Source organism: Convolutriloba macropyga, chromosome 3 (assembly GCF_964194025.1).
Source record: "Convolutriloba macropyga chromosome 3, txConMacr16.3, whole genome shotgun sequence".
Lineage (NCBI taxonomy): Eukaryota > Metazoa > Xenacoelomorpha > Acoela > Convolutidae > Convolutriloba > Convolutriloba macropyga.
The window spans coordinates 57,109,657-57,253,835 of NC_134470.1; the positions used below are offsets into that span (position 1 = coordinate 57,109,657).

The 144,179-nt window shown below is 35.0% G+C and overlaps 3 protein-coding genes and 1 non-coding gene across 4 annotated transcripts in view; 1 reads left to right on the forward strand and 3 right to left on the reverse strand.

The window, feature by feature from the left end:
- The first annotated feature begins 40,996 nt into the window (after positions 1–40,996).
- On the forward strand, positions 40,997–96,949 carry LOC142337161 (uncharacterized). The gene is made up of 6 exons (XM_075386269.1): positions 40,997–41,105; positions 44,967–45,066; positions 71,949–72,002; positions 78,224–78,293; positions 94,082–94,115; positions 96,658–96,949. Exons 2-6 carry the CDS (start codon positions 44,974–44,976, stop codon positions 96,875–96,877), a joined length of 471 nt encoding a protein of 156 aa, XP_075242384.1. The 5' UTR covers positions 40,997–41,105; positions 44,967–44,973; the 3' UTR covers positions 96,878–96,949.
- A 1,420-nt stretch (positions 96,950–98,369) lies between these two features.
- Positions 98,370–116,498, reverse strand: LOC142337162 (uncharacterized). The gene is made up of 8 exons (XM_075386270.1): positions 116,328–116,498; positions 115,053–115,183; positions 109,206–109,360; positions 106,862–107,045; positions 106,388–106,602; positions 104,764–104,924; positions 102,252–102,363; positions 98,370–98,836 (listed from the first exon to the last, which is right to left on the reverse strand). The coding sequence occupies exons 1-8, from the start codon at positions 116,460–116,462 to the stop codon at positions 98,739–98,741; spliced, it is 1,191 nt and encodes a 396-aa protein (XP_075242385.1). The 5' UTR covers positions 116,463–116,498; the 3' UTR covers positions 98,370–98,738.
- A 2,148-nt stretch (positions 116,499–118,646) lies between these two features.
- LOC142336307 (protocadherin Fat 4-like) overlaps positions 118,647–144,179 on the reverse strand; it is an 86,930-nt gene continuing 61,397 nt past the window's right edge. Inside the window, exons 16-18 of the mRNA XM_075385036.1 lie at positions 140,630–140,778; positions 139,993–140,132; positions 118,647–118,800 (exon numbers count right to left, since the gene is read on the reverse strand). Coding sequence (XP_075241151.1) covers positions 118,675–118,800; positions 139,993–140,132; positions 140,630–140,778 — 415 coding nt within the window. The 3' untranslated portion in view covers positions 118,647–118,674. The remainder of the gene's footprint in view (positions 118,801–139,992; positions 140,133–140,629; positions 140,779–144,179) is intronic.
- Positions 138,341–138,412, reverse strand: Trnam-cau (transfer RNA methionine (anticodon CAU)). The gene has a single exon. It is a non-coding gene; the product is annotated as a tRNA-Met (tRNA).

A 144,179-nucleotide genomic window follows, 5' to 3' on the forward strand; every position in this document is an offset into this window, starting at 1 on the left:
AGTGTATCAAAATTGACTTCTAGCCAGTCCGCAATTAAAACAATGGACGAAACAAAGATCTACAGAACTAAAAATTTGTATACATAAAGCACGCTCTATCGGGAACAGAAAACAAGATGTGAATGCCCACTTGAAAATAAATGAATTTAGTTTTGCTGTATTCATATAATCGTGGATTACGAACAACTGAGATGACGATCTTTTTCTAAAGCAATGTTGTCCACCGAAACCCGCCCCTCGCTTAACAGTCATTGTTTATATCCTCTACGCTACTGATGCACGTAACGCCTATTGACCTTTCTAGTGAGCGAATTTTTTGTTAGTGGCTTAAGCTATGGATGCCGATTGCCTACGCCTATTGAACTATTGATATTTTTTAATGCAGATAGAAAGAAGGAATAAGGAAATAACGGAAGGAAGATATAAATAACGAAAAAAAATGAAAAACAGAAGGTAGAGACGATCAAACCCCAAATTTTCTTTCTATTACATTATGCATCACCATCAGCCCCTACTCGCGCTTGAACCAATGCCCCTTGCTTCACAGTCTTAGGTTTAATCCATTGCACTACAAACGCCTGTTGCTTTTGTCTATTGACCTTACTGCAAAGTTTTGCTCCTTGGCTTTTGTCCCGCAGGTTTTTTGCTAAGCTGAATTCTTAATGAGCAAAAAACGTGTGCAGATAAGGAACTTAAGCATGGTGGTGTAGGCTGCATGATTAAGGATCGTAAAAATGTGTAAAGATAGGATCGCTGTTAACCACTGCGCTCCAGTGCACTTGACATTTTAAATAAAAGAAGAGACTGAAGGCAATAAACTGTTCAAAATTGGAGCGTTAGCAAACTGTTAAGTTAAAAATGTTTGAGCAAGTCTAGTAGACTGAGAGATATATTAGAGTCGAAAACTGTTCCGAAAACACATGTTAGAATTACCTGTCAATAAATTCCAGCGCTGTTGAGTAATGAAAATGAGACGTCCAATGAGAAAGCAGTCGGAGTCTTTAATTGCGATTGCTGGATCTCTCTTTCCTTCTCTCTATTAGGAGATTGTATATTCTACAATTAAAGAAAAAGGTCTATAACAAGACTGAATGAGAACGATTTAGAACGAAAACGATATTCTTTGATTGATTGAACGCTCAGATAAGAATCTGGGTCATTTCTGTTACAGTCCCCACCAATCATAATAACTAAAATATAATGGGGGCTATAAATTCCTTGGGAGCTTTGTGGGAAGGACCCAAAAGTTCAACCACAAAATGCTTACCACTGAAGCACAACCAGACAGTTTTCAGCAAAAGTGAACAAAAGTAAAATACCCGTGTCCCCTTGTCAATATAGGGAAGTTAATCTAGACGAGTTGAAAGTCGGTTGAAGTCAGTTATATGGATTTATTTTCCAGAAACGTAAACCCAATTTTTTTCAACGAACGACATACTACTAATGGGTGTATACTGAACCTCAAATATAGTTTGTGGCTGGGTATGTTATTGTCACTTGTTGAGATCAACTGGTTTCTATTTATATACGCTTCATTGTTCTGTTTTTAACTTGGCAGCCAAGACAAACATTTTTGGGAATTCGGAGGAAGTGAGGAACGAGGAATGATCTACTGGTCATGTGCTGGTTGCATTCCTATCGTTACTGCAGAACCATCTGCGCTGGAGAGTATTACGGCCGTTGAGAAAATGCTCGGTTGTGTCGATTCTCTGATCCACGAGGTGACAATGCTACGCAATGAGATAGCGTTGATAAACAGGCCTGAGTTCTTTTTCTAAAGGCTGCAAAAAATAGACCCGCCAGGAATCGAAACGACCAATCACCCAGTTATCACAATGCGACAGTAAACAAAAAGGGAAAGGTGGAAGTAATTGAACTTGAAACCGTACAGAGAAAATAAGATCAACTGAGGAGATAAAAACGGGAACGAACACCAACCTAACAATTAACAAGTTAACAAAGGTGTCAGAAAAACCCCAAAGCGTCGCCATTTATATGTACTTCGATTATATAGGAACATAATAGCATCAGAAGTGGAGGACAACTGTGTAGAGAATAACGTTGAACTACTTTATATTCGCCAAAATTCGGAGTCAGAAGCTCAACTGAAATCTTTCCACTTTGTTTTTAAGTTTGGTGTAGATAAAGTTGAGTTAGCTTATTTTTGGCCTGAAAACGTTTCGGTGTCAATATTTTACCTCAATGAAGCCGCCCGTGATTCAATAGAAAAGGTATCAAAATTGATTACTAGCCAGTCCTCAATTAGACCAATGGACAAAAAAGGATCTACAGAACTAAACCTTTGTCTACATAATCCACGCTCTGTCGGGAACGGATCATAAGATGTAAATATCCTCTTGGAAATAAATGAAATTATATTTGGAGTATTTATAGAATCATGGATTACAAAAAACTAAGACAACGATTTCCATCTAAAGCAGTGTTGTCCTCCATAATTTCTTTTCGATAATTCACCAATGTTTAATAAAAATAGAGGTGGAATTTGCCTCCCTTACAGATCTTCTCTCCATTTGGAAAATTTTGAATAGTTTGCCTGATTTTTTTAATGCTGTTCAGCCTCTTTATCTCTTGGGCCAACTATTTGGTAATCGCTGTTTATCGACCACCTGGATTAATTGTTAAATCTTGCATCGATCACTTGACTATTCTTTTTGAAGAAAAAAGGCTACAATTCGACAACATTGTTCTCCTGGCTGATTTTAACAATTCACTAAATGTAAACAACGATGCTTCGAAATTGTGGATTTCAGTTTTTAAAAAAGTTTAGCCTGATTCAGTACGTCTCCGAGAAAACGCATTGAAGTGGTGGGATTGTTGATCATATTATAGCGTCAAACAGTATTTCAATTAATGTTAAATCGAATGGCTTCAATAATTCTTCGGACCATACGTTTATTTGCTTCTCGATCAGCAATGTGAGACAACGCAAATGTCAACACCACTTGATGCATATAAATTGGAAAAACTTTAGCTCTGAAGGTTTTGTTAAGTTATTGAAGCCGAACTTAAAGTTTGATTTTGCATCAAGTATTGATGAAGCATGGGATATGTATCTAAAGTTTTTTGAGGAGATTATTTTGGATTCAGTTCTACCACTCAAAATAAAAACATTTTCTAAACACCAATGCCCATTTTTTACGACGGGAATTTGAATTTAAAACAAAAGAAGAGAAAAGCAGAGCGTAATCATAGAAAGTCGAAAACATCTGGAATAAAATCTGAATACGAATGTTACCCATATGTTTGAAAACTCTTTGAGAAGCGTAGATTATACATTGAGAATGCGTTGATGGAAAATTTCAGCCTTAAAAAACTTGCCTCATTAAAATATCTTCTTGGTCAAGATGTAGAACAGCTCCCAAAATATGAAAGCAAAAAACAGCCTGCAAACGACTTCAACAAGTTCTTTATAAATAAGGTGAAAACTATTATTGCATCGATTCCCACAGCGATAGGTCCTGAATTTCTGAAAGCTGAAGTCGTTGACAGAGTTGTCGATAAATCAGTTTAAAGATTTAATTTTGTTGTCGTCAAACAGTAAATCTTCACTAGACAACATTCAGATCCTGTTATGTCATTTCCAGATTATTTTTTTCTTCCTGAAACTTCTTTTTCTCAGTCCTTCAAAATGACCATGGTTAAGCTCCACTTGAAATTATTTACATTTCAAAGCTATTAGAGCAGGCAGCTTTTATTCAATTGCGTGAACACCTTGCAATAGTCTTTTTAGCAAATACCAAAGTGCCTAAAGGAAGTTTTTTCTACGGAAACAGCCCTCGTTGAGGCGAAGAATGACTTGCTACTCAAATTACATCAGAGAAAAGGCACTTTTTTATTGGACTGGATCTATGCCTCTGACGCTCTCCATCATGAATTACTTCTTTCCATTCTTGAAACAAGTTTGTGTTTTAAAGATAAGATGCTTAGCTTCACAAATAGCAATCTGAGTAGTAGATCTCAAAGAGTGTTTACTGATGGTGAATATTCCATGCCAAGAAGTATGAAAACGGGTGTTCCTCAGGGATCTGTTTAAGGTCCCGTTCTTGTTCATGTTATCCAGTTCCGCTGGAAGTCTTGTTATAAGTCAATTATCATTTTAATGCCGATGATACTGTTATCTATTTTGTTTACCATGCTTCAACAAATCAGTGGTGGGCTTTGGTTTGATACCTACGACTCTGCAAAAGTGGTTCAGTGGTGCTAAGCTCCAATTATACTCGAATACAACTGAGTACATGTTTATTAGTAGAAAGAATAGATTAAATAGCGATATTGAACTTCCAGCACACGCCAATTTTTCTAAAAATGCTATTTATTTTGATGGCCTTCAACTTAGATTCCAGACGTTCATATACAAAACAAGTTAGGTCTGTGTTTCGTAAATGTTATTTCATGCAAAAAAAATTATTGCATCAGAGATAGAGTCGACAGAAAGTCGTTGACCGAGTTAGCACGGGTAGTGATTCTCTCGCCACAAGATTACTGCAACTCACTGTACTATTGAATACCTGTGTATTTTATACAGAAATTACAGCGTTGAATGAACTCAGCATGTCGTCTCAATTTTAGGCTATCACCTGGTTCAGAACAACAAATTAGATCAAACAGCTTCATTGACTACCCATGAAACAACGTGTCCACTACAAAAAGGCTACTTTTTGGTCAACGTTTGGTTCACCATCCTTGGAAAAATCCCGTGTATCGTGGCACATTAGTTTTTTGATATGATAAGGGGACTAGAAGCGTACAATTTGAAGGTTCCTAATGTCAGGACTGCACTTGGGCGAAGATTATTCAGTTTTGCTGTTCCTTTTGAATCGAATAAGTTGCCTTTAAAATGAACTTATACCCCATGAGTTTGATTATTGAAAAAAAATTGACTGTTTCATTTAGTTTTTTGCTTTAAATTTGGATTGTGAATGTACTTTGGAGTTTGTAAATGGTGCCTAAACCTATAATATTAACAATACAATTTAAAAAAAGAATTTGGACAACGAGTACTTTAGAACCAAGCACAGTCAGAAATTCAAAACTTCAGGAGACATAACAACAAGTTCATAGCAAACTTGATTTTTGAGAAGACAAGAGACAACACTGTACCAACTCCCACTGGTAATAAACAATTTTACACAAAATTTTTCCTCGCATTACGAAACAATTTTTAATTTTTGAAAGCACGTATAAACTAGTTCGTCAAAATGTCACAAGCGTTGGGGGGAGCTATGCATTCAAATCCGTCATTAACAACTAATGACCAGTACTTAAGCGTCATCAATAAAAACAGAATGTCTAATAGTTCACACTACATATCTCAATTGATCAGGGTTTGCCCTGCGATGAGGCTGCAGAGAGTTACCAGGAGTTTTTTCAAGCCGTGTAAAGAAAAGTGGATCTTTTTTCTTTCCGCTTTCCAGCTTAGTGAGCATAATTTTCTCTGACCCCCAGGCGCACGTGCTTTTTTCATACCTTGTGACGTGCTATATAACAACATATAAGTTGTAATTGGGGTTCATGAAAAACACTGCGGGCCAAAACAGAATAGATCCGGCAAGTGAGATCATTTCGCCTGGCAATTTGGGAGTTGCCAAAATTAAAGAGGGCATATTTCAGTGAGAAAATAGCAATACCGATAATAATAATGTAAAAGCGCTTTGATTTAAATTGCATATGGATTATGAGGCGAATTCCATAACACTGATATTGAAAATTTTGACTACAATTTAGACAAAGCAGATTATTTGAGTGGATGGCTCTGATGCAAATAAAATTGGAATTCAACAAAGGTGTTCACGATCATGAATTATGTTTCACGCAAGGAGGATCAACGTGCTGGATGCAATTTTTCTATGAGGCATTTTAATAATGCAGGGAAATGAAAATGTAGAAAGGGAACACAAAGGATCATATAGGATTTATTGTGATTGGTTGACTTTGATCTTTAGAAAATGGTTTTCCATTAGCGTTTTGCGCATTTCACTTTTTTAAAGTTTTGCGCATTTCACTTTTTCAGGAAACAAAATCTTCAAAAATTGTTCTGAATAGTCATTGAGACTTCATTTAGAGGAAAACTTTTTTTAAAATACACTCAGACATCAAAATGTATGCGCAGGTTTCTGGTCGTTTTTTCTTTATATACCAAATACTAAATATGTATTATCTGTTTTTACTTTGTGATGACGTCCAACCTAATCCAGGGCCCAATTCTGGGAATATCCCAACAAACAAATTTTACAGAAATCATTTAGCTAATATAATTTTGTATAACATTTTTGCTTCAAAACGTATATGCAGAGTGCCACAAACAAGATGAAATCTCAATCTGTTTACAGAAACCAGGAAACCAAACGTGCTTGATAAATACGGAAATTTGGATCATGGATAAAGAAGATATACCACTGACTTTGGGAGCAACAAGCATGGTTCAATCCATAAAAGTTGATAAAACGTGACACAGTTGTCGCGGTGATGTGGAGTAGGAATATGGACACCAAACTACATTCAAATATAAAATCAGGAACAACATAAAATCAATAGACATTTCTTTTGGAAGTTTGTGGTTCAACTACAATAGCTATCTCAAAAAATTCCAACAAGAGTTTCCTATTTTCCTTAAAAAAACGTGGACGAATTCTTTCCCGATTAACTGACATCAGAAATCAAAGGAGCATATTCAGTAACAGACAACAAAATATTGTCGGAGCCTACAAATTAAATATTTTTCAGCACAAAGAAAAACAAATCCTACAGAGTTGGCTCCAAATAATGGGTGTTTCATCGTGAATCCAAGTCAAGCAACTTGAACAAATAGAAACAATGAAAAATCTAATTGATGATTTTGATCATTGCTTAACGATCACAGATTGTGACAAATATTTGGAAACAACAATTTTTCAGAATTATCTTGTTCGTTTTTGTAATTCGATAACGAAAAAATTATAGGTCAATACATTTACAGAGATAGCACAATTTTTTACTTGTAGAAAAGTCAAACAGTTATCGGCATCGTTTTAGATCTAGAAAAAACTTTCAACCCAGTTTTGTCATGAAACTTGCAGAAAAAATGGCGAAACGGGGGTTCGGTATGGAATCTTGATCCTGGAGCAAGGAACCTATAGTCGTGATTTTTAGTTTTAAGCATACGGAAATACTCTAGAAACTGGAGCTCCAAAAACATGGACAGATAAGTCCGTGGCTCATCACTATAAGAACCTCGATAACAGTCAAAAACACAGCGACTTTGCCTCGGGCACTCGTTAACATTCGGGTTTGGTATGGAACTGAGAACTATGTTGAGATCTTTTCGATCTACTTGAAAACAGAGCATTTATAATGAAATCGTATTTTAAGTTTGGATGACAATTAAACTTGAAGTCCCTCAAGGACCAGTATTTGAGCCCTCATTTTTGTACTGTATGGTATGGACTTCTTGAAAAAAATTAAAAGCGATGAAGTTTTCAAATCTGTTGACACATTTATTATATCTGAGATCAAAACGGATAAGGAACTTTTAACGAAAACTGATATGTTTTGTCAAAAAACTGATAATTAAATGAAGCAAAATTTGAGGACATTGAGCAGAGATAAAATTGAAGTAATTGTTTTTGCCCAAAGAGATCAGCACCACATTGAGCAAATTCAATTAATTGGCAATATCATGAGACCGAAGGTCAGTTGTCGTTGTCTGGACTGACTGATTGACAGCAAATTGAATCTTGGCACAGAACTGCACACAGTTTTGACAAAAATTGCGACTTCTATCACTTCAATCTATTTAGTGAGACAGCTAACACTGATAAAATCAAGAATTGATGTTTTTTAAATTTCTAGTCCGGTCACATTTCATTTTTAGTGCAAACTATGTGCAAATTGTTTTTCTGCAATTTTTCTCCTTGCTAGCTTAATCACTCCAGAGAATAAATGAGCAAAAATATTGGGGTTTTAAGGTTTGCCACATCAATAAAAAATTTGAATGGCAAAGGGATCTGCTAAGAAGAGATTAGGTGTTTCCAGTGGAATTCTACAAAGCAACGCTTATTGTCTCAATTTTTCTGATATTATCAAGCATTTCAATGAACGCATTCAAGTAACCAAAAAAATGTTCAAAATCTTGGGAGGATTTGAGGTCAGACAAAAATTACGAACAGTCCATTTTTTTGAAAACATGTGTCAATCTAGATAGAGTGATGAATCAATAATCCAAAAATTATCGAGAAAACAGAATAAACTACCAATCGAGTTCCGAAAAAGAGAAACAAAATTAAAATTTAAGGGAAATTTAATATGAAAAATGATCAAAGTTCATACAGAGTTAAACGAAACAATTTTCGAAGTTTTCTACTAGTAATTCTAGGACCAAACCATTCGTAAGTTTTTCAAGTGATTCTTAAAAATTAAACGTTTAACCAAAACTTTTATTATGGTTATAAAGATTTAAATTTGTATTTTTTTAAGATTTTTTTTAAAAAAACTCATCTGGAAACGTTTGTGTATACGGAGCAATAAAACTGGCGTTAAACACGACTCAGACAATGAAGCTCCTGAAGTTTTAAAACAAACTTGAACTCCCTTTTGAAGCCAGCCATTATAAACGTCCACTTTATTTCAAATTGTTCTTACAAAATGCTATTTGCGATGAGGGTTTCATCTGCAGTGATTTTTAGCTACGCAGGATGAAATTTTTAGGGCCGCATCATTTCGAAAAAAAGAGAATCGTCCTAAAGGTTAACCTCATTTTGTCAGCCCACTAATTGAAGTATAACAAAGGATAGGATTGAGGGTAGAAACACTTCTTCAGGAAAAAAAACAATAAGCCCGCAAATTTCAAAGAGTCCCGAATCAAGATTTCATTTTTTTGGGTGTATGAAACGAAAATAAGACGCAAATGTCATTTTTAATGTAAAAATATTTGTAAATTAAACAACAATTAAATAAGCGCAATGAACGCAAAATTCCGAAATGTTCATGTGTTATATCAAATTAGTTGTTATTTTACACCTCCTTTTTCTTTGTATCTTTACCCAGTGTGAATTCGGTTTTCAAGGTACCGTGCCCAAAAAGGGCGGGAAAAAGTGAAAATTTAAATTTTAAGCGGACGGGAAATACTCTGGAAGCTGGAGCTCCAAAAAACATGGACAGATAAGTCCGTGGCTCATCACTATAAGAACCTCGAAAACAGTCACAAACACAGCCACTTTGCCTCGGGCACTCGTAAACATTCGGGTTTGCTATGTAATTGAGAACTATGTTGAGATCTTTTCTATCTAATTGAAAACAAAGCATACATATTGGAATCGTATTTGAAGATTGGATGAAAATTAAACTTGAGTCCCTCATGGACCAGTCTTTGAGCCCTCTTTTTTGTACTGTGTGTTATGGATTTCTTGAAAATAATTAAAAGCGATGATATTTTCCAATCTGATGACACATATATTATTTCTGACCTTAAAACGGATCAGGAACTTCTAACAAAAAATGATATGTTTTGTCAATAAACTGATAATTAAATGAAACAAAATTTGATTACATTGAGCAGAGACAAAATTGGAGTAACAGTTTTTGCCCAAAAAGCTCAGCATCACAGTGAGCTTGAGATTGAAGATCAGTTGTCGTTGTCTGGGCTTACTGATTGACAACAAATTGAATCTTGGCGCAGAACTGCACGCAGTTTTGACAAAAAGGGCGACTGCTATCAGTTCAATCTACTTAGTGAGACAGCTAACACCGATAAAATCAAGAATTTTTTTTTAAATTACTAGTCCTGTCACATTTAATTTCTAGTGCAAATTATGTCCCATCTGTTTTTCTGCAATTTTTTTTCTTTGATAGCTTAATCAATCCAGAGAAAAAATGAGCTAAAAAATTGGGGTTTTAATGTTTGCCACATGAATAAAAAATTTGAATTGGCTTATTGGCTCAATTTTTCTGATATTATCAAGCATTTCAATGAGAGCATTCAAGTAACCAAAAAAATATTCAAAATTTTGGGAAAACTTGAGGTCAGACAAAAATTACAAACAGTTCAGTTTTTTCGAAAATATGTGTCAATCTAGATGGAGTGATCGATCAATAATCCAAAAATTCTCGAGAAAATAGAAAAAGCTACCAATAGAGTTCAGGAAAAGAGAAACAAAATAAAAATTTAAGGAAAAATTAATTTGAAAAGTGATGAAAGTTCACAAAGATGTTCTAAGAAGTAAACGAAACGATTTTAGAAGTTTTTTCTACTAGTAATTCTAGGACAAAACCATTCGTAATTTTTTCAAATGATTCTTAAAAATTAACCGTTTAACCAAAACTTTTTTTATGGTTTTAGAGATTTGAATTTACATTTTCTAGATTTTTAAAAAAAAACTTATCTGGAAACGTTTGTGTATATGGAGCAATAAAACTGGCGTTGATCACGACTTAGATAATAATGCTCGTGTAGTTTTAAACAAACTTGAATTCCCTCTTGAAGCCAGCCATTATAAACGTCCACTTTATTGCAAATTGTTCTTACAAAATGTCTTTGCGATGAGGGTTTCATCTGCAGTGAGTTTTAGCTACACAGGATGAAATTTTGAGGGGCGCATCATTTCAAAAAAAGATAATCCTCTTATACGTTAATCTCATTTTGTCAAACCCACTAATTGACGTATAACAAAGGATAGGACTGAGGGTAGAAACACTTTTTAAGGAAATGAAAACAATAAGCCCGCAAATAACAAAAACTCCCGAATCAAGATTTTTTTGTGTGTATGGAACGAAAACAAAACGTAAATATCAATCTTACTGTAAACATATTTGCAAATTAAACAACAACTAAATACCTGCCATGAACGCAAAATTCCGAAATGTTCATGTGTTATATCAAATTAGCTTTATTTGACACCCCTTTTTTCTTTGTATCTTTACCCAGTGTGAATTTGGTTTTCAACTTGCCGTGCCCAAAAAGGGTGGGAAAAAGTAAAAACTTAAATTTTAGGCAGACGAGAAATACTCTAGAAACTGGAGCTCCAAAAAACATGGACAGATAAGTTCGTGTATCTTCACGATCAGAACCTCGAAAACAGTCACAAACACAGCCACTTTGCCTCAAGCACTTGTAAACATTCGGGTTTGGTATGGAAATGATAACTATGTTGAGATCTTTTCTATCTAATTGAAAACAAAGCATACAAAATGGAATCGTATTTTAAGATTGGATGACAATTAAACTTGAAGTCCCTTAAGGACCAGTCTTTGAGCCCTCGTTTTTGTATTGCATGTTATGGATTTTTAAAAATAATCAAAATCGATGAACTTTTCTAATCTGATGACACATTTATTATGTCTGAGCTAAAAACGGATCAGGAACTTCTAACAAAAATTGATATGTTTTGTCAAAAAACTGATATTTAAATGAACAAAAATTGAAGACATTGAGCAGAGATAAAATTAAACTAACTGTTTTTGCCCAAAAAGATTAGCATCTCATTGAGCAAATTCATTTTATTGGTAATATCATTGGACCGAAGGTCAGTTGTCGTTGTCTGGGCTTACTGATTGATAACAAATTGAATCTTGGCGCAGAACTGCACACAGTTTTGACAAAAGTTGCAACTTCTATCAGTTCAATCTACTTAGTGAGACAGCTAACACTGATAAAATCAAGAATTGTTTTTTTAAATACTAGTCCTTTCACATTTCTTTTTTAATGCAAATTATGTCCAATCTGTTTTTCTGCATTTTTTCTCCTTGCTAGGTTAATCACTCCAGAGAAAAAAAATGAGCAAAAAAATTGGGGTTTTAAGGTTTGCCACATGAATAAAAAATTTGAATGTGAAAGGGATCTGCAAAGAAGAGATTAGGTGTTTTCAGTGGAATTCTACAAAACAACGCTTATTGTCTCAAATTTTCTGATATTATCAAGCATTTCAATGAAAGCATTCAAGTAACCAAAAAAATATTCAAAATTTTAGGAGAATTTGAGGTCAGTCAAAAATTACGAACGGACCAATTCTTTCGAAAATACGTGTCAATCCAGATGGAGTGATTGATCAATAATCCGAAAATTCTCGAGAAAAAAGAATAAATTACAAATAGAGTTCAGGAAAAGAGAACCAAAATAAAAAATTAAGAAAAATTTACTTAGAAAAATGATCAAAGTTCATAAAGATGTTCTAAGGGGTAGATGAAAGATTTTAGAAGTTTTTTCTACTAGTAATTCTAGGACCAAACCATTCGTAATTTTTTCAAATGATTCTTAAAAATTAAACGTTTAACCAAAACTTTTATTATGGTTTTAGAGATTTGAATTTATATTTTCTAGATTTTTTAAAACTCATCTGGAAACGTTTGTGTAAACGGAGCAACAAAATTGGCGTTAAACACGACTCAGACAATAAGGCTCCTGTAGTTTTAAAACAAACTTGAATTCCCTCTTGAAGCCAGCCATTGTAAACGTCCACTTTATTTCAAATTGTTCTTACAAAGTGCTTTTGCGATGAGGGTTTCATCTGCAGTGAGCTTTAGCTACACAGGATGATCTTTTGAGGGGCATATTATTTCCTAAAAAAAGAGAATAGTCTTAAACGTTAACCTCATTTTGTCAAACCCACTAATTGAGGTATAACAAAGGATTGGACTGAGGGTAGAAACACTTTTCAGGAAAAGGAAACAATAAGACCGCAAATTTCAAAAAGTCCCGAATCAAGATTTTATTTTTTTGGGTGTATGGAAGGAAAATAAAACGTAAATGTAAATCTTACTGTAAACATATTTGTAAATTAAACAACAACTAAATACGCGCCATGAACGCAAAATTCCAAAATGTTCAAGTGTTATATCAAATTAGTTCTTATTTGACACCTCTTTTTTCTTTGTATCTTTATCCTGTGCGAATTCGGTTTTCAACGTGCCGTGCCAAAAAAGGGCGGCAAAAAGTAAAAATTTAAATTTTGTGCAGACGGGAAATACTCTAGAAACTGGAGCTCCAACAAACATGGACATATAATCCGTGGCTTTTCACTATAAGATCCTCGAAAACAGTCACAAACACAGCCACTTTGACTCGGGCACTCTTACTCATTCGGGTTTGGTATGAAATTAAGAACTATGTTGAGATCTTTTCTATCTAATTGAAAACAAAGCATACATATTGGAATCGTATTTGAAGATGGGATGAAAATTAAACCTGAAGTCCCTCAAGGACCAGTCTTTGAGCCCTCATTTTCGTACTGTATGTTATGGAATTCTTGAAAGTAATTAAAAGCGATGAAGTTTTCCAATCTAATGAAACATTTATTATATCTGAGCTCAAAACGGATCAGGAAATTCTAACGAAAATTGATATGTTTTGTCAAAAAAACTGATAATTAAATGAAAAAAAATTTGATGACATTGAGCAGAGATAAAATTGAAATAACTGTTTTTGCCCAAAAAGATCAACATCACATTGAGCAAGTTCAATTTATTGGTAATATCATGAGACCGAAGGTCAGTTGTCGTTCTCTGGGCTTACAGATTGATAACAAATTGAATCTTGGCGCAGAACTGCACACAGTTTTGACAAAAGTTGCAACTTCTATCAGTTCAATCTACTTAGTGAGACAGCTAACACTGATAAAATCACGAATTGTTGTTTTTTAAATTTCTAGTCCGGTCACATTTCATTTTTAGTGCAAATTATGTGCAAATTGTTTTTCTGCAATTTTTCTCCTTGCTAGCTTAATCACTCCAGAAAATAAATGAGCGAAAAAATTGGGGTTTTAAGGTTTGCCACATGAATAAAAAATTTGAATGGCAAAGGGATCTGCTAAGAAGAGATTAGGTGTTTCCAGTGGAATTCTACAAAGCAACGCTTATTGTCTCAAATTTTCTGATATTATGAAGCATTTCAATGAACGCATTCAAGTAACCAAAAAATGTTCAAAATCTTGGGAGGATTTGAGGTCAGACAAAAATTACGAACAGTCCATTTTTTTGAAAACATGTGTCAATCTAGATAGAGTGATCAATCAATAATCCAAAAATTATCGAGAAAACAGAATGAACTACCAATAGAGTTCCGGAAAAATAGAAACAAATAAAAAATTAGGGAAAAGTTAATTCGAAAATTACTCAAAGTTCATAAAGATGTTCTAAGAGGTAAACGAAACGATTTTAGAAATAGTTTCTACTAGTAATTCTAGGACCAAACCATTCGTAAGTTTTTCAAGTCATTCTTAAAAATTAAACTTTTAACCGAAACTTAGTATGGTTATGAAGATTTGAATTTACATTTTCTAGATTTTTTTTTAAAACTCATCTGGAAACGTTTGTGTATACGGAGCAATAAAACTGGCGTTAAACACGACTCAGACAATAGGGCTCCTGTAGTTTTAAAACAAACTTGAATTCCTTCTTGAAGCCAGCCACTATAAACGTTCACTTTATTTCTAGTTCTTCTCACAAAGTGCCTCTGCGATGAGAGTTTCATCTGCAGTGAACTTTAGCTACACAGGATGAAATTTTGAGGGGCGCAATTTTTCAAAAAAATGAATGGTCTAAAACATTAACCTCGTTTTGTCAAACCCCACTAACTGAAGTATAACAAAGAATAGGACTGAGGGTAGAAACACTTTTTCAGGAAATGAAAACAATTAGCCCGCAAATTTCAAAAAGTCCCGAATCAGGATTGTATTTTTTTGGGTGTATGGAACGAAAATAAAATGTTAATGTCAATCTTACTGTAAGCATATTTGTAAATTAAACAACAACTAAATACGTGCCATGAACGCAAAATTCTGAAGTGTTCAAGTGCTATTTCAATTTAGTTTTTATTTGACACCTCCTTTTTCATTGTGTCTTTACCCATTGTGAATTCCGTTTTCAACGTGCCGTGCCCAAAAAGTGCGGGAAAAAACAAGAAGTTACCAATTCTGAACTTGTGTCTACCAATACTGCCAGTTCAATCAATCAGGTGGTAGAGAGCGCTCAACGTAGAGAAAAAAGAGCAGCTGCTGACCATGATAACAGCAGTTCCTGGTCCTCTTTCAACCAAAGACAAAAAATCGGTTGAAGAAGGCGCTCAACATCTTATGATCAAGGGCCGTTTGAGCACCGGAATTGACAGGGTTGTGTATGATGATCCAATTAACAACAGCATCCTGAGCCAACGAACGAATAGCCATAAACTAAATTAATCCTTAGTGCCACTCATTTTGTGGCTCGCAATGCTCAAAGTGATGATCTAACCTTGAAATTAAGAAAGAGAGCAGTAGCAGTTTGCATTAACTAATGAAAAAGAAAAGATAAGCAAAAAATCATCAGAGAATCAGGAAAACTTGCTATGAACTTGCTAAATTACATTAGAAATGTACTCTGCTTTGTCCTGTTCTGTCAAAACCCGGTAGCAGTTAGAAGAAATTGGAAAAAATTCTGTCTTCCGTAATCTGAAAATTAACAGTTTAAAAAGTTGATACTAAATCGAAAGACGCTAAAGCCGTATTTGAATCTACAAAACGACAACAGCAAAACTTAGTTGTCACTATTATCATATGTCTACATATACCGGTATAATCCTAAAAATCCGCAGCCCTAAACTATTATAACTTAAGCAAAATGTGATGTAAGAGACTATACATAGGATTGTTATTGCATCCACCAGTGATTAAAAACCATTGGATAAAGCTCTTAACAAAAATGAAGAGATATGGGCAAAAAATAACTAACTGTGATGTCATCCAGTAATTCTATTGAGACGTTGAATAAAGTAATCACAAAAGAAATGTTACACGAAATCTTCTAAAGAGAAAACAACATCTCAACACAAACAAAAATTTCCACGAAAAAGTGCATATGCTGATAATTTTTGTTCAATACACAAAAAACATCACTCAATATTTTTCGAGTACTGTAAAAACATTTGTTCGCGATTCAGATCATTTTCACAACAAAAAAATGAAAACCTCCTTGACCACCCGGAAGTCATTTTATGATAGAAAGTCAAATTTGCATTTAGGATATGAGGTTACTTGTAATGAATGCAAATCCATCTGTATTGACCAAACTAGCCAACCTATCTATCAGATTATCAGAACATCAAAAGAACGATTCTCTTGTGGGACAGCGCATAAGATTGAATGAGACAAGCTTCAAACATCTCGCGGGCTTTAAGAATCGATATCTATAGCGAATACAAATATGACATCTGAAGCGATCTACCCCAAAAGCTAAAGCCGCAAATAAATGGTTAGTTCAAAACCAAAAAAATTCGATTTTTGAACTTCAAAATTTGTTTTGGGTATAGGTTAAATCAATTTTTTGGTCAACCCAAAGAGCTGAAAGATAAAAAGCACAAGACTGAAACACCGAGGATAAAAAATTCTTTTCGGGAAATGGAAAAAAACACGGGCATTTGAAAAAATCCGGTCAAAAGATTTTAAAGTTTTGGTTGCATTAAATGTAAATGAATCGTTGCAAATGTAATTCTAACTGTATATAATTTCAAAAAACTGGTGTTATTGTAACACACGTCGTAGCATGTGATGGCCGTAGTCAATGATAAGTGTATGTATTTTAGATTTGGAAATCATTTTTAATCGTTTTTGCATCAATTTTAAGTAAATCGGACGTTGAACACAAAGTTGAAAAACGTTCGTTCATCTAAATCAAAGTTATTTTGAAGTGACAATTCCTTTTTCTCTGCATTAACCTCCAGTCTACCAATAATCATCATAAATTGATCTATGGAAAAAATTTATTTTATAGATTGAATCGGTTGGAAAAAAGATCTTTTTTGTGCACCCTCCCCAGAAGATCTTTTCAGCACCATACCATTTTACCCTTTTACTGCATTCATAATATGAGTCCTTCGCATTGTAGCCCCCACGAAATTATAATCAATGATTTATTTCATAATTTTCAAGTTTGGGGGGTTCATAATGAAAAAGGACCCAAACTATTTGCAAACCCCCAGATCAGTGCCTACAGGTTATTGATTGCATATTTTTTGACCCCACAGACACACGTGCCTAACATTTACCATGATATAAAATGTAATCATAAAAGCTCAGTTTCCGAGGAGCGCAAAATGTACTGCGAGGGGGCACAAACGGCAGAGAGCCACAAATGGTGAATCAAAGCACTGCGGCAAAGTAAACACAACAATAATTATACAGAAAAAAAACTTGTGGTAACCAATCGCGTAAGCTATCTAGTAACCCAGCTAAATTCGCTTAGAATTCAAAGTTTAGTACTTCAAATAAAAGAGAACAAATACAGACAGAATTTGAAAAATAAATATAAACAAATGTAAACGAATGACTATCACACTCAGAACTCTAAGTCTCAGGCCTCTATAGTTCATAACATTTACAATCAATCAGATTCGTAGAATTAGGTCTGCAAATTGCGTGAGAAATGAAAACTCTCCTGTCGTCATTTTTTACAGAACAATGGCTAACTGGTGATATCCCAGACAAAACATTTTCCGAATGACAATATGGTTCTTAGAAAATAACGAAAAAGTTGCAAGCATAAAACAAAAGATAGGGGTCTCTCACTGCCGTGCGAAACAATCTACATGCGAAGGTCACTCTAAAATTGAGAACCACACACGTGATTGCAAATAATAATCAAAAAGATGTGTCGATACTTATGTGTTACTTTTAAAACTATCCGAAGAATTTCCATTCAGGTGGTCCCCGAAGTCAAAAACTTAACAGCAAATGGACTGAACCAAAATGCAGAAACACAAGACTGAATAAATTTTTCACAGGAGACTTTAATTTTGATTAGGAAAATTTTGACACTCTAAGTTTTAATATCATGCACAAAGTTTCTGTGAATTTAATGTTAGGTGAACATCACTTAAGGGAAATCTTGAACAAAAAAAAACAAAAACAGCTAGACGTTTACCTTAACGGATATAGTGATTCGAAGTCAGTGATAAATGAATTTAGGAAGTGATTCAGCTCATGTCATAAAGCGTACAAAGTACCTCCTCGGCAAATTCAACAAAACAAACTTGGATTTAAAAGAGAGAAATATGCTTTCAATAAAGTAGGTTGAAGCAAACTAAACGCATTTATATTACTAAAATCATTCAGCCCACACTGCTTCAGTAAATTCGACAAACTTGTAAGGCAATGGGACAAATGACTTCAACACATTTTGACAGAATTTGATCCGACGTCAAATAAATACATGGCGAGCCCCAGCCTTGGTGTGAATGAACGCATCACGCTTAATGGACACTATAAGCCTTTTTGCGCAAAACGGACTGACAGAGGTAAATTATGTAAAAACTGCAAACGATCAGGCGATATGTTCAACTACAAAAACTCGAAGGTCAAGTCGAATTTGGCAAAAACATTCGTCCGTCAAATAATCGATCTTGATTTTAACAAAGCATGTGGCCTGGACAACATAGGGACCTTATACTCGAAAATATTTTTGCCCTCTCAAATTGTTTTCCAGGTTTTCCTATGAGAGTGTTTTTCCCTCATAACGAAAATAAATTATCCCCATCTGAAAACAGAAACACGTGGCAATTCAGAAACAGTACAGACCTATCAGCCTACTCTGCAACTAATCAGACAATTAAAAAAAACTTTGATGAACCGTATGCTAGAGTAAAAACGACATTACACAGCGCTGGTAATTAGAAGACACAGGTTAGTGTCGATACAGGTTAAGTTGTTTCTAAATCCTCATCACAACAAAATCATTGGTAATGAAAACAACGACTTGGTACTATATCTGGATCTCACAAACGTTCGACGGTGTCCCCAAATGGATTGGATAAACAAGAAAGGGCTGGATAAACTCATCTTGCTACCAGTTTCAACATACATAGAAAGCCTTAAGATTTAACTCGGAATTTTTTTTCTCATATGAATATATAAACTCTGCACATTACAATATGAAAATTTAATTCGTGCAAACTAAAGGTCTGGTAATCAACCAAATACTGCAAAATGTGACCTAATAAATGATAAACAAACAAAAAAGAAGAAAGCAGGCAAAAATCTTTGGACATATTCCAGCCAACTGTTAATTCTTATATGTAGAAGCGCAAATACGACGCCAAAATAGTAGAAGCCAAAATAAGGAATATTTAACTCAAATGTACAAAATTAACCACTCTAAAATTTATTCTGTTGTACAATAAGCAGTTTGTGCAGCTACAACGGTGGCAAATCAATACAGAAGGTCAAATCAGCCAAGCAATTAGGGGATAGAGACGCCAGTGCCATGACAATAAAAAAATGTGTTTGACATTCTCCAATTTCCGCTCTCGTTGCAATGATAATCAGCAATTTGATGTAAATTAAATTGAGAAAAAGACTTTAAAATTGAAGAACCTTTTACGAAAATAAAGAATTAATACAGAAACAGAATACTCTCTACGACTACAAGTATTTGGGCCTTTTTTTCAGTTCAGCCTTATTAATAAGTCTCCTAAGAGAAAATTGTTACACCAGATTTTTTAAAAGTTACAAAAACAGTGGAAAGCTACCGCCCCATTTCATTACTGAGGATTGACAGCAAAATCCTGGAGAAATGCATCTACACCTCGCTCAATGATCACTCTAGCAATCACATCACGAAGCTCGATCATGGTTTTGTCAGAAAGCAATCGACTCGGATGAACAAGCTGACTTTCTGAAAAATAATCTATGAATCCTTAGATCAGGCGAGGAACTACGAAATAATAGCCTTCTATTTTGATTTTCCAAAGCATTTGACAAGGTACCTCAGTGTCACATGATCAAAATAGATGCGAAGTCAATTGGCAGTTCTTACCATTCTTATTAGCTATCTAGAGGAAAAGAGACAATGCGTGCGTGTTGATCTAGCCAGATCTGATGCGGTAGAAAGCTTTAGAGATTTCCCGGTGCTATCTTTCATAGGATACCAACTGTACTGGTTATTCATCAATTAGCATCCTGAAATTTTGAAGACACCTTAATTTTAATGGTTGACCTCAATGGGTAGGTTATGAATGCGTTCCGGGAAACCCATGAGGATCTCGACTCAAATCAAAAGTAGGTGGATTATAACCCAATGCAACGGGCTCCAGAGAAGCTATCCAGGATGACCTTTAGAGCGAAGGATAGTTGCTTTAATATCCTGGGATGTGGATTTCTGGGCTCCAAATTGATCTAAGACCTCGGCATTCTTGGGTCAGAAGAACATATGAAAATTCCAAATTGAGGAGCGTTTGATGAAAGCCAACAGAGTCTTGTACCTCCAGATGAGGAATATAATCACCTAAATCAAAAGAGTCATCAAGCTGTGTCTCTACAAATCTATCATCGTATCAGTTTTGCTATATTGATTCTTATGATTGACTGCAAATTAGGGTAAACTTCAACTTATTGACTTGTTTCAAAATCGCTGTTAGATGAATAACGGAGAATACTTCAGCTGCTGTATATGAGGCAGTTGAAGATACTAAAAAACTAATCCTTGCCAATATATATAAAGATGAAATACTTTATTCTTCTCATTGACATTGCAGATAACTATGGTTCTGCTCTGATACTGTCACCGGAGCAGTCTTGTGCTGGAAGGAGCAATGAATGGTCCAACCCACGAAGGACACGAACTAAAAAAGCAGTGGGAGAAATTGTGTCTGAGGCATGTTGAAGTATAAGTCTTTTCATGGCATTAATGCCAAACAAGGGGCTAAAAGTTTGCGAGGGGTTATAATGGGAACAAGATCAAGAGGGGTAGAAGTATCCTCAGGCCCCAAAATTTCAGAATAGGTTGCTGGTTTTGAATTTAAAACGGTTATTGTTTGGCTATATCTAAAAGGGGACCGGAAAATTTGATACACAATTTTGTCAGGTGTGCATTCCAAAAAATGGGCAGTCGGTCTCGATGGACAGTCGGTCATTATTGGCATTTTGTTTTATAATTGGCAAAAGAACAACATTGATCGGATTAAACGAAAAACTAATTGATGCTTAAGAACAGCATACGTCTTTTGGATAGTGACAGAAGATAATTGGCACCTACATAATGTTAATTATTGGAAGCATATAAAAAAACACACATTAAGTGGAAATAAACGTCAATAAATGCCTAATAAGGCCTGCGAAGCGGATCAGGTGAACAGATCAGAAGAACCTTAAACAAGCCAAAATACGGCCCATTTGTCAATCAACTAGGATTGAAAAAGTAGCTTAGACTCAATTGAGAACCGTTCTGCTAAAGTAGCGCACGCAATTTTTCTTTCTCCTGCGGTAAGTTCATTTGCTGCCACGAAAACTTCAATCTGGAGACGGTTACATTGAGTGATGTGAAAGCAAACGTAAGGCATAATAGACAATTCTGCAAAGTTATGGGGGAGCACCTGTTTTTGAAATACAAAAATATAAAGCACCTGTATATTGGAGAAATATTAAAATCAGATTTTGAACAGTTGGCTTTTGGGTCCAAACATTTGTGCGAAGAATTAGATTTATGTTTAGGTCGATTCATGTTTTTGTTCAGAATCACTTCCTTTTCTGGACAAAAAGGAAATCTGTGCGACGACAGAAGTCCTCGAGCATAGACATTCCAGTGCTGTTTGGCTGTGCCTCTGAAAACAATCCACTGGGATGGTTGTGCGTTGCTATGTGATGCTCCTGATCAATTATTGTTGTCACCTGTATCTCGCCAGAAACTCTACGTGCGACAAAAATTGAAAACACGTCCAGTGCTGTTTGGCTGTGCCTCTGAAAACAATCCACTGGGATGGTTGTGCGTTGCTATGTGATGCTCCTGATGGTTGTGCGTTGCTATGTGATGCTCCTGATCAATTATTGTTGTCACCTGTATCTCGCCAGAAACTCTACGTGCGACAAAAATTGAAAACACGTCCAGCAAAACGAACTGTTGAAGGCCAATATGGTACTGTCAGTTTACGAGAATTGCAATCTAGCAGCGACAACAAACATTTTGCGTTGCTATGTCGTTGTGCGTTGCTATGTGATGCTCCTGATCAATTATTGTTGTCACCTGTATCTCGCCAGAAACTCTACGTGCGACAAAAATTGAAAACACGTCCAGCAAAACGAACTGTTAAAGGCCAATATGGTACTGTCAGTTTACGAGAATTGCAATCTAGCAGCGACAACAAACATTTTGCATATTTTATTTCTTTAAAAGCGCGATGCTAAAAGCTCCTCTTCAGAATCACTTCCTTTTCTGGACAAAAAGGAAATCTGTGCGACGACAGAAGTCCTCGAGCATAGACATTCCAGTGCTGTTTGGCTGTGCCTCTGAAAACAATCCACTGGGATGGTTGTGCGTTGCTATGTGATGCTCCTGATCAATTATTGTTGTCACCTGTATCTCGCCAGAAACTCTACGTGCGACAAAAATTGAAAACACGTCCAGTGCTGTTTGGCTGTGCCTCTGAAAACAATCCACTGGGATGGTTGTGCGTTGCTATGTGATGCTCCTGATCAATTATTGTTGTCACCTGTATCTCGCCAGAAACTCTACGTGCGACAAAAATTGAAAACACGTCCAGCAAAACGAACTGTTGAAGGCCAATATGGTACTGTCAGTTTACGAGAATTGCAATCTAGCAGCGACAACAAACATTTTGCATATTTTATTTCTTTAAAAGCGCGATGCTAAAAGCTCCTCTTTATATCCAAGTTTTGGATCGATAATCGTTTTAGTCTGGGCTAGTTGGGCCTTTGAGTTTGAGCTTGCTTTTCCGTTGGTGAGAGAATTAACAAGGGCATACAAGTCCTCAACGGCACTGAACTGTGAATGGTCTTCGAAGATGTGGCACTCGGATGCAAATTGGCCATCAAACCGGAAAATTGGTCAACTTTTTTATCTTCCATAACCCATGTTTTGGTAATTGTGAGCTACACGAGGAAAAATGCTTAATCGTTCAATCATTTCAATTTGATATACTGCTCTGGCCCCAAAGACGCCATAAGAAGTTATCAGAAACTTGTGACGCAAGACTCAAAAATGAAATTTCATGTTGCACTTTTTGAGCTCTCACATGTTGTTCCACGATCAGTTTTCGTATACTTGATCCCATTTTATGCCAAAACATGAGATGATGACTCCTCCGTTGTCGCACTTCTGCCTATGCGATTTTTCTCAAGTGAATTTTATCCAACCTCCTCAAGTAGACCATACAAATACTTATGAAAATAGTTTGCTTTAAACAACTCGTGCTAAGTAGCTGCGCCAGATCTTGTCAATATTTTAGCGCTATAACAGATAACACCTCTGTGACTATGTTTTTTTTTATCAAAGTAGAGTCTCTAGCAGGCTGCCTCTGCTCTTTCCGCAAATCTTTTACCTTTGAATATTTCTTCCGCCACGAAAAACCACAAAGTTTTGATCTTACGGCAAGAGACCTACTTCAACGACAATAACTTCAAAATCAGCAGAAGTTGCGATCTAATCAGCGTGTCGATTAGTCAATGTAACGGGTGCGGACCGATGAACAACGCCTTGCTTTGATGGTTTCAGCTTCTGGATCGTCATTTATGGATTCTTCGAACTTCTCCCGGCATGTTTTCTTCTACAACCTTACAACCTGTTGATGGGGTAGATTAGGCCATCTTCCTTATTATAATAACATAATAACATTAAACATTATGTTATTCCTTAAACATAATAACAACTTTTTTCCCAGGTCCTCTTGTATCCTCTGTCTGTAAAGCTAAGGCGAATTGCGATCTCTACTGAATATTTTCTCCAGAAATGCAGCATTGCAGTAAAAAGATTCTTCGGATCTCAGTTAAATTCACCATATGGCCTGTTGTCATGCCATTACTGAACTTGTGTTGCTAATATGGAATCGCTTATAGTAAGCGTAGATACATATACCATATCTACGCTTACTTAGTTGGTAGCTCTTGAGAGAAGTGCAATTTTCCTGCAAGACATCTTTCTCGGTTTTGTTGTAGCCCGCTGGAAAGCTTTCGCCAGACACTTGAAATTAGATCAAATGGAGAAGCGTGTTCTTTAAAAAGTTGGACTTTATCTTACACATTTTTTTTTGTGATTGTGTTGTAAGTTTTTCTTCTCATGGTTTAATCAAATGGAATAGTCGTCAGTTGAAGACTTTCGGTGCACTCATTATTTTTTCATCCCGGAAAGACTGCAGTTTGCGTCAGAGAGAACAAGAGCTCTCCCGAGTACATATGAGGTACATATGGCGTGATAGCCGAGAGTTAAGGTGTGCCATTGACACGCCAATGATTGAGAGTTCAACCCTCTGCCTCTGTGAAGCTGTCTGTGTAAGGATGAGCTCTTACTTAGCCATAGCTTCAGGTTGACTATATAGCCTGATCAATGTTGGCTGCAATGATGGTACCACGTGAAAATTTCAGACGCAAAAAAAGTGGCCATCGTCACGAAAAAAGAGCAATGATGCTCATCAAAAGAACAGTCTGAAATCTGGGGAAAATATAAAAAAAGGGCAGCTGAGAACAGGCCTCTGTGGCCTAATACTGATCCGCTGCTATTAAATTATTCATTTCAAATTATTATTTTATCATATTATACAATATCAACTGTATTGAAACATATATTCTAGACTTTTGGTTGCTCATATTTGGTTGCAACTTCTTGTCAGATGTTTTTGGGAAAGAGTAACTCTCAGGTTTTTGGCGGTAGTTTTAATCATCAGCAAATGTCATGCTTTTCTTGAGTTCCCAAGGTCATTGGGATCATCCTCCAAGAAGGAGGGCAGGGGGTTGAAGATCGTTTTGATTGTCGTTTGATCCGATATCCTTGAACCTATATAATTGGAAATGAAAATGCTGTAAGGGTAATAACATCAAAGGGGGTGGATGTAACTCATGTTGCCTAAGACCGGAGCGAAAATTTGAGTTAAAAAACTACGGAGAAAAAACCCGTGCGAGGCCGGCGACCGGACGCACGAACGAGCCGTAAGCCGTTCTTACTTTGGCAACTCGTACTTCACCGTCTCGTCCAGGGGATGTTTCCACAACTCTTCCAAGGGGCCAGATTCCTCTCGGCGTCAAGTCTTTGAGTACCCACACAACATCTCCAAATTTCAGAGGAGGCTGGTTGTTGTCTGTCCATTTACGTCTCTTGAGTAATGTCGGCAGTTACTCCTTAATCAAACGCCGCCACACGTGGTTCATCAACTGCTGCACGTGCTTCCACTTCTTGAAAATAGCTGGCTGTTGGTCTCCAAAGTTTCCGGGTGGCAGGGCGTTGAATGAGGAAATGTTAGGAGTGAGTGGTTCTTCGTTTTCAGGCTGATCAGCAACGTTTGTCAAGGGTCTGGAATTCAGGATTGCTTCTTCTTCAACCATTATTGTCTCAAAAGATGTCGAAGGAGAGACGCTTAGATCCTAGAATGATTAAGAGTGTCCTCTTGGCGCTCTGAATCAATCGCTCCCACACGCCACCAAAATGAGGGCCGTATGGTGGGTTAAATTTCCATGTGGTTTTAACTAAAGCTAGGGTTTTATAAATGTTGTCTTTTTCTAAAGCCTTAACCGACTTCTTCAGCTCTTCGGAGGCGGCGACAAATGTTTTTCCGTTATCGCTGTACAATAAAATAGGTTGGCATCTTCGGCAGGTGAATCGTCGATATGCATTGAGGAAGGTGTCTGTATTTAAATCTGGACATGTTTCTAAATGGACTGCTCGCGTAACGAGGCATGTAAAAATAAATCCATAATGTTTCTCAATGTTGCCTTGTTTGTCCTCAATATAAAACGGGCCAAGAAAGTCCAGTCCTGTGTTGGCAAACGGAAATTTGGTTTCTTCTGTGGGGAAGCGGAATGCAGGAAGTGGGGCCATTATTTGTTGTTTATTTTGAGTGTCAAAACGGCGACACAGAAAACATCGGTATTTTATTGAAAGTAGTGTTTTTCGAAGTCCAATGACGTAGTAGCATTGTTGTACGAATGCTTTGATCGGTTCTGTTGCTTGATGAGCACAAATTCTGTGCGCATGTTCAAGGTATAGTCTCGCAATCTTTTCCTTTGCGTCCAAGATTATTGGACAATTTTCGGTCTCCAATTCTGTTGGGGCAAATAGGAGACGGCCACTAGATCGTAGGAGTCCATTTCGGTCAATTATTGTATTTAAGTTTCTCAATTTGCACTTGGCGTCTAACTTTTGTCTTCTTTGTAATGCGTTGATTGTTGAAGAGAAAGCATTGTTTTGAGACAACTTGAGCAGAAAATTTTGAGATAAACAAACATCATCTTTAGTGTACTGACATTCGTTGGAACGATTCTTTTTAGCTCTGTAAATTAAATTGAAAACAGTTGCTAGGGTTAAAAGTAGTCTATTCCATGTTGAAAAGCGGTTCGGGTCTATAACAGGTGTGATTGCTGATTTTTTATTTCTGGCTACGACACCTACGGTTGAAATCTTTTTCATATCTTTCCAAGAACTTTCAGTGTTTTGCAAAAATTTTGGTGCTGTAAGCCATTTCGGGGGGATTTGTGATGACTCAAGGCCACGCGTTCTATGGTCGGTTGGATTAAAATTAGTTGGGACATGATTCCACTCATCCGTTTTAGTTGTTTTCCTAATTTCTTTGAGTCGATTTGAGACGAAAACGTTTTGTTTCTTAGTTGAACTGATCCAATCTAAGACACTACGACTATCAGTCCACAAGTAGACTTTTTCAAATTTTAATGTCATTTCGGTTTCTATCAATGTGCGGAGGCGTGTACCTACAACGGCTGCTTCGAGTTCTAGTTTTGGCACACTAATTTGTTTTATTGGTGCAACTTTGCATTTTCCAAGCAGAAAAGATGTTTGAAAGATTTCGTCCTGTTTTTGGGTGCGAATGTAAGCAACTGCTGACAATGCAACGGGTGAGGCGTCAACAAAGACATGGAGCTGGTGATTATTGTCCTGATTCGTTGAGGAGTTCAACCATCTGGGGATTTCGTTATCAGGCATTGCAAAGTAACTATCGAGCACTTTTTGTAGGTTGGAATGAAGTTCTGCGGGAAGTGATTCATCCCACTTCTTGCCTAGCTTCCAGACTTGTTGTAAAAGCATTCTGATTCTAATTGTGAGCGGGGACAAAATTCCTAGGGGATCGAAAATTATTGATACTAAGCTGAACATTTTCCTTTGTGTATAATCACTTGCATTTCGGGGAAATTATTCTATTGTCTTCATTAGAAAACAGTCAGTTCTGGTATTCCATTTCTGACCGAGGACTCTACTGATCTCTTTCAGTTCATCTCGATCTTCTTGCTCAGTGAACTTTAGGGCTTCATGTTTGTTTGACACAAATTTTGTCAAGCGAAAGCCACCTCTATGAAGGCTATCTTTAGTCTGGTTAATGGTTTCAATTGCTTCTTCTATCAACGGCAAAGAATGGATATAGTCGTCCAGATAAAAATGGTTCTTTATTGCATTAACTGCTTTTGGAAATTCAATTGCATTATCTTCTGCGGAACGGTTCAGAACGAAAATTGCGTAAAATGGGGAGCAGGTTGCTCCAAAAATTAATCTGGTGAACTGGGTTTGGTTATTCATCTCTTCATTTGGCCACAGAAAGCAAAGTGCAGTTAAGTCCTCATGCCTTATTGCTATCTGCATGAACATTCCTTCGATATCAGATAGAATGGCAACTGGGTTTTCACGAAATCTCAGAAGAAATCCTGCCAAGTTGTTCAGCAAATCTGGTCCTGTGATCAAATTGGAGTTCAAAGATTGTCCTCTAAACCTGGGCGCAGCATTTGCTACTCCGCGCACTTTTCCGGGCTTGTTTGGATTAACCACCGGGTGATGAGGCAAATACCAAATTTTCTCGGGTTCTGGCTGCTGCATTTCAACTGGCTTGAAATAAAATTTTTGAAGATCTGTTGTGAGAGTTTGCTTATACAACTCTTTTAATTGGAGGTCATTAGTGAGTCGCTTCTCAAGACTTTTCAGCTAGCTGAGAGCTGCAAAATAATTATTTTCAATTCTCAATGGTTTTTTCCAAGGCAGTCCAATTTTGTACCTCTCTTGATTGTAGCTGATTGTTTTGTTCAATATATCAAGGTCTTCCTTGTCAACGGGATTTTTAGATTCACGCTCGGGTTGAGTTCCTTCGGCTTCAATTTTCCAGAATTGCTCAAGTAATTCATCAAGAGGCTGATCGTTGGAGCTTCTTCGTGATACGTGGTACACGTGCTGTTTCTGCTGGTGAGATCGTTGTTTGGGTTGCTTTTGCACTCTTTCATACTCTCCAGCTAGGATCCATCCAACCCTCGTCTTTACGCCGAAAGACTGGTTTTTCGTTTCCGGGATGACTTCAACTGGATGTGTGAAAGCAAAGTGTTTATTCCCAAAAGTGCACCAATTTTGCCTTCAGCTACTTCTGGGAAGTGAATGTGAAGCAATTCTCTGAATGCATCGCAAAGCTGGTTGAGTTCAAATGTATTAGCTGGTGCTACATTTATACAGGGAGTGCTATAAGTTGTTTTAATTTGAAACTTTTTATCCAAACTTTCGTAAGGTGCAACTGTCACTTGTTCTGAAATTTTTGAAAGTGGCATATCATGCTCTGTGTTAAGATACTTAAGCGTAGTGGCTTCTTGATCTTCGGATGGAAAAGCAAGGAACTCTGTGATTTTGTCAAGTATGAAAGTAAATTGGTTTCCGGGATCGATCAGAGCGTACGTATCGAAAGCTTTCTTGCCGTATAGAAAAGATACTGGGATAAGTTGAAGTTGTTCGAACCATTCTTTTGGTGTAGACTGTAGATGATTCACGCTAAAATTTTGGTTGGCCTTGTTCAAATTAGCGCGCTGAAATTGATTCTGATTTCTGTTTGCAAAAGACTGTCCGTAGCGGCTCTTGTGTGATTTGGATGAGACGCTTGCATTGTTGTTACTTCCTGGTTCACATTGCTGTTTGACTGGCTGATTTTCTTGGTTAGTAACATTTGTACCTGTGGAATTGCTGGTGGCAAAAGCCGCTGGCGGACGCTTGCTAAATTTAGCGGGGTCATGCGGTGTTGTGTGGTGGTATCCGCTGCATGTTTGGCAGCGTTTTGTTGATGGGCAATTTTGCTTCTTGTGTTTATTGCTCAAACAGTTCGAGCAAAGATTGCTCTTGCTTACAATGTCCAAATCGCTGGCTTGGGCTGCATTTTTGGTAATCGGGACAGGTCGCTAGTACATGGTTTCCTCGACATTTTTCGCAAGAACGCTTTGGTTGATTTGCGTTGTTTACGGGTGGAAATGGAGGGGCGCTAGGCGGTTTCGGAGTACCGCTACTGCTTATTGTTGTTGACTGATTTTGATTAGTCGGCTGTGCTGGAAAGCCTGAACTTTGGGCACTTTAATTTCTTTTGTGACTATCGCTGTTGTTCATGTTTCCAGAGCTATTAAAGTAGTTTCTACGAAGGTTATTTTGCTGGAATGTTTCGCGGTTTATCTTATCGTACACATGTGCTTGAACTTCTAACTATTTCTGAATTTAAACTAAAGTAGCTGGTGTTTCAATTGATGTAACGGTGTACTCTGTCCAACTGAGGAGGATGTTATGCGGGACTTTTTCTTTAGCTTTCTTCATAAATGTTGAGCTCTGTAGGTCTGCTGTGTATCCCAGGTATTGGAAAGCTTGCACTAAACGTTTCAAGAACAAAGCAAAGGTTACAAAGTTTTGCTTGTTATAGTCATTAGTTGATTTCCAGTTTTCCAATTGATTTATGAAGGCATTCACCACTATTGTAGGATCACCAAAATATGACATGAGTTCGTTTAAAGCTGTGCTATAATAAGCAGGATCACACGAATACGCTTGGATGACATCTTTTTCTTTTCCAGTAACAGCATTTTGCAGGTAGGTGATACGATGTGTGTCAGTAGTACTGGTGTTGTTATGTACGAGGCATAAATAGTTATTTATTCATTAGTGGTATTTCAATGGGTTGCCATTAAAGTTTTGAATTGTAAGATGTGGTAAATTTATTGAGTGTTTACTGGTTGGATTCTGCCAATATGGAGCTGTGTTTGAGGTCCACGGTAAAGAATTGATTTCAAATGAAGGGTGTCTGAACCTTTCATTTGATATTGGATGTAATACGCTGGAAAATTGATGTGAATGTGGTAATTGTGACTCGGGATTTTGCTCTACTGAAGCCAGTGCTTGTGGGGGAAACGTTGAGATTGAATGAGCAATGGGAACACTTTCAGTTATTGTTTTTGAACAGGCGGTTTGTTGAACACCGAATGGGTTGAGAGGCTCAATGCCTTCCGTTTTGACTTGTGACTGTGGCTGGAATTGAGTAAAGTTTCCTGGTAAAATTTTATTCTCTGTGTTTTTCAATTCCTGTCCACTATGCAAAGGTAAAGAAAATATGTTAGAGGTTTGAAAATTGTTTGCGTTTTGGGAGGAATTTTCAGAGAACTGATTAAAGTTTGTCATTGTGTAACTCAGTTCAATTGGTTGTTTTGTCTGTTGCGGATCAAAATCTAGATTCTGTGCGTTTTCTTGACTGTAATATTTGACAGAACTGGGATTCATTAAGCGGGAATTATGTGTTCCTTTGTATTTGGAACAACCCATGCTCTTTGGTTCAAATGTATGCCTCTGAAACCGTTCCTCGGCGATATCTCGCAAAAATTCAGATAGCATGTGTTTTGACTGACATTGATTTTTAAAGTTTTCCTGAGGAAAATGGTTTTGAATTTTATTTTGCGTGCTGACAAAACTAAGCGGCTGGACTGAATCATTGTCTGCTTTAAGCTGCTGCTGGTTCACTGTAAAATTATCAACAGCCGATAACGTTGTATCACTGAGAGCAAAACGATCGAGAGTTTTTGCGACGGTTGTCTCAGGTTTCGCAAAATTTTTATCCGAGTGTTTTACTTCTGTTTTGGATTCCAATGTGTTTTCAATTTTAATTGGTCTGAATATACTTGCTCTACTCATTCCCATAGAAAGCGGATTCTCATTGTCGCCATTTAAAAACTTTGACAACATTGGTTTGGTCGTGTGGCATTCAGACAAAAACAGTGATGGTTTCTCCGGTCTCGGTGGTAAAGGTGGTGTTTTGTTGGAGAATGATGAAGGTTCTGGTTTGCTTGCTTCTGGAATCTCGTTCATTGATGGTGAGCATCTCCGTGAGGTTGGATATCTGGCAGTCGTATGAGTTGTTACACTGACATCATCGCGTATCCTAGTTGAAGATTGGCTCAATAGTCCATCGTCATCCAAACTGTCAATTTCGTGTTCAAATTTCTCTAGACGTGACAGAAGGTTTGAACATCGTTCCATGACAGATGAAGTGCTGCTGGAGTTCGGACTTTCCTTTAACATGGCATCAAGTTTTGTTTTCAGCTCGTCAACATTTGCTTTTGCTTTATTGATGAGCAGGGTGAGTGATCTGAAACTCTTTCTCTGATCGATTGCAGTTTGTAAGAGGTTCAGTTTGCTTTTCGAACTCAGCTCTGCAATTTTGAATTTGTTTAACGCGTACTGACAACTTTGACTGTTCTTCTTTGTCATCTTGCTCTTGTTGGTCTTTTTCGTACTAACAAGTAAAAACGGCTTCGAAACCGCAGCGACGCAAATTTCAAAGTTGAAAAACAATGTTTATGACGCTGTGAGGGTAATCAGCCCCAGGTTTTTTGTTGTTGAAAATTACGACGCAATTTTTCCGAAAAATAGAATCCTAAAGATTTTTTTTGTGCTAAATCTAGCTAGTTTTATCTAAAAAAAGAAAAATAACCGTGTGCGCGCGCTTGTTTTGTTATTTCAATAAACACGACCAAATAATTCCTACAACTTGGGGAAATCAAGATTTTCTTATGAATAGAATAAGTGTATGGCTCTTGAAAATTTTTTTGTTACAATCTTTTACAAGGACAAACCCTTTTTGAAAAAGCAACACAAAAATGCTTAGAAGCTGCTACTGCTTAGACCCTGTGTTGAAAAAGTTTAAAAGTTTTTTTTTTATTGCAGTGCGAATAGGCAACGTGAGCTACAGAAAAGCAGACAAGACAACTCGATTTGTACTGGGGCTCGTTTGAAACTCTTTCCTCTTAAGTTGAACTGCTTGCTTCTTGTTTTCTTTTCAAAACTTTTGAAACCTTTACTTTGAATATTCCTTCCGCTCTTGTAACTGCTGACACTAAGTTTTGAAGATCATCTACTATGGTAACTACTGACACCAAAAATGCTCTCTTCTTCTATCTGGTGACTACTGAGACCGAAAAGGGGCAAGGGGACTTCTTTAGGCAACTTCCGGGACTGCGGACAGAAAGAAAGAGACGTTTGAGTTTTGCAACTCAAAGGGATTATTTGACTGAGCAAATTTAAGAGGGGAGTTATTTCGAGCTTTTAATTTTCTTGCTATTGAGCTAATGAAAGAGTTTTTAATTTTCTTTTTTTTCGTTTTTCTTGAGAAGTTGTTTTCAGTGCATACTACCCCATTAACTAGGCACGCGGCTAGTAGTATACACAAATTGAAAACAAAAAAATGTGATTGTCTGGTCTCTTAGGAATACATACTACCCCATTAACTAGGCTCGCGGCTAGTAGTACGCAATTTTTTTTTGTGAAAGAAACAATTTCGCAAATGTTCTGTTGCCTCTTTACTAAATACAAAACCGAAATACTAAAATTGAAGCTTGTTTTAAACCGAACTCAGGGGGCTCATTGAATAAGTTTTCTAAGATCTACTAATTGTTTATTTCAAAACGTCAGGAAAACATTTTTTTTAAATTTTTAAAGTCAAAGATGCAAAATTGATAAACCAACTTTAAAGGTTGTATTATGGCAAACGGAAGGGGCTCAATTAACGATTTTTTTTTGGATTTAGTAATTGTATCTATCGAAATGTCAAATAAAAATTTTTTTGAATTTTTAAAATCAAAGATGGAATTTTGCCAAATTCTATTTGCCTCTTTGTTATAAAGCAAAATCCATAAACTAACTTTAAAGCTTGTATTTTAGCAAAATGAGGGGGCCAAATCAATAGGTCTTCTTGGATCTACTAAATTTTTATATCATAACGTCAAGAAAACGTTTTTTGATTTTTTTTAAAGTCAAAGATGAAATTTTTGCCAAATTCTAGCTGCCTCTTTGTTAAAAAGCAAAATCCATAAACTAACTTTAAAATTTGTATTATAGCAAAGTGAGGGGGCCAAATCAGTAGGTTTTCTTGGATCTACTAAATTTTTATATCATGACGTCAAGAAAACGTTTTTTGATTTTTTTTAAAAACAAAGATGCAATTTTTGCCAAATTCTAGTTGCCTCTTTGTTAAAAAGCAAAATCCATAAACTAACTTTAAACTGGTGTTATAGAAAAGTGAGGGGGCCAAATCAATAGGTCTTCTTGCATCTACTAATTGTTTATATCATAACGTAAAGAAAACGTTTTTTGAATTTTTAAAGTCAAATTTGCAATTTTTGCCAAATTCTAGTTGCCTCTTTGTTAAAATGCGAAGCCCATAAACTAACTTTGAAACTTGTATAATAACAAACTGAGGGAGCCCAATCAATAGGTTTTCTTGTATTTAAAAATTTTTCATTAAAATGTTGGAATAACGTTTTTTGATTTTTGACCCTCAAAAAAGCACTTTTGCGACTTTTTCGTTTTTTGAGCAAAAATTTTACATAAACAACTCAACTTAAAAAAAGTCAATTTAAGGTCCAACTGAAGTGCTCTATTAAACTAGTAATTTTACTGTCAAGTAGATTTTTGGCGACAAATTTAGAAAAATGGTTTTTTAATTTTTCTGATGCAAAAAACGCTATATCGTCTTTTCGTACAATCTGTGTGTTTTTTGTTGCTAAATGCTGACATATGGTTTCTCATGGCTATTTGTTCATGAAGCATCGACAAAATCTCGTTGGGGGACAATTTTCATGTTTTTGAGATTTTTGTCGCAAAAAAATTCAAGTTTTTTTTGGATACGTCTAACCGGGAAAAGGACTTCTGAGGTGACGTCTGGGACCTCGGGCTATCATCTCTTGGTGACGTCTCTAACCAAAAAAATGTCAGGCCTTCTTGATGGGGTGACGTCTGGAACCCTTGAAAAAAAATCTCGTCTTTGGTGACGTCTGAGACCGAAAAAAATCGTCTTGTGGGCTTTTCCTGATGTTTTGAAGACGTATCTTATCTCTTCTTCTGAACTTTTTGGTGACTTCTTGGTGCGCAGGCTGGGTAGGTTTCTCAGACTCTTGGTTGGCTTCTCTAGAGCTTGGTTTGATTCTCTAGAACTGCTAATGCAAGCTTGTTCTGCTTGCAGGTGTAGGTTCAGCACTGTTAATTGTCTTGGGGGGGGGGGGGGGGGGTGGGGTGATGTCACCCTCTTTGTTTAAAAAAAAATCCGTTTCAGAAAGTAGACGATTGGTTCTTAATTTTGAAGGTAGACTTTTGGTTGCTCGTATTTGGTTGCGACTTCTTGTCAGATGTTTTCGGGAAAGAGTAACTCTCAGGTTTTTGGCGGTAGTTTTAATCATCAGCAAATGTCATGCTTTTCTTGAGTTCCCAAGGTCATTGGGAACATCAACATTGAACTAAAAGTATCTCTTTAGCATCGGTTATTGGGGTGAGACCCAAGAATCTGATTGAGCAAACCCTTGCATTACATTTGGTATGTAATGAAATTTGTGCATGTTCAACTTCGCGAACTACGCGGGAAATACGCATTTTATCCCATGAAATAGAGTGCAATGATTACTAAACAGTGGTGGAATTGGCGTTGAAATGCATATGTATGAAAAAACTACTTGTGTTCAAGCAATAAAAAAGTATTATTTATGCGTTGACATTAGCATGCTGCACAAAGATCTTTTCTCTGAGGTAAGAGCATCGCCAAGTTGAAGGTTGACTTTCGCAAGAAAACAAAGTTGAACGATCAAGCGCTGCATAGTGCGATGCTGCACTTGGACTATATGACTTGGAGTTTTCGACACAAATTTTGTTTTTGTCGCGTTTCAATTAATGTTATCTTCAATTTCTATTATTGTTTGCGCGTTGAAAGAGGTTGTTTCCAAGGAGTCTTGAGCTTCGCATGCCAACCAATCGATGACATACCGCTTGTGTTGCCCTTGTTTTTGACATCCAGCCACAACGGCGTCTTCATCAACGTCTGCTTTAATCAAGAACACTTTTAACTTGTTCGAAAAGTATGAGTTGTTTTTTCTTGAAAGTTGAGAATAAAATGATAATGGTCTGAACCCAGCTACGCAACTCAGAACTTGGTTTTTTTCCCATTTGAGCCGACCATGAGAATATATACCCCCATTACGGTATATTTATTATGTTTAGGGGATTATTGCTTTTCTCACCAATATACTGGTGGGCTATAACAGGAAAAACATTAAAACGGTAGTTGTGCAGTAGATTATATTGTCTAAATTATGCTAGTTTACAAGTGGATAGTTCAATATTTGATTTAGTTTGTATTTAATCAAATCAATTTCTCTACAAAATAAGTCTCAAACACATCCCCTACATCTCCATATATTGGCCCCATTAGGCAAACTGCGAGATAGCAGCCTTGGTTTTTTGTAAAAAGAATTTTCTTGTACTTCAATCAAACATCATTAACTGCGAATCAATCGAACTTATAAAGTGGCCGTTCCATACAGGAAATTGAGGGGGATTGTCATGGTTCTGGGAAAACTTTGCTCGTATACATGATATTTCTTGCTGAAACCAAATATTTCAACACAGTCTTCGGGTCTTTCCCACTATAGACCCCCATTAAATTGTAGCCCCCCGTTATGGTATAATTACCATAATTGAGGGTCTATAGGTTATCAGACCAGTACGTTGGGGCGTATAATGTGAAAGATTATATCCAAATCTTCAACCGTTACCCGATGAGTACCCGGGTCGAATCTCCTCCCTAAAATCCTCCCATTTTGATGTAAGAGTGGGAGGTAATTTGTCTATGGGGGGTAAATTGATGTAAGAGTGTGGTGGTAATTTGTTCAGAGGGGGCAAAATGATGTAAGAGTTGGGCTGCAATGGGAAGACTTGCGAGGAATTACCCCCTGACTGAATTGCCATGTAAGAGTGGGCTGCAATGGGCTGCAATGGGAGGACTTTTCAAGAATTACCCCCTGACTGAAATTGCCATGTAAGAGTGGGCTGCAATGGGAGGACATTTCAGGAATTACCCCTTGACTGAAATTGCCATGTATGAGTGGGCTGCAATGGGAGGACATTTCAGGAATTACCCCTTGACTGAAATTGCCATGTATGAGTGGGCTGCAATGGGAGGAAATTTCAGGAATAAGCCCCCCCTGACTGAAATTGCAATGTAAGAGTGTGCTGCAATGGGCTGCAATGGGAGGACTTTTCAGGAATTACCCCCTGACTGAAATTGCCATGTAAGAGTGTGCTGCAATGGGCTGCAATGGGAGGACATTTCAAGAATTACCCCCTGACTGAAATTGCCATGTAAGAGTGGGCTGCAATGGGAGGACATTTCAGGAATTACCCCCTGACTGAAATTGCCATGTAAGAGTGTGCTGCAATGGGCTGCAATGGGAGGACATTTCAAGAATTACCCCCTGACTGAAATTGCCATGTATGAGTGGGCTGCAATGGGTGGAAATTTCAGGAATTACCCCCCTTGACTGAAATTGCCATGTAAGAGTGGGCTGCAATGGGCTGTAGCGGGAGGACATCTCAAGAATTACCCCCTGACTGAAATTGCCATGTAAGAGTGGGCTGCAATGGGCTGCAATAGGAGGACATTTCAGGAATTACCCCCCTGACTGAAATTGCCATGTAAGAGTGGGCTGCAATGGGCTGCAATGGGAGGAGATTTCAAGAATTACCCATCTGACTAAAATTGCCAAGAAAGAGTGGGCTGCAATGGGCTGCAATGGGAGGACATTTCAAGAACTACCCACTGACTGCAATTGCTATGTAAGAGTGGGCTGCAATGGGAGGACCTTTCAGGAATTACCCCATGACTGAAATTGCCATGTAAGAGTGGGCTGCAATGGGCTGCAATGGGAGGACTTTTTAAGAATTACCCCCCTGACGGAAATTGCCATGTAAGAGTGGGCTGCCAAGGGGGGTAAAATTGTGTAATAGTGGGGCTGCAATGGGAGGATTTTTTAGGAAAATGCAGCTCAAAACTCTTACATCATTTTGGGCTGCATTGGGCTTCCAGGGGGGTAAAATGGTGCAAGAGTGAGGGGGTAAAGGAAAAATGAACCCCCATTCTTACAGCTTTTTTGGTCTGCCAATGGGGGTTAAATGTTGAAGTGTAGAGTGAGGGGGTACAAGAAAAATTACCCCCGAACTCTTACATCGTTTTACCCCCTTGGCAGACCAAAAAAGATGTAAGAGTGGGGGGTTAATTTGTTTTTTACCCACTCACTCTTACACCATTTTACCCCCCTTGGAAGCCCAATGCAGCCCAAAAAGGCGTAAGAGTATTGAGCTGCATTTTCCTAAAAAATCCTCCCATTGCAGCCCCACTCTTACATCATTTTGGGCGGGAAAATTCAACCCTGGTAGCGGAAATACGCGCAAAATAGGCAAGATCAAGAAAATGTAGAAGATAAAGATAACACAGGCTTGAGAAGAGAAATGGGAGAATCCGCGATAAAAAAAGTGGCGTGCAACACCTCGTAATCTGATTTGGCGATGGAAGTTAGATTGTGCTGGTAAGTTTACCAGACACAATGCTAACTAAAACAGTTAAGTTGACGTAAGAAATTATTTTTTCCAAAACTCATGCAGAATAGTTTGATATGGCTTCTATTGGAAGCAGTCCATGGATTCAAGTTAGGATGGATTTCTATAATGACTGAGTTGTACTGATATACGTTGTTGCTGATTCAGGCTTCTCTCAGCTTCCGACATTTTTGTTGCTATTTGTGCTCACAAGTAGCTGAGTTGAACGTCAACAAAAAATGCATGATAAGAATTGCAGTGCAGGGTGCATTTTAAAGACAAGATTTTAAAAATCTAAATTATTGTTTTGCAATTGTTCTTGACGAATGACAGCAACGAATGACGTTTGGATACTGGTTACGTATCTATTCTTTTTCGTCCCCCTAAAGTGTTTTTTACGAAACTCAATTACAAATTGTATGTTATGTAGTATATTACTATGTGGAAACTGACATGTGCAACTGAGGGTGTAAGTTATTCCTGGCACTAAGCTCTAGGGGAGGACGAAATAGAATAGATCCCAATGTTACGAAAAACAAACCGAGGTTGTAATGAGATTTTTCTTTAGCAAGCGCCTGTTGGAATGTAGTAAATCGTAGGAAAGACTTTCATTCGAGTTTTTTACATCAGTGGTCAGGCTACAAAGTTCAAGCTTCGCATTACCTTGATGTTTTGCTGTAGTTGATCAACGTTTTTGTCATAAATTGATGCTTATGGAATGAAATCTTGGATCTTTTTGGTCTGTGACCACTCCCTTTATGTTATGCAACTACCAAATAAAGAGCAGCTGCCATAACATAGGAAAAAAATTTCGCAAAATAATGGCAGCTGCGTGTGTACTGCAAACAACACGCAGCCACAGAGCTGGGAGGCTCAAATGGAAAAATCCCAATTTTGATAATTCCTATTGACCAAATTTATCAATTTTTAATTACTAGTTCCTCTAGGTTTGGTTCTTGCAATAGTCGGCTGCTGCCGAAATACACAATTTTTGCTCTTAGCGATTGCTGCCGAGGAAAAAAAGGGTTTAGAGGTGAACTGAATTGTTTCTGACCATTTTTTAGATGGTTGTTTTATGGCTACCAACTTATCAAAACCAGTCATTCTCGCGATTTGCACGGTTTCATGAATAAACAGTGCCAATTCCCAATGAATGTTTCTTATTAAACAAGATATCATCGTCTATTAAATCCATTTCTCGAGTTTTGGCTGCCATGAGACTGCAACGATTTTCCTTTCGCGTTTTGCGAGCTCTATTTGACGTCTTTCACAAACAGATTTCCTCATCGCTTCTCTCGGCGATCCCACATTCTACTTCTTCTCTCTTTCTCTCTGCATTATCTCTTTAATAACATGCGTGACGGGTTTTTGGGCAGCATATTTGATTTTTCTTCTACTTCCTCTCATCTGTTTTTGGCTGACATAAAAACTTCTGAAATTTATTTTCCCCTGAAAATTAGCCGAATCAGCAAAAAAGTTTGGGCCTTTTCCAATACAGCCCCCCAGCTTAGTGGTCAGATAACGAAGAGCCCCCAAATTATGGTAAATCTACCATAATTTGGGCTATAATTTCATGGGCGGCTGTAAGGGGAAAGACCCCTAAATGTCACTGGATTTGTTTTGTTTCAAAATTCTAGACAGGCGTACTTCAGACAGCTATACACAAGTTTGGAAGTTTTTGCTGTTGTTTGATAAGTTGATTTCCTTAAATGTCTTTCTAACTGAATCGTAGCTCAGTAATTTTGAGCTTGTATTCGCACTGTAAACCAGGAGCGTTTTCAGTAATGGTTAAGTGACGCTGCTTGAAGTCACTGAGAACTTCTGGCGTTTATCGAGAACCGCGAAGTGGTTCGAGATATTAAGTCAAAATTTCGAAGTGACTTCTGCAGAGTCACTTAACCATTCTTAAAACACGAAGCGCGCACGTTTTAAATTGACGAATTTCAATGGAATTCAACTTCTGGCTAAGTAGCAACTTCTGGCATTTTAACTTCTGGCACTGCAGACTTTCGGCATTTTAAAATATGCACGTGAGTGTTTTTAAGTAGATTTTCTGACAACTTACTCTTTCTGACACTAAACGGGCAAAATTAAATCTGTATTTTTGACGTATGTACTCTGCAATTTTTTGGATTTAGTTTCAATTGAAATGAACTCAGTTTTTAATGAATCTAGATATGGCCGAGAAGTACAATAGAAACCGAAATTTAACTCAAATAACTCTTTCTAATCAGGTTTCACAATATAGGATCTTGTTGCTTGAGCTGTGACTTTAATTACGTGTGCATATTAATGTCAAACGACACAAAAAAAGAAATGTTAAATGACACACAGGCGTTGCCGGGATTAGACTACAAGTTTAGCAGACTCTTTTTGTCACTGTTTGTGTAGCAACAGTGGTGATATAAGAGTGTGAAGAACTCGTATTCTGTAAAGTAAGCAGTTTTCGTAGTGTTATTTGGGCATCAACGTGTTATTCCACTGGTAAGTTCTGCAAATGTTGTATCTCAACGTGAGTTGAGTAAATGTTTCCACATAAATGTTATCACCCTCTTGGAGTTAGTCAACTAATCGCCCTACACTGTCGCCCTCTTTCACTTATAAAGTCTCACATTGTCAGTTTTTAGCTGTTTCATTCACTGAGTATCAGTTAGAGAACTTTTTATTAGTGAACTCGCACGGTTGAGATGAAGCAAAGCCGATTTGAAAAAAACCGACACTTGATGATGAGGCGTTAAAAGTAGCTCTTTACTGTTTAGGTCACCTATCATATGAAACAAATTGTAGTGGCTTCTCCAGCGGTGATTTATTTTACAATTTGTGGTCAAAATACTTGAAAAACATTTCTAACCAAGAAATTTTCTCAGCTCAATTAATAAAAGAACGTCTTCGAGGACAAAATTTGCTTACAAAAACATACACAAATTACACTTAAAAACCTTGAAGATATAAACATTCCCATGTTTACAAAATCTTTCGAATTTTGGTTCATATATTGATAAAGATCTCATGTTATTGCGGAATAATTCCCCGAAAAAGGCAGAGAATCAACGGTTTCTTAGATTTAAAATTTTATCTGCTTTACATCCCACCACTATTCGCTTAATGCAGTTTGAGACTATGATAAGAAACCATTTTAGTTTTGTACTCCTGTTTTGGAGGCCGGCAAAATCATTAGAGTTCCAGTGGAGCGGTGTAATGTTTTTTAAAGTGCTTATATTAAAAGCTTATAGTTGTTCTAATTAATTTAGAACATAAATCCGAGCCCCATCTGGTCAGGGGACCTAGCAAGCGGGTGCAAGTATCCTGGTGCCAGGGCACGAATCCCATGGGCGACAAAATTTGTTCTATCATATACATAGAACACCGTAATATCAGCATATTGAATGTATTGTAATGTAAGTCTTATTCAGTTTTCATGCCTTGTCAATAAATTCTTTGCAATCAAATCAATCAAATAAAGAATACGGGTTTATCACTACTTCTTCTGCAACAATAGAGCGCTTCAGAAGGTAAAGACAATTTTACAAGAATTCAATCATTTAAATATTCAACCTTCTCATTCTTTTTGACGGTTTGGATTAGACTAAGCGTTAAAGTGTATCTTCATATTCTAAATTTTACGCTCAGATCAGTTCTAGCGCGACTAAGTTGTTCAAGCACAGATCACAAACGGATAAAAATATGATACTTAATGCGTATTTATGACCGTCATAAAATGATGCAACTAAAACATATGATAAAAAGCTTAAAACAATGAAAATTCAGTTTTGCTTTAAGAAACGCCAAATCAAGAATTCATGATGAAGAGTACGACATACGTACAATAAAAATTTTTCATCTTAAAGTGGTATATGAAACACTCATTGATAAAATTAAACGAAAAAAATGCAGTTTTACGTAAACTACCTGTTTTAGAAGCCAAGTGTAGTCAAAATAGATTTGGCCGTGTCTCTAGGTCTTCATATCGATCGACGTATAATGATCAGAAATTAAGTTGATATAATTCAGGATAATCTGACAAGATACTTACAGAGGAAATCCAAACAGAAGTTTGCAGGTTATCCATGAGCAGTTGTATTTTCAGTCCCACGTGAAATCTGTTCAACCTGCTCATGCCTCCTTAATTGTAAATAAGATTTTGCATTGTGAATTCAACAACATTATGAGCAAACTGAACAGATTTCACGTGGGACTCAAAATACAGCTGCTTTTGGATAATGGCCAAATTCTATCTGGATTTCTTCTGTGACTAAACTTGTCAGTTTATCAACATTAACATCAATTTATACGGCGATTGATAGAAAAACCTATAGAAACAGCCAAATTTATGTTAACTAAAATTGGCGTCTAGAACAGGCAATTTACCATGTAAAAGTGCCTTTTGTGCGGTTTTTTGTCAATGAGTGTGATTGCAAGGAAAAGTTCAACCTCTTATTAGGCTACAGAAAGCATATTTACTTTAAAAACACGCATTAATTCGCTCAAAATTTCACAAAAAAATTTAGCGCTGACCATGAATTCATAAATCATGATCGTAAGCATTATCAAATTGTATCCAGCCTAGATATGTTGTCTAAGGAAAAAGAGCGACATTTAATGGAGAAAAGATGCAATGGAAATGAGGCTAGTCTTTCCGTTAGTACTCCTCTGGTACATTGTGCACCCCATTTATTGAGCGCGTTCCATTGAGCAGTACTTCATTATTTAAAATTATGGAACTCGCATTGGGGGGGGGGAGGTGTAGCATTTTTATCCCCCAAGTTTAATTTAACTGAAAATTTTAATTTTCCCGCATCGAAATTGCTGAACAAACTCTTACTTGACAATTGTCTTGTGAGAAATAGTCTTTTCATATGTCATATGATTACTGCGAACTAATCATTCTCTTAAGTTAAGAGCGGCCACAATTTCTTTGTTCTGACTAAGAAATTCGTTAGCAATATACTTCGCTTGCACTAGAAGTAATGGGAACGCAATTTTGCATTTTTCTCGCTCAGAACATTTCGCTCAGCGTGTCGCAAATCGCATGTTGTCACCTAACTGACAGCAAAACGTCGCAGTAAGTAGACCGCGACTCACGTAACCTAAACTTTTTTCTTGTTTCCTAAGTTAACTATAAAAAATAAAACTCATATTCTCTTTGAGAGCCATTTTTTCAGAAAATTTTTTGCATTTTTTTAAAGTTTTTAAAGTTACTTATAGACTAGTCAGTTTCCATATCAAGATTCCGTTAATAAAGAACCTCACTTACAGTCAAACGAAGCCCAATGAACGAAAAAAATTGTTTTCGACGGATCTCACTTGTTTTGTTTTGGCTTCTACTCTGACTTTTCGTATTTTTTAATGAAATTTTAATTTCTTTTTACCATTTTACTACGTTTTTGAAGACCTAATGCAGAAACTCGTTGACTAAAAGTGCAATAGGCGCCCATAGGAGCATTAACTAAACCTATCTAGTCTTTTGAGGGGACAGCTAATGGCTGTTAAGACATTGAAAAAATTTTTTCGAATTGTTTTTAACATTAACTGATCTTAAACCTATTTTTTGGACTGTATGTCGTTTTCAGTATTTACAAGACCTCTTTCCTTACTACAGCAGCCAAAATATTTTTGGATAGCAGTTTTGACTGCTAACTATTGGTTTTATGACTTCGGTTCCACGAGTTTTCATATATTTTTTTAATATTGGATACTTTTTTCTCATTATTTTGGTTCCTTTTGAAAATATATAACAATATCAAAATACTGATAGATCTCATCTGCTTAGAAAATAACATTCAATGGATCAAAGTTTTCAGAGAAAAGCTTTTGTTTTAAATGGCTTCGACTAATTCTTCTAGCACTTTCCTATTGAATTTTTGGTTTCTGCCTGTGTTTGTTGTTGTTTTCATAACCGTAAGACTTATTGTGATGTCTTATTGATGAATTATGAAAGAAATATCACAACCTTCTCATCGAGGCATTACTTAGCGTATTTAAAGATTTTCTTTGAAAGCTATTAAATTTAATGGCGTTTATATTAAGTGATACTCGTAAAAATTTCGTGGTTTTGATATACTTGTTCATATTTGTCAATTTTTTGAAGTCATTGTTCTTGGCAAAGAAGCATCCCCTTGCTGTTGAAAAAAATTTAAGATCAAAAGTTTTCACTGAAAAGTTAACTTTTTAATTTCTTTGACATTTTTATCTCTCTCTCTCTTTTTACTTTGATGTTTCGGACTGTTTTTTTATAATTTTCGTTGTATTAAAACGTTGAAAGGTCTCATAGGCTTCTAATTGAGGGTTATTGAATGAAAGAAGTCACTCAATGCAGTCAATTCATAGTGAAAAACCTTAAAGCTTATAATATTATTCGTTTTCAAAATTTTTTTGAATTTTTCTGGTTTATTTGTTCTTTTCGTCAACTTGTAACTTATTCTCATCACTGATAGGTCCCATTTATTTCCATGTAATTCAAAACTAACGTGTCTATTTAATTTGTTTTGTAACTGACGTTTCACTTGGAGGACGATATGCGTTTTCATCAAAAAATTGTCGATGGTCAATATTTGTGTTTCTTTTTCTGTTTTCTTTTTTTCAGCATATTCGCGTAATAACAGATCGCAACGATTTTCAAATAATGACCGAGTAATTTTATTTAATCCTTTTTTATAATTTTAGTTGAATTAGCATAGATAGTAACTGAAATAGAAGAAACAATATTCAGATAAATCTAATGACTTTAACGGCTTTGTGTTTTTGCAATTTTTTTTGCTTTCTTTTTTAGTTTTTCAACAAATTAAGTTCGATTCTATGGTTTAGTCTAAATAAATACAGATCCTATCGCTGTCGTATTGACATTTTGTCTAACTTTATCAACTTTACCAAGATTTATTTCGATAAAGGCTAAGTGTTTTGAGACGTATGAATTTATGAAGCGTTATTAAAATTTTTGATTGATTTTTGGTTTTTGCAGCATTATTTCTTTTGTCGACTTGTTACCTAGTCCCATTAAAGAAACCTCCCATCTGCTGTGTAGTTAAGAAAGAGTAAATTTTGTAGTTAAGGTTTTATCTGATTGCATTTTGACGTTGTTAGAAGGTGCTTTTGAATTCAGATATTGACTTTTTGCCGTGAAATTTTTGTTTTTGCTGATTTTGTCGTCTGTTTTTTTTCGCGTAGTCTTTTTTATGGCAGATCTCGTGAGCGCTTTAATGAGGCTTGGAATTATGTATTTCAATTAGTAGTTTGGGAGTGTAAAGATTTTTTATAACTCCTACATATATTTTTGATTATCCCTTCATTTGGTTGACAATTAAGTCAAAAATGTACAAGATCGTGTCGGAACATCATGTGCGAACGGACATTAACGAGCCTTCTTGTTATTTTAGCAGTACTATGACCTCATCAGTGACCAGCAACTTATTGACATTTTTGGTTCCCAACATGCAAAGACGTGAGGATGTCTCCACTGTGGAAGGATATCCTTCAGTATGTACCACTAAATTAACACTCATATTCACAGATCAAATTTAGACTCATTTTAGGGTTGTTTTATGACAACTAATCCATGAATTAACTATAGCTAACTTAACTTCTTATGAAATTTGATTTCATATAACCGCTGCAGTGATCACCTGGTTCACAAATTCACTAGGGCGATAGAAGCCCGGAAAATTTGGTAGTTCTTGAGCATTGTAAATGTTATAGATCCCTTGTTGTAGTGTGCTGAATAATCGAATGTATCTGGTTTTCATTATTTTTTATATTTAGTTAAGGCGAGAATAAAAGTGCCATTCTGTCAAATGAAAAAGATTAAAATGAAGTAGATTTGCTAAATTAAATTTGAATAAAACGAAAATTAAAGGTTTTATAATCCATTTTATCTACATGAAATAGTCCCTAAAACTATAAAAATCAAATAGATCTATGCATCGTTCGCGTTTAAAGAGTTTCATTTTGTCAGTTGTACTCAAAGTAACGGGTTTTGATCGGTAACGTCGTTATTTGATTATTTTCGGGAAGATTTTGGTACGAGATATCTTAAGAGTCTTGGTAAAATTATAAGCTATTTCATTAATATTATTCTAAGATCTTATTAGAAACCTATTTTACTACTGTTTATTTGCTCTTAAACGTAGTTCATAGCAATCATTGTAAAGGTGTTTGTTTTTTTAATGCAAATTTTTTGCTTGACCGTTTTGCGCTTTTCATCTAGAGCATTCGTTGACTTCTCAAGTGACTTTTTCACGGTTTCGTTCTTCATTTTTGATTGATCTCTACTTGCTATCACTCCGCAGTAAAGCTTGTTGCTAAAATAAAATTGATTGCAGCATAGCAAGAAGAAGGGACTGATAGCCGAGTGGGCGGTGCTTCTGGTTTATTCAGAAGTAAGATAGAAGATGTTACAACAAAACGGGGCAGTGACCAAAACTGTATCAGCTATTTTGATCACATCACAAATGTAGTTGAGTTTGTGTTGAGAAAACAAACTGTTGTTCCGACCCAGTTTAGTATGGTGGGGAACTATATACTCAGCTGGGTCTTGCCAAGCTTGTCAAGCGTAAAATTTCAAAATAAAAAGATTTTTTTTTGAAATTCGCTTTTTCGAGGAGTAACAATGATTTAGAGTTTTGTGAAGGTAAGCCTAAATTCCGTTGTTTGGTTCACACTTTTCACAATTTTGCTTACATTTTGGTCAATTTTTGATAAAGTATGATAAAATTGTTAACGGTAGTTTGATTGATTTTACGTTTTAAGATAGAGGCGAGTTGGGAAATATTTTGATGTTTTGGCAAAATTTTTAGCTAAAATTTGGATAATGTTGCATTTTTTCTTTTTTTTAAACAAAAGGGCATGAAAAAAGCGTATGTGACCAACTTTGTTCAGTTTGACTGGCGGCGCGGAGAATAAACTGCTGTTATAATCTTCTTTTGCTTAGATATGATCTAATTTACCTCCAGTTTCAAAGATAAAATTCTGGATATAACAAACTTGCAAATTTTAACCTAGATTTGCAAAAAATGCACAGTTTATTTTGGATATAATGAGGGTTCTGATTAGAAAAAAACTAATGCGCAAATCTATAAAACAATTGTGTTTTCTAACAACCATGCATTGATACCACGGCAAGTTTCGGTCTCATCGTTGATTTTGGAAATGGAAAATATCCACTTTCTATTCTGTCCATTTTGAATTAATTGTCGTATTATTTCATGCCATTCACAAAGAGTTTTTTATTTAAAATTAAATTTCAGCTAACAAGGGGTCATTTATGTTCCAATAAGCTTCAATAAACCAATATTGTTTTTTATGGGTAAAGCGCAAGGTTTTAAGGTGGCAACAAAATTTTTTCGTATCTTTTTAACAAAAATTTTTAGATTTGCCAGCATTTGATGTTCATTTGGTAGTGTTATTGCTGAGTCTAAATAATGTAATGTCTTTTTTTTGGTATCTAGAAAAATTTTAAAGAACTTATCTAATGCTTTTAGGTGATACATACTGGTTTTTTGGTAACATTCGGTACATCCAAAAATCAATTTATGTTTTTGAGATAATGTCTTTTTGGTCATTTAGCTGATCGGTAAAAATTGCAATTCGTTCCAATGGACAAGCAGCAAGAGAACGAAGAGTTTTGGTCCAGTTGTTGATATTAATAGATCAAAAATTATTTGCCTTTATTGTTTTTTTGGCGTTAGTTACAGACCAGAATAATTTTAAGTGAAACCCTATTTATCAATGGGTCAAACTTATGTGCAACGAGGGACCAATGAGCGAAAACTCATAATATTTTAAGCAAATTGCAAATGTGTTTGTTTGGCTTCAACACCATTTGCATAAAATTGGTCATGAAAATTTAAGTTCTGCCTGTATTTAGTTTAAATGTGTAGATTTTTGACATAATCTCACTATTGACATGTACCATTGGTATCCTAAGCAGGACCAAGTTAAACTAATTACCAATCTCCAGTTGAAAGCTTGCGGTTGATAGATCATACGCTGTTAAAAGAACTTGTTTTCAATATAATAATGGTTTTTCGCGATTTCCAATTTTTGGCGTACTCTTATTGAAAAGGAACGCATTCGTTTGCAAGTGAATTATGAAGTAGTTTTGATTGCTGTTCGAATTTTTAATCAATGGTTTTTTGGGTTGATACTACCAGTTTTCATATTTGTTCTTTACGTTTCCATTTCTCTAGCTTAATTTTGCTGTCTGAACCAATCATCATACTAACAGCACCTTACCGAGCAGTCCCACATCTGAGAGTTGGTTCAGCAAGGAGAGACGTCGTTTTTTTTAGCCTATTTTTAATGCGGGAATGATTGCTTTTTGAATAATTAAGTTTTTCAAATTCTGAGGTCCCGCTTAGCTGTCTTTACATTAATGGCACATTTATAACAAGTTGCATATCACATTAATGGCTTTGGAATAAGGCGCAACTAATTACATTCAAACTTTCCATTGAGTAGATCTGGTTTTTATAAGCTTCCACATCGTTTCTGAGCAAAATTGCAATGAGTTTTTCGGTTTTTGACTGTAGTTTTTGATATAGTTTTTGTTGGACAATTAATTGAAAAACGAGGTTGAGCGGGGTCGGAACAAAATGTGCAAAGGCACATTCCCGATCCTCCTTGTTTTAATATAACTTTAAGATAGCATTATCATAAATGTTTCTATCATATTAACTTTTTTCGGGGAGATTTTAATGTAGATTAACATCTTTTCGTTCGTTTTTGGTGTCTTTCATGTTGAATTTTAGTCAGTCTTAACTACATTTTGGTGATCATTATTTTAAAAAGTGGTACATTTGGCCCGTTTCAAAGACTTGATAGCCTAATTTTAACTGTGCATACTCCGCAGGTTTAACAGCAAATGATCAGTTTTCAGTTATTTTGGTCCAACGTTTTTAAATTACTGTAATAACTCATTTTATGTCCACTAAATGTTCAGAATGATTATGGCTCAAAATTGAAAACACGTTAGCCATTCTGTTTTATTTTTTTTTTTACAGATTTTTGCATGTTTTCAGAACTTTTGTATCTGACTTTGATCATGTTTCAGATCCACCCCTATTATCTTTTATAGGGGTTAGGGAAGAAGAACGCCAAGGAAACCCCCCAACTTACTTTTAGATAAGAACAAACCCACGGAATTGAAATCTTCAATTTAAACGCATTTTCCACGCTTGGGCATGCCTCACAATCCATGGCCATGCCTTAGCTATCACAACCGAACAAACTATCATGACAAAAATGTAAATTTAATATGGGGGTTTACTATCGTCGAGATTTTTTCCTATCTGAAAATGTTTATTTTGTTTTGCGGGGTTTTTTCTTAGACCCCCAAGGGCTCTAGGAAATAAACCCCCTGTATTCTCTCAATTGAAGTATGTGGTAATAATATTAGGGCGGTTCCTAATCATAAATTTTTACCCCTCAGTCATCAACGCCAACACCAGTAAGATGAAATAGGGGCATAGAGATAAGAGGTTGTCATTCAATACTTAAACATTTGAGTTTAGGGGTTATCGCAGACAGGGAGGGATTACGAGTTTACGTCATGTAAAACCCAAACAAAGCCATAAAACTGGAACTATTAAACAGAATTCAATTCAACACGGAAAATAATTATTAGAAAGCTAGGCAAAACCAAGGAAAGAAACTCTTCAAATTGAAAGACCAAAACTGAACAAAATCAAACACCAAAAGTGAGCACACAACTGTACAATGACATTTCTTCCAATAATTACAAAAACAGCATATTAGGGGTTTTTGACAGAAAAATATTAACAAAAAGCGGTGGTGATTTGTTTAAATTAATTATCTTTGTTTGCGAAGGCTCCTCGTTATCACTACTACTGGCTGCTTTGGCCTCAAAGTTTATTAATGGGTTACTGGCACTGAAATTTTTGTCAGAACTGGCATCAAAATCAATCAAATCGTCGGTTTCGATATCCAATTATGTTACTGCTTGGGCTGCAGCAAATCCTGGGTCGGCTCCCTGCCAAGAGCCAGGTGCAGAACTTTGTGCAGCAGTTGAGGATGATTGTGAAACAACAAAATCATTATCCCTTTCTGGATCGGAACTCAAATATAGATTTGAATCGAAACTGCTGTGATCACATTCAACACCTGCGTTATCCCAGTCAATATCATCATTTCCACAGTCTAGATTTTCATAGTGTCCAAATGGGAGAGCATGAACGCCGTCTGCTTTAAAAAACCGCTTGTTGTCTAACGCTGACAAACAGACTTTATTCGAAGATACGGTCTGCAGAACATGATGATCCGAAATTTTCGTGTATTTTTGGATCTGAAGAACTGCGGCTAAGTTTTCTCCAAATATTAAATAGCGCTCAAAGTCGAAGTTTGATTTGGTTGATGTTCTCTCGGTATTAAAATTTCTACCGTCAAGTTCCAGGCTGTTGTTGTTGTGCAAATGATAAGCTGCAATGAAGCAATATTTGAAACAGTTTTGATCGTTGTGATTCCTTATATTGAGAAGACCGCGGTAATTGGCTATTTTCATTGTCAATGGTAAACAGGAAGAGCCATTGACTGGTCTATAGCGGGCAAGTTTACGTCCAATTTGATAAAGTTTTCCAAGATTCAGCCACTTCCTGAGGATGCTAATGTTGATAATACTGTTAACATTTTATCCATCATAGTCCAGTACGTTTTGTCTGACATTCCATCATTGAGAACTGGTGTCATGAGTGAGTTTGGGTAAACTTCAATACGCTCGTTTTCAGTAGAGCCATCCTCTTCACCTCGACGAGGTTTAAGCAGTTGAACTTTTGCACAAAAACTTTTGCACAGAATTTTGTGAGGTCGGTTTGATAACTTTTCTGACACCAAGTATTCGATTCGAGGTTTTTCCGATAACATGAATCTAGCAAAGTCTGCGCTCACTTCAGCGTTACTGCTGTTAACAATTTCAATGGTTTGAAGTTTTTCACGGAAAGCTGACTCCGTTGGTGTATCTCTCGATTGGAATTTTTCACCGAAGACGGGAAGCCCATGAAGAGAACTCATGTACTGAGCAAACAAATGAGCATCGTTGAAGCCTCGGTAACTAGTTCGGCAACAGTTGGAGAATTTGCCTTGGTTTGTTTGCATGTGCTGCTCAAGAAGAGACAATTTTCGTGCATTGAAAGTGCACCGTGAGCATTGAAAAACAGTTAAACAGAGCTGGTCAGGATCAGCGCTGTTTTCATGCCTTGAACGATTTCATTTGTTGCAGTAAGTGGCAGAGCAATGTCGGCGTTGGTGAACCATTTTTCTTGTCAACTTCATTGGATTTCGAAGAAATTTGTGTAAACCACAACAAGTATTGAGAGAACTTTAAATGACGGCTTGAACCAAAACTCTTAAAAAGAATTCAAATTTAGGCGCCAACTTTAAATGTTTGAAATATTCAAATCTGATAAGCTAATTTTGGCGCGCGTTTCAATTCAAAATTTAGCACAATTCCAGAGATACATTTTTTCTAAAGTGAACTTCTTTACTATTGTTCTGACACAATACCTTTTCAAAAAAAATTGAACGTGCGTGTCGAACTTCATCCATTACTTCACTAGACCTTTGTGTTGTTGGATCTCTTAGGGACAAAAAATCAAAGAACATAAAGTTTTACTTGCAGGTTTTGTTCTAGCAAGTATTGTTTGAGTATGCTCATAGCAGAAAGAGGTTACTCAGAGTCAATTTCTATATATAAGAAATAACTGGAATAAGAAAAATAACATCTTTCACATAGTAACAAATAGTTTTTGCTTTTATAACCATAAAAGTTAAAAAAAACAACTTTTTGAATGTGAAGAAGCCAATTTCTATATGTGGGGTTTCACTGGAATAAAAAAAAATCACATCTCTCATATACTTATAAAAAGTTTTTGCTTTCATAACAATAGAGTAAAAACGAAGTTTTTGAATGTGAAAAAGTCAATTTTTATATGTCGGATTGAATTGGAAAAACAAAAATTACATCTCTCATAAAGTTGAAAAAAGCTTTTGCTTTCAAAACCATATAGTAACAAAAGTTTTTGAATGTAAAAAAGTCAATTTTATATTTAGGATTTCACTGGATTAAAAAAAATCACATCTCTCACATACTTACAAAAATTTTTTGCATTCATAACCATATAGTAAAAAAGTTTTTAGAGTTAAAAAGTCAATTTTCATATGTATGATTTGAAAAACATACAAAAATCTCATCTATCATATACTTACAAAAATTTTTTGCTTTCATAACAGTATAGTAAAAAAAGGTTTTTAATTGTTGAAAAGTCAATTTTTATATGTGGTATTTAACTGAAATAAAAAATAATATCTCCCATAAAGTTACAAACAGTTTTCGCTTTCATGACCATATAGTAAAAAAAGGTTTTCAATTGTTAAGAAGTCAATTTTTTTATATGTAGGATTTAACTGAAATAAAAAGAATAACAGCTCTCATATAATTACAAAAAGTTTTTTCTTTCATAACAATATAGTAAAAAAAGGTTTTTAAATGTCAAAAGTCAAATTTTATATGTAGGTTTCATTTGAAATCACAAAAATCATGTTTCCCAACTTATTAGGTTAAGTTTTTGTGTTATTTATTGTATAGTTATAAAAAGTTTTCATATAATAAAAATAAATTTCTCTGTGTAGACAACTATTTCAAAAACATGTTCAAAGAGGTTTTTTTGTAACGCTTAAACACTGGTTTCACTGAACACGATCTTGCATGATATCTCTTATGTTTAAAAAATTTCCCCTTAGACAATGAAAATTGAGCACAAAAGTTTAATTTAACATGATCGAACACGTATTTATAAGTAATTTTTATAAATTAAGAACTGTATTGATGGCAAACGTTTGTTGACGTTCTAGCAATCGCAAAGTCCATCAGTGACTGCTCCGGCTTTCGCTTCTTGGGTGCTGGAGCAAATTGAGGCGTCTCAGATCTCTGTGGTGTTTCGAATTGACTTTCGTTTGATTGTTGTGGTGTTTGAAAATTTTTACCGGATAAAATGTTGCAATCAAATGGCTGATCTCCGTTGCACACTGAAAACTGCCGTTGTTGAGTCAGTCCTGCAAAGAGAGAAGGGCTCGGACTTGGAGTGATCAAGGCACGGGGTTCCGTTGCAGGTTCACTAAGAGGAGTGTGACTGTCTGGCGATTCAGGTGTTGACTTTAATCGCCACATATCTGCCAAGTCATCGCATGCCTGATTAACTCCAAGTTGGTGTTCTAAAAGAAGAATGCACTCGCAATAATACCGATAGAAAATTCGCTTGACTTCATCCGTCAGCTTGTCCACATCGTGGTGTTCAAATGAAGGTGTGGTTTTGCTGGGCAAAATTCCATCAGAAGTAATAACGCTGCCTTCAGAAGGTTCTGTTTTATTCGGTAATGCAGCAATTGCCTTGATGAAAAGCTTTGCAATTGATAAGAATTTTTGGCAAAATGTCCAACCTTCTCCTACTTTTTTCTGTTGATTAATAACTACAAAATTTTCGCATAAAGCCTGATAAACAACTGTTTTTTCCCGAGAAATTGTTGATTCAACAAGAATTTTGACAGACATATTTTGATCAAGTAACATTCCACAGAAGTATTAATACAACTGTTTAGCGAGAGAAACAAAATAAAATGATTCAAAATAAACAAGTTTCACACACCCTAGATTTTGCCTTTCAATTTTGTATGTCTCTTTTGTGTAAATGATTTGCGCATTTGTTATGGTTTTTGTTATGGCGTATTGGCGGTTCTTAGCAATTGATCTCACAGCCCCACCCACCGCATGCATATCAGTCTACTACTGAGAAAGCCTAGCCTGAACACTGACCACGTTGAGAGCATTTCACTCGACGTTAGTCGGTTATGTTTCAGTTCTCAAAACGCTATCTCTATGCTCAGAGTGTGATTGTACTCTAAAAAAAACTGAAAGAGAAGCTTTGTTGTAGATGTTAGAAGTAGTGGATAAAACAAGGCTTCCAGCCATTAGCCAACTTGGTCCATTTTTTGTCGTAAAAACTCGAAAATTGAACCAAGCCGTCTGCTAACTGGAAGCCTTGTTTTATCCACTACTATATACACAAATACTCAGTCAATTTTGTGTATAAAAAAGGCATATAGCCCGTATAATTTTTGAATTTCATACGCAAATATCCAAAAGTTTCCAAAATTACTTCAAAGCCTAATTTCATATCTAATATACCAAATTATACTGAAACAAATTATTCCAACCGCCCCGCAATTTTTTTTTCAATAGAAATGGATGAACTGAGAATCACTCAAAATTGCTTAGAATTGATAATAAGAAACAAGTTTCTCTAAAATTTTGACTTTACCTGGGAGACGATTGATCTATGATGTATAACTGTGTGATTCTAGGTACTTGGGTACATTTTTTTGAGCCGAGTCTTGAGAGGACTTGTTAAAAGTTTGACTCGCCTTTACCGCGCTAAGGCAAAACTGCTCGACCCTTCTTAATGGATAACTGTGTGGGAGGGTGCAACTACAGAATGCTCGAACACTTTTAATTTTAACTAATAAGCTGACTGAACTCTTCATAAAAATCTTTAAAAAGAAAGCCCCCACTACGATCACAATACGCGCTCAGTTTGCACAATTTATAAATAGTTCATTAAATGATAAAAAGGAAAAATGCATGTCATGCTAAAATGCTCGCCCCCCTTAAGAGAAATGACCAACACCATTAGCAGAATGATATCAAACAGTTGAAAATTTTGAAAATAAGACATATTTAAATATTAGCTCACAAATTGAGTATTAATTAAAATTTTAATTCAATTTTTAATAGGTTATACAAAGCATTCAATTTAATAGAAGGATTTAATTATTATTTTACTTTAAAACAAGTAATTACTTGGGAAATGATAACTAATTTTAAGTTGAAAATCATGCCCGAATATTCTAGAAAAAGAATGTTCTAGAATAATTCTCCATATGGGGACCTTTATTCTCCACGGCATTTTTGGCTATTCATCATGAGTTTCACTTCCGTACAAAAACTAGCGAAAAATTACCAAACAATTTTTGTCGTTTGACGAGACTTTAATAACTAGAGTTTTACCAAGCACTTCTTTATCTGCAGAAAATCTAAACGAGTTGACTAATTTAACAACTCAAATGATTACATTTTGCAAGGAGAACAAATGAATACCCGACAACACAGCTGAACGTGAAAGTGAGACTGGAAAACGAACTAAAACACAACTCTTCCAGTTCTTCAAGAAAAACCTACTAAATTACGAGCATCAGGAAACACTGGACAAGTTTGAAGTGTATCTTTTCGTGATAAACTCAGGAATTCATTCAACATTGGTAAATTTGAATCTTATCTAGACACAGTCAATAAGATGGAGGGAAAGCTGAATCGTTTATATCTACTGACATTTTCTAACAGAGGATACTTATGGGGGAAAGTGGAACAAGACCATCAAGAGAACAATATGGATATTCCTTGGAAACAACTACTGAACGATAAAAGATATTCCTACTCTACAATCCAGAGTTATATAAACTTTTCTCAAGCATGCAAAAACTATGCAAGGATCCTAGTCTCAACGGACTACTATTCAGAATGCAAAAAATTTCTGACAATGTTCTTAGCAGAAGTTCAGAAGGATAGTCAGCTTCTGTCTAGGTGCATGACAGAACTACAATTTATTAATAATATTGATATCTTTACTACTGATACAATAATTTTGATATCCTTACAACTGACAAACTAATATTGATATCCTTACTACTGATACATTAATATTGATATCCCCTATTATTATTATCCGCCTACTAAATTTTTTTCTGGCTCGAATTTTGTTAATAACTCAATTTATAAGGAAGTTCTATTTCCAACAAATTGTAGCCCTATAATATGGCCATGATGCAGTAAAGTTTCGATCTCTTTTTGTTAGCGGTTGTTAAATGGTTGGTTTTGCAGGATTGAAAAAACTTTTAACCCGGGTTACAAGTTACCGGGTTATAACTTAACTTTAACTATTACTTTAACTATATCTTTGCATCTATAACAACAATATTATAACTCTTTGCAATCTTTACAACAATCTTTCCAAGGATTATTTTTACACTTATCACACTTCATTTTTCACTTTCAAAAATTTTTTTTTCTAAAATTTTTCCTAATAAAATACACCATGTCTCACTCAACTAACAGTAATGTAAACTTCTGCGACGTGTGTTTTTCATCCTTTGAAACAAATAAGGGTTTATACGTACATCAATCATATGATTCTAAACAAAAAGAATTGTTAGAGAAAAAGTTTGGTTCAGACAATGAAGGCCCAATTGATATTAAACCTAAAGCTGAAAGGGTTCTACCCCTCCAGCCCAACCTATACCTGAAAACATGGAGAGCGGGTATGACTCAGAAAAAGAATATTATTATCTCAGACCAAAACCAAAAATTGAGAGTAAACCCCAAACTGAGAGTAAACCCCAAAATGAGAGTAAACATAAAAATAACACCAAAGATATTATTAAACCTGAAGCTAATCATCCAACTAAGCCTAAAACTAAAGATAGCATTTACTCTAGAATAAAGTATGTAAAGTAGTCTATGCTGTAAAGTAGTCTATTCTAGTATAAAAAGTAGTATGTAAAGTATTCTTTGTAAAGTATGTAAAGTAGTCTATTTACATAGAATATGAGGAATGTCATGCAGAATTTAGAAATAAAATAGCCCTAACTACTCACTCATATAGTAATAATCGCAAGTATCTAGAAAACACAGATAACTTCGATACAAGCTCTAGCCAGAACATGAAAGAATTTTATATTACTGATAAAGCTGGAAACTACATCGAAGATATAGATGAAGCTGTTAATAATTCGTTGGATGAAACTAAAAGCTGTTAACAGTTTAGAAGAGTAAAGAGTTTTAAATATAAGATCACATCTGAGTGTGATTATAAGAAGAGAACCAAAGATGACGTTAAAACTACTAAAATATTCTTCATCACCGACTATATTAATAATAACGCAAAATATGAATATGGTGACTTCAAGCAATGGCTTAACTTTGAAAAGGAAATAAATAAAGGCTATGGCTATGACTTTGAGTTTCTTGGTTTAAGAAATATTCGGATAAATATTGAACCAACCAAAGCATCTTTTGGTAGTTTTATAGATTTACCTCCCGATCTCAAAAACTCTAAATCAATATTAAATATACGCAATACCAAATGAAATTGCTTGCAAATAATTATTACTGCTTGACTACATCCTGCCATGGACCATGCAACACGAGAAAGTAAATACCAGAATAAACTAATTGCATAAAGACAACAAATTGAAGACGAATTTGATTATATATTAAGAATACAAAAATTAATACCAGATAATATTAATATTTGGATATACACACGTCGTCGTGATGGAATTGAATTGCTTAAATTGGTGCATGACTTTGATAAAGACAGAAAAGATGTAAGAATATTAGTTTGGGGGAATGGACAAACATAACACTGTGCTCTAATTAAAAACATAGAAACCCTGTTAGATCGCCCAAATACAAATAACATTAAATATTATTATTGTGATAGATGTACATATTGGTTTAACTCGCAAATTAATTAGGAAAATCATGTATGCTGTCACACTTTCAAACCATAGATTGTTTGTTGCAAGAAAAAACATATTACTTTTATAAATGAACATAAGCGCCAGAATATAAAAATATTACTGCTGATATAGAATGTTGCATTGTTAACATCTCATCTAATGACTATAAATATAGAATAGCTGAAAAGATACCAATAAGTATTCACTACATCTGGCAAGGTAACTTCAAGCACAACTTTGGTCTAGACTGCCTCAAAAGATTTGCTAGAGATCTATTAGAAATAGAAACAGAGAATAATTTCAAGTTAAACAAACCAATGATATTTAATAAAGAAGATGAATTATATCATGAAACCAATAACACTTGCCATATGTGCAGCAAAATATGTATTAATAAAGTAAGAGATCACTGTCATGAAACTGGTAAACATAGAGGACCAGCATGTAGAATGTGTAATCTAAGATACAAACAAAACCTCATTCCCATAATATTCCATAACGGCTCCGGTTATGATTTCAATCTACTATATAGTGAACTCTCTAAACAGAATAATGATAAAAGAAAAACAGATAACATACCACTAGCTGCTAGTAAATCTAAGAGGTTAAGCATTGGTTGTCTGAAATTCTTAGATAGTTATAATTTCTTAGCTATGCCTCTAGATCAAATGGAAAAGTTATACGGGTGTAAAACTAAAACAATTTATCCAAATGAATACATTGGTTTAGAGTCGTATAATAATCTTATAGGTATTCTAAATATGAAAGTCTTCAAATCCTCACTATATAATAAATTACCAACACGAGAAGAAGTCGATAACTTTGTTAAAGACAACAGTCATAAAACTAGTAAAGATCTAACTATAGAGTATTTACAGAATGATGTGGAGATTTTAGACTACTGTATAAATGAATATGTCAAATTAGGTATGAAATAATTCGGACTCAACCCACTACATTATGTTAGTCTCCCGGGTTATAGTTTGGATTGTTGGTTAATGTCAAGTGGTGTTACGTTTGATTCATTACAAGATAAACAAATGCTAGATGATTTCGTTGAAGCAAAAAGAGGTGGTATATGTGGTAAAGTGGGTGATAGATATATTAAAAATGGTAATGGTAATAGCAATAGCAATAGCAATAACAATAGCAATAACAATAACAATAGCAATAACAATGGCAGTGACAATAGCAATAACAATCGGCGAAGCCGCTTCGCGGATAGCAACAGCATTAAGCTAATATGGTACATAGACGCAAACAACCTATACGGCTATGCAATGATGCGGAAGCTACCTTATAAGGACTTCAAGTTTTCTGACACATCTATAGATGTTTTACTAAATACTCCAGATGATAGTGATCATGGTTACTATATAGTTCGTGATATTAATTATACTAATAGTTGTAAAGAAAGAACAAAACAGCTTGCACTAATGCCCTATGAAAGAAAGATAAATGATATTGAGTTGGGCTATAGAGAAAGAGATGGAGGCAAGGCAAGATCAGAGAAAATAATCTTTGACCAAAACAACAAGACAGAATTTATGGTTCTTTATAGAATGTTAAAGTTCTATGTTAAGATGGGTGTAAAATTAACTAAAACTCATAGAGTAATTACAGTGAAACAAGATTGCATATGTAGAGACTATATTCAAAACAATACTCATAAAAAGCAACAGCTAAATCTGAAGAGGAAACGGATGTAAGGAAATTAATGAACAACTCTCTATATGGAACAATGTGCATGAATCCTCTACACTTTCTTCAGAGTAAGTTCTTACATGATGAAGAAAAGATATTGAAAAGTATGAGTAAACCAACATTTAAGAATATAACTAGATAAAAGGATTTTAGCCAAATTGAATATATAAAGAAAAAAATAGAATATGATTCTCCAGTATATGTAAGTGTTACTATATTGGAATTCAGCAAATTACACATGTATGGTTTATTCTATATTATTCTTCAACCATCTCTCAAAGATTTTTAACTCCATTATATGGATGCTGATAGTCTTGCTTTAAGCCTTAGCGGGGGTACTGTTGACAATGAACATATGGATCTATCCAATCTCAAAAAACCAATCAAAACAAATAATAAAGTTCCAGGTAAATTCAAACATGAATTGGGAAGTAGAATAATAGAAGAGTTTATAGCCCTGTCTCCAACGACATATAGCTTTAAAGATTATCCTAAGAACCTTAAAGAGAAAGGAGTAAAGAATTGTAACAATGATAAACATTAAGAGTATTATAACGCATTAATGTATAGCACACCGTGAACTGTAGATGAATGTAGAATACAAAAAGTTGTTGATAACATGACAACAAAAAAAAAACATGTAAGATTAGTCTAAACACATTTGATAGTAAAAGATTCTATGTAAATAATATTAAAAGCTATTCTCATGATGAGAATCTATATCTATTGAAAAGAGATCATGTAAATAAAATTAATAATACTACTTTAGAGCTATTAATAAAATTAGGTTTAGATGTAGGTAAAGAATCATTAGAATCAAAAAAATAAAATTTTAGAAGCTAACCACTAATGATGATAGAAAGTTGATTGAAGCTGATATTAGATTATATAATGACATATAATCTTAATAAAAACAAAACTGCTTAATAATATTCTATAACCACCTATTAAAAAATTGAGCAATTGCATACCTTGGTTTAGTAGTTAGTACAATATAGATCATCATCTTTCCAGAATATTTTCCCCAATCACTATTCCCCCTAGTTAATTTGTTTTTATTATATTCTATAAATTTTATTATTTTACTTGTTTCCCATTCATTTATATAATTAGAATATTTTGAAATTATTAATTCATCATGCCAGGGATCCTAGCGTGGTTGATAAACTCTTCCATAGTCCAATATTGTTTTCCACGAGCTATTCTTTTTTTTAATTCGGAGTAGTTTTCATCAAGATAAGTTTCTTTATCCATTTCCTGTTATTATAATTTTTCATTATTTAAAAAATGACTAAGCTAGATAATCTTATAGAATTAAATAAACTAGAAAAACTAAACAGAAGAAGTAGATTAGAAGAAAAATTAAGGTAACAAGAATATTATGGTGAAGTAGAAGAGTTATTTGATCCTTTAACTAAAACACTAAGTGCGAACAATGAACAAAATGTAGCATTAAGTGAACAAACATTAAAAGCAGCAATAGATTGGCAAAATCAAGAGTTAGCTAAACAAACTAAGATGATCCAGCAAGCTTGTTCCCAGATCAGTGAGACTGCTTCGCAGATCGGTGAAAACACTTCCAAGATTAGTATAACGCTAAAGGGAATCATAAAGGAAACTCAAGATATAGCACCAGTTTTTGTTGATACAAAGACAACCAATATTCTTCATTTATTGGGGGTCAAACTAATCCCCAATTAAAATTAAATATTGTAGATTTGCCTACCAGAAGCTATAAAATGAATGATGTTGATATAACTCTAGAGCAAGGTGAATTTTTAGTTAAGGATAATATATATGAATTTTCAGATGGAATTATTAATTTTCTTACAAAATCAAATGTAACATATGATGATAATATTGAGGAAGATGAAAACAAAAAAAAAGTTTTTAAAGGATATTAGATATGATGTAGAAAAAGGTGATAAGAAATGCGCTAGATATAGAACAAAGAAACGTATAATGGGGGTAAAAGATGATGCATTTGGCAGGGGTTTAAATAGCAACCCTAACCCAAAAAATTAGTAGAAAGAGTAGAATTACTAATACTAGAAACAAAAGCTGGTCATTTTGGACTATATGATGAAATTTTAAATATATCTAAACAATTATTTTCTATGAATATTATTAATAAAGTACAACTAGATAATTTTATTTTTAATTATGGTAAATAAATAATGGTGGAAAAACGACAACTATTAGCTAAAGAAGTATTCAGTCCTCAAATCACAAAGTTTAGAGGAGAAAGAAAAATACCATTATATAAAGATGAAACATGGTCAGCTGATTTGATAGACAAATCATCTCTAATTAAATACAAAAACAATTATAAGTTTATATTAACTGTTATATATATATTCACAAAATATGCATGGGCTATTCTATTGAAGAATAAATCTGGTTTATCTTTAACTAATGGCTTTAAAATAATGTTATCAGAAGATCCACAGGGTGGCTCTGAAAGTAGAAAACCAGAAAAGTTATGGGTAGATAGAGGTAGCGAGTTTTACAATAAAACGTTTAAATCTTTGCTCAAAGAATATGAGACAGAACTATATTCTACTTATAGTGATTTAAAGGCTGTGTTTATATAGAGATTTAAAAGAACTTTATTACTCATTCTTAATAAACCAATGTTCATTAATGGTGATGGTAATTGGGTAAATATATTCAATGATGCAGTAATGAGTTATAACAAAAACATTCACTCTACTATTAATATGACACCTTTTAATGCTTCTAATAATCTTGATAAAATTAAATACACTTTTAGTTTTAAGAATATTAAACCCAAACTTAAAGTCGGTGACTATGTTAGAAATGCTGACAAACGTAACATTTTCTCCAAAGGTTACACTTCTAATTGGAATACAGAATTGTTTAAAGTTAAAGAAGTTCTAAAAACACAACCACCAACATATAAGATAGAAGATAAGAATGGAGAGATAATTGAAGGTAAATACAATGAACAAGAATTTTTAAAATCCGAGAAAGATTTTGAATCTAATAATAAGGTTTTGGAATCATTAAATATTTACCTTAGGTCTTAAGTCTAATTATAGTAACTAAGTCTAAGTCTATGTATAAGTCTAATTATATGACTAAGTCTAATTATAAGACTAATTAAAATGCTAATTATATGTATACAAATTCAAAGATGACAAGAAATAGCTTTAACCAAACGAAAAATCAGGGGGCATCAACAAACAATTTAACACCAAGTAAGGCTCATCAATTATTCTTAGAAGATAACGATAACATTGACAAGAAAGATACCTATAAAATTACAAATGTACACCCACCCATAGATGAAAAAGATGTTGTTATTAAAGAGTATTGTGACAATAACTTGTTATCCTCTTCTAATAAAATAGAAATTTTAAGTAGAAATATAACTGAACTAAGAAAGGGTGACTTTGATAAAGTTGCAACTAAAACATTACAATTAAACAAAATAAAAGTTAAAGAAGACCTAATTAATGAGTTTATTAAATCAGCAAATGAAGTTACAAACACTGTTAACTTTTGTAATAAAGTTGCTAGTGATACAATCTCTAAATATAATCAATTAAAACTAGTGGTAGATAATAATAAGTTTAATCAGAATATCACTAACATACAACTAGATGATATGTTCACTTCGGGTCTAAAAGAATTTAAAGATAATAAAAAGACTATTTCTGTTGTTGATGAAGCACTTACAAAGAATAAAAGGACAATAGTACAATATATAATATCTATATTACTAGAAAGTAAGCTAGTAGACAACAAAGAACAAGCAAGACTAGAGATGCATTATGATTTTAAACAAGAAGATATAATAAAAGATATTGAGAGTTATTTTACTATATAGTTATGACTATGACTAAAACTAACACTATGACAATGGCAATGACTAAGATTAAGACTATGACTATGACTATGACAATGAATATGGCTATGACTATAACAATGACTATGACCATGAAATATTTCAGTTAATTAAAATGGAAGAAACTAAACCCCGTGCACCTTTACTTTATCCCAATATCACCTCCTTCTCAGATCAATACCTAAACAATTAAACCCTAGACAATAAAAAATTTGATAACAACATGAACATTATAAAAGATATTAGAAATTAGTATGAAAGTGAAACTAGTAACTATAATAAGAAGTTATAAGAAGTAATAATATAAGAATTATATTAACATTGCTGAGATAACAGAAATACTTTTATCATCTATAGCAACAACTGCAACTACATCATCAGTTGCATTTACGGGAATCGGATTACCCTAATATATACCAACAACTTTTTCTACAGCAGCTGTTTGTGGTTCATTATCAAAAACAATTAATACTAAAATAAGAAATAAAATTATAAAGTATTCACAAAAGTATACTTTCAGTAAACAGTTAAGTGATAAGTTTAATAAACTATATACTAAATCAATGAATGATAATAAAAGAGATAATGATTAGTATAATGAATTAGTTAAGATTTTTGAAGAATATAAGAAGAAAAAGAAAAACAAACTGAGTTTTTTTTAAGCTGAAATTGTTAGTGTTTAGTTATAATAGTATGTTTAGCATTAATAATATTAGTATTAATATTTACCATTAAAGGTATATAGCTATAATCATAGATATAATCTTAGTTGTAATCATAGCGATACTCATAGCTATAATCATAGATGTATTTAAACTCTAATATAATTAAACTCTTCTTAGTACCTAAATATAACCATCTACATTTCTGTACTACTCTTATAACTTCACCAGTAGTTGCAAATTTAATTAAATCGGGTGTGGCTGCTAGAGCTGCTTTATGGTTTCTACTTGCAGCTGCACTTCCTATTTTACTTGCACTCTCTAAAACCCTTACTGGGTTATTAGCAATTTTCTTTCCAAAGTTAACTGTTGCTTTACCAACACTTTTAAAGAAATCTTTCAATCCTTCTGCTTCTTTTGTTGCATCACTGACAGTCATTGATTTATTCTTTTTACATTTAGTACAATTACCCGTTAACATCTTAGTTCCTTTAGCTGAGACAACCCCTCTTATATTATTAGTACCACTATAATGCCTACCACCAACACATTAAGAATTAGTTTTAAACTTATTAAAGCTACTCAAATTTATAAATAAAAAATAATGGAAGATAAAAAGTAATCCCTTTGTTGTTAAGCCACTACCTAAGTCTAAGACTAAGCCTAAACCCAAGCCACTACCTAAGGCTAACACTAAACCAAAGCCCAAGACAAAACTTGAAGCAAGAGGTCTATCTCTAGAGAATAAAAAGAAACTAGATACTATTTAAGCTAAAGGTTTTGTTAAGACTAGTAGGAAATAGTTTGATTAAGAAAATGACTAAGATATCAACTAGAGACGTGACTAGAGTATTGTCTAAAACATTGACTAAGACATTGACTATGACATTGTCTATCAGTAACTGCTTCGCAGATAACATTGACTAAAACATAACATCGACTATATCATAACATTGGCTATAACTATAACCATATTATTAATATTAGCTATAACATTGACTATAACTACAAATACGAGATTATATCAACCATCTTATTACCATCACTATTAACACTAATAACCTTTCTAGTTAATACTAATGCATGACATATAACATCTGTAACTGCTGCACTAAATTTAAAATTAATTTGTATTGGTTGTGGACCTATATGATTTTGATCATTTAGATATCTAGTATTTAGATCAATTTGATATCTAGTATCAAATACATATATTCTATAACTACTTTTGAATGTTCTATGATTTATGAATGGTTTAATATTTTGAGGTAAGCCATTATAATCTTTATTAAAATTACCAATCTCTTCAGAAGCATGTTTATAATTATTAGCGCCATAAATTATATTCATTCTACTCTAAGGATAAAATTCACTATTAATCTTACAATAACATTCAGTAACATTCATTATATGAAATGTACTTGCATCATGAGTTCAAAACCAATTATTATGTATTGGGGTCTTTCCATACCACTTTCCATACCAAGATCAAATAAGAAGTTAGTAGCATTAGGTACATTCTTGTAAAATATTTTCCTTTCATAGAAACTAAAATCAATATTATTCTTTTTTTTTATTCCTTTCTGTACAATAATTCTTTTATCATTACTAGGATCAATACTAGGTACACAACATGATATATCTCTCATTTCTATTTTACCATCATTAGCTACAGCACCAGCACCAGCACCAACTCTAAATAAAGCTCTATCATTATTGTTTATTTTTAAAATTAGTTTAAATCCTAACCCATATATAATCTTTTCTAAGTCATTTTCAAAACCAAATAGATCACTCATCTTAACCAACATATACATATGACCTCTTTCTGCAGCAGCATGAACACCTTTGAGTTGAATATCCCTATTACCTTAATTTCTAACAAAACCTTTCCCATATGTATCATTCGTACTAGTTAATAGATTATACATTAATAGATTAGGATGGCAATGATATATATATATATATATATATATATATATATATATATATATATATATATATACATATATATATATATATATATATATATATATATTCAATTGTCCTACCACCACCAGTTTCAAGCTTAATTGAACTAAATAAAGCCATCATAGCATAATTAACTAGTCTGATATTAGCATCATTAGCAAATACGCCACCAGCATCATTTCATACAACAAATTCTGTCTCTAGATATGAATCATGTATATTTAATTGGTTCTCTTCTCTGTTGAGAATGATATTAATGTTAGCATTGATTGTATTCATTGTTGCCAGATTATTTGGTTTATATTTTATAGTCTTACTTTTGTGTATATCATTATTATACCCATAAGCTGTATCCAAATTATAGTCCTTTTTTTAAACCAAAAATTTAAATTTAACTATAGCTGTAAGCATAATTATAACCATAACTGTAACTATAAATATATCCATAACTCTAACTATAATTATACTCACAAAAACAATTTAATATTATTTAAATACAAAAAATGACTGGCAACTTAACCTTAAGGGAACTACAAAATATACATGATGCTTTAACTAAAACTAAAGCAGAGCATACACTTAACCTTAGAACAATAAAACCAACAGAAGAGTTTAACTTTAATTAACCTATACTTAAAACAACAAAAATAAATTTAATTAGATTATCAGTTTATAACTCAGCGTTCAAAGTGAATAGAAGGAATAATCAATTCTTTTATTATAACCAAGGTGAAACATGGTCAGATACCCGTATGTTAGCTGTTATACCAGGTGCATATGAATTAATCGAAATAGCAGAATTAATAAAAGAAGAAACTAATGGTAATATTATAATAGAACCCCATAAGAATACAATGAAATGTTTAATGGAAATAAAACAAGGTGCGATTAACTTTGACATAGAAAACTCCAATTCCCCATTACTAGGCTTTAGAAAAATAATATATGAACAAGGTAAATATACATCTCAAAAGATTATTGATGTTTTGGGTTTTAGTACTATTAACATTCACTGTAATGTTATATCTAGTGTTGAAGATGGCAATAACACAGACATACTATATACTTATACTCTAACAGAACCACCAGGTTACTTGATAAATATTATACCGAATATTATCTTATATCAAAATGTAACAATAGATAGAATAGAATATATTGAATTTCAAATTGAAGATGAACATGGAAAACCTATGGGCATTAATGGTGATGTGTTGAGTTTTACTTTGCATTTGACGCAGTCAGCTGGCCAAAGCCCCATCAGTGAAGCTGCTTCGCAGATCTAGTTTAACTAGATGACTAAAGGCCCATTTGATTTAGTTATAGCCTTATACTTATACATGGAATTATACTTACACTTGTACTCATAATTAAACTTAGACTTAGACTTAGAATTATACTTAGATTTACACTTAGACTTATGCTTAGACTTAGACTTAGACTTATACTCAAAATTATACTTATAATTAACTATAAAACTCTCCAATCCCAATTAATTCTTAGCTTACCACAATCATATCTATCTTTAGATTTAGCAATGACAATATAATTATAAGGCCTGGACCATACCTTTTCACATATATTAGTAAAATTATTATAACTAAGTCGTGACCCAGTAAGGTGATCATAATATATAGCAGTGAGTGATGGCTTTGCCTGTTTGTTCAAAGAAAATAAATAGATTACAGTTCTCTCTAACATTCTGTCTATCTGCTGAGAATATGTTTTGTTTAAGATATATCATATCACAATTTTCATGTCTAGCTCTACAGAAGTATGCATTAACAACTAGTTCCTTAGCTCTAAGATCATCAAATATCATGAGTTTCTTTGTATCTTTTGGTCCCAACCCAATTAATTTTTAGTTTACCACAATCATATCTATTTTTAGATGTATCAATGACAATATAATTATAAGGCCTGGACCATACCTTTTCACATATATTAGTAAAATCATTATAACTAAGTTGAGATCCCCTAAGGTGATCATAATATATAGCAGTGATGGCTTTGCCTGTTTGTTCAAAGAAAATAAATAGATTACATTTCTCTCTGACATTCTGTCTATCTGCTGAGAATATGTTTTGTTTAAGATATATCATATCACAATTTTCATGACTAGCTCTACAGAAGTATGCATTAATAACTGGTTCCTTAGCTATAACGTCATCAAATATCATGAGATTCTTAATATATTTTGGTATTTCACCAGGCTGAGGTAATTCTTTTACATCCCTAATAAATATGATATCTTTATATTCTAAATCATTATAATAATCACCAGTAGGACCAATGATATATAATCTATCAATATGTATGCAGGGTATAAATAAATTTTTAATAAGACTGTCTTACCACATTCACTAGGGCCCGCTATTATGCATCTAAGGTTTTCTGGGAATGGGGCATAGACTGTTATATTACTATCAGTTATCCATGATTGTAGGCTTCTATTAACTTTGATCAATGAATTCCCTTTACTATTTACTGGTGGAAAGGATTTCCCCTTTGGTTTGACACATTGTGAACAAGGCTTATCTCTTTTTTTGGTTGGAGAACTCCTTTGGCGTGCCACGGACGGAGTCCGTTCACTAAATATACTAATTTATTCGTCATCATCATCATTATCTTTAACATTATCACTAACATTATCATTAACATTATCATTAACATTATCATTAACATTATCATTAACATTATCATTAACATTATCATTAACCTTATCATTAAAATTATCATTAACATTACCATTAACAGTATCATTAACATTATCATTAACATTATCATTAACATTATCATAATCATTAAAGCAAACATTAACTTCAACTTTACATTTAAAGCGAAAACACTTATCATACATCTTCGGACATTTATATTGATTAACTAGAAAATCCGAAGCACCCCCTATTGTAAATCTTCTATCAATAAGATGGATCATATATAAACAATAAACCGCACAATAAGATTCATCATATTCTTGTATTTTTTTATTAGAACCCAGATCAACATATTCTTCTAAGAATATTGGTGGGGTCTCAACAACAAAACTGTCAAATTATTAAACTTTTCCACCTCCCCTTCTTATAACTAAAACCCAGTGAGTGCCATCAGTTGGATGTAAATTAACAATAATATTGAAGTTGTTGTCATTAATGTTATCCGGTTTCTCATCTCTCATTATTATTTATATTGGGGTTAGACTTATATCTTTACCTATATCTTTTATTCTGATTTTTCTCATTGGTTCATTATCAATACCAAATTCTATTTTGAATTCTTCAAAACTTTGGATAATCATTTTTTATATGATAAAAAATGGAGACGGGTTTCGCAATTATAATATTTATTTTCGTAATTATGTTTTGTTGGATAGTATATAATTCAATACCAAGTAAATATAAAAAAACTAGAAGAAAACTTTGATGGGTTTATGATTAAAAGATTAGCTATTGTTGAATTTGAAAAGTTTCCATTATATAATATTGTTCATGGTGGTACTGGTACGGGGAAGACTTATTTCGTTAGACAATATTTAAAGTTATACATAAATGACAATTCATCGGTGAAGCCTGATCAAGATCAGGAACAAGAGCGGGATCAGAGGTCCATGGCAGAGCATCAGGGAACCTGCTTCGCTGATGGTCAAAGACCTATAATAATAGCATGTAAAAGTGAAAAGGATTGGATTAATCCCGCGACGGGTTTTCCTTATGTTGGATTTGAAATGGGTGATATGAATATGATTACAATTAAAAGTATAGACAAATTCCAAAATAATATAATTGTTCTTGATGATATGGGTAGTGAGTTTAGTCACAATATGATATGGGTAGTGAGTTTAGTCACAATATGAAACATTATTTTACAGAAGGAAGACATAGTAATATTCAAATGATTGTAATGTGCCATAAACCAGCTCAGATAGATAAAATGTCCAGAATGAATTGTGATACTCTTTATATAACAACATATAATGGACCAGATCTATTTCAAAATTTTAATACAACATTTAAGTGTGATCATAAATTCCATGATATAATTAGTGAATTAAATAGTTCCTATTATAATTGTACAAATGGAATGGCCGATGGACTTCGTTATGGTATGATTAAGTATAATGTTAAAGAGCATACTTTTATTATTGTTGATAAAAATAGGACTAAGATATATGACTCGAGAATTGGTTTTATTGACTTCAAAGCTCTTAGATTAAAAAATGAACTAGATAGAAAAGAGATAGATAAACTTATAGCATAGATGAAACCACTAATGATTAATGCTACAGATAGAAATACTATTAATAAAGATAACTATATATTCTAATCTATTAAACTTCTTGCTCCAAGAGATATTAAAATCCAGAATGATGTTCTAAATAAAGAAACGGTTAAAGCTAGTGGTATGAGTACATTATCGACTGTGAGTGGGGTTATAGCTTCTTTCCTTATGATATATAATTTTGTCAAAACCAATCCAACAGTATGAACTGCCGCACACGTGGCAGAACATGCGAGTCATATGATAAATAGAACGGGTCCATTATTGAACTTGTGATTTGGGGGAAGAAGGGTCACCACCTCCATATCAAGAGTGTGAACAAGATAGTAAATCAATCCAACTAGATGAATATGAATACATAGTTGAAGAGACTGAAGCTCTAAACAAAAAGGGTAGAGATCATTTAAATTTTCTATATAAAAATAATCAAAAATTTAGAGATGAAATTATAAAATTTATTAGTGATGAAACTGAATTGAGTAATGAAAAGATTGTAGATAAAAGATATAGACATAATACTCTTAATAAGTTAGGTAAGGAATCATTAGCTATGTTTGCCTTCTCTAATGATCATGCTAGAAGTTTAATCGGAATTATGGCTAGTTATAATTGATTACAAATTTAAATTTTTAATTCCTTTTAAGTAATGCATATGAAATGTTAGATTGTAATTATGGATATGGCACCCCGCCCAATTTGCTTTTTCATTATAAAATAGAACATAAAGATAAAGTTAGTAAGTGTACATGTGGAAATCAAACAATGAGAGGTAATTGTGTGGAAGAAATTTCTTCTAAGATAAAAGGTACTGCTTCGAAGTGTTCTAGCTCTAGCTCTAGCTCTAACTTTAGCTCTATCTTTAGCTCTAATTCTAATTCCGATTCTAATTCTACTTCTGATTCTAATTCTAATTCTAATTCTAATTCTAATTCTAGTATGCAAAGCAATTGTGGGCCAATGGCGAGAGTCCTCATATAGAGTGTGATATAACAAAAAAAAAATTGTAATAGATGTAGAGTTATAAAACAAATAACATGTTTTGATAAAAAGAAAGCAATATGTAAAGAATGCAATCCAACTAAGGTTAAGTGTGAGTATTGCACTTATACTTTTATCTTTAGCGGGTTAAGGAGCCATATAAAAAATTCTCATAAGTATATAAATCTGGCATTAATGAAAGAATCAGAGTATTATAAATATTATCTAATTTATTGTAAATTAAAAGCCAAAGGTATAGATATAGATAAATTATTAGAAGAGTAGATTGTTGATTTTTTTTTATAATTATTAATAATATCTGTAGCCTTATCTCTAGCCTTACTTCAAGTCTTATCTCTAGCCTCATTTCAAGTCTTATCTCTAGCTTTTTCTCAAGCCTTATCTCTAGCCTTATCTTTAACCTTATCTCAAGCCTTATCTCAACCCTTTTCTCAAGACTTATCTCTAGCCTTATCACTAGCCTTTTCTATAGTCTTATTTTAAATTGTAAGCCAAAAGTATAATTATAATAAAACTCTCGAAAAATTTAAGTGATAGGCGCATATCCGCATGCTTGCGCTTTATTCTGAGTAGGGAGACTATTCGCAGCATACTCTGAGTGGGGAGAGTATGCGGGTTTGGCTTATTTTTGGCTAATTTTTTATTTTCATGGTATGCGTAAACATGAGGGTTTGGCTTATATTTGGCCGATTTTCATTATAGAGTAGTGGATAAAACAAGGCTTCCAGTTAGCAGACGGCTTGGTCCATTTCCCGAGTTTTTACGAGGGAAAATGCACCAAGTTGGCTGGTGGCTGGAAGCCTTGTTTTATCCACTACTGTTAGATAAATATATATCAGATAAATTTTTGAGTTTCAATTTGTTCATGCTTCCTGATCTGATTACCGCAATCTGTAAAAAACTGGGTTATAATATATCTGGATTGTTAGATGAAAGGCCATGTCAAAACTTTGTTTTGTGTTCAGCATTGTGTGTACTGACCCCCTCCATTTACTGAAGTACAGGTGTTTGTTTTCCACTAAGTTAAAAACGAATATTTTAAGAACCAAATCTAGTTTTCACGGTTTCCAATAAACGGACAAAGACAAGGAGTATATGACCATTTTGTCTCAAGGGTCAACCCCTGGGTTTCAGGAGAAAAGAGCAGCTGATGTTTGCGGACAGGGTTGGGATCAGAATAATAAGTGCTCAAGGCACATTATATACCGATCCTCCTTGTCTATGTTTTTATATGGAATCCGTTTAAATGGAATTCAAATATAATTTGGTGCTGTGATTTCAATGATCTGTTTTAGCCGACAACATCAACTCAAGATGGTTTCCTCATTAGTACAACAAATGTGACCACGGTTAAAAATACAATCTTTCCCTTTTCTTACCAGATATATGGATCAGTTCTGACCAAACCCTCAAATTGTGACTTGCTATAGTGCACGCTCCTATGTAAGAGATTGAACGTGCGCGTGGAGGGGGGGTCATGGAAATTAATGACGTTTTGGAGTTTCTTAACCACTGTTTCCAAAAGGCAGGAGATCCAGAACAATTTTCAGTTATTTCCATAAAACTTTACGCGCATTTTTACATTTCATTGACATTTTTGCATTAAATAGGAGCCTAACGTGCGAACACACATGAGTACCCTTGGCTGCCAATGACAGTATTTTTTTTTAGTAGAACAGTAGTATTTGTACTTATCGTTCTTATTTAATTGAACTCCGGTGTTTTCCAAATTATATTTGATAATTAGCACGCCCTAGTTTAATCCTTGCCTTACTAGAAGGCTTTAGAAGTCTAGCAGGCGGCAATTATGATTTTAATTACACGTTCAGCTTAGTTCCAGCTAAGGTCTTTTCATATAATTTATAAGTTCATAAGTTTAACGCATTCACCAGAAAATTAGGTATGAAACTGAAGGAAAGTTTTTTTTTAATTATTCAACATTAGTCGAAAAAACGCATTTCAAATCGAGCCAAACAGTTGGTTGTTCTTTTAGCTTTCTTGCTTGAACTTTTGCTCGTTTAAAGCGAAAAAAAGCCATTTCTCATTGATCTTTTAAAGCAGATTTCCTGATTTAAACATTCAAACCTTTTCTTTTCCGTCTAAATTAAAAAGTTAAAGATTGTAACAGCTATTATTTATATACATTTAGAAATCGTATGAAGGCCTAGACATTATATTCTTACAGAATTGCGCCATTCCAAAAAAATTAATCTCAATTTACACAGTAAATCATACTTTTTCGGACTTTATTACTACTTTATTTCCAGATTATTTTGTCAGGATGGATGCCAAGTTATTACAATTAGTGGAGACTATCCAGGATGAGAGTACGAAGCAGGTCGTGAGTACCATTATTAGCGAATTAAAAAAAATCCCAGAGCGAGGTTAGTGTGCAATTCAAAAACATTAAGGATTTTTGCTCAGAGTTAGAAATGCGTGTTCGGGAACAAGAAAGATACACGAGTAAGGAATCCATCATTATTGATAATCCACCGTTTGACCCAAACGTTGATGATGATGCATTTCTGGAACTGATTGTTTTTTTCATTAAAAAATTTCTGCGTTACGAACTGGAACCGGGTAAAATCAAAGCGTGTCACATACTACCTGGTCGAGCCGAAGAAAAAGGTCTGATGGCTTCTGTGATCGTCAAGTTTTTGTACTTTCGTGATAAAAACCAGATATATGCGAATCGAAGGTATCTCAAAGGACAAAAAAACGAAATAAATCAAAAGAATATTTACGTACGAGAAAGATTACCTGCAATGGATGCTTATATCAAGAAACTCGCAGAAGGCAAGGGACTCATAACAAGCACTAATAACTGCACTGTGTCCGTATTGTGTGAGCAAGGAGATAGGAGAAAAAAATTTGTAAAAGTAAATGATGTTACCGAATTGGAAAATGTAAAAAATCCAATTGTGCGAGAGCAGAATCGTAGACCAGACCAAATAAATGGTTTCCGTAAACCAAAGCGACCACTTCGATTGACTGATGATGAACGTGCTGATCGGCTATTTGCATCATTCTCTCCCGAACAAAAGAAAGCTATCTTCGAAATTGGAAAAGCCAATTAAAGTGCTGGAAAAAGTTTGAACTGAGAATAACTCATTAAAAATTTTTGTTAACGTCTGAAGTGTTGAAGACACAACTCATGTGTGCAAAATTATCTGTGTTTTGTTATACAAGTTTCATCCAAACTTACTTCTCAAAGTTGAAACAAGGATAAAAAAAATTAAAAGTTAATTTTTAACTAAACTTTCTTAGTTTTTTATTTAGCTTATTTTTATCTGTTTAATCTTTCCGTGCTTTTGGTTTTCCTTTTTTCAAAATTTAGTGCATGAGGTTCTGCGATTTCCGCGGCTTCAGGCATTATTGTAATCAATTATTTTATTTATATGTTTTTCTTTTTACTTCTTCATAAACAAAAACTTGCATCAGGCACTGCGATTTCCGCGACCTGTTGCAAGCTGAGTGAACTTTAAAAATTTGTTGTGTCACTAATAGAACTTGGGCTCAGAATACAACTTAGTCTGAAGTACTGCGATTTCCGCGGCTTCAGTCTCTTTTAATGTCTCTTTTAATTCCTCTTATAATCCTCTAAACTAGTTTACTCTTTTTTTCTCAATAAATGCTTGAGTTTTTCTGGTCTGCACTGCGATTCCGCGTTAGCAGGAAAGACTGAATCGAAAAAAGACAGAAAAAACAGAAAAACAATGGTTTATGGCTGCAATTTTGTCAGAATACTTCTTGGACATATATGACTTTTAGAATATTACTTCAAAATTTAAGATCAATTCATAGAAATTTTAATGAGCTAGATCAATTTATAAACCAAGAGAAAACAAAACCTGATGTGATTGCATTAACAAAAACCTGGTGCAACCAGTATACTTTCCAAAATGCCTACCAGTTGAATGGATATGGCCAGTTGTTGAGGAGTGATAGAGAAAAAAGAGGTGGAGGTGTAGGATTTTTCATTCGGAAAGGCATCAAATTTCAAATTAAAGCAATAACAAACAATGAACACGTACAATTGTTGACAGTTGCGTTGTTAGGATATCAAAATGAAAAAGTGATAACTGTTGGTTATAAAACTCCGAATTATGGTATAGATGAGTACATAAACGTTTGTCAAGAGCACCTTAATAAATTCACTTTCAAACCGGAGAGTTTGCAAGTTTTTTGTGGCGATTTCAACTTAAATGTAATTGAACAAACGAACAAAATTGCTAAGGTTTTTAATTTTTTCTCTTGTACAGGACTGCAAATAAAGAATAGATCAGAACCGACAAGAGTCACTTCTTGTACGGCAACATGCATAGATGTTTTTTTCGCGAATTTTGAAGCCTCAGTAAATGTGAAGGATACAATGATCTCTGACCACAGAGGAGTAGAATTGAGCTGCAAGGAAACATGCGTTGATCCTGAAAAATCAAAGGAAAAATTTCTTTTTAGGCCCCTAAAAAACTTCAAAATAAGGAACTCAGGTTAGATTTAAATTACAGTATTGCAAAAAAACTGGGAACGAGAAGTGAACTATATCTATCTTCTGATTTAGATTTCAGTTTTACGGATTTATTGAGGGTGATAAACGAGGAGATGGATCGTCATGTACCCTTGCAACAGTTCAAAAAGTACACTAACAAAAAATTCAAACAGGTTCAAAAGCCTTGGTTGAAAAACCAGATCAAAAATCTCAGTCTTAAAAAGCTTGAAGCCTACCAAAGATTGAAGAACGAACAGTCTGCTGAAAATAGAGAAAAATATAATAAGCTGCGTAATCATTTAAAAAACCTAACGAAAAAAGCAAAAATAGAATTTTACGAACAAAAAATTGAAGGAAAGGCTAATATAAATAAAAGTTTGTTTTCAATAATAGACGATATTAAGGGAACGAAAATAAAAAAAAAATATTAACAATCTGAATGCTGATGAAATCAATAAATATTTTGTTGAAATAGGAAAGAAACTATCTGAAAGTTGTAGTCTGCCGTCAGATCTAAGCCGGGTCAGAAAGTTAGAAAATTCCATGTTCTTAACTAACGTCACAGCCAAAGAAGTTTTCGACATCATCAAGCAAATGCCCAAAAAAGCTTCCTCTGATTTGCATAACATCTCAAATCAACTGATTAAGTTCATCAATCCAAGCGTGTGTGAAACATTTGCAAAATTATTTAATCGTTGCTTTGATGAGGGCCATTTCCCAAGAACTCTGAAAATTGCCAATGTTATACCTCTGTACAAAAGTGGTAACAAAAACGAGTTCGGTAACTACAGACCAATATCACTGCTCCCAGTTATTTCAAAAATTGTTGAGAAATGTCTACAGAAAAGGCTCATTTCCTTTTTGTCCAAATACTCAGTAATAAACAAGGCTCAGTTTGGATATCAGGCAAAGAAAAACACAATTGATGCTGTGTCGGAGGTTGTTGAAACAATAAGGATTTCTTTGTGTTCGAAAGAAAGTTACTATGGAGATTTTATTGATTTATCGAAGGCTTTTGATACTGTGAGTCATGAAATTTTGCTCCAAAAATGTTTTGCGTATGGTTTGAGGGGGAAAATTTATGACATTCTTAATTCATATTTGACCAACAGACAACAATGTGTTTCAGTTAGCAAGCAGCAATCATCCTTTGAAAGCATTTTTTGCGGTGTACCGCAGGGTTCTGTTTTAGGGCCACTTCTGTTCATGATTTACGTTAACGATCTGCCTGCTTTTTGTACAAACTGTAATGTAACTATGTTTGCTGATGATACAAATATTTACGGAAAGGTGGATGATGGAATTAATGATACAATAGAAAATGTGTCAGTTTGGATGGAGATAAATGCAAGGCTATAAGTTTTGGTGCTACTAATGAGACACCTGAAATAAAAATTCATGATTACAGCATCGAATTTGTCGACCACATTAAGTACTTGGGTGTATACATAGATAGTAAACTGAGCTTCAAATCACACATTGAGAAAATAATTAGTCGGATGAATTCATTAACAGCGGCAATCTATCAGTATAAAATTTTTTTCAAAAGACACATACTAGTCGGATTATACAAAGTTTACGTTCAACCAGTATTACAGTACGGGGTTTTGTTGTATGGAGTGGCCAATAAAAGCGATCTTCAAAAATTAGAGTGGCGGCAAAGCAGAATTTTTCGTTTGTTATTTTCAGCTAAGAGATTCCAAAGCATTGACGAACTGCGATGTAAACACAAGTTGTTTTCTGTTAAAGAGTTACACATATATGAACTGATAAAATTACTGTCAAGAATTCTCCGCCATGAACATCCAAGCAAATTATTAAATAACTCATTTCCTGAATTAATTGAAGAAAATATGCAAATAAATGAAAGAACTCATCTAGTCAAAACAAAATATTTGCAAACAAAGCAAAGAAACAAGTCACTCATAAATAGATTAAGACGCTTATATAATGTTTTAACTAAAATGGATGAAAGTATTATTCAAAAATTATGCTCATTTAGTGCACAGGATTTAGCAAACTTTTTACATTGTTTTAGAGACTCATTTATTATAGATAATAGATTTTTTGTTAACCTTTTTTGGTAAGGAATAAAGCGAGCTGCATTTTTTTTGTAAAATGGGCATTCTTGTTAAACATTTTCTTAGGGGTTTCTAAGTTTGATTGGAAAGTGGTATTACCAGGGTAAAATATGATTTTAGAGGGTTTGAATTAACAAATAAGTAGACTTTGAGAAGAATTAAAAGGCATCACTTGACAGGTCTAGCGACCTTTTGATGTCCTTTCGGGTTATGTTTTGTTATTTGTAAATTTATAAATGCAAGCAATGGAATAAACTCGAGAACTAATTTATTATATTTATCTCTTATTTTAGATAAGTTTAGCATTTCCAAGCATAAATCTGATGTTTTAGTGTTTCTAAGCGTCAACTCATTCACTGTCAATATTGCACATTTTTGTGTTTTTAGCGCTATAACACCTAGAAACGGGGATTGATGTCCAATAATTTAAGAGAAAAACTGAACTAGTTGTGAAACAGGCAATCCAACAACAAAGAAAACCATCCGAATTTTGTCAACAAACATTAATTTTGAAGTGAAATTACTTGTCTCAACTAGACAACATTGGCAGTTTGTTTGGTTGCTTAGAACTGCTTTACATAGCGCGCTGATAATCCTATTTTGATGAGCAACAAGTTTGGTTTGTCTTTTCTCTTTAGTTTTGATTGAAGAAATTTGAAACTTAACATTTTTATTTACATGAATTCCTTTTTTAGTTATAAGTTTCTAAATGTTGAAACTTTGAAGGACCGTAATCGTTGTCTACTTAATAAGCATTAGACAGCTGTTTGGGCATTTGAACTTTTCTGAGTTCAGCTAAAGTCCACTTTGGACCAGCTGAAATGGAGAAGAAATTTAATATCACCTCGTGGTAAAGCACTGTAGTCTTTTCCACTAGTCCAGGGCTAGACTAGGGCGTGCTCATGGGGTCTATTTAAGTATTAAAATTTAAATAGAATGTAAGCAATAGTTGTGCACCACCCCCTGTACTTAGACTGGGAAGGGCCTGCATATGTTTTAGACACCCGGCTTTCAGATGCAGGCTCTGATTCAGGATTACGATTACTACCTGGACTATTTCTGGGAAAAAGGTACGTGATCCCACATTTTTCAAATGTATAGATTCGCGTGCATTCATCAGATATGTGGCATTACTGATTGACTGTCACTTAAAGTTGATAACATCAACATTCTTGATATAGATGTGTAATTCATAGGCACTGAAGTGTGTTTATAAAATAAACAAAATTTATAAAAATGTGATCATTAATAAAATTGGTGAGAAAAACACCATGCTGGGAATTATAATTACTGGATGTCCACTTAGCTAGTTTTTTTTACAGTCAGCCGTGTGTGCACTAGTTTGTGCACACCTCATTTTCAAGGCAATTGGAGGGGGGGGGGGCACGTAAAAGTTGCAGGAATATAATGAAACCCTCCCCTCCCAACCTGTCTCCCTGTACAGATTTCCCCCTCCTATATTCATGCGTCTCCGATCAGCGGGGGAGACTGGAGTTTGTGCAGATCATTTCGTAAGCTTCACAAATTCGTGTCTGACCGGTCAGTTATGCAAAAATATCTCTCGGAATGGAAGCCAACTTACCTTGTAATGGTTCCCGGGTCAACTTTCTTTGATTTCGTACTAGGTCGTATATAATTCTTAGTAATCATACTAAGTCATATATGATTTATATGAATTCTTGGTAGTCATACAAGGACCATATATGATTTCCTAGAAATCATACAAGGATCATACAAAAAAATTCAAAGACTAAAAACTGTATAATTTTGATTTTCCATTGAAGTTGAAAAAAATTTCTTGGATTTCATACAAGGTCATATATGACACATAATACATTGTCGGGTGCCACAAATTCTCGTATAATGTAGTCAGAGGACTTGTTAAATTATTATATCGCATTTGCATTCCACATTTGATTCTTTGTGTGCGCTAAAAGAATAACTTTGTGGTTTAAACGTATTCAGAAAACGAATATGACGTGATATGCATTTTTTCTTGATTAATTATTTTTATAAATGAGCATTTATATGTATAAACTAGCTTCAGAGTATGTCAAAAAATTTGTCATTCGTTTGGACTTACTCTTTTATTTTGTGCCCAACTCTTTTATTTTGTGCCCTTATAGTCAATGTGCATCACAGCATCCAAGAAAATGAAATAAAAGAGGAACTCTTGAGCAATAATGGAATGAATGTAGTAAAAGTGTCAAGGATTATAAGCCGAGCAAGTGGCAAACCTACAAAGCTTATCAGAGTAATAACCGATTCAACAAATCATGTTTTAGCAGCACAAAAGCACGGTGTAAAGATTGGTTGGCTAATCTACATATGTGAACCAAGCAAAGAGCCGCCACATGTTAAACAATGCTTCAAGTGTCAGAAATATGGGCACTCCGCCATTGAGTGTAAAAACGAGCAGCGTTGCCTGCGATGCTCAGGCCAGCACACAGTAAAACAATGCGCCGAACCAAAGGAAAATGCCAAATGTGCAAATTGTGGTGGATCGCACGCATCTGTGTACAAAGGATGCTCCTCCTATCAAAACGCAGTTGTTGAAGCGACAAAGAGAAAACAAGATATCAAGTACTCAGCAGTTGCAAAAAGACAAACCGAAATGCTAAAAATAAACTCAACTGTCTCAGCAATAAACATAAATGTTCTGGTTGCTGAAGTACTCAGCAAAATCCGTTCAACCTTCAATGCAATGTCTTACAGTTATATCATCAATGTTGTCATTACTAGTGCAAGCAGAATATTCGGTGATAAAATAGAAGGTCAAAAAGTTCTTGATAGCATCAAAAATGCTAGCAGAAATTTAACTAATGTTCCAACGCAACAAATTTCAACAAATAGCCATCAATTCAGCCAACATGGATAAAATAAAAATATTGCAATGGAACTGCCGAGGCTTATCCAACAAAATATTAGAACTTCTCGTGTTTTTGAAGGAAAAAGACATTGATATTGTGTGCCTGAATGAAGTCAAGAGCTGGCAAAAAGAAAATCTGACCGATGATTAATTCGTAGTTACGGAAATGAGAGCAACTAAGTCACATGGCTCAATCATTTTAGCAAAGAAGGGAACGACAATGATAGAAGTTAAACCAGAAAAAAATTGATAGAAACAAGCGAGAAAAAACTTTCGAAATAATAAAAGCATGCTTTGAAGTACCTGTTATAGGTCATCTCTGGGTTATAGCACTTTAAAACTCACCAGGTCATGATTTGAATCTATCAGAAATTTTTGAAACTGAAATGACGAACGTTTTTATCTGTGGAGATTTCAACGCTCCACATCAAGAGCTGAATTGCACATATAACACTGATAATGGTGAGAAAGTAATCGAAACTATTGAAACTGGAAAATTCAAGCTTTTAAATAACGGTTACCACACATATCAGTCATATCAAGGAGAGTGTCGAAATATGCTTGATCTACATTTCGCCGATCAATCAGTCTTCAAATTTTTTGACACTTTTTATGTTTCCAATGACATTACTACCCTGAATATAATGACTCAGAGCAAATTCGAATTGAAGGCAAAAATCAACTTCAAAAAATTCAACCAGATTGTCAGACAAGAATACGAAAACTCTGTGCTATACCCACCAGTCTATCCAAAAGCAGAAGAACTAAATCAACTAAATGAATTAATTGTACAGATCATTCAATTTTCGCTACAGAAGTCGTATATCCAACAAAAAAGATTTCCCTTTGGACATGAAATTACTAAACTAATCCGTGAAAAGAAGAAAAAAAGAATATAGCTGAAAAGAACAAACGGAGAACCGTACAAATTCCAGAAAAGGAAATAAATTTCCTCCAACGAGAAAAAAAGAGGTCCATGAAACGATTGGAAAAAATCAAGCAATCAAAATTGATCGCAAGTGCTCAAAATAAGGGAAGCAAAAGCTTTTGGTGAGCAGTTAAAGAAACCTTATGTGGCGATTCAAAAAAAACCAAGTGAGACTGAACAAACTGTTGAAGTCTCATATAAAAAAACTCAGAGGACAAAAACTCAGAGGAAAAACAGACATTGAGAAAAGCGAAATCTTCAAAACTCTTCTACAGGATACAATGAAAGATCATACATACAAAAACCTGGAACTAAATGAGCACTTCAAGAAAGTCAAAATTGAGACAAAAATGTTTCTCCAATACGAAAATACTGAACCAAATAACTACTGCATTATGAAAGTAGACGATTATGAAGAAATTTTAAACAAAACAAGAAGATCAAGTCCAGGACCAAATAAAATCAGCTATAACATCCTGAAAAGGTTACCTAAATGCCTCAAAGCATTTATTTGTCTCCTGATAACTAGCTCGATAAACAATTCTTATGTTCCAACTACATGGAAAGAATCACAAGTCAAAATGTTACCAAAGCCCAACAAAAACAAAAAAGATGCAGAAAGTTACCGACCAATCAGCCTAACCAATTGCATTGCAAAGTTTGTGAAATAACAGTAAAAAATTTTGTCCTAGCGCACTGTGAAGAAAATAATGTCTTCGGTGAAATGCAAAGTGCGTATAGAAGGAACCGTTGCACAACTGATAATTTGCTCAAACTTACTCAGCACCTAACAGAAGCATTTCAATGGTCCGAAATGGTCGAATTTGTCTGTCTAGATATTGAAAAAGCGTTTGATGCAGTGTGGAGACTAGGACTTCAAAACAAATTGCTACAAATTGGTATGCATAAACCTCTGATAAAATAGGTTAACTCTTTTCTCTCTCAGAGAAGCATCTTCGTGAAAATAATAACTCAAAAAGTAGCACATTATCAACACTAGCTGGAGTACCTCAGGGCAGCGTCATTGCACCAATACTCTGCCTGGTTTATGTCAGCGGCATTCCTGAAATACAGGCACAAATTTTTCAACTTGCTGATGATTTTGCCCTTTACTACAGGTTGCGCTACTGTAGAATAATTCAAGAGAAACTTCAGTATTCACTAGATAAATTGATCAAATGGTGCGAAAAACTGAAGATAAGAATAAATCCAGGCAAAACAAACTTTATGCTGTCTAAAATTCCGTCAAAAAAGTTTCCAGCTTAGACCTTTTTTATCAAAGGTAAAAGAATTCAAGGCGCAAATTCAATCAAATTTTTTGGCGTAAACCTTACCCCACATCTAAAGTGGAACCAACACTGCAAAAGTTTGGTGGCAAGATTAAACAAAAGAATCCACCAACTATGGCGGCTCAGTCAGATCAACATTGATGAAGAGTACATACTGACCTTGTATAAATCATGCGTCCGACCTCTATTTCTCTATGCGAATGCTTGCTGGATTGATCAATCTAATTCAATTATCAACAACATAGATCTGACTCAAAATAGAGCACTAGGAATTTGTATGAGGAAACCCCGCTGGTACAGTGTCAAAAAATTCCATGAAGAGGCCAATATACCTGCAAAAAGAGATCTTCAGATTAGATTAGCTAATGAGTACGTGATACGGACAAAAGAAAACAAGATCGAATCAAAACTTGAGCTGATCCAGAAAAAGAGACAACGTCCAAAAACACTTACCAAAGCACACTGGAACATCTGTCCTGCTAATGTTCTTTACCAGTTTCAATATCGTAGAAAAACTAGAACTACCATCATCCAATGACTTATTGCCAGCCGCTTGCGTAGTAAATTCGGGGCAAAAGTCGAACCAACAGCGTCCTAACCGAACAGCTAAGCCAGCCGCTCACCTAGTAAATTCGGGGCTTAGCTGTGAAAAACACAAGAAAATCAACAGCAATTTACACAGCTTTTATCTACTGAAGAATGTTAATCGATTAACATCATTTTAAACCTAGAAAATGTTTTCATTTTTTCACATTCACTCCACTGATGTCTTTATCAAAGTAAAGTTACGGTTATACAACTAATGATCTAATTCAGTGCTATGCGCGGTTTGGTTCAGTGGTTTTAAGGTTTAGGTTAGCATAGCTCTTTTAACTTTTTTTTCCTTCTGTATTTTACTTCAATCTTCAAAACGATTCCGTCCCTCAATTTATTTAAACGCGTCTTAACGCTTGCCTTCATGAACAAAGTTACACTAATTACACTTTATACAACTAGCGCAGCCTTTAATTCTCTGATCAAATGAAGCTCAGTAACTCATTCCCTGACGCGAGCGCAGCCCAATTTTTTATTTGTTTTTTTTATTTTTTTATCTACTTTTCCCACTCTCAATATTTATTACTTCTTGAGTAATTTTTCTTAATAAATGACTTTTTTACTTTGAATAAAAAAAATATTGATATCTTACCACGCATTGAAATACAACGAACCAATCAACTTCTACGAGGCTAGCCAAGAACACCAAGAAAAAAAGTAAAAGCAAGCAGAGCCAGCAGAAGCCCTTCCCGTTGCTTGAAATGGCTCCCAGCAACAAGAGCAATCAATTGGTTTAAAGGAAAAACTCTGACAAAACAGGAGCATAAACTCATTTTTCCGAAATTTCGAACTTTCTATTTTAATTATTGATGCCTTTTAAATCGATTGAACTTGATTGTACATACATTAATAATAATACGCTAATAATAATAGTTTTTGCCCAACTTGCAATTGATATTGTACGTAAGGGTCTTTTGGCGAATCACAATGTGATGCCGGGGTATCATATATGCGATGAGCTACCGAATAACAACAAAAAACATAAATGTTTAAAGATTTTCAAAAAATAGATGTTTGATTCTTGGTATTCGTACTAGGATCATATATGATTTCTTGGTAATCATACAAGGATCATATTTGATATCTTTGGTTTAATACAAGGATCGTAGTAAGAAATCAAGTATGGACAGTATGAAATCATATATGATCCTTGTATGAAATCAAAGAAACTTCAACCCGGGTTTCCATTTCTGCTCGTTTGCCATGGTATCTATACGTTGAAACTATTTGGATTAAAGTAAATTTTTACGAAAAAAGCATCTATTTGATACGTGTCACGATTTCTGATATCTTCTGATTTCTTTTAATGAGTGTATATTTTTCGGCCCCCCCCCAAGCGCATGTGCTACCTTTTTCACATAATAACGTGCTATATAACAATACATACATTTTTAATTGCTGTCAAACGAAGTTTTTAGCAATTATATTAGACCTGTAACCCCCACCTCGCAGCGCTCACCTCACGCCCCTTCAATTAAGCTAAAAGCTAGCCTCACTAAACCGTGCCCCAGCTACTGACAAAGCCAACCGCTCGCCGGTCGTTTGAGAGCAATTCGCCCGACGTTAGTCGGTTATGTTTGTATGTTCGTATGTGGGGGTTGAATAAAACACTGAAGGAGGACAGAACAGAGGGGGATCATTTATTTGTGTTCTCTCGGCTGTCTGACGACTATTTGGGTCTTTCACATTATAGCCCCCTCCCATGAATTTTTAGCCCTCCATTATGGTATGTTTACCATGATTTGGGGGGGGCAAAGTGATGATTGGGGGTCAAAATTATGGTATTGTTTACCATGAATGGGAAAGACACGATTATTTTTGGAGGAGTCAATGCTTTGATGTTCTCGTAGCTAAGCAGGCTTACGAGAGTTCATTGTCGCTTCGTGACATCAAGAGATTGATTTGGATTAGAGATAGTTTATAACTTTAATCCTGTATCACTCTATAGCCGGCCTTGAAGTCAGGGGTTTGAATTTGATTAATTTATTGGAAAAAAATTCAAGATTTCAGATGAGGGTTCTCTTCTGTGTCGGCCACCCCACGCCCCCAGGTGGACGTGATATTTTTCCATAGTGACGTGCTATATAACAAAATATAATATGTAATGGGAGCTATAAAAAACACGGGGGTGGGAGGGGAGCGAAACAGAACAGATCTCAGATGAGTCTTGGATGTCAGAAAGTTGTAATTATCATCACTACTAAGAATAAATCCAGGCAAAACAAACTTTATGCTGTCTAAAATTCCGTCAAAAAAGTTTCCAGCTTAGACCTTTTTTATCAAAGGTAAAAGAATTCAAGGCGCAAATTCAATCAAATTTTTTGGCGTAAACCTTACCCCACATCTAAAGTGGAACCAACACTGCAAAAGTTTGGTGGCAAGATTAAACAAAAGAATCCACCTACTATGGCGGCTCAGTCAGATCAACAGTTGATGAAGAGTACATACTGACCTTGTATAAATCATGCGTCCGACCTCTATTTCTCTATGCGAATGCTTGCTGGATTGATCAATCTAATTCAATTATCAACAAAATAGATCTGACTCAAAATAGAGCACTAGGAATTTGTATGAGGAAACCCCGCTGGTACAGTGTCAAAAAATTTCATGAAGAGGCCAATATACCTGCAAAAAGAGATCTTCAGATTAGATTAGCTAATGAGTACGTGATACGGACAAAAGAAAACAAGATCGAATCAAAACTTGAGCTGATCCAGAAAAAGAGACAACGTCCAAAAACACTTACCAAAGCACACTGGAACATCTGTCCTGCTAATGTTCTTTACCAGTTTCAATATCGTAGAAAAACTAGAACTACCATCATCCAATGACTTATTGCCAGCCGCTTGCGTAGTAAATTCGGGGCAAAAGTCGAACCAACAGCGTCCTAACCGAACAGCTAAGCCAGCCGCTCACCTAGTAAATTCGGGGCTTAGCTGTGAAAAACACAAGGAAATCAACAGCAATTTACACAGCTTTTATCTACTGAAGAATGTTAATCGATTAACATCATTTTAAACCTAGAAAATGTTTTCATTTTTTCACATTCACTCCACTGATGTCTTTATCAAAGTAAAGTTACGGTTATACAACTAATGATCTAATTCAGTGCTATGCGCGGTTTGGTTCAGTGGTTTTAAGGTTTAGGTTAGCATAGCTCTTTTAACTTTTTTTTCCTTCTGTATTTTACTTCAATCTTCAAAACGATTCCGTCCCTCAATTTATTTAAACGCGTCTTAACGCTTGCCTTCATGAACAAAGTTACACTAATTACACTTTATACAACTAGCGCAGCCTTTAATTCTCTGATCAAATGAAGCTCAGTAACTCATTCCCTGACGCGAGCGCAGCCCAATTTTTTATTTGTTTTTTTATTTTTTTATCTACTTTTCCCACTCTCAATATTTATTACTTCTTGAGTAATTTTTCTTAATAAATGACTTTTTTACTTTGAATAAAAAAAATATTGATATCTTACCACGCATTGAAATACAACGAACCAATCAACTTCTACGTGGCTAGCCAAGAACACCAAGAAAAAAAGTAAAAGCAAGCAGAGCCAGCAGAAGCCCTTCCCGTTGCTTGAAATGGCTCCCAGCAACAAGAGCAATCAATTGGTTTAAAGGAAAAACTCTGACAAAACAGGAGCATAAACTCATTTTTCCGAAATTTCGAACTTTCTATTTTAATTATTGATGCCTTTTAAATCGATTGAACTTGATTGTACATACATTAATAATAATACGCTAATAATAATATTTTTTGCCCAACTTGCAATTGATATTGTACGTTAGGGTCTTTTGGCGAATCACAATGTGATGCCGGGGTATCATATATGTGATGAGCTACCGAATAACAACAAAAAACATAAATGTTTAAAGATTTTCAAAAAATAGATGTTTGATTCTTGGTATTCGTACTAGGATCATATATGATTTCTTGGTAATCATACAAGGATCATATTTGATATCTTTGGTTTAATACAAGGATCGTAGTAAGAAATCAAGTATGGACAGTATGAAATCATATATGATCCTTGTATGAAATCAAAGAAACTTCAACCCGGGTTTCCATTTCTGCTCGTTTGCCATGGTATCTATACGTTGAAACTATTTGGATTAAAGTAAATTTCATCTATTTGATACGTGTCACGATTTCTGATATCTTCTGATTTCTTTTAATGAGTGTATATTTTTCAGCCCCCCCAAGCGCATGTGCTACCTTTTTCACATAATAACGTGCTATATAACAATACATACATTTTTAATTGCTGTCAAACGAAGTTTTTAGCAATTATATTAGACCTGTACCCCCCACCTCGCAGCGCTCACCTCACGCCCCTTCAATTAAGCTAAAAGCTAGCCTCACTAAACCGTGCCCCAGCTACTGACAAAGCCAACCGCTCGCCGGTCGTTTGAGAGCAATTCGCCCGACGTTAGTCGGTTATGTTTGTATGTTCGTATGTGGGGGTTGAATAAAACACTGAAGGAGGACAGAACAGAGGGGGATCATTTATTTGTGTTCTCTCGGCTGTCTGACGAATATTTGGGTCTTTCACATTATAGCCCCCTCCCCATGAATTTATAGCCCTCCATTATGGTATGTTTACCATGATTTGGGGGGGGGGGGGGCAAAGTGATGATTGGGGGTCAAAATTATGGTATTGTTTACCATGAATGGGAAAGACCCGATTATTTTTGGAGGAGTCAATGCTTTGATGTTCTCGTAGCTAAGCAGGCTTACGAGAGTTCATTGTCGCTTCGTGACATCAAGAGATTGATTTGGATTAGAGATAGTTTATAACTTTAATCCTGTATCACTCTATAGCCGGCCTTGAAGTCAGGGGTTTGAATTTGATTAATTTATTGGAAAAAAATTCAAGATTTCAGATGAGGGTTCTCTTCTGTGTCGGCCACCCCACGCCCCCAGGTGGACGTGATATTTTTCCATAGTGACGTGCTATATAACAAAATATAATATGTAATGGGAGCTATAAAAAACACGGGGGTGGGAGGGGAGCGAAACAGAACAGATCTCAGATGAGTCCTGGATGTCAGAAAGTTGTAATTATCATCACTACTAAATCACTCATCAGTGTTTCTGACAAGATCCGGGTAAAAATGGACTGTGGAGAAGTTTTTTGCCCGACAAATTTTTCGTCTGAACCATTTGACTAATCACTTTCCTCCTCAAAAACGGCATAGACAAGTAGCGCCCAGAGGGCATTAAATTTATTTTAGAGCTTTTCAGCTCACTAGTCTCTAAGTATGCGAACAAAAAACTGTTTTGGGTACGTATACACATGATGGGAACGGTTTTTCGTATATTATTATCCCCCCTTCATCCCACTATCAGATCAACCACCACTCACTTAACCATACCCTCACACCCTGCCCATCGTTCAGGTCGTAAGAATGTGGCCCGGTGTAGCCGATGACCCCCCCCCCCAAATGTCCCCCATCGATCCCCTCCTCCAATACACTGCCTCTCCGCTGCGCTCACCTCACATCCCTTCAATTAAGCTAAAGCTAGCCTCACTAAACCGCAGCTAACCGCTCACAAAGCCAACTGCTCGCCGGTACTTTGAGAGCTTTTTGAAATCTAATCAATGCAATATTTTGTGTGCCACTGTTTTTAGACTTTTGCTAGAGCAGGTTTGAAATTCGAAGAAAATAAAAAAAACATGATATTTTTTTTTAATCTGCAAACATGTAAATTAAACTAACCACTTGGTTAATGTTACATGTTAAAAATTTATTAATCAAACATTATTTTTTTCTAATTTATAACAAACTAAGGTTCGGTTTTCGTAAAATAATTTAATAAAAAATATGTTTAAATCCTGCAACCCTTCTGTCTATTGGAACTCTTTCGTGTCGTTTAAGCATTTCCGCTGTAACTTTTTGTTTAAATTTGGTCTTCGACGTTTCTTTTCTAATTGTAATTGGAAGTGTGTTCCATTTTCGAATAAAGTTACGAACAATTGAACCATTACTCCATTTTGACTTACATTTTTGTTCTAAGAAAAGGTTATGGGTTCGTTTGTTCACAATAATAGGCACGTTTTCTAAAAACCTGAAATGTTTATTAGAGCGATTTCTTGTTTGTTGGAGAATATTGAAAAACCTATTTAAAGACACCCGTGTTATTTGGAGCTCTGCTGGAAGAATTTTAGTCTCCAGAAGTAGATCTCTGGCAGTATCGTATTTGGTTTTCATAAAGCAAACTTTTATTCCCCAGTTTATCTGTTTGTTAATTCTGTCAATAGAGTAAGATGGTAAATTTTGAAAAAAAATTGCGCTAAAATCTAAATGAGACAAAACTAGTGATTTAAAAAGATTTCTTCTTATTTTTAGATCACTAGTTTTGTCTCATTTAGATTTTAGCGCAATTTTTTTTTCAAAATTTACCATCTTACTCTATTGACAGAATTAACAAACAGATAAACTGGGGAATAAAAGGTATTTATATGTCAATTGGTCGAATTTGTACTCTCTGTATTTGTTTTGTGGAACTATGGGGCAAGTAACGATGTTCCCAACTGAGATTTTCTGTTTAGTCAATTTCTGCGCATTGACGTATTCACGGTACAGAGTTGTGAGTGGCATCAATAGTGAGTGCTGCAAGCTTTGAATTTGAAATAGAATCTATTTTTGAATTTCTTCCCGAAAACTTATTGGGTTTTAATTTTTTTCTGGAATTTTGATGTGATAAGAGGTGATTTCTGTTCACTTTCAGCGTCAAAAATCTTCAACTTAAGTTTATGTTGTATAAAAAATTCTTGTTGAAATCTTTGCTGTATACAATTTTGCTTGCCGGACATTTGAGAGCAATTCGTCCAACGTTAGTCGGTTATGTTTCCATTCCGGGGATGACATTCATACAAAATGTGTATTGTTTGAGAATAATTTTTTTCAGCGGCTGGTTCTTCAGAAGAACTCGCTCTATTGATAAAAAAATTCCTACTGTATCATGTGACGTATGTTGGTCTAAGGACTGGTTGTGGTAGCCCTGACGGGTTCAGCAAAATAAGCTTTTCAGTCTTCTGAATGAACTATTCACCAGAAGAAGAAGAAGAAGAAGAAGAAGAAGAAGAAGAAGAAGAAGAAGAAGAAGAAGAAGAAAAGAACCAGCGCTAGAAGAAGGAAGACAAGATGAAATGGAAGAAAAGAAAGATGACGAAAAGATGAGGAAGCAAGAAAAAAGAATATAAACCCAACAATAAAGAATATATAACCCGACAAATAATTAGTTCCCGGGTCGAGGTTTGGTGGTGAATTTTCGTAAGAAATGCGGTGAAATGCGGTGAAAAAAAATAATTTTCACCGCGTATTTCTTACATCTTTTTGCGGTGAATGCGGTGAATCGCGGTGAATTATTTTTTTTCACCGCGTTCTCAGTATTCTTACAAAAAAGAATCGTTCCCACACGGGTTCGATCCTCTGACCTCCTGCATGTCTTCAGCTGCTTACTCCACTGCCCCAACTGTCACTTACTACCTTGGCATTTCTCGTGAATTTAAATCATATTGAGTAAACGTTGGAAAGCAAATGCGGTGAATTTGGTGGTGAATTTTCGTAAGAAATGCGGTGAAAAGCGGTGAATTATTTTTTTTCACCACATTCACCGCAATCACCGCATTTCTTACGAAAATTCACCGCATTCACCGCATTTCTTACGAAAATTTACCCAAAAACCTCGACCCGGGTTATAATAATAAGGAAATGATTATGAATATCGAGGTTAAGCGCGGCCTTCAGGAAAGCTTGGTTTTCAAATCTGATTGGATAATGGTTTCAAATTTTATGCACATGATTTAGCATCTTTTATGACTTCACATCAAATGGAGAAGGGAAAAGCGATTGGACTTAAGTGAACTACTCTCAGGATTGGATGCGTTCGATTCATATCAAGTTTCGCGGGCACTGCGGCCTAGCCATTTTTCTCAACCAAGTGAAACAAAATTGAATTATCTTGATAAAAATTTAATACCTTTTCTGCTAAAAAAACGTCACGTTATGTACGATCTTGCAAGAGCTTGCAAGTGTTTCAAAAAATATGAATATCAACAAACCCTATCAAGCCAATTCATAAATTGTCATATAAAATACGCTTAAAAAGACTTTTTAAAGGCATTTCGGGTTTTAGCAAAGAAAGCATGATCTTTCATTTCTTGGCACGTTGTATCAAGACTTATTGAGCCACGCGTTACCCCTGTGAGCAACCCAAGTTAGTCTGATCGAGACTGTTTGGTTCGAGCACCACTCTGTGGTATCAACTTCTCTTTCACGGGGAAGCTAGTTTCACCAGCTATAGAACACTTCAAACTAAATTAGGATTTTCAGTTTTTTTTACCAAGGGATCGTTTTCATCTATAATACCCAATGTTTTGTTTTTGTTCAAACCCTCGAACTTGCTTGAGGTCTTAAAACTTTACGCTACCGTGGCTTTTTGTTGCTAAGTCATTCTTGGCAGATCGATAATTTCTTGGCTGATCGATACAAAACGATATCTGTGGAAAAATTTGGAAAAATTAAATCGTTCCTTCAAAATATTTCTCAAAACTTCATTTCTCGAGAAAAGGTCCAGGCTTAAACTTTCAAATTATGACCTTTTCACGTTTTCTACACTTAAGTGTTTAAATGCCGATGAAAGATAGAACAATTCAACAATCCGTGATACTGCTATTGTAAATTACGTGATTATTGGTCAAAGTCCAAAGAAAAAGATCTAGAATAGCCGTCTAAAACAGCAAAATTTGGGTAAAAAATTGAGAAAAAATTAGATGAACCAGAAGATTTTTTTCAGTCAGAGTATTCATAGATCATTGTAAGGCTATTTATGTTTTCATGAGCTTCTGATTGCTTTTAGAATTGAGGACAGACGACATGTCTTATTGAACTTTTAGAGAACAAAATGTCTGAATGACCTAAAATTATGAAAAAATTCTTTGTTTTTTGTATAATAAATGGATAATTGTTAACAAAAGGGTTTTCAATGATACCAATTTACACCACTTGTTACCCATTTTATATCAATTTAGCCGGCCTTTGTTAGGAAAATAACTCAACTGGAGAGCTTTAAATTTTTCGAGTACATATTGACTCACTCCCAATTCCAATTCAAAGTTAGCTGGAATTCAAACTTTTTGATTTTGAGGAAGTCATCGTGGTCCAAAACTTTAGCAGAAATACTGCTGTAGAAACTTCCTTAGTATTACTACAACTGAGGTTTCAATGATTTATTATGATATTCAAAAACAACTCGAAACGAACAAGTTTTATCAACAAGTTTTATCAAAATTTAGATAAATTGATTTGAACTGAGGCAGTTATTTTTTTTGCATTTTGTATGTATTTGATATCCAAGAATAAGGAATTTAAAAAAACTAACATATTGATTAGCTTGGATTATTTTCAAAAATGATGTTACATGTCTTAATTTAATGTAAACTAAAGTTAGGTAAAATTTGATCAAAATATTGGCCAATAGTTTATCAAATGCGGTCAGCATTGGTTTAAAAAATTTCTTCAAACAAAAAACTTTTTAAAACTTCTTTTTTAAATAGGATTCTTTGTTGGTGCCACTTCTGAACAGCACCAAAAGCCAGTAGGTAGCGAAAAACCTTTTAAAATTGAAAAACCTTAGAATCTTTCAAAACCCAAAAATGACCAATACTAAAAAATTATGACTAAAAAAGTTGTGTCTGAAATTGGTCCACTTCCCGATTTTGGGAGGAGAAACACGGAGAGACAAAAAGAATTGCCTGGTTAGGGTAACTTTTAAGCTATACAAGGACCCAACCAACAGATTTGCATCAGATCCACAAGAGTCACTATTTGCACTTAAATGAAGCAGAAGCAGATTTTCGCATGTTTTATTTGTTTACAGCTAAACTTCTTAGTTTTTCAATTATGCGATTTCTTGGATGTTTTTAACAGTAAAGACCAGATATATGGTGAAATCAAAGTCTCGCAGGTAACATGAAGACCTGAGGAACTTAAAGTATTTAGCGCAGTTATTTGACATTTACTCTGTGAATAATGATTTTTGTCAACCAATCAGTTATAAGTAAACAGTATGTTATAGATGCTATTTTAAATGTTATATACTTCAATTTGGGTCTCTTTGTGCAAACTTTATATTTTTGTTTAACTTTCTTACAACAAGTTAGCAACAATACTATATCATTCGACTGAAGCCTTAGAGACTTCAGTACCAGCACATAGTTTATCACTAAGGGTATTATTAACTTCAATTAACTAAAGTTACAGTCGTTTTAAACGGCCGAGTAAATAGTATTTTCGACAAAATTATTAGTCAATTGGAATTAGAGTAAAGAACCGGGCTGGCGTAAAACTCGAGATCCAGGCTCTGGAGTTTCGGTTTCGCTGAGAATCTTCAGCAGCAGCAACATTCTAGATGCATTGAGCTCTAATTTTACAGCACTTTTTTTAGTCTGAGATTTATAGTCTGAAAGTAATTTGGCCTAATTGCTTCATTAATAGCGGCAAAGTTTCTAGACGGCTGTTGACGCGTTCCTAATAGTGTGTTTTTTTAAACTGTCTTGTTGAAACCATAGTTTGCTCTGTGTACTTTTACAGAATTTCAAAACTTTTCACGAAATCTATCTATTCACTTCAATAGGCTAATTTTTTTCTTCAATTCATATTTTCAATCGGCGTGGGAGGATAAGTAGCGCTCCAAAAACTTGCAATGAACTCAGTTTACGCCGAAACATTTTGGTTACCAGGTCGATTGCAAATTTTATTTCAACTTAAAGCCTTTGTGTCTCCAAGAGGCAGGAGCCCATATAACAAATTCATATAACTCATATAACTCATAACTCATATAACAAGCCAATCAAAATCAAACGTACGCATTTATTTTTAATAAAACGGAAAACAACCGCTTTTCTTATTTTTTTTTCAATCTGTTTGCTTCATTAGAATCAAATCATTTGTCATGGGACTCAATAACGGCTTTTATCTGGTAATCTGGTGTTATGTTATCTTTGGAAATTTATCATTGTTTGTTGATTTGAACTTAAACTTTTGCAAAAATGTTGTGTTGTGTTTGATAGAAGTGAATCGACTGTAAATATCTGTAAAACAATTTCGTTCTATATTCAGGGCAAAACTTAACAGTCTTAGAGAGATTTCTTTTTTTCTGTTTCAGAAGTTGGACGCCTCGACAACGATATGCCCGTAAAGTAAGTACATATTTCTATAAATCATTCTTAAATTGCCTGAACCTTTTCAATTAATTTATCCGAGAGCGATTGTTGCTTTTTTCTTGGTTGCAAACATGTTATTTCAAACATATAACCAGATATTTAATTGTTTCGATTCTAATTCGATTGATCCCGATTCATATAATCCCGCATATCTTAGCGCCATATCATTTCGAGCGCAAACTAGCAGTCAACATTACAAACACGTTTTCTCATAATTAGGCAGATCATTTATTCGCAAGTTTAGCTATAATTGTTTCACATCAAGTCCCCAAGACCACTGAGGCATGGCTATGGCCCTAAATGATTATAACTTGTCTAAATGGTTAAAACTTTTTACCCAATTCGATAACCTAACTGCTCTTGTACGTGCATTGAGTCGTTGCAAATTTTCTAATTGTCTTCTCACACTTCATCTCATTTTGGTATAAATATCAAGTTAATTAATTCTATCGAACGAAAATTGAAGAAATTAAAATAAACGTGTTGGTATTTCTTCATGCAAAATTTTTGTTGAACTTTTCTTGCGCTCTTGTTCTAGACCGTTCTGTGACTTCTCAAGTGACACCTTCGTGATTCACTTCTTCCTTTTGTGCGATTAAATTTGCTCTCATTCTGATATAAAGTTTGTTGCTAATACAAAAGTGATTGATAGCGGCTGATTAACAACGCCGTTGTGGTTGAATCGCTAAGATGGCTGATTGTTATCCGGGAGGTTAGGAGTTTGAACACCTCTCAGGTCCAAACTCTGATCGGCCAAAAACTACTTAAGCTACACTCCTAAATTAAACTGCCGCCGATTGTCGTACAGGATCAATTCATCCGACGTTAGTGAGGTATGTTCAATTTTTGGGGCTAAAAACTGCCGAAAAGAGTGACGGCGCGGACAAGTTTAACAACTAGTGTGGCTCTTTAAACATGGTCATGGAAAGTAGTAATAAAACAGAATAAATTTACTCGAGGAAAGGGATTTCTGTCAAAAAATGTTTTTAATACAGTTTGTTTTGTCTTCAATTTTTTGGACTACAGTTCTGCTATACTGAACATTATTTGCTGTCAAGTTTTCGGAAGAAAAATGTTTATTTTTGAAGACTAAGGTGTTAAATAATTTAAACAAATTAGCATTGAGTTTTGAAGTTTCCTTTTTATATATCTGTAATTTTTGTTTTGCAGTTGTATTTGAAACTTTTTTACAATGCTGCTTTTGAACACAAAGGCACCGAACTACTCACGAATCTGCAGTCTCTGTTGCTAATTAGTTTTTGGGCAGCTTTCTGTCCTGTTTTGGTCTGCCTTTACCGCCTTGCATTTTCCACACAACATTTTTCTAAAAAATTATGATTCCTGATCTAGCTCTCCTGCATTTTTGAAACGAAATATTTATTTTAAATACGTTAGCAGCCGACGTATCTATTAAATTATAATAAATTTCGTTTTTCATTAATTGTAATAAATTTCGTTTTTTTTTGTTTGGCTTCTAATGACCAATTGGCTTGCTGATCAGAACAAGGATTTCAATTTTTTCATCAAAATCTCTGGACGTTATTTCAAGATTTGACTTGGAGACAAGGACGTTTGTTCTATTAACATATGCAGACAAACTAATATGTGCTTTAATAATACTACTAATACTGATAACTGTTCATATAGCTTTTATTAGAGGCCACATCAGCGATTATATTCAATACAATTAAAATCAGGAGGGTGCTCGGAACGAATTTCAAGTCTTGATCAGCATTTCTTCAGAGAAATACAAGTCTTGAATATGTAAATCAGTACTTATCACGTTTTATCTCAAGCCTTAAGACTTGTGAAGACATGTCAAGTCTTGCTCAAGAGTTGTCAAGTCAATGTCAAGCCTCGGCCAAGATTTTTCAAGTCTTTTGTGAAGTTTTGACCAAGACTTGACAAACTTTGATTATTAAGCAATTAATAAGCAGAGTTTTAAGAAAAAAATATTTTTAATGCATTTCAAAATGAGCAATCATTTGTAAAAATTTTATACAACAGATTTTGTAATCTGACCATGCTATTTCTGAATTGAGTATAAACCAACTTAGTATGTCTGATATATTCACGACAAAATCAAACTTTTTTCAATGGGCAGAAAAAAGTGGTCATGATCTACTTTCATTCTCTACCAAGTGAAATACGTGGACGTGTTGGCGTTGTCTTGCACTTCTTTTTTTCACTTTGGAGAGTTATTTAGGCAAGCCACTGTAAATGGGGGCCTTCTTCTTTTGTTACAAAACGAAACGCAATCCAAAGACCTGCTCTTGGACCTTAAGAGTTGATTTAAGACCTGACAATTCTAAAAACTGACATGATCAGAGCTCTGATACAGTACTGATCCAAGACTTGCAATTTCACTGAGTCAGTACTGATTAAGACTTTACGTTCAGTCCGGTTGCAACAATCTCAAAACAGATGTTTATACTCCACCAGTGGGGTGGGAGGGGGGGGGGTTGGTAACAGTTCCCTGATGTCATTTGTCACAAGAAAGTGATTTGGAATTTTTCAGGTACACTTTCGTCCTGTGCTGTGTGCTAATTCCTCTCTTCATAATGGTCGCTTTCGTTCTGGCAGCAGTTATTGTCGTTCTCAAATACTTCTACGGCAAGCGTAAAAGAGCATCGGAAGTTGAAAACCTGAGCATGGAGAAGAGACCTGATGAAAGTAATAAGAGATCGAGAAAGCCCAGAAGAGGCTCTAAAGACCTTCTTCCAACGAAAGAGAATTAGTCAAATCTTCACGCATATTTTAATTCAAATCTATTCTGTTTTAGCCCTCACTTCAGTTGTCATACATTAGGTACCCCCAATCCCCCCAGCATAGATTTGCTTGCTCAACAACGTGTGATATATAACTCATAATTTTCACCTCGGATCATACACAGCCTCGGGGATTTGCGAGACAGAATAGATCCAACAACACGATTCCAGGAATTGGAGTTGATTGGGCGCTGAGCAGAATAGGAGCCCTATGCTTTAATTTGTTCGGCCAAAAAAAATCTGATGGGCAGTTCGGCCACGGACAGATCTTCGTTGCTTATTTGCATAAGCAAATTCAAAAGTATCAAATTCAAAGTTATGCGTATAAAACTGAGCGACATTAAATCTAATTTTACAGCTTTCTCCTCTACGTCCCTTCAGCTCTAAATAATAATCATAAATTTTGTTTGCAGAATTCAATAAAGTTGATTGTGAAAAAAAAAGAAAATGACTCAACTTTTGTTTCCTAAGCGTAGTTAGTTCAGTTCCATGTTTAACTCCTATTTTCGGCCAATTTGAATGTTTATTGCGATCATTATTACGATTTTTTTGCGGCCACCACCCTTATAACAATCACACGTTTTGGATTTTTTCAACAATTACCGCCTCTATAGCAATTCTTTGAGAAGAATTCAAGCGAGCAGTTTTTAGATCAATGTGTACGCTTATGTGTACATCTTGATTGTGAAATATACCCAGCTAAAAACTAACGGTCAAAAACGGTCATCTCTTTATAAAATAACCTTTAAAAATGGTCATATTCTAAATAAAATAACGGTTGAAAACAGTTATCTTCTATTAAAAAAACTGTGAAAAACTCGCATTTCTTACGTTTAAAAAACGATCAAATAACTGTCATTTCTTAAATAAACAACGGGCAAAAAACTGTCTTGTCCTAAAAATAACGCTGAGAAACGATGATTTCCTACTTTGTAAAAACGATCAAAAACGGTCCTCCTCTAATATACCGCTCAAAACGAGCACTTCCTATGTCCAAAAAACGATCAAAAAAACATAAGGGCTTTGACCTTTTTTCCCTTAAAAGACCGATTAAAAACTATCATTTCTTATGTTTTTTTTGGGTGAAATTTCAACAAGGGAGGTTGAGGTGCCCGACGGAAACCGGTATGTTCAGCCCATTTCAGACGGAAAGTGTCTGTCCAGACGGAAAAATCTTATGTCTAGAATTTCACCAGGCTTTTCTGCATTGATGTTGAGACTTTCGCGCTTTCCTGTTCGTACCTTTTTCGATGTTTCCGCACTATGTAATTTTGAACGCACAGCGCTCCCCTCGTGCGTTCATCTTCGGTCTCAACATACTTGATTCCTTCTGGGACCTCAAACTAGGTAACATTAAGTATAGTTTAGAAGGGCATGCAATTTTCTACTGGGTACCAATGGGAAGGAGAAGCTATCTTTGAAAAGATCCCACTTTTCTTATCGCGGAGTTTTCAAAACTTGATGCAGCTGTACATTTTATTTACAATCTCCCAAAAGCAAATGATTAGACAATTTACATACTTCTACAACAAACAGTTTGATTCATGACGTCAAAGAAAACAACATTAATTTTTTTTTGTATATACACATCAAAAGCATTCGAGCTAAACTATTTATACTAACGTTATGACTAAATTGTTTACACATTTATGGTATATTTTCATTTCAATTCAAATTTTGTTATCAGTATGATTAGAGATAGAACGGCAGTTATTTTGGCATATTTTAGGGATTTCTAACGAATAGTGTGAATAAAGCAGTAATTGAGAGTTATTTTAACTAAGTTTAGTTTCTTCGGTTTTTGGTAATTGATTCCTTGTTCAGGGTTTGCTCATTTGTTCAGTTTGGCTTTCATTATGTCAACTTCCTTCGTTCTGAGCCATCGTCGTTTGCCTGTTTTGTTGTTATAGGCATAATATTTACCGGTGGCTGAAACAGACAATCAATTGTATCTCTCTTAACTTGAAGTAATTTTGACTAAAATTAATTGGTCAGAGTTTTTAACCACGCAGCTGTAATGAGGGCAAAAAACTTAGGCATTAGCTTGAGCTAATACCTGATTTTAATTAACCATAAAAATGAACCAATTCATGAAATGGTTGAGCAAAGGGAAGATCATAGGTGACGACTTAACAAATAGACGTACCAACATGTAATTTCAACGAATGTGATTGGTTGACAAATTTAAAACACTGTACAATTATGCGTTCAATTAGCCTAAATTGGGCATATCCTAATGCCAGGTTATATATTTCACCTCATCTGGCCATGCCTCGCGGGCCCTCGCCCTAGCCTAGTGCTAGGTTATATATTTCACCGCATCTGATCATGCCTTGCGGGCCCTGGAATCTATCACAACCGAACGTGAGGCCAGTTCCCCACTCCTCCCATATATAATTTTTCTCTTTCCGGCTTATCGCGATTTCTGAGCAAACGTTAAACATTCGTATCCTATTTCAAAACATGGAAAATTGGTTGAGCAATCAGCCAATCAGAAAATAATATTCCCATTTTCTCAATTGTGATTGGCCAGCAACAAAATTTCTATATTTTGGTACGTCTGCCATTTTCACTAGCGCCAAGATCAAAGTTCCTAGTTAGAGGACACTCGAATATTGAGAAATTGTAGTTGCCTCTGTCAGCAGACGACAAAACTTGTTAAATAGTCTCATTCAAAGTTTTAGCAAGTAAAACACACTCACCGGTCTTTTTTTTCATGATTTTTTTGTATAGTTGAGCTAGCTCATTTTCCGATTGACCTTTTGCTCCTTCAACTTGCATTTTACGTGAACTAAATTACCCCCTCTCATCATTTTGAGCCGCTAAACTCTACTGGTGGCAGTTCATTACTAAAGCCAATTTAAAAGTGCGCTAGAATTTTTAAGTTTTTACCATATTAGTGCTCTTTATGAAGCTCTAATATTATTATTATTTGAGGCCCATTGGGTGAACGTATAAACCAGATACAATCGACTGCCTCGGCCTTTTGTTTGAGGACAACTCTTCCAATGTTAGTAGTTTTTTAATTGATAATTTGAAGAACTGATTTTCATGATATTAACTAGCACCGTGTTATTATAGTAGCCCATCTTGATATCGGCAAACAGTGTTATCAACAAAAAATCAAGCAGGCCTATTTGTAGCGGTGTCAACACGGGCGAGAAAACTTAAGAAAACAAGTAGAAAATAATTTTAAAATGGAACCAAAAATATTCAAACGTTAACTACAATTCACTCTACTAATTGAAGAAGAAAACTTATTTTAGACTAGCTCAAAAACTTATATTAGACTAGCTCAAAATAAAATCTTATCTCGTTTTCATGAGATAAATTTTTAATTTGACTCCTGCTCAAATGTATTTAACCAGGTATCTATTGGGAAAACGGGTCGTAGCATATAAACAAAAACTCAAATAGGCAAATTGAATGTTTATAACCACTAGGCAAAATTTCTGAACTAAAGTTTTGTGGAAATTAGGCGAATATCAGTTAAAGCTCTTGAATGAGGCACTCCAATATCAGCTTGGTAATATATTGCTTTCTGAGTGACTATAAATTAAAATTAATAGAAAAACAGCTGGCAAACCAACCAATTGTTAACTAGCTTTTTCGAATTTCAAGGAATTCCAAGTTCTGGTTTAACTCAAACTCGCCAATTTTTCCGTGAACGTTTTCAACTGATAGTTCTCAATGAAGCTATTGATAAATAATTTTTAACTATCACTTTTCGTTACCTGTTTCTTTTTTTGAAACCAAAATCATTGGTTCTGATGACACTGAGTAATGGGATGAACAGTACGGCAAAATGAGACATTTTGTGTGCACTTTTAACAAGACTGTTTCATATAAAGGTAACTGTCAGGGGCACTTGACAACTTTCACAATATTTAAGTTCAGGATTTTGAAATTCCCGCGGGATTAAACGTTTTCTAGCTTGATTAAGTACTTTGAGGCGGAGTCAATGAGCACTAGAAAAAAAAATGAAAACGTTTCTAACGTGAGACTGATTGTTGATCAACAATGATAATGAAAACTTATGAGAAAAGAAATGGGAATCAATTTTGACCTAAGTTAACAATCAGTTTTCTCCCATCATTATTTCAGTAAAGTTCAGGAGATCGGATTCTTTTTCGTTAATTTTGTTTGATGGTGGTGTTTGTTTACAAAATTGGTTGCGCACTGTTGATTATGAATACAATTTGTTAAAGCAAACCGTTGATTTGTTAAAGTAACAAAACGATATGAGCTATTGAGAACCGAACCAACTGATAGCAATATCCACAAAAAATTGAAACAAAAATGAAATATCAACCAATTTTTTTTAAAATTGGGGAATAATTATTAACCCCTATTTAAATTAAAACGGCCTTTTCACTTAAGGTTTGAAAACTCAATGTAACAAGGATTTGAAAAGAAGTTGGAATTTTTTTCAAATACTTCGATTATTTGGTTAGAATTTAACAGAAAAAAATCATAATTTATAATTATTCAGGACTAGCACGGACCTGAGCGCATTATGTTTAAACACTGACCCTTCAAAATTTCATTACAATTTTTGATATGACCTGAGACTTAATTATCGCATCAGATAGCCATTTCATGGTAAAGTTCACAGTAAAACTCTTTGCCTTAATATGAACATGTAGAACTTTTGGTATACAAAAAAGTATACAAAAGAATACTTTTTTAGTAAACAATAAACTTTATCATTTTGATTGTATATGCAGTGAAGAGTTGAAAAATCCTGATCATATGGGACTTAAGAAAACACCCGCAAATGGGGAATAAAAAGAAGGAAGTCAGCTGAGAACAGGCCGCTGTGGCCTAACGACGCTCCACTGCGATTACGCAAAAGCTTGAGTCATAATGAATAATTATGATCAAACAAAAACGGACGTTGAACAAAGTTTGACGCCAATTTGATCGGCGTAAGAAAATTTGCCTATGGTCAATCTGAAATGGCAATTCCTTCCAAAAAAAAATTTAGAATCAAAGTTAGATGGTCAAATCCTTTCTCCAAAGACAAACTATGATCATCTAGTTAATTTCACAAATCGAAAAGCAAGTTTGCCTTAAAATTCCAGTTGACTGAAATAAAAGCATTGTAAATTTTTAGTGTGCCTGATTATAAATTTCGATTAATAGCTCCAGAAAAAGTTTGAACCTTTTATTGTAGTCGTGAGTCTTTTTAGGCAAACTTTTTGTTAAACCTTTTGATTTTTCGAGTGAGTTTTATGTCCTTGACCTTTCTAGTTATGAGTAGTTATGTTTTGTAGTAATAGCATAAAAGAGTTCAAAATGAGGATTGATACCGCAACCAATATAATGGTTTAACGTATTCTACCTGGGTCAAATGCCATTCCGTTGAATTCGTCCAAATCAGAGGTGGGAGCAGTTGCACCTCCTCCTCCTCCTCCATCAGCCTGATCAACAGCCCCTTTCTCTTTTACGAACACCTACAAAATGTACAAACTTTTGCCCACCTTGATACCAAATTGTTTAAACATGAAGACCCAAACACTAAAACGCATAATAAGTCATTCAAACTTGTGAACTTAAGAACAGCCTATCTTAGTTGCTTATCTTCACATAAACGATTAGACTTTGTATTCATTATAACTAAAAAACCAGTAACTGTATAATTGATTTTAAAGTATTTTGCTTTAGGGAATGAGATAAAAGTTATGAAAGCTGAGGTTTATGCTGGACCTCTTTTTAAACTTTCCAACAATTAATCAACTTTTTCTACAAAGTTATTTACAATTTCAAATAAAGTTTGAGCCAAAAGTTTTCCTTGTGCCATTCATGTCCGAATGTTAAGTTGAAAAATGACAAGAATCAATGTTATTTATTGCTTTAGAATGAGAAGCAATTATTGTAAACGGATTACTGTAAAGGAGTATTGGTGTTCTACAGGTTTTTACAACTCGAAGAGGAGTATTGAGATTCAACAGGATTTTTTAAGCTGAAATCATGACCTGAGGTTTGACTTTTGTTTTCGAACATGCATTTCTGTCTTAGAACGTTGGCTTCTGTTTTCGAACACCGGATTTCAATAGTAGCTTAGTTTGGTAATATTCAAGTTTAAAAGGTCATTTCGAGAAATTTTGATTCCATATGTCCTTCCAACCTATCTAAGCTACCACTCCCCCCTCACACCTAAACCCCCTCCCAACTACCCACTCTCCCCACTACCTCCCCCCCCCCCCCACACCCACCTACCTACCAACAATTATACCCGAAAAATGATTTTTTCCACACTGTATATTGCTTTATTATTTTTTTCTGTTTTCATATTTCTGGAAAAGGCAGCTTTAGATGACAGTTTTTAATGAACGACTCTTCGAGTCATTTCCGGTATTCTACCGGCTATGTTTTATAAGCTAGAGCTATTTTGTTCATGACTTCAATTTTGACTTCTTTCGTTTTGAATGTTTAATTCTGTTTTTGTTTTTGATTGTTTACTTCTCTTTTTGAACATTTGGACATTAACAGTAGCTTAGTTTGTAAAGTATAGTAATTAGGAGTTGCTGAAATTATTCAAATGGAAATAATCATTTTGAGAATTTTTGATCCCATTTAAGTCCCTCCAACCTATCTAACCTGCACCCCCAGCACCTACACCCGCAGACCTAACCCACGACTACCTCCCCCCACACACAAAATTAACCCTCCCCACCACAGCTACCTGCGCCCTCCCTCCTACGCCCTGATTTCATTTGCTCCAATTAAAGTTTGTTCAAACAAAACCGATTGTTAGAGAATCGGCGACAAGGCCTTGATAGCCGAGTCGTTAGTACCTCCGTCGAGGTGACAGATTGATACTCAGGAGGTGGGGTTCGAATCTTACGGTCGGTTAATAATTTTGCACTCATAAAGAAAAAATTATCTAGGCGACAGCGCATGAATTAATTTGGGCCGCAGGTTGCTGCGAAGGTTAAAAGTGAAGGTTATGATACGAAGGTTAAAAGTGCTAAGAGTATACCTCCGGGTCGCCATTTCCTAGGTTTCATGCAAAGATCATCTATGATTTCTTACAAATCATAACGTATTTCCTAGTAAGAGCCTTGCATGGAACCAAGGAGATCATACATGATCCTAGCATGAAACCTAGGAAAGCATATAAACCCAAAAAAGGCCTTCAGTAATTTTTTCGAATGCGAGAAGTCGAAAACTTACACGTCAATTAGAGATCATTTGTTTAAAAAACCTAAGAAAAGAGGAAAACCTGGAAAACAGCTCTTCACTTTAGCAGACATCTTCAGCTTTGAATAAAAGTTTTCCCAGTAACTTTGCATACTTAGAATTTGAAAGACTAGTAAAGTCAGCTTATGTTCGCTACTGCAACTTAATGCCCACGAAATTAACCAGTTTAACCCGTATCGAGCTACCACAGAAGTCAACTTGTGGCTCATGATCAAAAAACACAATGAAAAAAAAAACAAACAGCAATACGAAATGTCTGCAACGTTATTGTACGAAATGTCTGCAACGAAATGTCGGTAGTTACGCAGAATTGACTCTTCATCTTCTTTCTACAGACCAAAATAATGAATGTCATATATAATACTCAAAGTTTAAGCATTATTTTTTACCCATTGCGATACCCATTGAAAAGAACTCGGTTTCGTCCTTTCTATCGGGTAATATGACGTTGGGTATAACTAGCATATGTGAAATTATCGCATTAAGTAAAATGTCATATAATTGTATCCTTAATTTCATATATTGATAGAAATTTCCGTATACATATTGTGTCAGAGGACGATCGTAAGTTACTTTTTATGATATTATATTTATCAAGACCGAATGAGCATTTCATAGAATTAAATCAGCTGAAAATCGATTATTCTGACCTGATTAACATTGGCGACTGGTTGTTGTGCCTGTTTTCCAACATCTGGTTTGTCATCTTCAGCGTGCAGATTGTCTTTCTTGTTTTTGGCCTCTTCCACCGCTGCAGGCTTTCCCGCTGGCTGTTGCGGTTGGGGAGCTACCACGGGTGCCAAAGACTTCTCTAAAAAATGGGCAATTTCCATCCATTATTCTGCCCTACTATCCAATCCCACCAAACTGAGAATTGTCGTACAGTTTGCCAAAACCCAGTGAAACAAAGCGTGAAATTTTATCAGTGTATCGGCAAGAAAGAGTCAACATACGTATAACGTTGCAAGATCAATGGCATTTTATCAAAATTTTCCAAGGCATGTCAAGGTTTTTCATGAAATGTTAGCTAAGAAAAATGTTGCTGAGACACCCTTAAGTTTTGTCAACAAAGTCAGCATCATGCGAGTCTCAGCTAAATTTAACAAGTTTTGTTTCACTGGGATGCCTTATGCATTCCTATAACTAATCCAACTCTAAGTATCACAAAATAAGACAACTCAATATGCTGATTCTCTAAGCTTGTAGTGCCATTTAACATACTGAGAAAAAGCATTCGTTGGTCAAATTATATGACAAACACAAAAAACCCATTGAAGCAGCATGACGTATAGAGTCAGTCTATAATTGCCAGAAAACAAAGTTCACATTTTTTTAAATTTAAGCACTCTCATCAAACCACCATTGCTCAGAATTGAGACAAGAGTTCTAGAATCTTAGGCTATGAGGAAATTTGCGGCGTGATAGCCGAGGGGTAAGGTGTGTGGTTCACACACCAATGATTGAGAGTTCAATCCCCTGCCTCCGTGAAGCTGTCTGTGTGAGGATGAGCTCTTACTTAACCATAGCTTCAGGTTGACCATAGCCTGACCAATGTTGGCTGCAATGATGGTACCACGTGAAAGTTTCAGACGCAAAAAAAGTGGCTATAGTCACCAAAAAAAGAGCAATTCCGAAAAAGATCAGTCTGAAATGTGGGGAATAATAAGAAAAAGGGCAGCTGAAAACAGGTTACTGTAGGCCTAATGCCGTTCCGCTGCGATTACGCAGAAACCACAATTATTATTATTATTATTAAAATCGACTCAACAAATTATAATATGATGTCCGCATCACGACTTTTAATACACAGTGATTGCAACCGAACTTCAGAAACCAGTTTTTACCAACCCCCGTTTTTTGAAATAACAAATCTCCAGCAATAGCGGGCGGATTGCCAGAAAAAACCCCGATAATAAATAACAGAACGCAAAAGAGAAAATTCTCTTTCTACTAATCCCTGAGATATTGTATTTTGGTTAGAAATCTGTATAACTTATGGCATCCATTAGCTGCCCTCAAATGACTTTCAATTAGAGTGGCACACTTTTAGTTAACATCATCTCCCCAATTTAAAGTAAAATTATTTTGATAGTGAGGAAAATCAATTTTGATAGTAACGTGAAACAAGTGTGATAAAAAAATAAAAACAAAATTGAGTGAACAAATACCCAACATCGATCCAACTCCAATAGAAAAACACTCGATAGGACATTTTTTCCTGTCTGACTTTTGTCGTATCTTTATCAGAATTATTCAGTATGTGAGAATACCTACGTTGCAACTTAGAGGTGTCTGGCTTTGTTTGTGGTGCGACGGCAACAGCAGCGGACTGTCTCTTCGCTTGATTGGAATCCTTCACTTTCCTCCTCATCTCGTCGCCCCTGGAAGTCTCCCTCTTGTACTTGGGAGCCCTTCCTCCATCACCCCCACCTCTTCCTCTGTTACCACCGCCTCCTCTCCATTTATACGTGGGCTTCACAAGGGTCAATCTAAACGCACAGCCAAAAGTTTGATTCACATGAAATAAGTTTCAGTAAATTTTTCCTATAAAAAACATTTTAATTTATCTCAATTTCTTTGGTATCGTAATCATCAGATCACTTGTTGATCCAGGAAAACAAAACAGTTGAGAGCCTCAATATAAGGGAATGAATGTCGACAAAGTTTTGCATTCTCGTGCAGAAAAATGTTTAAAAATTTTGTTGAATCTTTATAGAATAATTATCTCATTTGCTGAAGAGAAAAAACCTGGTTCCAGTTGAGCGACTACTCCTGACATGGAAGTATACGTAGACTGCGAGCACAGCCAGGATGAGGACGCCAGTGATGATTGCGATGGCCAGAATCCACCTGTTGGTGACATTGTCCAGGAACGCCTTCTCCTCCTTCGGGTACGCAGACACACTCAGTATAGGGAAGTCACCGAATATATCTGAAGCAAAAATTCATTTGAGAAAAAATATGATGGTAGCGTCATCGGTAAGTATGATGGTAGCGTCGTCGGTATGTTGATAGATATCAGGGCACTCTTCGACAAGCTCACTCAGCTTGGTCCCAAGTACGGATATCTTGTCAATCCTCCGAAGTGTCAGTTGAAAATTAAGCCAGGAGGCGAGCGCCAGGCGTCAACTGTGTTTGTAGGCATAAATGTGGAAATCACGCAGGGCGCTCGAGTCCTGGGATCAGTTATCGGAAGCTCTGAGGCCAGTAAAAATTTCCTGGAAGATGCAGAAATTAAATACACAAAAAGTTTGGACAGACTTGGTCAATTTGCTCTCAGCTCTTCACAGAATGCCCATGCATGTTTGACGAAGGGGGTTTCCTCTCGCGTACTACACCTTGATTTTCAAATAAAAACATAACGTCAGATGAACTCACAGCCTCTTTTACAAACAAACTTTATTTCAGAATGAGAACAATTTCGATCACTCAAAAATGAAGAACTGAGGTGTGAAAAGGTCACTCAAAAAATCAAAGCATGCTCTAGAACAAAAGAGCAAAAACGATCAAGCGCAAATCATGCATTAAAAAGACCAATATGATATGACTATCTGAAAATTTACTCCTACAATTTGACTTGATTTTTAAAAATCGTTAAATTTGTAGAATCATAAAAAATTACCACCTAAAACAATTCAAACTATTCGTTTTGTAAGAAAATAGCGCGCCTAAATAATAGCTTGCAAAAACCGATGGCGGCTATTAACTTAAAAACAACCAATAATTTTTTTGTAGTTTTCAGAGTCTCTCATTACAATATGCGTTCAGCTGGACTTCACAAACAAAGGAGAATAAGTTGCAGCAATCGCCTTTTTGAAAAAAAAAACGTTTGTTGATTATCTTACAGCTAAGTAAAAACAACCTAGAACACAAAATATTGAATCATTAGGAAATGCCAAAATTTTGTTTGGAAAAGAATGATTATGTCTTAAAGCAGTAACCTCTCTTAGAATCAATAACGGAAGAGAAAAATGATCTGGAATCCAAAAGGAATTTGTTTGTCGAGTATAGTTTACTAACATGTTCAAGAAAATTTTTGCATTTTAGGAAAACACGAAGAAGACCTGTTTTGACCAAAGCGCTTGAAAATTATATCTTCGCTTCATTTTAAATATTTTTTATTTCCTTTTCAAAATTATTGTAATATTGGTGGTTAAAACGCATCACGGGGCATTTCTCAGAAGTCCCGTGTTTTTATGAGGGATCTGCTGGATATGGTGTAAATTATTCTTCAGAAATTGGTTATTCAACTAATGATTTGCCCTTGAAACGTGGAGGTCAAAAATTTTAAAGTGATACCGCAATTGCTTGCTCAGCGTGCCCAGCAAAAAATTCAACTTTGTATATCAAGAAAAACTAGTCAGAAATAGAGGACTTTGATGTTTTCAAAATTATATAGGACCAATTGATCAGTCAAGCCAAGGTCGCTCAACCTGGAAAACGAAGTGCCTGTAACTAACCAAATTAAGACGAATAACTAGTTAGTATAAATAGTTGCGAGAAGGAAGGTCTTTTTAACAACATTCAGCGTTATATTGAAGCTTTAAGACAAATCAAATGTGTATTGATCTGTCGACTGGTTGGCTTTGGTTGTTGCAGCTTTGGTTGTTGCTCCCCCTTTTTGGGCCAAGAAGGGGGAGCAGAAACGTGCGGCGGCTAAAATGAGGGCTGGCGTATAAGTGAGGAGAGGGTCCAAGCCACCCAGAATTGCCATTTAGACCATGAATTTACGCCTACACAGCAGAATTCGGTGGGGTCAGAGTTAAAGGGATGAGGGAAACTCCCTTCAAACAATCACTTTTAGCTGAATTCCTTAGCGCAAGTTTTCATGAACTCCGATTTTCAAGAAGAAAATAAGTCACGAAAATATGATGGTCAGAAAAAGGGGCAGACGGAAAAATGGCAGTGCAAAAAAATCGCTCAACAAAAGACGATCAGGTCTAAAATTAATTGCCACGAACTTCAATTGAGAGAAGCGTTTCAGTTTTACTAAAGCAAATAGGGGCATTATAAGAATGAACGGCACTTACGACGATGCTTAAATTGGCGAGGAAAATTGATAACGCATATTCGTCGCACTGGTGAGTTTTACCTGTGTTAAGTAGCCCGGGAACAGGTGTCCCATCACCCGCCTGCTGGAAGATACCGAGCAACTGGTCAGCTGTTAGAAAGTTGGCATCTGCTTCTGTGTTCGACAGGTCAAGGTCACTGCTGAATGCATACACGTACGCTGTGATCGTCTGACCGCTGAAATGAACACATCCAATAAGCGAGGAGAAGTTTTGTGATCAATGTAAGTAGTTTCGTTTCACAAACTGCTAAAGTACATTTTGCAATGAATGTAATTTTTAGTACCCTTTAAAAAAACTTTTCAAAATATTTTCTAATTACATCACGTTGAAGAAAATTTATTTGCCTTTTCGTAAATGTACTCGAATTTTTAGCGTTATTCACAAGTTTTAATATTAGAGCTGTGAGCGTGTGTGGTCATTGTTTAGTTCACAATTGCTGCAAGTTTGGAAATATCTATCACAATATCCACAATGCCTGCTTTTGAGCTAGCATGGACAAGTGAAAAGATTTAGCCACTGGATAGTTAGCAACATGGAGATTGAACCGAAATGAAGTCTCAATTTTAAGTAAATTTGAGATATAAAAGTTTTAGCTGACTGAATCTCAACATCGTGGACAATGGTTATATTATACAACAAAACAAGTAATAAAATTTGTATTTTTTCGTCACATTTATCCACAATTAACATATCGCTTTTTGTGGATAAAATTGACGGTATATTAGATTTTGTGACGAAGTATTGCCAGCACTGTTGTCAACGAAAGTCCAAAACATCCTCAAAACGACCAAATGTAGTTCTTGAAACATTATTGAACACTTTTATGTCAAGTAAACGTAAACAGATAGTGCAAACTTGCAAGGAATTTGCATCGAAGACGCCCTTTACTAAGATTTCCTCAAGACCTCAACATTTTGGTCAAGATTCTCGTAAAAATTTGGTTAAACATTTTTGAGAGGACAATTCAATTTCTGTTAGCAAAATTAAGATCTTAAAAACGTTTTCACGGAATATTAAGTTTCAATTCACTGGGTGGCCGAGTACCTCTGGACCAGTCATTGATATGACTGACCAGTCAAGATTTTTGGGAGATTCGTAGTTTTGACTAATGTATAATTTATTCTGCTAATATAATAAGCCTTGTGAATGTAGTTTTTTGGTATACAGGCTGGCGCGGGAAAAACAGGAACGATCAGAGCCTTTCAGGTTCTGGACCTCAAGTGGCAAACTAAACAGCCAAGGGGAACCATATTTACTGTTAATAGACTAAATTGGCATCTCAAATTCAAGTTTTGACCAAATACGGGCAACTCCGTAAACTCCGCTTTTGCTATTTGAGTTTTATAAAAGAAGGCTAGGTAATGAATGTGCATTTAAGCAAATTGTTCCAACTCTGCTCATTCCACATTGGCCTAAATTATGGTGTAAGCTTCTCCCAAAAATTCTCTGGGGACATTCACATTGATCTTATTGTAGAGAAAGGTCTTCAGAAGCTAGCTCATATTCGACGAGTTTTGCCTGCTGGAACAAAAGTGAACATAAAGTGTTTTCTGGTTATGTAGTTTTAGTTCTCTCTAATTTAAATATTTGGTTCACCAGTTAAGTTAGACTACAGCATTTGGAGAAAGGTCAAAGAAGATGTGTTAAGTGCATCTGTAGGAAATGGAATCTATCCGATTTAGGCTATGCCTTAAATCTGATTAAGCAAGGTCTTCTGCCGATTGGGCACAAGTTGGTTGTCTCAGATCTCCTCCTTTTGAACAAAATAATTGTTGGACAGACAATTCTGATTGCATTTGATTTAAGAAAAGCTTATCACATGACTGCAATACAAGATCCAGTCGTAAAATTTTGATTTACGGTAGAAAGATCAGACAGAAGCGGTGCGTTTTTTTTTGTTTCGTATAGCTAAGTATAAGCAGGCGATTTCATTCCCCTTCAATCTGTCCTGTTAACGGCTCTGATGAATTCAGAGAAACATTTCAAAGAGAAATGACAAAATTTTTCGAGTCACGAGCATTACCTAAATTTAGCTGCTTTTTCTCTTCTTCTGAATGGGTTCGATTAGAAAACCTAAAGTGGAGTAAAACCAGGAGAGTGGAAACAATGTTTGGTTTGAATGCATTTTATTATTATTATTATTATTATTATTATTTTTATTATTATTATTATTATTATTATTATTATTATTATTATTATTATTATTATTACAATTATTATTATTTTTATTATTTTATTTTTAAATTTATTATTATTGTTCTTGGCGTAATGATCTGAAAATGAAATAGAAAAAAGAGATATTTTAAAATGCTTCTGAAATGTGAGACGATGATTAAAACAGTGGGATCAATTTCTTTTAATTCAATTGAATGGACAAAAATGAACTTGGCTATGATTTGATTGGAGAGAAGAATTCATGCTGCTAAAAACTGACAAGTAGAACAGGCAAACTTATCAAGTAAATGCTTAATTTGCGATAAACAAAAAATAAGATTTCCAATTCAAGGCACAAAATGAATTGACGAATCGAATGGATTTCCGCACTTCTATGGTAGAGCAAGCTTTTATCTTCAACAAACAAATGTCCGAGCATCCCAAAAAAAGAAAGCAGAAGAATATCTTAAAAAGAGTTCACGCTTATGAAATATACAAAAAACGTTTCTAGAACAAATACAGAAACATTTGAAAAAAATTAAAAACCGAAAACGGTTAAAACGGACGACAGCAGCATTTATTTTTTTTTGGCAAAAAACAAAAGTCAAAACCCAAAGAAAATGTAACCATATGTCTAGATCTCTGACCATTTCAAAGCATCTATTGTTAAAAGACAGGTAACAACTTATCCAATTTGAATTCAAATAAGCGACTAAATGCCAAAATATCAGAGCATAAGAAAAGCAAGAAAAGAAAGCAAGATTCGTAATACAAAAACTTTGAAAATTCACGGTCTGAATTGAAGAGCATTAGATGTAAACTAAATCACCTATTATCATTGAAAAATGCCACGTTAGAGTAACTATGAGGTCTGTTACTGCCAAATTGAAATTTGTTTTATTGAGAGAGCAGAGAACCAACAATTACAGAAAAACTAAAAATGAGAGAGCAGATACGACATTTCATTAAAGAGATAAAATTAAAGGTCCGTAAAACTTTCTGTCTCAATTAGAATTTACTAAGCCGTTGCAGATATATTACTGAATCTTGCTGAAATAATTTGTGCATGCTCAAACAACTTCTTGCAAAAATTAACAGAAACTGATATAAAAACAAGAAAAACCCACTTCGTGAGCACAAATTTATCTTTCCACTGATATATATCATCAAAAAAAGATTCTTTGTTCATTCTCTGCCTGATAGGTAAGTTTTTTAAACATAGAGGAAGACAAAAGAAAAACAAAATAATGACAGTTCCTCAATTACACTCGAATCAACAAGGAATAATATTGATCTGACTGTATACATTTTTACTTAACAGTAGCCTTTGATTTCCAACTGAAAGTGTAAACCTACGTATACTAAGAACAAGCAAAAGTAGATTTAAAGACTAAAACTGCTTTATATTAGCAATGCAAAAAATACGAAAACCCATTACAACACGTTGAAAAAATGTGCGTTGCAACAAACGTCTGCCCACCGCTAAACTCTTTGAAAACAATTACCAATAGATGTCACTAAACATTGATTTCCAAACATTTCAAAAAAGACGGCAAATTATATAAAAGAATACTTTTAACACTAAATAAAGGCAAGTTTTAGAATATAACTAAAAATTATATTGAAATTAATTGATCGCTGAGAATAATCTAATAGATATAAAAGAAATATATGAATTGATTTTAAAATGCTACATTTAAAAACGAATTCAATCTGTTTTTTTTTCGTATGTAAACCCATTTCTTTATACCTGTAGAAACCCGCAAATCAAAGTAAAATAACAATTACATTAAATATAAAACCATTGAAGTTTCGGAATTTTAATTCGCTACAGAGTAGATCTCACCTACTAGTAAGCAGTCTAAGTTGGAAGTCAGCAATGATAACAACTAATTAGGGCGAATTCAAAAAGTCATTAAAATTTAAAACAGAAAAAAAGAAGTCACATAAGCCTTAAATTACGATTTGAAATCCTAGAATATGATAAATTATGCGTCTTTACAAAGACACTGAGACCTCTCTGTAACGCGATTAAGCAATAGAACAACAAAAAACAATAGACTTAGACAAAATTGTATGAAAAAACATAGTGTCAAGACCAAAAAATCATACACTTTTATTTGAAAACAATAATTACTTAAAGGCAAAATTGCCTTCATTGAAATTTAAGTTCAGCGCTGGTGAAAAACTCTCCAAAAAACGAAACTTGTTTTTGTTCCACATAAGATGGATTTTGAAACTCACGCTTTTGAACTACTGTTTTTGTCGCTCTATTTAATGTTTCAGCGTTTTTAAAATCTCGACTATAATTTAGTCTCTTTGAAATCAAAAAATTTGAAGAATTGATAACATAACTTGAAAAAAGACAGCCCCTATAATTATACATTTTTTAGGACTGTAGGCAGCCAGTGCGTGATCAGAAATATCATCCCTATTGCTTTACAGCTATTTTAACTGCCTTTTTGTTCCTACTTTTAACAAAAAATATCCCCGGTAGATTGGTGGAAAATAGCTGCCATTGATTCCCATAGCCACGATTGGGATTGAAAGAAGAGAAACTAATGCAAAAATGATTTTTGTACAAAAACAATTTTTTATTGCGAACTATTTTGATGTAATTTTGGAGCTGAATACACTCCTGTTTCGTAGTGAAACGACACATGGGCCAGTATCAATAATCATTAGAAATGGTAACTAAGAATAAAGTTCGAGTAACGGGCATCTAAAATTTGCTTTATGGGTTTACCCCGTTTCTATTTCTGATTTCGTATTTTGATACTGACTCTGTTCATTTTGAGTGGCTTTGCTGAGCAACTGCTGTCTAAAAACACCTTTAGCAAAATGAGAGAAGATTGAAACTGGTCCAGAGAAGTCATAAATATTTCACGAAAAATGTTGCACAGGAAGTGAACTAAGGTAAAGCGAAAAACTTTTAGTACGACGAAAACTTTTTAAAAAATTAGGAGCGCTATAATAGCCGGCTGAGAAGCTGAGGTGGCCATTAAAAATTACAACAGATTGAAAATGGCACTGAAAATGAATCAAAAATCCGTAAATTGACTTCAACCGCGAAAAAAATTCAGTTGACTTTGGTTCGTTTTAGTTCATTAGGATTCTTTGAACATCTTTGAGGGCGGTGCTCTTCAGAATTTTTAAGAATTTTAGCTAAAATAACTTATTGGGTGCCTGCTTGTGATAAAAGGTAATTTATAAGAGAAACCAGCCAATGTTTGCAACGGCATCAAATCGAAAACTTGATCAACTTATTCTCATTATAGAAAAATAAGAAACTTAATTTCATTAAGCTGTTTTTAATCTATTTTAGCAAAATAAAATAATGTACGAGTAAAGAGTTTCAAAAAAATAATTAAAAAAAGTGAAAATCATAAAATATTCACTAAAGTTTGAACATTAATAACTCCTCGAAGAAGACGAAATTTGAGAAAAGCTTTCAAATTACAAATTCTTAAATTTTACCGGTTTTCTAATGATACCACTTACAACTCTCTACAATAACAATATCGATCGGCCAAAATTGACTCAACTGCGCATATAGGTCCCCCCTCCCTCTCCCAGCAAGTTGGGTCGGAACAATGATAACTAGATGAGGCAGGCGCGCGAAGTCTATGCATAAACACACGCGCATGTACACGCGCGAATATTTTTATTGTGATATGGGAACGATATGATAGCAAACTGGGAAGAGGTTTTACTTGTTTATCGTTGAAGACCTTCTTCTTCGTCGTTTGGATGCATTTCTCTCAAAGTAGATCACACCTGCCGTACATAGACGATAAGTGCGCTGACACTCTGTTTGCAGAGCAATCGAGAACCTCTCTTGAGTCTAAAACCACAAAACTGATGAGCAAATAAAAAAATGCACGTGAAAAATGCAAAATAGCTTAAAACCTTCACGTGCACATTTTACAATGACGAAAGTCTGCAGTACCAGAAGTAAAAATGCCAGAAGTTGCTATTTAGCCAGAGGTTGAATTTCGTTGACTTTCGTCATTTTAAAAAGTGAGCGTTTCGTGTTTTAAGCATGGTTAAGTGACTCCGAAGAAATCACTCCGAAATTCTGACTTAATATCTCAAACCGCTTCGCCGTTCACGATAAATGCCAGAAGTTCTCAGTGACTTCAAGCAGAGTCACTTAACCATTACGTAAAAGTCTTCAGTACCAGAAGCTAAAAATGCCCGAAGGTTCTATATAAATAGCCAGAAGCTGACTTCCATGACCAATCGGCATTTTCGAACTTGCAGGCTGCGTGTTCTCAGCTAGAATACACGACTCTGCAAAAGTCACATTCAAATTGTGGCTCAGCATCTCGAACTGCTGCGCGGTTCTTGATAAATAGTTGAATTTGAATGAAGCGGAGTCACGCAACCTATACCTCTAAAAATTGAATTTTGGAGCAACCATGAATCACCTTTCGGATCTATTCTGTTTTGCCCCCCCCCCCCCAGTGTTTTTTCGCCCCCCCTCCCCCCCCCCCCCAGTGTTTTTTCGCCCTTTTTCGCCCCCCCCCAGTGTTTTTTCGCCCCCCTCCCCCCCCCCAGTGTTTTTTCGCCCCCCCCCCCCCAGTGTTTTTTCGCCCCCAGTTGCGAATTATATGTTGCATCGATTTCTTTGCATTTTCTCAACACGGGTTGTTATATAGCACGGCACTATGTAACGAAATAGCACGTGCGCCCGGGGGGGGGGGGGCGTCAAAATATAAGCCCACTAATTGGGGGGGGGGGGGGGCAAAACAGAATAGTACCCACCTTTCTTATGCTCTAAAATTGCTTTGGAGCAATCCAATGCTTTTCGAACAGGCTTCACAACTGTGAACGCTTTGAAAAATTCAGACAGGATTCAAAAATCTTGATAAAATCTTGTTGTAAGATTCGTTTAAGATTCTGATCAAATCTAGAAGCGGCGCACGAAGTTGAAAAGTGTTTTAAACCAATTGAATAAATTCAATACTGCGTATTCAGAGACTTACAGCTTCATCAAACTGTGCAAAACTGATGCTGATAGTCATCTGGATTACAAAGAGTTCGATGTTCAGGACATCAACCCTCACTACTCCTTGGGAAGATAGGGATGGGTTCCCGTTGTCCGAAGCTACCACCCTCATGGTATACTTGTCATCTGGCCTTATTGTCTGGTCTGGTCTCAAACTGCACACATCTGTAAAACAGTTAATGTAACCTACCGATCCAATTGTATTCACCCATGTTGATGAGTTTTGATCGAATAAAATGTTCCATTGATTCTCGGACAATACCGGTCAAACATGGTGATCTCTTAAAAGTTTCAATCAAAAACCCGAAAAAACCGATCATTCGGGGGGAAAACTATCAAAATGGGAACCAGTATTATTGAGGCGATTAATGTTTTACGAAACAACCTGTATTTTTACGAAACAACCGTATTTGATCATTTTCCTGTTTCCAAGGGCTCTAAACTACTTTGAACACACATTTTAACGTAAAATGTTGCCAATTATGTCATCCATTTCTATAAAATCGCATCTTTGTAAGTTTTAGCAATGTTTTAAAATTCAGTGTAGATCGATTCATGCTGAGGTATTTTTGCGCATCTCAAGAATGAAAACATATCTTCGTTCCCTTATCAAACATTAGCAAATCATACGCAGAGTGATATCACCAAGTGTCTTGAGCATATAAATTTATTAAAAGAAGGAACTGTCGCACACGGTTATTGTTCAGACCATTTGGAAACGACTGGCAAATTTCCTAAGAAAGCCTGCCAAAAACAGTCATTTTCCAGAAAAACCTGGTCGCAAATAAGCATTTCTGAAAAACAATGCTAATGTTTAAATAATCGTCAAATTGGTAAAGTTTTAGGTTTATTAAACCGTCAAACGCAATAACACTGGTAAAAATAATAAGGGCTTTGAGTGTTTTTCCTAAAAGTAACGATCAAAAACTACGGCTTCTATTATTTTGGAAAAAAATCAAGTCTCAATACACGAACGGCCTCCACACATTCATGAGTCGTCACACACATGCACGCACGGACGCACGAACGCACGCACGCACACACACATACACACATATGCACACATACACACAGGCACACACGCACAGACAAACACACACACACAAACACATGCAATCACACACACACATACACGCACACAAACACACAAACATACTAAACCCCACACAAACACACACAAACAGACACACATAAACGCACACACACACACACACGCACACGACTTCTCACACACGCAAACACAGACACACACACAGACATATATATATATATATATATATATATATATATAAATACTTGTAGGCACACACGCACACACATACACGGAACCACACATTAACACAAACACGCACAGAAACAAACACATACACACACACGCATGCACCCACACACTCACACAGATGTATACACACAAACACACTCACAAACAAGCACACACACATACACACAACACACGCAGACACACAAACACACGCAAACACACACATACACAAAAACACACAAAAGCAGATACACAAGCACGCACGAACGCACACATACAGACGCACACACAGACATGCACACAAACGCAATCATACAAACACACACTCACAAGCACACACCTATCATAAACACGCACACAATCACACACACACGCACACACAAACACACACACACAGAAACAAACACACACGAACAGACACACACAGACGCACACACACACACACACACACACACACACACACACATGTACACACACATACACGCACAAACACACACATACAAACAAACACATTATCATAAACATGCACTCAAACATACACACCCAAACACGATAAAAAAAACGCTCAAACAAACGAACGCACACGTACACGAACATGCACAGACACAAACACACACACATACACGCACAAACACACACACACACAATCTCACACAAACAAATAAACACACAGGCACGCACACACAAACACACACACATGCACACACACAAACACACACAAGCACATACATGCACACACATACACACACACGCAAACACAAACACACACACACACATACACACACACACCCACAAGCACACACGCCGTCGTTTAGACATATACCACTTGCGAAAATCAGCATTCATATATATGGGTGGGGGGGGGGGGTTGTGTCGGACAATGTTGTTAATTTCAATCCAATTTTTATCAATCCAATCCAGCTTGTTATCATGCGCCCTTTTACACTTTACTACTATGCGTGAGTATTAAGTTGTGTACTTTTATAAGTTTTGAATAGATTCTCTGCATCATTTCCGTTATCTCCCTCCTGTCCTCTCCAGCCCAAGGGCGGGGGGAGCCGATTCACTCTATCAGTAGTTTGTAATAGTTACCTGAGTCGGGTCCGATTTCGAATTTGACCTCTCGGGTCCCGAACGAGTACACAATGACCCCGTTCTGTCCAGAATCAATGTCAGTTGCTGTCACTATCTAAAGGAAAGGATATTCTCCAAGAGTGTTCATTTCAAAAATATTTGAAGTTATACAGTGATAATTCAGTGAAAATTACCATTTAAAAAACTTATTCTTTAAGAAACATTCACAGCCAAAAACAAATACAACAAAATATTAGTGAAACATTAAAAAATACATCGTTAGAGTAAGTGTTTAAAAAATTCATTTGAACTGAAGTCTGACCTTTATATACAAGTCTTCTACAAAAATGAGAAGCTAAGATACACTAACAACAGAAATTTTTCGTTGCATAACCAGAAATTGTTACAATTAAAAACGCGAAAGCCGTTGTTCAAATCCTATCACACTCTAGCACCAAGAAAATACATAAAATTATTGAAATCAAATGTGTCAGAAAACAAAATTTCCTAAAACTAAAATTTTTTTGCTTAACTTACTAAAATAACAAAAAAAAATTGAACCTAAACCAAAAACGCCATTGAAAAAATCTGCATGCCAGTCAAACTTATTTTACACAGAAAACTCAAAATATTGGACAAAAAGTTACAATAAACAATTCAGATTAAAACGGGACTGGATTGGGGGTGAGGGGTGAGGGTTCATTAAGAGGGGATCAAACTCTCAAGTTTCAAAACCACCCTTCACACAATAAAACTATGTCTACTCAAAAACATTTTTTTTGGCGAATCGCATAATTAGACACTGGTCAACGGTAAGGTTATCAAAGAGCTGCGCAGCCACTTATTGACCTCCGGGTTTTACTGTTTATTATGTTTTTGAGGACGAAAAGTGATAAGTATCAGACAGAAACACAGTCAAGTTGAAAAACGCATTAAAAAAGCCGTTAGGGTACAATGGGTACAATTTTTGGTTAGGCATACTGGTACTTTGAGGGGCTCTACAGTAGATTAGAAAAGTAGGATAGGAGTAGTAATAGGGTGAGCAAGTCTCCCCCGGGGGGGGGTGTAGACCCCATGTATAAAGATAGGGTACAGGAGTTATTTTTCTGAGCGGGTCTACAGTAATGTATTAAGATTGGGGATAAATCTAGGGGCGCCTGCATGTGTTCGAGGGTGTGAGTAGTAAGGTAGGAGCAGATCAGATGCCGGAGCCACTTGTCACGTGATTTTAGAGGTCATTTAGGGCAGCGCGCAGGGGAATTGTACAGGCGGGGAATTGTACAGTCAGCGCGCAGGGGAATTGTACAGGCAGCGCGCATTAACGGATAATTCCCCTCGCAGTAAATTTCAACATTTTTATGGTTTGACCACCGCAATGTATAAAGACTAGGTATAGCCGCCGCAATGTATTAAGATTAGGTATAGCCGCCGCAATGTATTAAGATTAGGTATAGCCCCCTCAATGTATTAAGATTAGGTATAGCCGCCGCAATGTATTAAGATTAGGCATAGCCGCCGCAATATATTAAGATTAGGTATAGCCGCCGCAATGTATTAACATTAGGTATAGCCGCCGCAATGTATTAAGATTAGGTATAGCCGCCGCAATGTATTAAGATTAGGTATAACCGCCGCAATGTATTAAAATTAGGTATAGCTGCCGCAATGTATTAAGTTTAGGTATAGCCGCCGCAATGTATTAAGATTAGGTATAGCCGCCGCAATGTATTAGGATTAGGTATAGCCGCCGGAATGTATTAAGATTAGGTATAGCTGACCCTAAATAGCAGGATGGCGCAGTGGTAGTGTGCTGGGCTCATAACTCAGAGGTCGGTAGATCGAAACTACCTCTTGCTAATCTGGCACTGTCACAGTACTAGTGGAATTTTACGCGCTCATAACTTAGAAAAATGGTAAATAAAGGAAAAAATTGAATAAAAATGTACAAAATAACAGAAACAGTACAAATTAAGTATATGCAAATACAAAATTAATCAAACGTTTACATGATGATAGTACAAAAGAAAAGAGTATTAAAGTACATTTAGCCGAGTAGTTAATAAAGTCGACAACAAAAATTTGAGTAACTAACGAAGAATTCAGGAATTTAGAAAAAAATTACTGTCGACTTTATTACCCTTCGCCTTATTTTACATTAAATTTATCTTATTCACATATAATTACTTATAAAGTTTAAAACATGAGAATCTTGAACATTGTTCAGTTTGTTTGAAAATATTTAAATAGTTGAAATGCTGCAAATATTGTGTAAATCCACACAAATTATCAGTTTTCTGAACTGGCTGTTGTATCATTTTCTGATACTTTTTTTTTCAAAAATTTGTATTTTGTGATTGGACGAGCCAAAGAATCAGCATAGTAATAAGTTCGATTGAGTCGAGCAATCATTATCCAATGCTCTCCAGCTTCACTGCTCGGAGAAGTGTTGATGATAGCAAAGCTGAATGTGGGTAGTCTTGGAACACAATCTGCTGGAAAGGAACCTATATAGCGGTATTTGAGTTCTAGGATTCGTTCAATTATCTGTCTCAGTGAAGTGTTATCCATGACAAACAATTTTTCTCTGCTTATTTTTGCAAGTACCATTAACACACGGATTTTTAACAGTACTGTCAAGCTGAAAAGACTCATTCTCTTCAAAAAAGCAACAACCATTGGACTTTTTACCTTGCTCTAAGAAAACTTTGCTTGATTTTTTAATTTTGTCAACAGAATTGTAATGGTGGTTGGGGTAGAAAAAAAAATTATATAAAAAGTACCAGAAAAATTATGAGAGGAACGTGAACAAAAAGTTTGAATTAGTTCGCCCCTATTTAACGTCCAATTTAAGAAATTATTTGGTGAGGAGAATGGCAACTGGGTGATGATAATACATAACCCACAAATGTTCCTTTGTTTGTTCATAGGTAGCGGCGCAGTGGTTGATTGTCCGAAATCCTCTATTTGTAGATGTTAAATTGATGAATTCTTCCATCACTCGCCGATATTTTCCAATGGTCCATCTCCGGTCTCTTCCAATGTTCGTTTGTTTAGTCCTTTGCTGCTGAATTTGTACTTATCCGATTTGGCATCGTAGCAAAAATAAGTTTTGCTACAGAGACAAATCATTTCAGTACATCTAAATTCTTCCCTGAACAGACCTGGTTCACGCTTATCGTGCTTTTTATGTTTATCACAACAAGTTCTAGGGAAGAAATTTTGTACAGCATCAGCTTTGAAAGAATCATCACAATCGTGTTCCCTCAGAGCTTCCCACTCTGCTTTTTTAGATGGACGAATGCAATCATACAAATAATCGTGTGCTAGAGCTAAGCATAAGGAATCAGTGTCCATTTCTAACTCTTCGAATCTGTCGACATCGCGAAATTTATCAAAAAAATTGTAATAAAGCTCCAGCATACGTAATTTTGCGTACTGAAGTATAAAAAAGCCGACTATTATCGGTTCACGGTGCTCAATTTTTGATTTTACAAGTTCAACTTCGTATAGTTCTTTTGACACACGGTTAAGTCTCTTAAACAGAATCCCGTTGAGAGCTTTGTGTGTCTTTTCAACGTTCAGGTATTTTGTCTCTGTATGTCTGTTTCTGTCCATGATTTGGTAACCATAGGAACTATTCCCTAACAATTTCATTGTTTCTGCTACAACGCTTGATTCAAGATTTTAATCTCCAGCTCTTCTAGCATCAACAACTGATTGAACAAAAATGTTGAAGCATTTTTTGGGTGTGTACTGAACGAAGCGGTAAATTTTGGTGCATTTCAGCCCAAGACTAAGGTAAATGTTGAGTAAAGGTGTTATGACTGTTCCATTCTCCAACTTGAAGCTTGAAATCAACATGCGTTGCGGTTGCTTGATTAAATCGTTAAATCGTTATCATTTGCATAATCCCTCATATAATCACCAATATCTGCTCGACTAACATTAAAATTTTTAAAGATTGGTGGAAAGTTCGAGAACTTGTATTTCAACCCATCTGGCACTTCGAGATCACACTGAACGTAACCGAACAGTTTATCTTCTATTATCTTAGCAAGTAGAGATTCTTGAGTCAGAGGTAGCTTGAATGGGAAATTGTTTCTCACGTGAATTTTTACAGATTCATCACCTTTGAGAGATTCCCACCAGTTACATTCCCATATCTCAAAAACTTTATATCCTTTGTTTCGCAAATAGTCCCGTCTTAGTTCATCGTATTCCCGTTTCTTGAGTCCTCTCTGAGTCTCTTCCTCTGACATACTTATTCTTGCTTCCTGACATGCACAAAAGTGAAAGTAACAAACCATTGCTACAAAAATAGTTTTACAGAGAGCTCAAAATCCGTCTACATTAAAACAATCAATCTTTTTCTGAGTTCCAGTTGTGTAGTAGCTTTCAATATTGCAGTTACGACGCTGAGATTGTAGGTACGACATAACCATGTTCTGAAATTTCCTCGATTTATTTTGCCTAGCTTTAAGCTTCTGAGAGTCTGAATCAAACTCCCATCTAGTGTAAAGCCCAGTAGGCATTTCTTGACACATTGAGAAGGGGTAAAATTGACTGGCGTCTATACCCACAATTGATTTGCAAATGTTTTCCGTGTTTCGAATACATGTTTGATCCACAACCGCTTTTCTCGTAAACACAATAGAGGGACCAACGGTCATATCTTCGCGTATTTTATCATGTAAATCTTTGTCTGCTTCAACAAAAGGATAGAATTTGTTATTAGTTGATTTGTGTAGAAAAGTATTTGCTAAATCAGGTGGTGTGCAACCCAGTTTTAACATATCAATCAATTTGTTATAATAGAATTCCATCATTTTCTGCATCGCTTCTAGTGTCGGGACAACATCCTTGATATTATACCACCCGACAAGGTCTTGAAAAGTTGTCATTTGTTCGTGCTCCCACACACTTTCCCAGTAATTGAAGTTGTCAAATCCCGAGGGGGGCACAACCTTCAACCTCAGCTTTTTCACAGCCTCCTGTTGGGAAAATCCACTATTCAACAATTTTGTGAAATCCGTAAATTCTTTCTCCAAGGGATTGTGATCTCTCAACTTACTAAAAAAACATTCGTAAGGGGAAGGAAAGTTACATCCAATTTTTTGGTGAGTCCAACCATTAATAAGGGAAAAATCCTCCTTGGGTCTCATTTGTCTTGTAAGCTTTGAGGAACGAATCTAGTGATGTTGCTCCACCAAGAAAGTTTAGAATATCGAGAAACTGAACATCACCAAAATTAAAGGATACAAAATGATTAGCTTTTTTAATAACCGTTGGTTGAATAACGCGCTCGTGAATGAGGTAGGGTAGTAAATAAGACTTGATAAGATTCAGATCATATTTCCCGCTGTTGAATCCAAATACATGTAGAGTGCTGACATAATGTTCAAAATGTTGTTGTAGTTCGAGAAATTGATTTTTCTGAATTTGGAGGAATTGAGTCGACATATCAATTTCTTCTTCTTCGATATATTGAAATTCAAACATTGGAGTACTCTCATCTTTCCTTCCATTTAGCTTCTCGAAAATAGAACTTTGGTCTTAATTGCATTTTCAATTGGCGAAAATTTTTGCAACATTTCTGCTTTACTTTTGCTAGCTAGTTCTTCTAATGCTTCAACAAAAGATACAATCAGTGTCGTGGGGTCTTTGTTGCAAAGGAAAATAGGTTCTTGTATTAAATTTTAGGAAATTGACACAGAGATTGGTTCATGTTTTCCTATCGTATTGGTATCTTTTAGTTCATTAGATGGAACGCAGATTGATTCGAAGTCAAATACAGCCAAGTTTTTGAACAGTTTTTGTTCTTCCGCATATCCAATTCCAAAACCGTCAAGTTTATCGAACAAAGTTTCTCTCAAAGTTTAAACACTCTTCGGATAAATGTGCTGTATCCTATCTTTACAAGATTTCACGTGACGGTGGAAATTACCAGCACGCTTAATAAAGGTATCACAATTAGGACAGCGGAATCTTTTGAAGAACGTGTTGATATCATCAACATAGCAAATGTGGTTGTTGTAGCGAAGTAGATTAATGTTGTTCTCGTACATCTCAATACTTCTTCTGGCACCTACAAAATCCCCGTCCTCAATGTCAATGTCATAAATGAAAATGTTGTGTTTTATAGCGTTTTCAACAAACACAAGGTGATCAATTGACACTCCTCTAAAATTAATTGCGTCATGACCAGACTCGTTGAGAAAGTCACTGAACAACTTAGCTGCGTTTGTTTCCAGCTCAGCTGATCAATACAAGTCAACAACCACAGCTCTAAACAAGCAAAGGTAATCCTTGTAGGTTTCTCCGTATCCATTCGTAATAAGACAATTTACATCTCTTCTTCTCAACAACTGTTCAGGTATAACAGCATCTAAACATCCCATTGGGATATTGTTGAGAAGAGCACAGACAATTGTTACCGCCATTCGTAGTTAGTGCATACCGCCATTTTGTGTTTGCCCTCTCTTGAGCACAAGTCTCAATCAAATCCATTTTCTCTACTCTATCCTGAAGTGAGACTAAGTCTCCTTTAGAACAAATTAAATGATATTTCTCAAAGAAGGTGTTGTTCTCATGAGCATAAAAGTATCGGTATTCGTCTGTGTCCACATTTCGTAAAATAAATCCCAGAGATAAATTTATTTTTGCAGCGCAGTTAAGCTTTTCAAACACTTCCTTCAGTTTTTCATTAATTTCGCTAGGATCAAGTTTCGGCAATTTAAAATTGAATACTCTGTGTCTCCCATTCTCCATCTCAGTATTGTCAAAGAAGTGTTGACAGGCACTATATTCCTGCTGTAACTGTTCGTTGTTCTTATCCATTTCTTCCGATTCTAGTACTTCTTTCATACTTTCGCTGGATTTGGTTCCAATTTTGGTCGATGTTCCGTGTTTCCGTCTCTTATGTTGTTGAAGAGAATAAAAACTTGGAAATTCCTCCAAGCATATAGTGCACACTGTACTAAGCTTCTTTTCTTGAGGAGCGTGATGCTTAGCAAGGTGGTAGTTCAAGACCTCTCTCCTCTTTGTATAGAAATGTGGACACTTGGGACATTTTAAAGTCTCACTATCACACGATTTTTTTGTGTCGAGCCGTTTGCTGCTTGACAACCATTTTCTCGAACTTTGTGCATTTGACAGGTAGATTTCTATCAAGAGAAGGCATTGTATTGTTGTGATCCAAAATAAATTGAAAAAAATTCAGGTAAAGTGCCGAGCAACTGTAACTGATAACAAAGTGAGAATGAATACAATTTTTGTTTTGTTAGTTAAAATAATTTTATGACTCATTACTTCCATATAAGGAAATGACGTATTTTCTATTTTTAGTAACATTACGCAATGAAAAAGTTCAAGAACTTCCTACGAAGCAGTCACAGTGTTGCATTCTACATTTTATTTGAATCCTGAAAACATCCAGAATGTGTAACCTTATTCCTTGGAGGAAAATTGGAAATCTTAAGTTATATTTATTTGTCATATTGCTGATTTGTGTTACTCTTTTTACAAAACAATACTATTCAACCCACTACAGACTTTTTAACAAAATCTATCTGTCAGATGTTTGCTCACTTAGAGAACACAAATATTATTGTAAACGAACTAATTTTGTAATTTTATCGATAGAACACTATATGTATTTATACAATAATATTAAAACATTAGAGAAGAAAACTCCTACTTTAATTGAAGATAACTTATATATAATTGACGTTATTGTGATTATATTACAATTAGAATTCAATCAAATATTAGTATTAGGAAACTTGTAAAAATTAATGATATCGTTTTGTTTGTCTCGTTCTCTCTCGGAAAATTTTTTTATTTTAATAGATTAATACGTGAAATTTTGCTCAGTTGCGAAACATGTTGATCAAAAACCACTTACAAATTTTGGAGAAGATTTACAAGAGAAAAAAAAGGTATACCTGATGCATACAAAATTGACAAAATTGATGTAGATTCATACTTTTTTTTACAATTTTTTGGACATTTTCACAAAATCCAACAGAATAATCCGATTTAGTAAAGGACTTGAGTATGCAACGTTCTCTATTAAAAAAGTTGAATATGAGGAGTTTATTGCAAAACTCTCGTTCGATTTATCCTCAGAATTGCATGTAAGCAAATACGAATTGTTGTTCATTTTGAACTCCGTCCCCGATATATTGGAACAGTACAGAAATATATCACAAACAAACTTTGTTCCTCTCCCAGAACCAATAACAATAACTTCTTCACTACAGAGTACTTTGTACTTCCATTATTACAACGAGTACAATTCAGTGGGAGTACGGATCAGGTTCGGAATTCGTTTACCTAACGCATATATACAAAAACTTGATTCCCAAAATGGAACATTTTCCGAGATTGATCTGAAATTTGACGAATTGGAAAAAAATTTATCAAAGCATGACTTTTTTTGGTAAATTATGTCACTTCATTTCAACTAAAATAGACCATTTTAGGTAACAGCATAGTCGGAAACTTGTACGTATCCTTCACTTCCTAGCCTGTTGGGAAATTTTACCCAAATTTGGATTTGAATTTCAGTTCGTCCAGAAATTTCCAGCTAAACGTCACTTTTTCTCGTAAAATCTTCCATCTTTGGTTACTGTTTTCTGATTGGACAGAGCACACTATATATAGAGGTTGTTGATTTTGACATTATCATTTTATCCAACTTCTCTGAAAACATTATCGCCACTGTTTCTCACATTATACTAACTACTCCTCAACATTTTATACTGCTATCGAGCACCAACATTCAAATTCTTCTTATTAGAAAAATACTTAATTTAGTTCTAACTTTTGTTTAAATCTTATTTATATTTTCTGTTTTTTTCCTAAAAAAGAAATTTGTTGCTTTCTAACGTTCTCTCCACTGATTACTTTTATCACGTTCTCAACAAGAATCTTTTGTTCCATTCTCAACACTCTCTAACAAATATCTCTTCTATCATTTAATCCAAAATGGAGTTCACTGTTCAAAATAATAATCTTCTGTACTCAATTTCTTTCACTGAGGATATTGCTCGGATAGGAGTGCGAGATTTATCAAACGGACTGTATGAGTCTGTTATCACTTTACCCATTACTGTGTGGCACATTATTGAGCACCAGCGACAACAGTTTGATACATATCATCAGGGACAGGTTCCAATCACAGAGAATCAGCTCGTGACTCACGCGATGGGACACGAAGTTGCTGTTGTTAGTGGACACCACTATCCTCACGTTAATGGATCTGATTTTCCCGCCAACTACGTAGCTGGAAACATTCAGTACACATTTCCGTGGGAAGAAGGAGCAAATTCCAAACAGCTGGTTCACTACACCGGACGTATGTCAGGTATCAAGCCCGGAGGTGGAAAATAATCTTCTCCAAATAGTTTCAAGAGCTCATAGTAGAGAACATAGCGAGTTGAGTATCGACACTAGTACCACCACGTCATTTAACGATCTGGAAAACTTTGATCCAGCGCAGTACTATGGATCCACTGACGTGTCAACTACACCCTCGATGACAACTCCTTCGATTGAGGAAGGAACAGCTCAAATCCTATCTTTTTGAGTGATGTACCTAATACCCCAGTCACTGTTCAACCAACCCAACTACCTGGTAGAATTGAGCAACAAAGAAGCTTCGGTAATAAAATTCAGAACTTGCTAGAACATGTTATTGAAACTCTTTTTGAATGATTTGTACGTTCAATTTTGTAAACTATTTTCTATTTGTTCATTAAAATAATAAAGTTGTTGAATACTTTTTAGGTGTTTCGTATTAAATAAACATTTTCAATTATAAAGTTTTTTAATTACTTTTTTCAAGTTTTTCAAAACAAAGATTAATACGAAAGGTTAGTTGATAATTTAGGTATTGGTTATTATTAAAAACTTTGTTTATGACGAATTTAATTTTGATATTTAAGAAAACTGTCGAATTTTTTTCGATATTTATTAAAAAATGTCGAGAAAAAATTCGATTTTTATGAAAAAATTATTGTTACAAATCCGATTTTTAAGCTGCAAGAACAGATTCAAAACTTGTCATTTTAAAAATGATTGAATTTTTTGTTTTTTGCTTAAAATGATACCGTAAAACAAAGAAAAATGAGAAAAAATTGCACATTTTGTTTGCACAATTTGGTATAAATTTTGATTTTTAACGAAAAATCTGTGGTTCTATTTTTGACTTTTAACAAAAAATGTTGCTGGGAGATTCGACATTTAACAAATAAACTGAGTTCAAATTTTGACTTTTAGATTATACTCTAGATTTTAAAAATTTTAGTACAAACACTTCATTACTTTCTAACTTCAAAGTACAACATGGGGTTATCAATTATTCCATGACCATCTAGTAAACAATCAATAATTTTTATTAATTCACTTTCATACTTTGAGTTCTTAAGTGACTGAATTCGGTCGAAGGAGGACGATCTCAATGTTTGTGTGCTTGCATTTCTTTGCTCAGCTCTCAGTAGATGTCTCGTGAACTTCCTTCTACTCAATCTCTTCTTAGACACGCTGGGTAGTTTTTCAACAAATTTGTTTTCCAAATTATGTTGTACTGCTCTCTTCAACTGAGTAAAAACAAGTCCTGCTTCGTCCATTGTGTAACCAAAAAACTGATGTTTATATAAGGTGTATAAGCAGTCCACTGTCTGATATTGAAAAGATAAATCATCCATTTTTTGGAGTAATTCATTAATGGAAGATGAAATGAGAATTATGTGATAAGAACATTTTTTCAGAGGACAAAAAGTGTAATTGTGAGACGCAACAGAGTATTCGTTAGTAAGCAAGTAAGGTTTATAATCCTTAAACGATACGCAAATGAACAAAGCTTTCTCACAACTTTTTTTATAAAAGTCAGGTAAAACTTGACACATAACTGAGGCCATTCTGTAAGCAAAGTGATTTTGGAGTGGTTCTTTTAAACTGCTGTATAAGGAAGTAACGCAATTCAGTTCAAATGCAGCGAAAATTTCATTTGAAAAATGACACAGTTCAAGAGACAGCAGCTCAGAAAAATCCGTTGTTTTACTTGTTCTAAATATTTCAAACACTATTACTCGCTAATGCAACACAGACGTGCTTAACATCAAAATAAATACACTGCTCTGGTTCAAATGTTTGCTCAACTTAAAATTTCTGACTAAGTTTCCTTATAAGGTTTTTTTGCAAAATGACACAATTAAATTTTCCATATTTGGAAATTAAAAAAGGATAATGACATCATTACAAAATAAAGGTGATCGGAAACAAAAGAGGGAATTAAATTACAAGTCAAATCATTCAATTAATTTCTCTCTGTCAGATTAAGTTGATAAAATGTCTCTCTCTAAAGTTTCTCCTTTTTACTCGAGTGCTCCGTCTATGTCAACTGATTCTCAACCTAAAACTGGAATTGATTCGGTTCCGTTTTATATAGACTTTGGTTCTAACCCAAAAAGATTTGGGAGATTTACTGTTTCCCAGATTTTTAAAAAAGGACAAAATTATTCCGAACCAACTTTCCAAGTCTTCAAAAAAGATAACTCTGGAACATTTGAGAAGTACCAACAGCTTTGAATTGGAGATTACGAATTCAAGAAACTCTGTTTCCTCAAGAACAGTATCCTGGATGGGGAGTTGGAACTGAGTGAGCACCCGACTCAATTTGATAAGAACCCATGTATGGAGGATGTGCTGCAACGATGTCACAAAATCAGAGAGGTCAGCATAGGACGAAATCGACGAATATATGTGACTTTCATCCAATACGTTCAGGAGAATCCAGCCTCCATTTATGCGCAGATTCGGCTCTTTTGTTGTAAAGAAAACAATGAGTTTAAGCAAGTGACTTATGTCAGCTTTACTTTGGACGAGTTCAAGGAACTGATTCAAAATTTGAATGACTTTTCTAATATTGAACAATGTACATTTCAGTAATAATTGTTGTGTGATTTTGTAATGTCTTTGTCTTCTCTACAATAAATTTTTCATTTTAAAAACCTTTGATCTGAGAATGAGTTTGATATTGGTTGCTCAAGAAATATTTTTTGAGTCTCAGAGATAAGTCAAAGGTTTTTCACGTTAGACTTCATTACGAACTGAAAAGATATTCCTATACTGTTCTTGAAGCTCAAAATTTTCCCAAATTAGAAAATTTGGACATAGAGTCCCAAATTTCAGAATTTAAGTGGGTTATTCACAACGGATTACGCAGAACAAGTCTAATATATCGTTCAGATAAACAACAAGTTACTATTTCACAACATCCTTGGAACGGATATCAGTAGAGTTTTCTGACAAATAAAGAATTAAAAAAAGAAGAGTACGAGAACTTACTAGAGCATCTCCCTACACTTTTATCTGAAAAATTTAAGAAAACTTGCATTGACATGGATGAAGGAACGCAAAGTTGATGGACATTGTCATTCTTGTCAACATATTCAATTGTTACGGAAGCATCCTTTCAATGTTTCCCGAAAATGAAAAAAACGCAAAAACTGTTTTTTTATCGGCCCGTAAAATTTGGGACGAGAATATAAATTTGGAGGAAATTAACCAAAAATTGCCTCATGGAGGACTTCTTGGTTATGGAAATTCCTTTTTAGATTTTTTCTTTGCTAGATTGAAAGTTTTTCGATTACATGCTATACTACACGATTCTGCTGGAGCGGTTAAAGCAACTACAAACAAGGGACCAGGATACTGTTACATGTTACCAATTTTTCCAAGCTCATGTTTCTTGGGACATTTAACTGGGTTAGTTTTTTCTGTTTTTATTAAATTTTATCATCCTCAAATTTTCAAAATGCTAGACTGCTAATCATTTTTGTAATAATCTAATCTAGAAAAAAGAATGTCTCTCGTTGTATTTGATATTGAATGCTTGGAGGGCAAAATTGTCAAGCAGTTGGGTGTTTTCAAGGATGGAATTGTTTTGGTCTTTCCTCCCACCCAAAGACTATAAACCTACTTTTCAAGAAAAGTGGTACACTAAAAATTTATATGGGAATAATTGGAACAATGGAAAACTGGAATACACTGAGTTGTCATCAATCATTCACCAACATTGTTCACCTACAACAGAATACTTTACAAAAGGGTTAGAGAAGTGTAATCTTCTCTCAAATTACTTGTGTAAAGATATAGAGAATCTAGATGATCTTGGTTTTCCTAAAGTTTCCAAACTTCTCAATAACTCGGATACTGACTGGGATTGTAGCAATTATCCTTATCGACACAAAAAGATATTTCACTGTGCAGAGAAGAAAGCTTATGCTTACGGAACTTGGACTCTAGATTTCTTTGATAACGTATAATATTTGTAATTTCTATTCGTAAATTCTTTTTGTATTTGTGATCGTTTTGTAATTTATTTTTTTTTATTTTACTACTTTTGAAATCAGAGAGAAGTCGCGTTCCCAGTTCAAAAAAATGATTTTCCCTTAAAAATAAGTTATAAATGACCGAGCATACAGATAACGGTTTAAATTTAGGTAATTTTTTCTTTGATGATAATAACCAGGAACGACAATCGTGGAAATGGTTTGGACAGACTTGTAATAGATCTCTGGTGTTTTTTTCGTCCCAATTTGTTGTTATTTTGTTAATATTAGCGGGCTGTATAGCAAGAATAACTCTTGCCGAAAGCTGTGAAGAAACAACAGTTTGGATTGCTATCTCATCTAGTACAGTCGGTTAAATTTTACCTTCTCCTAAAATATGAACAATATAACTTCTACTAAGGAACGCATTTTTATTTCATTGGTGGGACCAAGCGGGTCTGGAAAATCTCATCTTATCCATGATTGGCTAATTATTGGAACTTTTCAACCCGATTTTGATAAAAAAATTTACTATTTTTATCAACATTATCAATCACTTTACGGACTAATGTCCGAAAACATTAAGAACATTCATTTTAATCAAGGAGTTGACTTTGAGTTCTTTCAGAGTCTACCCAATAATGGAACAAAGTATTTGCTGATTTTTTATGATTCTTGTGAGGAAATCTCAAGCTCGAAAGAATTTGTCAAAATCGCGACAGCTGGAAGACACAAAGGACTTAGTACAATATATATAAAGCAATATATATAAAGCATTCATCAGAGTAGATTGGGAAGAGATATTGATTTACAAAATACTCATATAGTTTTGTTCAAGTCTCCTAGAGATGTTCTCCGGATTAACACTCTTAGTCAACAGCTCGGTTTAGGATCACAATTAAAAGATTTGTATACAAAAGCTACTTCAATCCCGTATGGTCAATTACTCATTGATCTGACTCCAAAAACAGTCGACTCTCTTAGATTTTGCACGAACAGTGGTTCTATTACCACTATTTTTTTCTCCCTAAAACGAAACAAGAGATTTCTTTTTTGAACGATGAAAACACAACATCTCTCTACGCTGATAACGTTCCAAACGTATTCCCGGAACTTCAAGAAAACGTTCCCAAGAAATTGTCCAAAAGGTTTCATTCAATTTCTAAACGAATGCATAGTAAACCTTCTCGGGGGACAACTACAGGAAATACAAAAACAAGACGTAATAAAGTACAGAGACGAAATTCATCAACTCGTGCTAAAAAGAACCGCAAGAAATAAAAGAAGAGCAATTTTAAGTTCACGAAAAGGAATAGAGGTCATATCAATTTTGTGACACCATCTATCATTAATCGATTGTCTTGAAATGGAACAGTTTTTTGATTCCTCAACATCTTTACGAACAAAAATTCAAATTAGAAGTTAAAACGCTGGACACTTTTGAGCAGAAACCAGTTTCTGTCCCAACACATTTGAACCCTAATTACAAGGAAATCAGCAACAAAACCAGATCTTTAAAGAACGAATCAATTGTAGGTCAAATTTTGAATTCGCAGCGAGTCAAGCTATCTCTCAACGACACAATTTTATTAGATGGAAGAGATACAGAAGTAGCTTTCGCAGATTTTATTTTTGCATTAAAAAGAAAGAACCTTGATTTTCCCGACATATATTACACAATAGTTGATGCTACCGGAATAAATCCGCAAAAAGTAATAAACAAAGATGCCAAAGGCAAAGACAGAGGGAGCTGGATTCCTTTCAAAGTCTGAAAAAGCCAAGCTACAAAGGCTGCATAGAGATGGAAAAGCCGCATATGGATCAATTAAAAAGCTACAAAGGGCAAGTGGGTTATCCAAAAAGAAAGTTGCCTACTTTCTACACAGTAAAGATTCCTACACAAAGTATCGTCATGCAACACAACATTTCAAAAGATTACCAGCATTTGCTAAGCGAATCAATGAGATCTGGTTTCTCGATCTAGCTTTTATGGATAAATCATCGGATACTAATAATGGAGTGAAGTGTTTATTAGTATGTGTTGACGTCTTTTCTCGCTTTCTTCGTGTGCATCCAATGAAGTCAAAGTACTCTACCGATGCAGTTTTAGCTTTCAAAAAATTGTTGCGCAAAAAGAGTATGCCAGCGAAGGTATCGGTTGATCAGGGAACAGAGTTTAGTGGTGAGTTTCGAAAGTTTTGTACGGACAAGAAAATCAAAATTTACTCTACTAGAAGCGAAACGAAAGCTGCTGTAGCAGAACGATCTATGAAATCTCTGAGAAACATTATTTATCGCTATATGGAAGAAAATGGTGACAAATACATGAGAAAAATGGACTCCTTTCTCAAAACTATGAACACAAGAGTTAATCGCTCAACAGGTAAAACTCCAAAAAATGTAACAAATAAAGACTTTTTGTCAACTTTTTTTACAGAAACCCAATTAACCAATATAAGCGACCACGCTTTAAAGTTGGTGAAAATGTTCGAATATCAAAAAAAGATATTCCATTCAGAAAAGGTTATAAATCTCAGTTCACAAATGAAAACTTCAAAATTGTTAAAACTGCTACTTTTAAACCACCAACCTATAACCTTTGCGGAGAACAAGGTGATGAAATTCTAGGTAAATTTTATGAACAAGAGCTTTCAAAGTGTATCATTTAAAGATGAGTTCTTTCATTGTTGAGTTGGTTCAATTGCGTCGTTTGATAGTTACCCAAACAATACACTAAGTTCTTTCACGAATTTTCTACCTGAACAAATTAATCTTGATGGAGAATGGGAGGTAGCAATAACAGAACTGTCGTATCCTTCCTTGTACCAGAACATAACAGAAGGTAAATTTTTCTATCTAGATTAAGCAACACCAGATACAAAACCAACGGATTATGACACACTTGATCCAGGTCTATACCCCTCGATCTCTGATATTGTCAATGAAATGATCAGAAAAATTCAGGAACGTGAAAAGTATGAAAAACGCCAATCATGTTACACGTTAACAAAATTACACAGCGAATTTAATTGAGTCTTCCGAATCAGACCTCTTTACTTTTCAGTTTTAGTGCCGATCTTTGTCATGTCTTTGGATGCGAAGAAGCTGTTTATGGTATGGGTGTTTTCAAGAGTGGTGCTGGTCCACTTTTTCCCAAGTTCCCTTATGACATTGTACGAATACACACCTTAATGATATATAGTGATATTGTTGAATACAATATTGTGGGTGATACAAAAACTGCTGTTTACGATGCATTCCGTTTATATCAAAAGTTAAGAATGGAGATATAATCTCAACGGGACAATACATGAATTATCAAAATTTTCCAAACTTACAATTTAAAAAAATTCTAAAAACTCATTCCAGAGCATAAAACTCGAGCTCCGGGACTCTTATGGTGAAAAAATTCCTTTCAACTCTGTTGGTGTAACAAGAGCGGTACTAATGTTTAGAAAAACTTCTGGCAATCATTTTTAGTTTTAAAGTTGTAGAAAATGGTTGCTGATAGTGATTTACCGTATTTTCGTGGTGATTCATGACAGAGGGGAAGAGGATTCGGATTGTTAGCACAAACAATTGGGAGGACAGCTATTCCATTCTTGAGGAGATATGTTGTCCCAGCAGCAAAAAGAGTTGGTGCTGATTTGCTTGATATAGCTGCACCAGAAAGTGGAAATGTTCTAACTGGAAAGAAAAAATTCAAATCTGTGGCTGCAGATGTTGGAAAGAAAACATTACGTAAACAACTAGGTGGTGGAAAAATTAGGAAACGTCGCATTATCCGAAGAATTCCCCCAAAAACGGGTCAACGTCGTCGAACTAGAAGAGATATTTTTTCTAAGCTAAAATGAATACTAGATCAACAAACGATAGCAGCTTTCGTTATGGTCACTTAACGAACTCTTGCTTGGAGATTTTTGACAAAATTCTTGTTTTGGAACCAATTGAATGTTCTCACGTTCAAGAAGTTTATCTCAGTACTTCATTGGATGAAAGCAGCATTGAATTCGAGTTTGAAACAGATAGAAGCACATATCTTGATATGAGAGATAACCACCTACAAATCAAAGTTGGTTTACAAAAGGGAAGATTGTTTGATGACTTTATGAAAAAAGACGAGCAAGGAAAATCAGATATGGGAATGTCTTTCGCAGATGATGATTTACAGTATCTGACTCACGTCAACAATTTATTGCACTCGCTCTTCTCCAACTGTGAGGTTTATCTGAACAATCAACAGGTTTACAACTCAAATGGTCTCTATGGACACAAAGCTTTAATTTCCAATGAATTTAACGCTTCCACAAGAAATAATGAAGGTATTTTGGCATGTCATGGATATGAATTTGAAAAAGAACCTAGCAATTTTGATAAAATACCTTTTATAGATCGAGAGGCAAAACCCCTTTTATAGATTGATTATTTTGCTGAAAAATGGAACTACTTATTACGGTAAATTAGCAATTGATTTGTTCGAATGTGAAAAGTTACTGCTTCCAAGTACAAAAGTTAGACTGAAATTGATTCGTGCAAGACCCAATTTTTACATGATCTCCTACAATCCTCATGTCTCCCTTAAAGTTCTTGACTGTTCCCTGTTTACAAGACGTGTTGTTGTTAACGAAGTGTATCACCAGATTATCAAATATCAATTAACTCATCAACCTGCTTGTTACAAATTTATGGAAACAATTGCACGATCATTCATTATTCCTTCGGGACAAAACCAGTTTATTCAGGAAAATGTTTTTAACAACGCTCCAATCAGAAGAATAGCTATTGCGATGAACACAATCACAGGACATTTTCAAGAAAATCCTTTCCATTGTCAGAAATTTGGTTTACGAGAACTAAGAATTGTTCGAGGAGGTAGAGCTATAGTATCAGTTGATACAAATAATGACTTTAGAGCATACGTAACAACAATGAAAGGAATGAATTTTAACGAAGAGATTCCTGCGTTACCAAATAATCTATTTCAGAGCCATTACGTGCTTGTATTTGATCTCACTTCACTTCAAGATGCTGGAGAAAAAATTCATTATCCTGAGCTCAGCGGTGAAAGTATCCGATTAGAAATGTTTTTCGACCGCCCGCTAACATACGTGACAGAACTAATTGTTCTAGGAGAAAGGACGTCCACTGTTAAAATTGATCAGTTCGGAACGGTTGCTAAAAATGTCTGAAGATTTTTGCGTTAACGAAAACATTTTCATATTTTTTTCAGTTTTTTATGGGTTTTACATCATCGCTTTCTGCATTGAAACATTTGTGGGTTAAGTATTATCATCACCCAGTTGCCATTCTCTTCGCCAAATAATTTCTTAAAATGGACGTTAACTGGGGGCGAACTAATTCAAACTTTTTTGTTTACGTTCCTCTCATAATTTTTCTGGTACTTTTTTTATAATTATTTTTTTTCTACCTCAACCACCATTACAATTCTGTTGACAAAATTAAAAAATCAAGCTTTCTTAGAGCAAGGTAAAAAGTCCAATGATTGTTGCTTTTTTGAAGAGAATGAGTCTTTTCAGCTTGACAGTACTGTTAGAAATCCGTGTGTTAATGGTACTTGCAAAATAAAGCAGAGAAAAATTGTTTGTCATGGATAGCACTTCACTGAGACAGATTATTGAACGAATCCTAGAACTTAAATACCGCTATATAGGTTCCTTTCCAGCAGATCGTGTTCCAAGACTACCCACGGTCTGCTTTGCTATCATCAACACTTCTCCGAGCAGTGAAGCTGGAGAGCATTGGATAATGATTGCTCGACTCAATCGAACTTATTACTATGCTGATTCTTTGGCTCTTCCAATCACAAAATACAAATTTTTGAATAAAAAAATCAGAAAATGATACAACAGCCAGTTCAGAAAACTGATATTTTGTGTGGATTTTACACAATATTTGCAGCATTTCAACTATTTAAATTTTTTCAAACAAAACTGAACAATATTCATGATGTTCATGTTTTAAACTTTATAAGTAATTATATGTGAATTAGATAAATTTAATGTAAAATAAGTCGAAGTGTAATAAAGTCGACAGTAAATTTTTTCTAAATTCCTTAATTCTTCGTTAGTTAATCAAATTTTTGTTGTCGACTATATTAACTACTCGGCTAATTGTACTTTAATACTTTTTTCTTTTGAACTATCATCATGTAAACGTTTGATTAATTTTGTTTTTGCATGTATTTAATTTGTACTGTGTCTGTTGTTTTGTACTTTTGAATTCAATTTTTTCTTTTATTTAACATTTTTCCAAGTTATGAGCGCGTAAAATTCCGCTAGTACTGTGACAGTGCCAGATTAGCAAAAGGTAGTTTCGATCTACCGACCTCTGAGTTATGAGCCCAGCACGCTACCACTGCGCCATCTTGCTATTTAGGGTCAGCTATACCTAATCTTAATACATTGCGGCGGCTATACCTAATCGTAATACATTGCGGCGGCTATACCTAATCTTAATACACTGCGGCGGCTATGCCTAATTTTAATACATTGCGGCGGCTATACCTAATCTTAATACATTGCGGCGGCTATACCTAATCTTAATACATTGCGGCGGCTATACCTAATGTTAATACATTGCGGCGGCTATACCTAATCTTAATACATTGCGGCGGGTATACCTAATCTTAATACATTGCTGGGGCTATACCTAATCTTAATACATTACGGCTGCTATACCTAATCTTAATACGTTGCAGCGGCTATACCTAGTCTTAATACTTTGTGGTGGTCAAACCAAAAAAATGTTGAAATTTACTGCGAGGGGAATTATCCGTTAATGCGCGCTGCCTGTACAATTCCCCTGCGCGCTGACTGTACAATTCCCCGCCTGTACAATTACCCTGCGCGCTGCCCTAAATGACCTGTAAAATCACGTGACAAGTGGCTCCGGCATCTGATCTGCTCCTACCTTACTACTCACACCCTCGAACACATGTAGGCGCCCCTAGATTTATCCCCAATCTTAATACATTACTGTAGACCCGCTCAGAAAAATAACTCCTATACCCTATCTTTATACATGGGGTCTACACCCCCCCCCCCGGGGAGACTTGCTCACCCTATTACTACTGATAGGAATGGGGGACTTATATGGGATCAACAATTATCAAAATGACCTTTTCAACATAAATATTACCAGCAAGTTACAATAGAAACTAGGCTACTGCTAACATCCAGTGTTTGAAAACAGAGGTCAATGTTTGAAAAAAGGAGCAAAAATTTAAGTCATCAATAAACTTGATTTTGCTAAAAAAATATGTAAAATACCAAACTTCTAGCTCTTAAACTCGTGAAAAGACAACAGTACAAATATGACTGCTGCAAATTTTGTTTGAGAGCAATTAAAAACATAAAATTGGTATTTCAAATCACGTATTAACTACTAAAATACGTCCACCAGATATCAATACTTTAAAATACACGAGAAAAATGTGAGTTGAAGCCAACAAATTCCTTTAAAGAACGCTATTTCAGAGGCAAATTCACCCGTCGAGCAGGTTTGCAATAAACAGTCAGAATCAATTGCTATATTGCTGCAATATTTGTCTTAGAGGAGTACTTCTGGTATTTGCTCCTCAACAGGAAAAAGTGTTACACGTCATCATGATGCCCTCAGGTCAAAGTTTTTTTTGATCTTTTAGTACTTTGCCTACTTATTTTTCGCCGGATTTTTCCAATAATTATTGTCCAGGAGAATCTGAATTAGAAGCGCAAGAACCTGACAAGCAGTAAACGAGCAAAGCGTTTTTCTTTTATATTTTTACATTGGGAAAACAAGTATTAAATGTCGCGTTTTGAAATTTTATGCCTGAGCTCAAATGCTTAAAGAGCTTTTTTGTGACCATAGTGTACTATAAATAAAGTGTAGTGTACTATAAATAAAAATATTATGCTGTGGAATGGGTATTTGGTGCAGAAACCAGTTATTTGGCTAAGTATTTCATGTACCTCAGCACAAGCAAATACGTCCGAGAACTCTGGTATAAGAACTGCGTGGTAGAAATTGCTGGGCTGGAACTCTGGCGCGTTGTCATTCAGATCCAAAATGCTCACTGTCACTGTAGTCGTGCCAGAAAGGGCAGGTGAACCTAAGGAATAAATCAATCAAAATCTTGCACAAATAAGAAGCAATAACGAAGTTTTAATACCAAGCGGACGCAGAAGCCAAAATGATAGTGATGTGATAAATACTCCATCAAGTTTCTAAATTCATAAAGAATATCAAAAGAAATTCGATAAATTATCAAGCTTTTGAAGCAGATCAACTCTTCAAATATTTATACGGCAAATACAATAAAAATAGACCATGATAGTCAATTTTACATTGAGTAATTTAGGTATTTTTGATCTTCTTCTCACATTTTTATAATGGTCCATATAAATTGAAATGGATAATTCCATACCTCTTATTAGGTTATGCGGATCAATAAATTAAAAACAATCGTTCCTTCCTTCAAACATGTCAATAAAAAATTTTTTGTTCACGGGTGTAAAAGAAACAGTTTCAGTATTTCAATTAGCATGTAAGTATTTAACCTTTTGATTGTCTTTCTCAAAGTTACTCTTTCAGAAGAAACACACTAACCCCTATCAGTTGCTGTAATCTCAAATATGACTTGAGTCGTCAGTTCATAGTCGATCTCTCGTCTAACTGTGAGGCTGCCAGTTGAGACACCATAGTTGAAGTAGAAAGTGGCGTTGCCGTAGTCCGTATCACCGTTCGAATCAGTAATTCTAAGGAAACACAAAAATAAAGACTCTTTAGCATGGTAGACACAAAGTTCACTGGACTGTGTATTTCACAGGAAAATCAATTGGAGCTACAATAAGGATAAACCTTATCCTTATTGTAACCTATGGTAGAAAAAATATTAGTAGTCATGGCAGATAAAAGGTAAAAGATGGTCCCTGTATTGAGTAACATTTACTGAAATTTCGCTACATTTCTGTTCCGAACCCACTTGTGGGGGGAGGAACTATATACTCAAATGGTTTTTTTTGTTCAGACGATTTTGGCCGATCGATATATTCATCGCAGAGAAATGTGAGTGGTATAATTAAAAAGCTGGTCCAGCGTAGAATTCAAAATTAAAAAGATTTTTATGATTTTCAGTTTTTTCGAGGAGTTATTGAGGATTGAAGTTTTGTGTGAACACGGGATGTTTGTTCACGTTTAGTGTAATTTTTCTTCAAATTAAGATATTTTCTATAAAAATAGTACTTTTAAAATTAAATTTCACGCCAAGAAACGAACAAATTTTGTGTTCCTATTAGACTAAAAGCCATAAAAAGACCAGTTCTGGTCTCATAGAAAAGTTCACTATAAAAAAAATCGAATTCTATTTGAGAGCTCTTTTTATAAAACTTTTCTACTCTTATTTTGCTTTTTAAGTCACCTAGAGACAAATCCTTTTTCATATCGAGGTTCTGTTAATGACAAACCTGCTGTACAGTCAAAGGAAGCCTAATGAACAAAAAAATGTTTTCAAGGAGCTGCTTATGTTTTTTTTTGGCTTGGCTTTTGGAGTTTTCGTAAATTTTAAATGAAATTTTTAATTTTTTTCAGGTTTTACTAATTTTTGGAGTCCTATTTCATGGACTCATTGACTAACAGTAGAATATGTTTCGTAATGAGCATTAGGGGAACATGTGGTTTGAGTGGACAACTAATGGCTGTTAAGAATTTATTAATAATTTTTCTAAAAAACTTTTTGAACAATTACCATTCATAAACCTATTATCGTGAACTGTAAGTCAGTCTGAGTGATGACAGCGCCCTCTTTCTTTCTACTGCAATCAATTTTAATCTGACAACAGGTTTTAACTTCCAACGTTTGGTTGTATGTCTTCAATGACACAAGATTTCAAAAATTTTCAAAAATTTTTTGGATATTTTCCTATTATTGGTTACCTTTGAACTCTTATCAAATTATCCAAAAATTTTACACAATATTCTAATCCCATTGGCTTAGAGATGGCCTTCAGTGGATCACAGATAAAGTTTTCAGTGAAAAGCTAATGGTTTAATTGGCTTCGACACTTTTTAATCGCACTTTTGTACTTAAATTTGGTTTTTGCCTGTTTTTGTTGTTGTTTTCATAGTGATAAGACTTACTGTGATGTCTTATTCATTATCTATGCATGACAAACATCTTTTTCCTCCCATTGGCATCGAGTTACATCGTAGTTATTGACCTCCGTTGAAAGCTTTTGAATTTAACTTAATTTTCGAAAATTTTTTGACAATTAACCAATCCTAATCTTTTTTCGTGACCTATTGGTCAGCCTCAGTACTGACAGTTACCTTTTATTTTCTACTAAAGCCAAATTCAATCTGGTTAGCCGGTTTATCTTCCACCTATTGGTTTTAAAATTTCAATGCCACTAGTTTTCATAATTTTTTTCTTAATTTCGGTTACTTTTTTAAATTTTTGGATCCCTTTGAAATCTTATCACATTATCCTATTCTGATAGTTTGCATAAGTTTAGGGAAGAAGTTCAAAAGATCTTAGATAAAGTTTTCAGACAAGAGCTTATGATTTAATTTGCTTCGACAATTTCTTCTGGCACTTTTCTATTGAATTTTTGGTTTCTGCCTCTCTTTGAAAATACATAATATTCAGATAATAGCTAATGATTTTAACGGTAGCAATAGTTTGTGTTTTCGCAAACAGTTTGTAATTTTTTGACTTTTTCTTTTGTTCGTTTCTATGGTTTAGTCGAATCAAATACAGGTCCTATTGGTTTTGTAATGACTTTTTAGTAATTTATCAAGGATTATTTAGTTAAAAGCTAATGTTTTTTAAGACTTTTGAAATTTCCTGGTTTAAAATGTTGATTAATTTCTGAATTTCCCCTCATTGTTTGTTCTCTTTGTCGACTTAGCGACATTCCTGAGGAAAAAGTGAAAAAGTGTCCGAACAAGACAAAGCTCAGAGTTCTACTCAGTGATATGACATTCCAACCTAACTGAGCATCAGTTTATTAAAATATACTCATTAAAGCAGAAAGCTTTTTCTGAAAGAAAATGAATCCTATCTAAGTTGATAACACAAAGGGACAGATTTATATTCTGTTCCATAAAATTTATATCTCCCGAGTGAAGGTTGTGTAGAAAAAAGGTATGATTTGCAGTAAATAGCGGTGATCAAGCATTAAACCCAAAGCCAGCAAGAGCCAGGAAAAAGAATACTGAACTTCCTGAAAAGTTGGTATTAATACAAACAAGCACCCAGGTTGAGGTCCAGACCGAAATGGCCTCTGATCAGACCATTCCAGACAAAACTGACCTCTGATCAGACCGAGCCAGACTGGTTTGATCTCTGATCAAACTAGAGTGCGCTCTAAGCTCCGTGCGCGCATAGAGAGTGCTCGAAAACTTGCTCTGATCAGACTATTGTGCGCTCGAATGTCACCCCCTGATCAGACGAGTGTGCGCTCGAATCCGGGTCTGATCAGACTGAAGTGCGCTCGAAATCGCCTCTGATCAGACTGAAGTGCGCTCGAAGTTGCCTCTGATCAGACTGAAGTGCGCTCGAAATCGCCTCTGATCAGACTGAAGTGCGCTCGAAATTGCCTCTGATCAGACTAAAGTGCGTTCAAAATAGTCTGATCAGAGAAAGGATTTGAACATGAAAAAATCTCTCAATTTTGTTATAATATATTCATTTCATAAGAAATGATTTGTTCAGAAATATATTCAACTAAGGAAAAGCCTATAATAAAGGTATTGCCAATTAAAAGAAATCCAAAGTGCGGGAAAAACAATTTGTTGAGTATGCCAATAATTCATGTTTTTGACTTAATAGATGAACTTAGACAGCTTTACATAATAATGTCTTGATCTACAGTTAATCCCAATCTTTTCAAAAGGGGACCGGCAGTTGCTATCAACTGGGCCTCTTGTTTCTGATCAACCCATCAGGCTCGCGATGGGTCTCTGATCAGAATGCGTCTGTATTATAGACTCTTGGGAGAGACATCCTAAGTCAGCAAAACAAAAATAAAAAAAATGAAAAAAAAATTCGCTCGAATCGGCCTCTGATCAGACTAGTGTGCGCTCGAATTGGCCTCTGATCAGACAAGTTTGCGCTCAAAACTGCCTCTGGTCAGACCGTCCCAGACCGACGTGACCT

Excerpts from the sequence above, each read along its gene's own strand:
- LOC142337162 (XM_075386270.1), bottom strand. The coding sequence starts at position 116,462 with ATGAGGGTGGTAGCTTCGGACAACGGGAACCCATCCCTATCTTCCCAA. Across the intron at positions 102,364-104,763 it reads CAGTCGCCAATGTTAATCAG|GTGTTCGTAAAAGAGAAAGG; the intron begins GTCAGAATAATC and ends TACATTTTGTAG. Across the intron at positions 98,837-102,251 it reads CGGAATGGCATTTGACCCAG|CCACCGGTAAATATTATGCC; the intron begins GTAGAATACGTT and ends TGTCTGTTTCAG.
- LOC142337161 (XM_075386269.1), top strand. The coding sequence starts at position 44,974 with ATGACCTCATCAGTGACCAGCAACTTATTGACATTTTTGGTTCCCAAC. Across the intron at positions 45,067-71,948 it reads CTGTGGAAGGATATCCTTCA|CCGACAACATCAACTCAAGA; the intron begins GTATGTACCACT and ends GATCTGTTTTAG. Across the intron at positions 72,003-78,223 it reads GTACAACAAATGTGACCACG|ACACCCGGCTTTCAGATGCA; the intron begins GTTAAAAATACA and ends CATATGTTTTAG.